Here is a 121,896-nt window from a genome sequence, read left to right on the forward strand (position 1 = left end):
AGTAAATATTATACTTTCATTTTAGCTTTGTCGTAGAGTTTTCCCACGGTGCAGTCTTTTGTAAAATCGGTTCAAGTGTGATTTTCAGATTTTTTTCTTTTCAATTTCATCACGGGAACGCTTATCATTAATTCCCGAAACTAAATGGTATCAGACGAAAGAGTGAAATGTCAGCTTTTAATTGACATCAAACTTTTATATTATATGAACATATTCCCGTTTGAATGGTTTTACACTAAAACATTTGGGGCCCTTTATAGCTTGTTTTTCGGTGTGAGCCAAGGCTCCGTGTTGAAGACCGTACATTGACCTATAGTGGAATTTACTTTTATTAATTGTTATTTTGATGGAGAGTTGTCTCATTGGCACTCACACTACATCTTCCTATATCTATATAAATTGAGTGAATTTGACGATATTCAAATGTATATGTAACATTTTTTTTCAATCTTACCGTCTGTCAAAGTACATTACATTTCTTATGTATATCACCAATAGTAAATTTTCACAAAAAATAGTGGAACTACTTTTTATAAAACGCATCACATAGCAGTATAACTACTCAATTTTCACCGAAATAAGTCATGTAACACTCTCTTTTCCTATTTCCCCGTCATATGAAATGCAATGAAGTTTTATAAATAAGCCGAATATATATTCATTGGCGGATCCAGGGGCGGGTTCCGGGGGTTGGAACCCCCCTTTTGTTTGGCCGATCAATGCATTTGAATGGGAGCATAATTATAGTTGGAACCCCCCCCCCCTTTTTTTTGCTCTGGGTTGGGACCCCCCTTTTTAAAATGGTTGGATCCGCGCCTGTTTATTTGTATCAATAGTTGTGTCTATGTGCTTGAATAAGTACCGATTCTAAGGTTTAATAACTTTTGAGGTGCTTTTATTCTTGTTTTTCGAAAAGATCAATTTTAACCCACATTGGAACATATCCGAAATTCCGGAAAATTATTGTGACGTCAGTGCTAATTCCATTAAATAAGAACGAGTAAAGTAGCTTAGGTCGTGTTATTAAGCCTTTACATGTCCAAGAACATTTTGATGCATTTAAATTAGGAAAAAAACCTTGCGTGTAATGATGAATCAACTTGCATTAAAACACCGGCGCTCCATGGCTTTACCATGACTGGTAAAAATATCTATTCTGAAGACAAAAGTCATACAACATCAACATGCTAAGCAATTAAGGCACATCGAGTCATTTGAGCGTGCCGATATTGTTTTCAGTTACATTTGTTTTCAGAGATTTCAAATTGTGAAAATCTGTTTACGATCGTTCGAAATTTCAAACTATTTCTATCTCTACAATGTATTCCAACCTCTCTGATAAATATTGCCTGGTTATTAGATGACAATTATTTTCATATGGATAATGATTACAATACACTCTCATGTGATACTGAACGGAAATGTATACTTTAGCTGAGTGTGTGATATTCCTTTATGAAAAACCAGTACACCCCTGATCAGATAGATGGTATTGGTATTGGAACTGTCCAAAGTCTTAAGGTACAACAGTCATAGAGATTTGGCCAATGACTCAGTCTGCTTTAAAACCATAGTCCAAAAAATATGTGGTAAGATTGCCAACTATTAGACAAATCTCCACAAGAGACCAAAAATTACACAAACATACATTTACAACTATAGGTTACCGTACAGCCTTCAACAAAGCCCATACCGCATAGTCAGTAATAAAGGGCCTGAATTGAAAAATGTAAAACGAGAAATAAAGCAGCCTTATTAATGTACAAAATAAACGAACAACAAAAATGTAACCCAGCAACAAATGACAATCACCGAATAACAGGCTCCTGACTTGGGACAGCCACATACAGAATATGGCGAGGTTAAACATGTCAGCGGGCGCCCAACCCTCCCCTTACATCGGATATTGGTGAATTTGGTGTACATAAAAAGAAGACGTGGTATGATTGCCAATGGGACAACTCTAAACAAGGGACCAAATGACACAGAAATTTACAACTTTAGGTTACCGTAAAACCTTCAACAATGATCAAATCCCATACTGCATATTCAGCTATAAAAGGCGTCAAAGGAACAATAAGGTTTATTTCAAATGGTGGTCGATCTAAATTGTTCTTCAAGTCATTGAATGCAGTTCAATACACCAGAAAATAAACATGGGTGGATAAGATTTGTAGGTACATTGTAACTATGCACTATCGCACTACAATGATTTTGATTTGCAAGACCATGACGAAATATTTCTAACGGGATTTTTTTTAAATCTATAGACTGTGAAGCAACTGTGTACATGATATATAAGTGAATGAAGAGGCAGATAGAAGAATTATTCTGCCGCCTCTGTTTGCCAATGAACAGATATTGAAAAGTTATTCCAGGGGTTGCATCATATTAAAATCAAGACAGTTATGTTTTATTTCTAATAAGGTCTTTTCCTCATATGTCAAACATGATGAATTGTGATTTCAGACTGGATACATTTCTTCAACCAAAGCCACAAGACAGATTTTACCTATTCACGACTAATGCAACTTTTTTTTAAAAGTTATTGGACCCCTGATGTCTGGCACACCAACAGCAGCTCGCGCTCTTACAGGATGCGACACGTCTTCTCTAATCGAAATTGGCAAAGGAAGACAATTACAAGGGGTCGGGAAAAAACATGCATGTATAAACATGTGTCATTCTAGCTGGTTCTTATATTGACACATATGTTCACCGTGGATCAAAATGACCCCAGAAGCAATGGTCAATCAGTACATGGTGATCTGAATAAACTCATGAGTATTGTCGGCGCCATACAATGACATCCACTTTGTTTTCTAATATTCCGTTACCTTTTCAAATTGATGTGCATATTGATGTCTAGTGTTGGTGTATTATAATTATACAGCAACTTTTGAAGCGTAATATCTCTGTGAACCTTTGTTCACATATATATCGGGCTTTCAAGTCTACTATATATTCCATTGTTTATAAGAAGATGTGGTATGAGTTCCAATGTGACAACTCTCCATCCAGGTCATAATTTGTAAAATTTAACCATTATTGGTCAAAGTACGGTCTTCAACACGGAGCCTTGGCTCACACCGAACAGTAAGGTTAGTTAAGTTACTGCCCTTGTACTACATTGGCATGTAGGGTAGTAACAAAGATTTTCCACTTTTGTCGGACGTTGGCAGTTTTCTGTAGTGTGCCCCATGTCTGTTGATATTAACTAGCCTCTGCCTCTACAGTTCTTTTCCATGTCATTTTGGGTCTTCCTCTCTTTCTTTTACCTTCTGGGGTCCAGTGGAGTGCTGTCTTTGTGATATCCCCCTGGCCTTTCCGTAGGACATGCCCAATCCACCTCCAGCGTCTTATCATTATAGTTGTGGCTATATCTTGTTGTTGGTATCTGATGAAAAGGTTCTCGTTTGAATTTTTTGTGGCCAAAAGATTCGCAGAATCCTTCTCAGACTTTTGGTATGGAATACAGACAGCTTACCGAACAGAAAAGGCCCCCCAAAAATGACTAATGTTAAACCATTTAAATGGAAAAAACCATTGCAACGGTCTAATCTATATATAAAAAAACTACAAACGAGAAACATTTATGAACCACATCAACAAACGAAAACCATGTCTGTCGTTATTTTATAAAAAAAAAAGGGGGGGGGGGGGTTTCACATCTTCTCAATGTGCTATTGCTCTAGTACTAATTTATTTATTAACATAAAAACAAACTTCATATCCTATAGTGTCCTGAATTCGAACATTAAGATTAATTTTTATAGTTCTAACATACTTTTAAGTTTAAATAATCAGCCAAGAATTTCATCATTTTTTTCATTACATCATGGACCGGGTGTTAACTTTACAGTTCGTATTTCTACTCTCACTGGGGTAAAGCTGATGACCGTAACTGCATTCACAGTCATCCCAAGATGTCGGATGAAAAATTAGGTCAGTATCTGTATTGTCTGTTAAAGTGTTTCTATATCATTTTCTTTACAAATCATATGTTGGTACGATAAAAGATTCACATGGAAATCACTAATGACTACCGAGAAATGTGCACGAAACAGAAATTTCGATTTGAAAAAATCGCCAAGATGACCGTAAATCACAATAGAGATGACCGTAACAGAATCAGCGATTCATAACAAGGGTGACCGTAATTGGTTTTAAGATGACCGTAATTTATAAATGATGATCGTAACTTTTAAAGGATGACCGTCAATTTTATGAAATATCCTTATTTTAAAATATAACTACCTTTTTTTTGTATCAAATGATTAATTGTGTTGGTATAAACTTATTTATATGAGAGTATTATCCTAGGTAGAAGAACATACTTGACGTGCTTCAAATAAATAGTTCTCGATATGTATCTTCTTGTCGAGCCTGCAACTTTTGTTGCAGAAAGCTCGACATAGGGATGGTAGTGATCAGGCGGCGGCGGCGTTAGCTCACTTCTTAAAAGCTTTATATTTTAGAAGGTTGAAGACCTGGATGCTTCATACTTTGTATATAAATGTGTTATGTTAAGAAGTTGCCGTCAGTCAGTACATGTCCTATGTCCTTGACCTCATTTTCATGGTTCTGTGACCACTTTGTAATTGTGAATTCTTTCTTATTATAAGTAATAGGATAACTATATTTGGTATGTGCGTACCTTGCAAGGTATCTTTGTTTAGTTATATTGGTTAATGTTAAGATTATGTGACAGTTGTAATAAAGCTTTATATTTAGGACTATCACCATAATATCAATGATTAGTAAAGAAGGCGAGACATTTCAGCGTGTGCACTCATGTTTACGGTAGAGGGTTTAATTGCATGAACCCCCCGAGAGGTTCATGCTTATATATTGGCGAGTTTTGGATGTGTCTATGGGCCACTCGATATCTCTCGGCCGGAAGTCAGAATAAAATTCTCGGAACGTCTCGAAAGTTTTCGGTCATCTTTACAGGTCTTCACAGGTTGTTATCTACGTCTTTGATATGGTCCCTTGATGGCCCTTGACGACGCAATTATATTTGTTTTAAAACGACCACTGCACACTGTGTGTATCTGTGTCAATTATAACGTGGTATTGTCTGTTGTCTCGATAACATGTAAACAAATTATGTTTGAAGATTTAACCACGGGATACTGTGTATTTCATCATAGACTTACGGGATAGAACATTCTGTTTAAAATGTTAATTTTAGATCGGAAAACAGAAAGATAATATTCTTATCAAAAGAATTTAATTCAATCGGAATCAAAGAAATATATAAAAAATATATAATACTTTATTTATGTTTCTGAAGAAACTAACAATGATTGAAATCAGAATATTTTCAGAGTTTCAATTAAGAAATAAGTATTTTATATGACAAGATACTCTGCTTTGGTATTTTAAATATTCATTTGTAAAGGAAACATAAAAATTAAATCCAAATGAATTCTTGCATCCTACAAAAAATGTTTATAAACAATAATCATTATATTTCTACGTTAATTATTTCATACCATTTTAGTATTTAGCCGGGTTTTATGAGTAATTATTATTTATTTTTTTTGTATTATAATATTTATATCCATAAAACGGAAAGTAAAATAAATGCATTAAATATTTAAATTTTTAACGGTCGTGAACAAAAATACTTGTGTGTTTTCAATTCATAAAACATGATTTTAAATCGTTGCAGCTCACAACAACCGCAAAAATAATTTACAATAATCACAATAAAATTTAATTACAACCATAATGTTGATTATTTTATACTGTTTTAGTATGGATTTAGAAGTCTTTGCTTATATTTTGTATAGTAATATATTCACATAGTGGAATGTTAGAATTTAAAAGAAGATTCATTCGATAAATAAAATGTCCATCCGTAAATACTTGACGTTCGTGTTTATTGATATTATATATATTCAAAAGAATTTGAAAAAAAAAATACTGACCGGAACGTTAGTTATTTATAAAATTTTAATTCAATTTTTGTTTGTTTGTTTTGATAGTTTAACCTTATAGCATCTACATATTTGTACCGTATGGTACGGTTTTGAAAATTGTATTCATTGTGTTGACCAACTATCCTACACGTCTTGATTCATTCACATTATAGATCACATTTCAAAAACACACTATCGGTTTGCGTTCTCACAAATTCCGGATAAAATGTCAATGAATCCTGAGTCAAAACATTTAGTGTAGGCCGTTTGACATTCGAATTCAACTATTAGATTAAGATATGTGATGACGCAAATGTGTATTCTTTTCCTGATCTTTCTATTTACTATTTCGTGCGCTAAAATACTACTTGCATGCAATACTATTAAATTCACTCGTGAAAGCTTATTTTCGTTTTTGTTATCTAAATTCAGGACACGGCAGAAAGAGCTTAACATATGACTTTCAAGCACGATCATTACTAACGGTATTCTAACCTCGAGTTGTTTCTCTTTTGTTTTCTTTTTTGAGTCATGTACTATTATAAACTTTGACCTTTTCGAAAAGCTAAGGATTGTCTACCCAAGGAATAGATTCCTTAACTTTGTAATGTATTTAGCCTTTTAACTTTTTTCATTCGAGCGTCACTGATGCTTTTTTTGTAGACTTAACTCGTGTCTGGCGTACATCATTTTAATTCTGGTATCTTTTTATATCTACATACCTTTTTATATATTTTTTTTTAAAGTGTGCACAGGTTTATAAACTTCTGAATTAAGAAATTCGTCGGGAAAACTAAGTTTCCCTGTAGAATGTTTGAATTGATTTAAGTAAAATCAGGAAATCCTGAAAGTTTGAGATGTTTTATGAGACCAAAATAAGTCTCTTCATAAGAGGTCCCAATCAATTGCATGCCACAGGTTTCACCGCATACAACATTTAACATGAGTAAAGACAGCTTCAAATACGAGTCGGATAAGATAGATAAAATAAATGCATCCTGAATTCCAGATTATAAAGCAAACTGAGTGCATAAAATATTGCGATAGGTTTGTGCAATTTGCATAAGTCATCTGGTTAGTAGGATTGCCAAAGGGTTATAATCGAGAGAAAAAATATGTGAATTCCCAAGTGATAAATATAATAGTCGAGCTTTAAAATAGCTATTCAAATAGAAGCTGTAAATATATACTTTCAACTGGCTTCTTCTTTTTACAGTCAATTATTTCAATTCAAAAGCAAACACAAATTCAGCAACAATCTTTTGGTGACCCAGCAGTCAGCGGTCTTAGGTTCATGTATTGCTTTTCTTTTTTTAAAGAAAGCAACTTGTTTTTAAAATGAATTTGCAACAAGACATGCACATGAACAAGTTGGGGAAAAATGCAACAAAAGCGCGATAAAATGACACCTTACAAGTATAATAAAAAAAAAGGCGGTGCACAGCCTACCTAAAAGTCAAGAGATTTTTTTTTTATTTCTGGGATTCCTTTAAATGACATATAATAAATACACCTTTTTAAAAATGCTAATGCATGTACACCCATTGATATTATATCGTCTTTGAAAATGTTTGTTTTGAATGATACGACCAAACTAGCAAAATAGATCCTTAAAATAGTCTTGTACGAATAGCGTATCACAAGGGGGAACCTTGTCAATTTATATATATACAGCAATGTTGTTAATATATCACGACAAATTAAGATTTTAATCTGTTTCCTCTGGAACCATACACATGGGCTCGATTACCGGATATTCAAACGTTTAATTTGTGTTTTTTTTATGGGCATTATGTTTTCTGGACTGTGCGTCCGTTCGTCTGTTCGTTTGTCTGTATGTCCAGCTTCAGGTTAAAATTCTTGATCGAGGAAGTTTTTGATAACGTTGAAGTCAACTTGAAACTTAGTACACATTTTCCGTACGATATGATCTTTCTAATTCTAATGCCAAATTACAGTTTTATCCCATTTTTACGGTCCACTGAACATAGAAAATGATAGTGTAGATGAGGCATCCGTGGACACATTCATGTTTGAAATTCTTCAACTTTTCGTCGTATCGCTGTCAATTTGTATTAAAATTTTAACGTCGTTATCAATGAATATTTCATTGTTTTCGAGAAATATGCAATTTACTATCATTGTCATGAACCCAAAATACGGCAAATAGTTCAAAACAATTTAATGAAACATATTTATATCCGCTAACCGAGACAAACTCAACAAAAAGCTATGAATACAAATACGGATATTTCTTAGAATTGACGGTCATCCTTTAAAAGTAACGGTCATCCTTTATAAATTACAGTCAGCCTTTACAAATTACGGTCATCCTTTACAAGTTACGGTCATCTTTTTACCAATCACGGTCATCCTTGTTATATGTTACGGTCATCTTGAAAATATTTTGATGATGATTTACGGTCATCTTAGCGATTTTTTCAAATAGAATTTCCCGTTTCATGCACATTTCTCGGTAGTAATTAGTGATTTCCGTGTGAATCTTTTATAAATTTACATCGTATCAATGTATGCTTTGTAAAGAAAATGATATAGAAACACTTTAACAGACAATACAGAGACTGACCTAATTTTTCATCCGACATCTTGGGATGACCGTGAATGCAGTTACGGTCATCAGCTTTACCCCAGTGACTCTGGCATTTAAACAAAACTTTCCAGTTTGTTTTCTTCAAATTTACTTTATTTGTTACCGTACTATTTGTAGTATCATCCATTTAAAATATCTATCTATAGGTCTTCTTGTTAGTCTTTGTTTTTTAGCTTGGTGTCAACCCCTTTTAAACGGATTTTAGCAATAAGTTCTTACATAATAGAAAAGAAAGGATAAAGAATATCCATCCATGACACGAAAGTCAGTTCCTGCACAGCAAAAACACAAAAGCAAAGGAATAGCGCCAAACTCCGGACAGTGATCGTTTCCGTTCCGGAACTGTTTTCCTTTACTCCATCAATACTCCGGACAGTGATCGTTTCCGTTCCGGAACTGTTTTCCTTTACTCCATCAATTAGTGTAGAGTAGTATTCGGGCCCGTATGCGGATCGGAACTGGAACTGCCGGGGATTAGTGTAGAGTAGTATTCGGGCCCATATGCGGATCGGAACTGGAACTGCCGGGGAGTTTGATTAGTGTAGAGTAGTATTCGGGCCCGTATGCGGATCGGAACTGGAACTGCCGGGGATTAGTGTAGAGTAGTATTCGGGCCCATATGCGGATCGGAACTGGAACTGCCGGGGAGTTTGATTAGTGTAGAGTAGTATTCGGGCCCGTATGCGGATCGGAACTGGAACTGCCGGGGAGTTTGTTAGTGTAGAGTAGTATTCGGGCCCGTATGCGGATCGGAACCGGAACTGCCGGGGAGTTTGTTAGTGTAGAGTAGTATTCGGGCCCGTATGCGGATCGGAACTGGAACTGCCGGGGAGTTTGGAATAGCGCTTTTATTGATGTATGTTCCGCTTTAACAACAAATTCCAGATTGGGCGCCCGCAAGCATGCTTATGTATGTGCCTTTCCCAAGTCAGGAGCCTGTAATTCAGTTGTCGTCGTGTGTTGTTGTGTAATCTATGGAAGATGCTGATACAGAGGCGAATTAAGAGGGGTCACGGGACCTGGGCCTTTTTCTGCATGACCGGAGCGGGTCCCTTCTTAGGTAGCACTCCACAGTTAGAAAATAAAATTAAAAATGAGCCACAAAATGTTTTATCATCTCCTATTCCTGGATTTCTAATACTTTAACCTAACTGTTTGTGTTGTACATGTGCATATGTATGTAATCAGTATATTCCATAGATTTGATTTTCAAAAGTTAAAAGAGTGAAAATAAATTCCTTTTATGTGTATCCATGGCAACATTCTGCATTTATTTACCATAAAATATTGCAAAAAGGGGGGTGGACATGTCACATATCCCCCCAAAATTTGGATCAAACTAGAATTTCAATGCCTTTGAGTAATACCTTTTTAGAAACTGTTTTCATAAATCTTCCTAATGATCAAATAAAAAATGGGTGTCTTTCGCCTCATTTTTTCGTAAAATCCAATCACAAAGTTCGTGCGATAAAAAGTTGGAAAAAAACATTACAATAATTGCCGGACCAATGTATGGTAGGGACATGCAAATACGGACTGTCATACAAAAAACAGCCTATATTACATACATTACATACTCTTGATGTTCATATAAACCCAATACAAAGGCTATTTTAATACTCAGCTATCCAAAAATGAATTTTATTGCACACTAGCTCTCATATTTGAAAAATCCACAGGGGACAAAATGCGAAACTACACACCTAACTGTGGAGTGCTACCCTAGGCAGTCAGTTGGCCCTCACTTATAAAAATTTCTGGATCCGCCACTGTGATATGAACATGTATGACACAAACTGTTAGGTTCATGTAGTAGAAAGCTAGGAATAGATGATTTTAATTTTATTTTCTTACTGTGGAGTACTGAGCTAATGTGTTTCCCTCGGTTTTATTTTGTAAACCGGATTTGTTTTGATTTGATTTATGACTTTTGGGCAGCAGTATACTACTTTTGCCCCTATCTATAACATACGATTTCATTTGTTTTATATTACCTTTGAAGCTTTTATTTTGCTTGTGATGATAATAAAGCAATATGATTGATTACTGGGTGTTTCAATAAATCACGGCTTCATAGAGCCATGCATACCAAGATGTTGTGTGTGGTGTTTTTTTTAAACGATTGTGTGATGATACGCATCTTTGAGAAGAGAAAATCTGAAATCAAAATTGTCCTAGCGACACCAGTGAATCAAAAAAGATTTTGTTTTATGTCATCATATACTGATTGGAAATGCCTAGCTAGCCCGGATGAAATTTTAAATTTGTGGATTTATTATGAACATATTAAACAATTAAATTAAATCAAAATTAATGTGAAGTCGTTCACATTTTGAATTGGTTGTATGGTCACATAACTGGTACTTATGCTATGATAAAGTGATATCAAATACTTATCGTGACAATTTATAACAAGCCGTCAAAGACTTTTTATGAAGTGTAGTCTGAGCAAATGAAAATGACCCTGATGCACCAAGGTGCAAACCAAGATGTTTACACTCAACCAAATTGTTTTCATAAGACAATTTTTCACAAATGTGTCTACCTGCTTTGTTGAATATCCGAACCTTTGGGTTTTTTATATTTATTTTTTAATGTGTATTTTCCAGGATGTTAAGTCTTGTTTGCAGTCTATTAATTAACAGATGTTGATCAAAGGACCAATTAATTAAGTCGTCTAGCTGCATACAATAGCAATTCACTGGTTTATCGTTTAAAAGTATAGCAGGGTCTTCATGCACTTTCTTGTAAATACTCCGGTAATTCATCTATGAATAAGTTAAACTTTAAACGACTGCAAACCGCGCGAACGATAACTAGTAAAGGCAAGTATGGACACTACATTCAAGCTTAAAACATCTCTAAATATGATCAAATATATGTTCCTCCTGAACATGCATGAAATATTTTCCACTGGACGTTACGCAATGAATACTGATCAAATATCAGGCAATCAATCTCTGAATTTAGATCGTGATTAAATATTTGACACAGCATATGTTTCTTGCACAGCAAATGATGTGGTAAAAAAAACCTGAAAAATTTGAAATTGGACCTTTATTTTTGTTATTATGGTCCCAGGGGGGCGGATCCAGCCATTTAAAAAGGGGGTTCCCAACACAGGACAAAAAGGGGGTCCAACTATATGTTCCCATTCAAATGCATTGATCGTCCAAAAAAGGGGGTTCCACTTGAACCCCCAGAACCCCCCCCCCCCCCCCCCGGGATCCGCCACTGGGTCCAATGTCCAAAATTGGTACTTGGTTATAGATCGATTCATTATATGGTTTAATTTAAGATTTAAATTATTTAATTAGCAAAACAGTGAAATTTATATTTTACACCTCAGTAATCACACTGGTTCAAACTAGATTTTCATTAGTATAAACTCTTGCATTAAATTTACTCACTATATTATTTCGCTCTTTTTATTGGATATAAACTTTTCCTTATTTGTTAATTGTTTATTTATACTATTGCAAAGTGTTTTCTTTACATTTTTGAATTTGATATTACGTTGAAATGACCCACCCTTCCTCCCTTGTTAAATTTTCAGCTTATTGTTTTATAAAACATAAATTATGTGTACCTGTCACGTATAGACAATTTCAGACAATATTGAGACAGTTAATTACTGAGATTGGTTTAGATGCTTGTTCATATTCTACACATAGTTTTAGGCGAGGGGGGGGGGGGGGGCTAGCTGGGCTTTTGCAGCCGAAGTACCTACTGAATTAATTCAATTGTACGGAGATAGGAAAAGCGATGCTTATAAAAGATATTTAAAATTTTCATTAGATGATAAGATTTCAGTAGCAGAAAAGATGACGGCACATATTTCAGATGTTTTATTATAAATTTTTACAGGGAATTTCTTTGAAAAAAGGGCGACCATTGTGTCAGCGTCCATACCTAAATATGTTAGTGGAATAGATGGGTGTACAACTCAGGCCTTTCCTGGTGCCACTATTGGTCGTCTTACTGAGTTAATTTCATCTGGGAAAGTAGATTTAATTTCATTAGATTTCGTTATAGTTCATGTTGGTACTAATAATATTTCTTCGTCTCAATCCGTAGATACTATTATATCATATTTCGAAGATTTAATTCACAAGTTAAAAAAGATGACATTTGCTAAGTTGATCTTTACTTCTATTCTTCCTAGACCAGTTGATCACATGAAAACTGGAGCTAAAGTTAATAAAGTTAATACTGAGTTAAAAAGATTGTGTAAAAGAAATAATTTATTATATTGTAATTTGTATAGGAGTTTCTTACTCGACAATATTCCAGATGCTTCCTTATTTGCTCCGAGAGATGGGCTTCATTTGAATTTTGCTGGTACAGAACTTTTCAGAAAAAAGATAATCAATAGTATTAAGCATCAGAGTATATAAATTGTAATGTGTTACAATTGTGTTTTTTATTTACTTCATACATGTATATTGTTTACTGTAATTATTCTTTTTTCTCTTTTCAGAGAACTTGCATCCTGAATATGATGCTGGTTTTCCTCTAACTACTCAAGATCTACATATATTTTGAGTTGGTTTGCTGTTTTGTCCTTTCATTATCTATACACATTTTGAAAGGATGGAGCTTATTTGAAGTGAGAAAAAGAGTGATGATAGTATGTCTGGTTTTTATCATCATTATAACTGTTTTGATAGTTATTATTTTATCTTTAATTTTTTTTGGCGGCCTTGCAGGCTTGGCGGATGTTTGCCAAAAAATTTGGTTATATATCTATGTTTATGTATTTTCATTTGTGTATTTAATTATTTATGATATATTGTATTTTGTAATATATTGAAAAAATATTTATATCAGGCAATACAAATTATACCTATTGACTTCCTTTTATTTCACCCACTTGATAATTACAAGTACATACAAAATTTTATTCATTTCATTTTTTTATTGAAGGACACAGTCAGAATCAGATAATATACAACAAAAAAACAACTTTCAAAAAATCATTGAAACATTGAATATGTTTAGAAACTCTATAAACATACCTTTATTTCAGTATTCCTGACGCTACTATTTCTACAATGATCTTTATTCACAAATACAACTGCGCTTTTTTATATATAGTCTATATATACGATTCGAGAATCAAAAGAACATTCTAAATCTAGAAAAATCTATAAATAACGAGAACATTTCTATTTTAGTAACAAGGTGAATTCCACTTTTCTGAAACATAAATATAAACAATGACTTTCACTAGTCTATCCATCTCATCTAGGATATTCTAGCACGATTCATTCACGTTACAGTTTAGGTTAAATAGACAATGTCAGATAAAAGTCAATTAATATCTTCATAAGTGTGTACTGCTCTTTATGTCTTTTATGGACCCTATATGGTATTTGGAGGGAAAACAATCTATAGTCTGTACTATTAGCAACACTGACGAGGCCAACGAAAGTCTTTCATGTATGTTTCCAATTGTTATTTTATCTTCTTCATTGTACTTTAGGCCACGCTTCTTTGTTGTCTCTTTTTTAAAGCATTGTCATATATTATCTCAGTATCCTTTTCCGTAATCTGTTTCTGTCAAGTCGATCCTCATTAAGGGAAAGACCGTTTAATTTAAAAAAAAAAAAAAGAAAAAAAAAGGGGGGGATGGGTTATGGTTGTTTTCAAAACAAAAATTGATCCCCAATTTGATGACAAAAATATATTGTGTGACAGATATAAAATATTCTTGAACAAAAAAATCGAACTTACCATGCAATAAACCTTCTTTAGCATATTCTGAACACGGTTTAATGTTTTTGTAGATAACTTACAATTTACCAGATCTTATTTGACCATCTCGGCTACTACTAACTGACATATACACCCAATTTTTCAACTTTGAAAGGTTGCTCTTTATCAGCACAATGTCCCCAACCTTACCTGTAGCAAGTGTTGCACTTAATTATTCCACTCCTAAGCTTAGTTTGTTGACAGTCCTTTTATGTAATTGTAGAACAAGAAGATACTCATCTCTCTATGCATATTAATTAAGATGTTTCTGTCCTTTATTCTTTGTCAATAACAATTGTTGAGCACTACTGATTTGATGTAAACATTCTGGATCTGGGAAACCATCTTCGTTATTACTTGGAAAGCCTGTTTTGGGGTTTAGAGTTGAAAATGTGCTGGTGTAAGAGTTATATATGAAATCATGTTATCCCCAACTTATATATACAGGTAACTGTTTCCGATTGAACATTCGGCTAAAAAGTAAAATCACAAAAATACTGAATTCCGAGGAAAATTGAAAATTGAAAAGTTCCAAAGTAAAAGTTCCTAATCAAATGGCATTATCAAAAGCTCAAACACATCAAAAGGAATGGATATTTGTCATATTTCCTGACTTGGTACACAAATTTTCTTACGTAGATAATGGTGGATTAAACCTGGCATTGATAATCCAAAATGTTGTGCCAAATACGGCTAAGGCAATCTATGCCTGGGATAAGAAAATCCTTAGTTTTTCGAAAATGTCAAAGTTTTGTAAACAGGAAATTTATAAAAATGACCACATTATTGATATTCATGTCAACACCGATGTGTTGACTACTTTGCTGGTGATACTCTCGGGGACGAAACGTCCACCAGCAGTGGCATCGACCCAGTGGTGTAAATAGTTATCAAATTAAGGTACCAGGGCTAAACCTCTCACGTGTATGACAGTCGCATCTAGTTCCATTATATTGACAGCGAGGTGTGAACAAAACAAAAACATATTAAAATAAAATTGATAAAAATGAAAAAAGTTCTAAGTTGGTTCTAAGAGTTCTACGTTGGTCATTTGTAAGACATAATTTTTCAATTGTTTTCTGTAAACATTGTTCATAAAAATCAAAGAAAAAGACATACAGATAGATAATTGTACACAAGACACAACATAGAAAACAAAAGACTAAGCAACACGAATCCCAAATAACTGGGGATGCCGAATCTCAGGTGCTCCGGAAGGGTAAGCAGATCCTGCTCCTAATGTGGAACCCGTCGTGTTGCTCATGTTATTACAAACCCGGTAAATAGTCTAATTCGCTAGGTCACATTCGTGAAAAGGGCAGGGGGTTGTAGTTACGACATAATGAACATATCCGATATCATCTGTGAAACCCTTATTCCATAATGGCCAACCAACTCGTGATGACGTCTGTAAAATTTATCAAATCAATTGGAAGATATATACCCGTATGCAGGCACTGCTGTAATGTTGCTACATATATATAGATATGGAATGTATACAATTGTGAATCTGGAATCATCTCTACTTAAGTTTTGTTTCAACTGATCCTCATTGTAAATTTCTAGATGTAAGTCAAGATATGAGGCAGACTTAACTATCTGTTGTATCCTTTATCTCTAGTTCGATGGGATAGATGCATTCATCTTAGCAAGGAGGTTATATTATAATATAACCTCCTTGATCATAGTCACCAGATTTAGAATTATTTAATGAGAGAACATCATCTATTTAGCGGAAAGTAAAGTTATAGGATATTGATTACTTCTTATCTTTCTTGATCTTTCTTCCTAAGAAGTTCCCGTATGAAGTCGGCCTCATAATAATAAATAAAGGAACAAGTCGGCACGAAGAGGGGTATTATTGGTTCCCATTGGAATTATAATGAAGGTAAAATGAGGTAAAATATTTAAAGAAATAAATTTTAATATTTCATATAAAACTAAGTGAATCTTCTTTGTAATTGTAGAAAATAACTAATTCTTGTATAAAGCTTTTCGTATAAAAAGATATAATTAGAAAGTCTATAATGTTATGTAACTTTTAATATATATAAAAATGTGAAATTAGGTTTGACAGCTTAAACTCTTAGAAGTATTTCCTTTAGCAAATATGTCTAATTCTTTTCTAATGTTCACTTAGAATTCTATCTAACAAAATAATCCGATTTCCGTAATGGTCGTAAAAACAAAGTATTAAGTAATTAAAAATAGTAACCCCAATTTATGCAAAAATGCAAATTAGATAGAAAGATATCTAACCAATAGATGTCCTTATAAAAATAAGTATTCTAAAAGTCATTTTGATTGGTGAATAAAACAAGTCCAACCAGCACGTGTTCTTGGGGTTTAAAATAGGAAACCCTAAGGAATCAAACATTAATTTACTCGTATGGTTGGACTCGAAATAAACATATATTGACATCTTTGTTTTATTCACCAGGTTCGTAAACTCACAAATTTTGTTTAATGAAAAACATAACGTAACCTTAATAATCGTTTAATGTAATAATTTTATGACAGAAATCCTAAGTATTATTAAAGTTACCATAAATATAATGATAAGCTATTTTAATTAATCAATAAAATATTTTGATAAATGTTAATTCAAGTACATTTTAAGAACCAAACTCTCTTATTTCATATTGATGTATTTGATTAATTTACTCCTATGGTTGGACTCGAAATAAACATATATTGACATCTTTGTTTTATTCACCAGGAAGCCTCGAAAGAACGTGAACGATAGTTCCCCAAGTCGTCGTACTTAAAATATTGAAAAGAAACATGTAAAACAGAAACCAACAACAACTTAAACCCTTCAACGGGAAAGGGGAAGCAACCGCCTTAGTCTGCGCTTTCCCCCTCTTTCCCGCACAACAGAATGCCAACGGTCTAATGAAAACACATCCTCCAAACGTAAGACAAATATGTTGTCAATCAAGAAATCAAGCATCCTGATAATGTCAGTTGCAGAGAATTTTTTGTTTGAATCAGAGTGATTCTTTATAAAATAGGTTGTATCCCCTCCCTAAGACAAGATACTTGTATCTACGTTAGACATTCTTTTTTATGAAACAAATCAATACCAATAAAATGGGGAATGTGTCAAAGAGACAACAACCCGACCATAGAAAAAAACAACAGCAGAAGGTCACCAACAGGTCTTCAATGTAGCGAGAAATTCCCGCACCCGGAGGGTGCAAAAATGCGGCGGGGTTAAACATGTTTATGAGATCTCAACCCTCCCCCTATACCTCTAGCTAATGTAGAAAAGTAAACGCATAACAATACGCACATTTAAAATTCAGTTCAAGAGAAGTCCGAGTCTGATGTCAGAAGATGTAACCAAAGAAAATAAACAAAATGTAATAATACATAAATAACAACAGACTACTACCAGTTAACTGAATGCCAGCTTCAGCCTTCAATTAAACTGATTGAAAGATTATGATTTCATCATATGAATATCAGGCACAATCCTTCCAGTTAGGGATTTAGTATCATACCATCATAACATATAGGAGAAGAACATAACCCGTGTCATGCCATCAACTGATTTTTGAATAAATGTGTTTAGTTCCGATGCAAAGACCCTATAAGTGAATCAAAATTAACGCCAAAATATGCAATCTTTAAAGACCTGACAACAGTATCGTAATTATATCCCTTCTTAATAAGTCTATTTGAAGGTTTTTGTTAGTTTCTGAGGTGAATACTGACATTTTTGTGCTTTATAAAGAATATTTCCATAAAAAAATGGGTGTGAAATACCTGAACTCTTTCAATATTTCTTTTAGTTTGGAATGGGGAATACTTGTGTAAAGTGTAGAAAAGTCAAATGTTTTAATACTATTGCAAGATGAAAGAGTCTTAGATTGTATGTACTCTAAAAGATTTTTTTGAGTATCCATGCACATCTAATTCACGCCACCTCTATGAAAGGCATTTTTGATTGCTGATAAAACAAATGTTAATAATTTAGAATGATACAAAATGATAATATAAACGTCTAGGAAAGTAAACTATAGAAAAGGTTTTTTTTTTGTTATTCAGGACCCATGTGTTCAGTTTGCTCCTACGATACTGTTCGAAATTTATGAGGACGAAGATTTAGGACACATTAATGAGACAGGCCTGTCTAAGTATAAGATAAAATAAGAATTTTATTAATCTAATAAGAACGCATAAAGGGCCTCATTTTACAACACTATTATGACAATATGATTGGAAAAAGCAAAACAGAAAAATAATACCATACTATAACGATATGGACAGGATCAGAGCCTGACACAACATGTGTCTTATATAACTATCATCTTAAATCTTATAACAATACAAAATTATTTCATATATTTTGTTTACATCTGGATCTTATTTATAAACCTTTAATAATGTAATTTCCTAGGCACATGAGAGTTGGTAAATGTTCATTTGTGAACAGCCAGAAATATTTCTTATCCTTAGGTAGTTCTTTAAAATTAGTACAAAAAGTGTTAACTTTATCAGATAATAAATTCCTCTGTTCGTTATATAAAGGACAATTTACTGTAAAATGGGTCTCATCTTCAAGAGTTTGATCCATGTGATAAGCAGTGATGCCATAGACGTTGAGTTCTCTATATGTATTTTTTTACTATATCTATCTTTCTCAATTCTAAGCGGATCATCAGCACTTATTCTCATTTTACATATAGCTCTTCTTATATTAAAATCGTTAATTGATAAATAAGTCTCCTTTACAAAGTCAGTATTGAGGTTGAAATAATTTTCTAATTTACTATTACCTTGTGATAAGGTTTCAGATCTTTTGACCAACCAAAATGTTTTAAAATTGTTACAAAGTTTACATTTTACAAATTTAATTAATTTATTGATCTTTGTATTTAAATTTTGTATATCAAGTGATTGAAGTACATATTTCATATATGAATACCAACAATTAATGTTTTCTGCACATTATGAGTGAAGTCTGCATACTCAACTTCAATACACTGATAGTTCCAACGTATTCGGTATTCAAAAGCTTGCAGCTGATATACTCCTACTCAGACTTCGTTAAACGTCACCTGATTCTGAGCAGAAAGTTGATGAACCAGGTATGTCAACGAACGTCTCGTCCTTTTTTCTAAAATAGTTCATTGGAAAGGAGTAAGGGAGCTACCATTTGATTTTTATGGGGGGGGGGGGGGGGGGGGGGGGGCTAGGATGAAAAATTGTGTCCTGCCTTTTTTTTTATTTGTAATCTCTGTCCTGCCTTTTTATTTTTCAGTCTATTCTGCCTTTTTTTTCCTTAGCTTATCCTGACTTTTTTTTGCCAAGTTACTCATCCTGCCTTTTTTTTTTTTTAACTCAAAATCCTGTCCTGCCTTTTTTTCAAATTTCATCCTAGCCCCCCCATAAAAATCAAATGGTAGCTCCTTGTTGATAATTTTTCTGTTTCAAATTCACAATTAATACACATTCAGTCCTGTCAATCTAGCATAAATTTGACCCTAACCTTGAAGAAATTGCAACAGAAGATTTTCAATCTGAAATTAAAACTGCTGATTTTGAGTTTTCCTCAAGTTAGATTTTATGGGACTTTTTTCTGTGTATATTTAATGCCATAGATAAGAACTAAAACATTTCTTCTTGCAATTAGGTTCAAACTTAGATTGAATGGACTAATAATTGTCTTTCACGTATAGATTCAGGGTACTGGCGTTTTTTATCATCTTAATACCGTGTAGTAATCTTTTATTTGTTTATTTATGAATTTAACTTACCTTAACTTTTACTGTTGTCAGTTTTCGGTGAAATCCATTTGACTTGACTCTTTACTTATACATCCTCTTATTGTGCAATCCTGTTATGGTATATTTTTATATTATTTTCTTTCATTTTTACTTATGTGCTTTGTCTGTATACATTTTTGTGTTACTTTGGTACATATGATGTGGTTCTGTACTTATACATCCCCTCATTATGTTATTGTGCTATGGAAAATTTGGTCTTTCATTGTTGATCATGTGCTTTTGTCTATATTATACGTTTCTTTGTTACACATTAGTTTGCCAATGTAAGTGACTAAGATTATAACACAATGTTGACTGGTATACTGCTATTTTTTTTAATTTTTTTTGTATCTATTATGTCTGTTATGTTTAAACATCATTGTCAATATAATGAATGTCATACAAAAGAGAGGTTTAGCTAGTTATAAAACCAGGTTCAATCCAGCATTTTATACATAAGAATTACCTGTACCAAGTCAGGAATATGACAATTGTTATCCATTTGTTTGATGTGTTTGAGCTATTGATATTGTCATTTGACTATGGACTTTTCCTTTGTTCGGTTTTTTTTCCCCCATAATTTAATTTTTAGGGAGTTGGCACTTCTCATTAAGATAAGAGAAGACTGTGTCTGATAACAGGAATGCCCCCACTCAAGCTTTGCAATTGCCCAAGTTAAAAGGGTCATAACTCTAGATCAGTAAATGAGTCATAACCCAAACCCTTTGCTAGTTGGTTTTTAGCATTGTGTATGAATTTCATTAGTTTTTGGTGCAAAAAACTGAAGTTAAAGGGAAATAAAACTGCAATATTACAAATTGAAGTTAAAAAGGGGCATAACTCTAAAACATTCAGTGTCTCACTGCCCAAATTCGAAATCAATCTACTAGTTCTGGTTTGAAGCATTGTATATGATTTCATAGAATTTGCATGATGCAGACTTAGGTTAAAAGAGTGCAGAAACAAAAATGGACAATCAAGGGTTACCCTTAATGCCCATATTGTCCAATCTTAGCTAGCCAAGAGAAAGCGGGAATGGATCGTAACCATTGCGAAGATGATATTGCCCACGGCTGGTTCATATAAGAGATCTTAAATATGAATAATAAGAAATGTGTGGTATATATGAATGACCACAACCTAACAAAACAAAAAGCATAACACAAGTAGGTTTTAAAAGTGTTTTATAATATAAACTATTACAAGCCTTTCAAAATACAAAGTTAAGTATTCAAGGCATGCATCTCATACATACATAGTCTTCAACAATCTCAACAAAAAATAAAAAAATCTTTCTTCATTAAAAACAGCTTATCTTTTGGTCTATGATCAATATGAAAATCATGAATTGATTAAAAGGAGTAATTCCTCCTATTGTTAAGTTACTTATTATTGGGGTGAAAAATAAGATGGGATGTGTATTTGTATATGGATCCAAGAGAGCATCTTACATTTTGAATTGTTTGAAACAAAATTTCTTTTGATCGCATTAATGATCTTAAACCACAATAGAAATATTTGCATACATTAATTTCAGAATATACAGTTATAGTTATAATTATCGTCCTTCCCTCCGCCTATATCACCCTGCTCTGTTGCTCCGTAATTTTTGTATCAAGACTTCAAAACGAGACCAGACATTATCAGCAACGTCACAATGTGAGAGGAGAAGTTATAAGCGACGTCACAATGCCAGAGGAGACGTTATTTACGCTTGCTTTTGTCAAGCGTAAAATTGTCTTAGGGAGAAAGAAACGACCAGTAATAGAACGATAAAAAGATAATCAGGTTTTCTTTGTATAGATATTGTAAAATATCAGCCGCTCGACACAATGTGAAACTTTTTAGCACGTTCCCTACACTCACTCGCCAAAAAGGTTCACATTGTGGCTCGCGGCTGATATTTTACGATATCAATGTGTGGAAAACCCGATAATCTATACATATTGGACAAATTAACATGCACTACCGTAAAGCCTTACTATTTGACATAATGCCCATAATTCACTGTACTGTTGAATAGCACAAGTAACTTTTGAAAATGTATAACCTTGTAGTATTTACTTTGACTGTGTTCATGTTTTTACAACAGTTTCAATGACTGGACTTTGTTATTGTGGAACTTAAAAATAACAACTTGCCATTAAATATTAATAATACCAAATGTAATTTCAAAATTCGAAAAAAAAACTCAATTCTTCGAAAAATCAATCCCTAGGTTATAATTGTTTTCAAATATCGCAGAAATTAGGTCCACTAGAAAATTTGCAGAACTTCATTCAGGGAATAACATTTTATGATGTCAAATAATTATGTCAACTCCAAAGATTGACTTTTAAGAAAGTCATGTGTGTGAATTTACTTGATTTTCAAGGAGGCTCTATAAAAATTGCAATCATAGGAGAAAATGTCCTTTAAATTATAAATGAATGTCAAAGCTGTTGATATTTGTGTCTTCCAAAATTTCAAAAGTCTTTCTGAGTTTTATAACACATCTTTGGCATAAGAAAGACATTTATAATACCCAATTTAAGTATCTGCTATTATTTCTCAAAATAACTAAATTTCCAGAATACAATAGGAAATACAAGAGAGTTATTTACCCTGATAAAAAGTTATTACAATGACAAAGTTAAAACTAAAAAGCTTTTTTTTTTCTAATCCAATGGCTTTAAAGGGAAACAATCTAAATTATCTCCCCTGTTATACTTTCATAACCATTTTTTTTACCTTCCACGGACTTTCTGTCCATAATTATTATCCAATATTTTTTGTTTGTAAATACACTGAATTAAATCTTATATAATTTTCTCAGAAAAAAAACCACTTGAATGTTATTCATCTATAACAAGTTTTTACTTGGTTTACAATTTGATAGACCATGTGTCAGTAAATCCTTTCTAACATATATACCCCTCTCAAATTCACTTTGATACATTCATGCACCATACACAAAAATGCAATCCTGTTTTTCAAAGGGAGATGAAATTAAAAGAAAACACTAAAACATGTTTTGGGTTGAGAATTATTCGTATTAAAGAAGTCGTTTTTCTAGTGGTTCTTAGTGTGTAAACCTTGTCCCAAACTAATATAAACAATACAAATAAGTACAGTTTATGAGCTATCGATCAAGTTTACACATTAAATTTAAGTCTTAGATAAAATAGGTTTTATACTGTCATAATGAATATCATGCTATGAAAATGGAAATATTATGTCTTTACTTATCCTCTACCTAGATGAGGAGAAAATGCTTCTGTTTATAAAACTAATGTGAACAATCTAAGATAAATACAAATGTATCAGATCTAATGTAGCTTTCTATATTATTATTGTCTTTCTTGATAGAACACCAACTCTAATTAGCCAATTCAAAACATTCTTATCAATATTTAATATTGTCAAATATAAAGCTAATAATAGAATTTAGTCCTCTAAAAAAGAGATTTACTACTTCTTTTAAAGGATCATATTTTAACTAAATTCTCATGGATCATGCACTTTTACTGTACAATGTATTATATTTTCCCTTCTTGGATTTTAATTTTAAATTCTGGACATTCTGAATATAACATTTATGTATATTTGGGAAACTGATCTGTGACTACCAAGTAAAATCAAGCAGGCATCATATTTAAGTGTGGTCCCATTTTTATTCACGTTAATAAACTGGTTCATGCCTGGTCTCTTATATAATAACAGTATGAAATTGCAACAGACAGGAGAGAAAATTAGTAGTAAATTCTGAAATCTGATTTATCCAGATTCCACAATTGAATGAAAATTTTGTTTCAAAATCTTATTTTTTTTACTTAAAAGGTAAGCCTTCTTCTTTATACTTGGGTATTTTTTAGACAATTGCAGAAAACATTCTGCAGTGGTGAATGCAAGTGGATTCCAAAAAATACAATATTACAATAACTTAAATAATATTTTGTCTCTCTGTGGTCCAAAAACTTTACATCAATGGTTTGTCTATAGTGAATGGAATTTGAACATGTGACTACTGCACACATATTTATAAAACTCAAAGTGGTTAAACTGGGCATCGCCAATATCACCAACTAAAATTTATATTCTATCTTGCAATAGATGTCTGACAACATTTCTGGTTCAGAAAAAAAATCATACAGAATTTAAAAGTTTGATACATGAATCAACTACATGAATCAAGAGCTTTATAAGTACAGAAAGTCAAAATAAAAAAATAAATATATATTGTTCATCAATTTATGGCTCTGTTTTCTAAATCAAATAAACTATCATACATGGATGGACCCTAGGCTAACTGCTCAATAAACAAATAAAATAAATCTAAGTTAGGAAGGCTTATCAAATGACTTATGCTTATGATGAACAATGAAATCTAACATAACTTTATCGATAATTAAACTTACATGAAAGAACTTACTCAAAATTAAGAAAAAAAAGTATGATGCATATCCAGTAAGAGAATAGGGGGCTATATCCAAGTGTTTTGAAACAGGCAACAAAATTTAAGATGCTTTTGATTTTTCATACAAAAAAAGTTTCTATGCTGGCTACAATTCTTTTAGACCAGTGCAGCCCCTGCATGAAATGACATGCCCAGTAAAAAACACACCTTCACAAAATTTTATCAAACTGCTGAGAAAAATGACATGTAAGCACTTTTGGATGGCCACAGATGAAATATAAAGATAGTATATTATATATATCTAAACCATTAATTGCTAGTTATATATATTTGAAGTGCATGGGAACATGACCAAATCGGACTACAACAAAGGGAATATACTTAACAATTATATTTAGATTTAGAAATATAACTTTTCCGTAAATAAATATTTTCAACTGAAAGCTCTTTTAGGGCTTTGAACATAATTCTGTAACCCATAATAGGCAATTCTTAATATAAACATAAAACATTGTTAATTATACTCATAGCAAATATGCCCTTTGACGCATAAGCATCCATTCTCACACAAAGCTCATTTACAATACACACTCATACACTTATACACACAAACAATAGGTGACAAATAATCAGCTGTAACAAGGTAGCACAAGATCACAGTTAAATCACATCAAGAAGGGACATAACCCATGTATCACAGTCAGATAGATTGTCTCCCCTCTTAGCACTTATTCCATTGGTTTGTGGAGAAACATTGCACATTTTGTAGGGTTCGACTCAGGGTCCACAGGAGGCATCTTCTCTGTGTTAAAACTGCATTTGGTAAACTTCTGAAAATAAATATTGAAATCATTAGAAAATTTTGTTTTAATCCATAAACAATGTACAATAGCTTGCTTTTCATAATAATAAAATATGCACTACTTTTCCAGAAAAACTATACATGGTTAGGCTTAAATTAAAATATTGTTTGTTTGCCCTTTACCGACCGACCCTATCAATTCGTTCCGCCTGAAAATCTTTTATTTGTATTTACCAGCAAGATTTTATTTTATTTTATTTTTTCGTTCCTACCAAAAATCTTATATTTGTATTTCCAGCTCAAAACTTTTTTACCGGAATCCTCGGGTTTTATCTTTACCTATAAGGTCCAGTCCGTTTGGTATCACCTGAGCGTTTGACATGAACACTTGCATTTGAAGTTTCAAAGCATTTGTTTGAAATCGATGTTGAACGCTTTCTGAAATCATGATATGAAGTACGTTACTCTGTACCTTTAAACTTAAAGAGCAGGGTTCATTTACAAAAAAATTCGTTTGATACAAAAGTATTTACGTGTGTACAAACTAATTTGTAAACGGACGTTGTATTCTATGTAGGGATGGCCTTTTGTGATCCGCATATCAGAATGATTATGTTAACGATGCCGCTAAATTATTTATATCTGACATGAACCAAGTGACAAAACCCTGTAAAGTGGAGAATATCTGGCAGTAAAATCGCCAAGTTTTCCATACAGATCATTCATGTCATTTATAAATGTGATGCAAAATACGTGACAATTGAGTTTTAAGTCTTATAGCATTTTTATTGGAAAAAAAGGCACACACGAAATTTGTAACACTCTAGGGACTTTTTCTACTAGTAATTTATGTCTGCCCGGACATTATCTTACCAGTACAAAGTTATCTCTTATATATTTTTTTTTCAAAACTAATAGTCCCAGCGGAAAACTTATTTGCAAAACCAAACGGACAAAAAAATGACATTATGCAGATTTTGTTATCTATAAAATAAAATATTTTACCTACCTGCCTACCCATGACAAATAATATACCGAGCCAAGTTATTTTTTTTGGGAAAAAAATAAAATATTTTAACTACCTACCTACCCTGTTTCAAAACATAGGGTCGGAAAAGGGCAAACAAACAATATTTTAATTTAGGCCTTATAAAAACTTCTTAAATTTAATAACGAAATACTTTTTAATAATTACTGTAGATTCCTCATTTCTTGGTTTCGTACTCATTTTCATCTATTTCATGGGTAAAGCTGAGCCATGAATTAAGAATTTCATACCGTTTGTTAAGTTTCATTCAAATTCCAAGGTGGACTGTTAATTTTTATTTTTAAAAACTAATGTGATGGAATTAAAATATATATACAAACTTTAAGATTATGATTTCCTCCTCAAGGGTAAGACATACTATATTTATCCTGATCAGCTTTGAAGGGGGATGATGACGATGGATAGCTATTCAACATCCAGCGTTCAATAAATGCATATTCAGGATGCAAACATGTTAATGAGAAATGAATACTTATCCTGCTTTAAACTAGAATGACACACTGAGCAAGATTTTTAACATACTAGTTCATAATTTGAAAGTTGAAGAACAAGTCCATCAGGACTTAGGGCTATTCCAGCAAAAGAAGTAGGGGGGGGGGGGGGGTTTGGAAGGCACATTATATTAATACATGGGTGATGGGTATCACAGCAACTTTTCACACTATAATGCACTATCATTCTTAATTACAATTGTCTGGGTGGTGGGTGCTGACAAAAAATTCCTTCCACCCCCACCCCCCCATACATTTTTTTCTGGAATAGCCCTTAAATAAAATCTGATTTACAATTAAACAACAGTACCTCCAACTTGTGGACTAACAACTGTGTGCTGCATTGTATTCTGAAGAAAAAAAAATATATATACATGTAGCTATCTAGTCTTTAATGAACATAAATATGTATTGATTAATGTAATATATATATTTAACATGTTTAAAAGGGTAGAGAAGCTTTTTTAACCAAATTAAAAATAATTTGCAACTTTATTTCATGGCAATTGTTGGCAATTCAATGTTAAAATTCATTAAACAATAGTTATAATGGTTATAATAAATATTTGAATGTGATGCATGCATCTTTTAAAGCATGTACAACACATGTTTTAAATGTTTTTAATCCTTACATTAATATTTTTATTTATATAATTATATAATTTATATTAATGAAAGGTCAGTTTTCAGGCTCTGTCACATGTAATGTTGCATGATCAGTAATTAACATCTAACAATTTGTAAAGATGTAATTTGATAACTTTTTGTCGTTTTAATTCAAAGGGCCACTAAAAAGGCCTTAAACATGTTATAAATGTACCTTCTCCTTTATTTATTCCAGAACCTATTGTGCACATCTAACTCAGTATTTATATTCATGTACGACAGTGCAAATGTATAAATGTTCTTTACATGTATACATGTAGGGCCACGGTTTTTTAATTTGTTGGTTTACGGATTTTCCCCATGAAAAAGTCGGGTCGGTCGGTCGGGAAAAAAAAAAGAAAAAAAATCATCTTTGAAGACAAAAAAATATGCAAAATCAATATATATTTCACCTTTCTAGCAATATGTTTGTTATGCTATTTTATCATCATTTCTAAAATTTTAGTTCGATGAAATATTATTGCTCAGCTGTTATAAACTACGCATGACATTGTCTAGTAATTTACAGTAAAAAAAAGGGGATGTACGGACAAAGACGAAATTAAATCATCATTTCAGAAACAAGAAAAATAGATTCGCGTAGCTCTTAATCAATTCCAGAAAACTTGGTAAATAATGATCTTCAAGCACGAAAACTGATAAAGAAAAAATGCATAAACGTCGTACGAAAATAAGTTTCAACACACGTGTCAAAAACCTAATAGAATCGTCCACTGGAAAAACGATATCGGGTTAATCTGTTGTCTTGCATTCCCGTTTTTTTATCCAAATGAACGACATTTTTTTTATTACCTATAAAAACAAGAAAATTCCTAATGATTTGTTAATATTCAGTTCTTTAATTTGATGCCTTCACCCTGTCCACATTTGGACAAGTCTATTTCTATGAGATGATGCATCTTACGGACTGATGACAAATACGGTAAACGAACTTATTGTGTAATTGGTTTTAAACACAAGTTTCGTTCCGCAAAATTATTTGCGCAATCAACATTTCAAGGTCAGTTATAATTGATTTGTCTATATTTAGAAACGTAAACTGGACGGGTTTTTTTTCACACCAGAAAGTGTTGTCAATTTTGTTAATGATTAATGCATTTCATTTCAGGAAAAAAAATATTTTAATTATTTTTCAGGGATAATGCATTTGTTAAGGTCGGCGGGAATAAAAAAGCGTGAAAAGTGAATTTTATTCTTATTCTGGAAATCAGCAAAATCGGCTCGGCGGATCCGTAAACCAATAAATTAAAAAATCCTGGCCTAGTAAACAATGTTTCTGCAATGATATTGAATGGAAATTAGTGTGTGGTACCTACCGCATACCCTTGTGGACACGTCCAACCAGGTCGAGCCCATGTATAAACTAATCCTTCTTGACAAGCAGTCACTATACATTCTTCCCGAAATATAAGTTCAGTTAATCTTTCTGATGCTATTCGTTTACACACTAAAGGTTCTAAGATGGGTGATTCCTCTAATCGAGGACAAGCTGATGTGCCTAACAGTTTAATTGAATCGTCTACAGGTTTTACATGGTTAGATCTTAATATACTGTTTTTGTCTACACTTCGACTTGCTAAACTAAAATTTCTTTTATGTTCCTTCCTTTCTTGGCTTTCTTTTCTATCTGCTAAAGTTAATGTTGCAAATTTTGTACTTAAACTAGATGTATGATTAGTCACAGGATGGGCATTCCCATCTAAACTAAGGTCACTTGCTACTGAATTGGATTTTTGGGACTGCGGTAAACTATTACATCTAGGTAATGTATGTGAAGCGTTTGGTGTGACCAGAATACTTGTCCGTGAGCGTCCATATGGTTGTTTGATAATGTCTTCTGTAATATCCCATAAACATAGCATTGTATCTTGTCCCACTGACCCAAATCGATATGTAGTGATATTCGATGATGATGATGTTGACGGACATTCTAATGAATTTCTATTGGATTGTAGGCTACCATTTACAACATTTTCATGATTACCAGACCCAGTCTTTTTGTCTGAAGAGTCACTCTCTTCTTCACTAAACACTGATGTATAAGGGTCAAATGCAACGACCCCTATCCATGATCGATGTCCTTGACCTCTACAAACAACTCGTTTTTCAATAAAAGACCAAACTGTTACTAAATCGTCTTCACCTCCTACTACAATGTATTTACTATCGGGTGACCAGCACACACATAATAAACCACCAAAGTAACTTTTCATTGATCCTACTAATTCCATGGAATTGTAATTAAAAACACGCAGGTAGCCATCTTGTCCCACGACAGCCAGATACTGAGCACAGGGGGAGAATGCAAATTCATTAATTGGTCCATGCCCGACCATCCATCTGTACAATGGATTTCTGGTACTTTTTGTTTTACACGTGAACACTGAGAAACTGTCTCCTTGTTTAAACGGTTGATAATGAGGAGGGGTGGGGCCACACGGCAGTTCTTCATTATAAATATACATCTGGCCACTAGAATGTGATACTATGAATTGATTGGTTGATCCAGGGATCCATTTTATACATGTGACTTTGGTTTTGTCTATTAATCTCTGAAGAAAAAAAAAATTTATATCTTAGACACTAAATGCAATTTAAAAGCATATTCTTGATGAAACATATTAATGCTATATGATAATGAACCCAATTGTACCAACATGATTAGTCTGATTTTTAATGTCTTAGTTCACTTTTAGTAACAAGAATACAGGCCTAGGTATGTTATAATTATGTCAATGAATTTGATAACATGGACATGATGCCATTGATGGAAGTAAAACTCCTTTTACATTATGTCCCCTTTTACATTACACCTGTCCCCTTTTCCCTAATGTGACCTACAAAACTAGCTTTATTACCGGGTTTGTTTTAACATGAGCAACATGACAGGTGTCACTTGTTTAGTTTAAACATATTTTATTGTTCAAAATGACAAATGGATTAGACACAGGTTTTACAACTTAGTAATGTCTTCTCCAAGGTGTCACTTGTGGAGTAGGATCTCTTTACCCGTCAGGAGCACCCTAGATCGCCTCCAGTTTTTGTTGGTGTTCCTTTTGATCAGTCTTTAGTTTTCTATGTTATGTTATATTTTGTGTACTATTGTTAGCTGTTGGTCTTTTTCTTTTTTGGCATTGTCAGTTAAATGTATGAGTTTGAATGTCCCTGTGGTATAGTTTGCCTCTCTTATACAGGAAGGTTTAGTTTTACCTAATAAAAGCTACATAAACCTGGAGTAAATTAAGGTGGTACCCAACACTTTCACTAAAATTAATTTGGCTCGTTTAATTTTCATAAAATTTTTTAAAATTATTTACTTTGACCCTTTAACAAAAATTCAAAAAATTCAAAAATTTTGAACCAATCGTCTTGTCAGAAAAATTACACTGGTTATATAGTAGTTTGACAAACACCAATTTTGATCATTGAGAAGCTTAATATTCCTTTTCCAACACAACGTAATTAAACCACGTTTAGCTAACTTTACAGAGTTATCTCCCTGTAGTGTTAGGTACCACCTTAAGTAAGGAATCTAATGATCCTGATGATATAAGAGACAAAAATTCCTTGTTTTGAACATGAACTGCACTCTTCACTTTGACTGTCTCAGCAAGTGGCAGTAATTCCTAAACTAGGTCTCAGCTTGATACATTATAAATATATTCAACAATGGCCAATCTTCAACATTTATATTGAAAGACTAGAATATAGTTCATGATTTAGATATATTGTTTTTTTATATTGTATTGCTGATCTTTTTTCTTCTTTTTCAGTTTCTCTCCGTCTTTAAGAGTTTTTGCCTAAATTACATAACTAGGTCAGGGGTCGAATTTAAGCTTTTTTGTGTACTGGCCAGCTGGACCAGTGGACTGAAAACTCTACTGGTCCGGCTCCAAATCTACTGGTCCTGCAAAAATGACATTAATTTGACAAACACTAATATAAATAACAGATGTTTAATTTTATTTTTAGTGCTTTCCTTTACACAAGTTAAACAAAGGAATAGTCTTTATTCTGATTTTGATAAAGGCTTTGGTAATCTCAATAATTTTCTTTATCAAAATCAGGATCAAGGACAGAAAAAATATCCAACATTGTCTTCCACGTCATCGCAATCCTCACGACGACCATAGGGTGCCTGACTATAGGTCGTCTGGAGCGCTGTCCAGAAATATTCGATCTACTATATAATGCAACCATTCACGATCTTTTTCCCATGATTTTTGGTAATTGCGTTTCCTTTTGTCACTTTCGTATACTTTATTTCGATCTTCCTTTTGATTTTCAGTTATCTTAACTTTTTGTCCGGCGGTTTAACTCCTTCCAAAAATTTCCACATTTTATATTGTTGTGAAGGACGCTGTAATACCCCCATCCCCCATCCCCATCAAAGGGTACATGTACATTTGTACATCAGGGCAAATAACTAAGAAGTGGACTGACAATGCAATTATCAGCACTTTTGACCTACATGTATTATATGTACAATGTATATATGCAGATCTTGTCTAGCTAAGTACTATATATAACATGGTTCTTACAATTAACATATATTTAAACAAACGAATCCGAAGGATGAGTTTATTTAAATATGTTAATGAGTAAGACACAGGGTATATAAAATTTGTAATATAAATAAAATGATTGACAGCTTCAAGACCTTGAACTAATATTGTAAATTGATCACGTTACAGTTTTATCCAATGAAATGGAAGCTCGTGCAAGTCACTTTTGCGCCTCGGTATGATCTTCTGTGTGTTTCATGTAATAGAATCCCCAAATTTGAAGAAAGTCAAGAAAATGTCGGATTTTCCCGATTTTTTAGTTTTGCGCCCCGTGTATGATCGTAGAGGCAGGTAATTTCATAAGGTCATCAGAAAGTAAATAAAAATGTCGGATTCCAGGGACAAGGATTAAATTATTATTCTAATGGCGGTAAGATTATTGTTTTTTGTTGAGTTTCAAGGTATCATAAAATTAATCATAACTTACAGGTTGTTCATCTAATTGAAAAATGCATATTTATACATGTATAGTTTTCGTACAAACTGCTTTTCTTCCGTTATTTCATTATTTTGATTTTTAGATTATTTATTAAAACACAATTTTAATGATAAAACACTGTATTTAAACAGTGTCGGATCAAGGGACCGCAGATAGTGTACACCCCCCTAATTGATCGCAAATAAAAAATTATGTTTTTCACAGATTTTTGTTCCCGATATTTATTTCTTTTCTACATGTACATGTATAGTTACCCCCTATTTGAATCGTAATTTCATTGAATTTTAGCAAAGGAAACGATAGTATTACATTTTTTTTTTTTCACAAGTGAAAGAAGAAACATTTAATATTTTTTCCAAAATTAAGGGAACTCGTAACAATTCTATATAGTTTGAAAAAAGTTTCTTGAGATGGGGTACACATGATTTATTGCTTTTTGTTATAAAATGAAAACAAATGAAGATCTTGACCTTTTAGTACATTTTTCAGTTTCCTGAAAATTTCAAAGGCGGACACCTTTCAAAAAAAGGTGGAGCTTCAGCCATGGAAATCATGAAAATGAATATGTTGTACCATAGCTAAGCTCCGCCTTCTTTCCTTTGGATTCTAGTTGAGTTGCATATTTAATTAGCAAAGTATGGTACATCAATTTGCATATAATATACCATGGTTTTCCCTCACCACACTTTTTAAGCAAATTATTTCATTAAAACATCAAAGTCTTATTATTTTATTTATAAAAACAAAAAATTAGGTAAAAATCATAATCAACAGATTATTGTACAGTAACTCCTACCCATTTTAGATTTAAAGATTAAAGGCAGAAATGAAATCGTATTAAATTGTCTAAAAGAATTGTATGATATATAAATATATACATATATATATATATATGCTTTATAAGTTTTTTAATACAAATTGCATTGTGTAGGAATTTTGAATGAACTGCAAAAGGTGGATAGAAACACTTATAATCAAGTCGTAGTAAAAGCAAGGAGGTACAAAACATGGGGCATAATATGTATCCCTCCCTTCCCCCCTCTTTCAGAGTAGACATTTAAATACTTAATAATACAAACTTCTTCATTGTAAAGTTTTCCCAGCTCTTTCTTTATAGGATCAATAAGCTGTAGCTGTCCTGCAGTAAAGCCTACTAACAATCTAACACTCTCACTGGATATAATCATTCTATTAAAATCATGACATGTAGGAAATGTCCCTTTGTATAATCTCTTGTCTATAGGTTTTGTCAAATCTGCAGCCTGAAGAATAAATACAAAATCTTATATGTTTGTTCATATTTTTCACGATTCGACTGCATAGCAATACACAATATTTTTTTCCAATTACAACTGGATGAGTTTGACCTAAATTTGTCCTTAAAAGATTTTTTAGGTGTATGTTGATCATGTTGATGTTTTATGAGTTTTAGGTGTATATATACATTGTATGTTGAACTCTTGATCATGCTGATACAATACAATACAGAGTTTTTTATTGTCAATTATGACAATTATGTTAATGAGTATTTTTGGGGTAACTGTTTTATTGATGACTGACATTTTCCTACCCCTCATTTTTTACTTAATAATATATGATATTCCTTAACAAACATGGCTACACTTTGATCTTTAATTGTTTACTTTTTACAAATTGTGACTTGGATGGAGAATTGTCTGATTGGCACTCTTACCACATCTTCTTACTTCTACATAGTAGAATTTTGGGAATGTCTTTCAGGTGTAAAAAATACAATGTAGAAGCATAAGACTGTTTTCTTTGTTTATCATGTTCTTCGCCTCATGTACCCAATACCAAGGTTGTTATTTTCCTTGTTTACAATGAACATGATGCATGTTAAATGTTCAGTGTAAAAAAGTTTCATGCAATAAAAGTAATATTTTTTATCAAAAATAATTGTATGTTCTACGACTTTTTATAGAAAATAATAATAATAATTTGACTCCTAAAACATTGAATATCGGCAGCTATTAATTAAAACCATATTCACATCCATTAACAAATTAAATGCAAATTCTGCAAAAAAATAAATATGAACATTTATATGAACCCTGCATTCTTCTATACCAATACAGGTTTACTGTGTGTTGTCAAATGTTTCCTGCTGGCATTCAAAGCACTACAGGAAAACATTTATTTCCTTCTATGGCAGACAAACCTGAAATTGGTCTATTCATCATAGACATAATAAAACATGACAATGCATCCTCTGCAATGATATTTGTTTGAATGCAAATTTGGGTTAATAAATTAATCATTAGTATTTCAAAAGAAAAAAATGTCAGTAAAAGCCATAATATTCAAACCTCAACGGACTTCAATTTTAAATACCGGTTTCATCATAAATTTTATGTGTATTTATTCCAAGTCTGGTGCAAAATTTACAATACCTGGAGTGGTGTTTTGTGATTGTGAAGTACATATATATTTTATGCAAGTTGTTTTTATATTCTGTAACATAACTTTGCAAAATATACCTTTTTTACGCCCTTATAAACATAAAAATACAATTCCCTGCCAACGTTGAAACATATCCTATCTGGCGACGGAGAACCATCGTTTACATTAATGAATGACACTCTGGATGGAGTGTTAGTTTGACCATTATAGGGAACTCGGGTAGGTTTTGAATATTCTGACAATGGCATCAATTTGTACGTCCCTTCCCGGGTTACAAAGTGAGTTTTAATGTCATCTTTTCCTCCGCCCTCACTTTGGGACGCCATATTGAAATTGAGTTTTCGACAGGTGCCCGGATAAGATAAGTACGCATGCGTCATGTAAACTTCCGTGAAATAGGTAAACAATAACACGTGTGTTTGTTTACATGTTCACTTGATAACTAAACAAGCTTATTTTCAGATGACCGGTCAAATTCATTCACAAATTATCAACTTTTCTTACCATATCTTTAGCAGATAATATGAGGCAGGCATTACCTGTAAATGGGGAAGAAGTCTGTATGAATTATTTTTTTGTAACTTTTAAAAATATTTAGTCTTTAGTCTTTAGTAAGTGTCCCAAATGACACTGTAAACACTTGTGTACGTTTCCTCTTTTGTAGTTTCTTCACATATGTAATGTTCACTCATGTACTTAATTGAAATTGTGGCTGCTGCTTAAAAAATTTTGACTTAATTTTGATATAGATTTATAGTGTTTTTTGCTGTATAGTGTTTTTGAATCTACCAGACTCCGTTAAATAATTTTCCAGATGGCACAATATCTCATTTCGATTGTCTCTATTAATGTCTTCTTCATCGATTCCTAATAAGGTGTCTAAATCCATGTGTATATTTCCTGTAATAAAGTAAATAGATGTTCTCATTCTCTCTCTAGCCTCCTCATAGTTAGAACAATGTAAAAGATAGTGTTCTACAGTTTCTGGCTCTCCACAGGAACAGTTTTTGTCTGATGATGGTATAATTTTGGATTTATAATCATTTAGATCACAATAACCTGTTCTCAAACTAGTAGTAATTGAAAACGACCATTTGGATGGTAAATCTTTTGGTATTTTCTGACAGACATTTTGATGATAATTGTAATAATTTCTGCCACGTTGACTTGATTCCCATTGGTTCTGCCATTTTCTTAAAACACTTTCTCTTGCTGCACGTTTTATATCCTGCCTGGTTACTTCTGATGGTTCTTCTATTTTTTCAGCTTCTTTAGCTCCTTTTTTGGCCAGTGAATCAGCAATGTCATTTCCTTGGATATCAGCATGACCAGGTGTCCATTCAAAATTTAATGGAATTCCATTCATCATTAATACTTTCATGTTTTTCTTAATTTCTCTTATGACTTTGATGTAATTCTCTGATTTCCAGTTTAAAGTTAAAATTCCGATTGAGGTCTGACTATCTGAAAAAAGTGTAATTGAGTCTGTGTTTTGTCTGTTTTCTGATATTAAAAAGTGGTCAACAACAAGTTTAATGGCGATCAGTTCTCCGAGTAGTATTGATCCTTTCTTGGATACAGCTTTACTAATTTCAATTTGTGGTTGATTATTTGATGGAAAGATGACAGCACCTGCTCCTACAGGGCCAGGACTACCAAGACAGGACCCATCAGTAAATGCTATACATGAATTTGCAGGAAGATGACTTAATTTTTCCATTATAATGAGTTTTCCAACATTTTTTTGGTCTGTTGATCTTGATTTGGAATTTCCAAGGTTTTTCCAATAATCTGGAGGAGATTTATATCTTCGTATCCCATTAAACTCAAATTCTGCTTCTATACCATTTACATCAACACCTGTACATACCTTCATGTCTTCTGCCTGAAGAATCATTTTTCCCACTGGAGATACATATTTTTCAGGGATGTCAATTGTTTTCCAGTCATCCAGGATTTGTTTTATTGGAATGGAGATATCATACGAATTAATTTTTGCAAGTGTACGAGTTGCAATTTCTTCTCTACGCAGATGTATTGGTAGGATTCCAGAAACTACTTCCAAAGTCTCTACACTTGATGTTGGAGTAACATTAAGGCATATAGCTAATCCCTTTCGTTGAATTTTGTTCAGTTTGTCTGTTATATTGGTTTCACAGGTCTGCCAAACACTACTTGCATATTCTAAGGTGGAAAGGACAATACTTTGGTAAATTTGAAGTAGAATTTTTGTAGAAATTTTTGCAACTCCTTTGATCATTCTAAGTAGGCTAATTGCTTTATGTGCCTTTTGTTCCACATTTTCGATGTGTTTGAGAAATGATAGTTTTTCATCTAACGTGACTCCTAATATTTTTGGATTACAGTTATATTTTAACAATTTACCTTCTAGTTGTAAATTCATTTTCTTTATTGGACCATTCCTTGAAAAAATACAATATTCTGTTTTCTCAATACTCAAATTAATTCTCCATTTTTTGGTCCAATCCTGGATTATGTTAAGATCCTTTTGTACCTGTTTCTCCATGTCATTCAAGTTCTTTCCATTTATCCATACAGTACCATCATCAGCAAATTTACACTTTTTACATGATAGGTTAGCAAAAATGTCTTTGATAAAGATATTAAAAAGAAGTGGAGCTATAACTGATCCTTGTGGGAGACCTATTTTGGTTTCAAACCAGCTTCCTTTATGGTTGTTAATCACACACCTTGCTTGTCTTTCCTTTAAAAAATTGTTAATCCAATTCCAGATGTTACCTTTAACACCGTTATCATAAAGTTTTGTGAGAAGTCCTTCCCTCCAAACACTGTTAAAAATAAGAAACGGAAATATCGTAACGTTTCCGATTTTGGTTCTGTTGTTAGGGATTTTAGTTGTGACGTTATTCAAATTATGACGTCATATGCAATATAGACAAAGAAACGCTATCATCAGGTAACGTTTTTTCATATCAAATAATTATTAAAAATGAAATTGGTATTGCACGTTCCTTCCTATTTTATACTAGACTGATAAATATATATTTTACTCAAAGTTTCATACAAACGAGACCGGGAAAAGGAAGTACATTGTACATTTCTGCGCAGGTCCGGGATTTCAAAACATGACATAAAAAAATATTGAACGATTTTGAGTTCATTAGTACAATGAAAAATTCGGGAAATTTTCCCGATTTTTTTTTTTATTATTGAATTTTCTACTGTTATTGGGGACTTCGTCCCCATATAAATCCTTCGTATGAAATCTTGACTGAATGTTATATTATGAGCTCAGCTAAATATTTTAAAATCTCTTTAAGAACTTTTTAGTATATATAATTTATGTATCAATGCTTATTAAGGGGGCTCCTGGGTATAAATAATTTTTTTTTTCTAATATAGGATTTCGCTATATTTTTTCATGAATGAACTTTATCATATACTTAAAAGAAAAATGAAATAAAAAAATGGGGTCACCGTTCATTTAAGCTAAAATCTGCCTCTGGAAGAAGCATACATTTTTGTTAATGTCCTTTTTTTCTGTTGAACTAATAGGAGAAAAAGAGGAAATATCGAAATAAAAAAATAACCTAATATAAGAAATCGCTTAAATTTTACAATTATTTAGTTTATGTACAGCTTATTTGAAAACAATAATAAAAAATATAGGTCACCGATGAGTTAAAAAAGATATTTCAAATTTAAGGCCAAAAAATGGCATTTTTGCAGCAAAGGGAGATAATTTGGAGCTTTTTCAATTTTTAAAGTCATCTGGGGCCAAACCAAATCATTTTTTTGGGTTGTTTTTTGTACCATATCATAAAGTAACAACTAATAGTGTAATAAATAAAATTTGTAATGAAAAAATAGAGGTTTAATTTTTTGCTAAAATTTTTGTACCCACGAGCCACCTTAAAGGGACATTAGCTGTCAAATCCATAACCACCGATTTGACTCACAAATTTTAATATTTGATTTATAGCATACTAAGACGTATGTATGCAAATAAAGGACAAAATAAAAAAATTATCAAAGCATGGATAGAGAGATACCTATATTTTACTAGACTGATAAATATATTTCTGCGCAGGTCCGGGATTTCAAAACATGACATAAAAAAAATTGAACGATTTTGAGTTCATTAGTACAATGAAAAATTCGGGAAATTTTCCCGAATTTTTTTTTATTGAATTTTCTAACGTATATTAATGATTGTTTTTTTATTGAGAACATCTGTATAACTTGTATTTCTTTTAATATGCAACCTAATTTTTTGTTTGTGTTCTTTTTTTTTAATTGTTTATGAACATTAATAATGTGTTAATGAATACCACTGTCACGCTAATATAATTATAATCAAATTAACTATTGTCAGTTTATTGTCCTAATTTTGTATGCCATAACCATTTTAACTCGAATAATTCCGCCCCTCTATCCACTACTTTTCTCGAGGATGGAGTGATCGAAGTGATCATAATATAACGACTGGATTATTCGGGTTATAACCATTTAATGTAAATAACATATATTTAAACTAATTATGAAACCATACTAGTCAATAAATTTAACCAATTACTAGTACCATGGAAGTATTATATTGTCAATATAATACTTCCATGCTAGTACAGATTAGTAGTTCCTTTCACTTTCCTTTGCTAAGAGAAATTTAAACAACTGATCAGATATTACTTTTATCCATTTTATAATTTTACTGAATGCTTAGTGTACATACAAGTTCCTGTTTTTAACTAATTTTTAGTTTTATCCTATTCTAACTCTGTTACTATTATTTTAAATTTTAACCAGTAGATAGAATTTTAAATAACGCTATTTTAGAAATAAACAAAATTTTTAAATGCGGTGACCCTGCAGATAGGGTGGACTTCCTGAAGAAGAAGAAGTTTGTGCTAATAAATATTGTCTATATCTATAATACTAAAATTTGTCAGCCGTCATCACGTAAAAACGACGAATCAAAGAATTCAACTTTATATATAACTAATACAGTACAAAGATGTAGATTAAAAATTACACCACTCCAGGCCCTTTTGTTTTCCACGTAATTAATATTGCCAATAATTAAGAAGTTCCGGTTCGAGTCCGATACCGATACCAATAGTATATTCACCTGTTACCGATTACCTTATCTGTACGTTCCGCATCTGACAGGCGCACCACCAAACGGTGTATTCAGGATTAATATGCTATCAGGGCCGTAACTAGGGTTCTAATTCAGAGGAGGCAGGGGTTCGGGGGCCGCCGACTGAAAAAAACAAATTTTTTTCTCTCAGTAAAATGCCTTAAAATCACCCTTTTTCCTTTGATTTCCTTACTTTAAGGATTGCTTGAACCTGGAAGCAAATTTTATGCAAAAACAAGCTGAGATTGCTGAGAGTGTTGTTCTGGGTGAGCCAAAGCTCCGTCTTTAAGGCCGTACTTTGACCTATAATTATTAACATTAAATACATTGTGACCGCGGATTTTTTTCTAAATAGAATCAGTGGCTAAAAATGACCCGTTTTCCTTCGATTTCCTTACTTTAAGAAACATCAGTATTGCTGGATCCTGGAAGCAATTTTTATGCAAACAATTATTATCTGTATTTAAAGATATTTTAGTTAGAAATCAAACTGGTAAGTTAAAAAAAAACCATATAAAGCAAGATCATAGAACGCAAGAATTTTTTTTTTATCGAGGACCTTGAATTTCAATATTGTTGACAGCTGAACAGACATGTATATAACTACAACCAGAGACTTTCTATACTAGTATATACTTAGTATAGAAAGTCACTGCTACAACGAATGGGAGTGTTTAACTACTAAGGCATTGACCACAATGTTCTCGTACGATCGGCCGGGAGACGTTTTTAAAAATAAATGATCCAACAGCTGATTCAGTCGGTAACGAATTTCTGATATCATAAAAGATTCATAATACAAAGGGAACTTCCTTTGCTTAATTGAGCCCCTAAATAAAAGGTGAACAGTTAAGTTTTATTCAAAATTGTCGAAAGCAAAGTTTCATATGTGTTCTCGTACAAATACTGAATAACAGACGGACGGCCACACGAAAAAAACAAAAACAAATACTGAAACGTTTCACTACCGATCAAAAATCCGGAAAATGACATATATCACGTATCATGATAACACTGTTAAGAGCCAGTCTGTGATAAAATCATGCAAAATGGTCCAAATCCAAAATATTCCAATCAGACTGATATTTTGTATTTTAGATACCTTATATGTAATAACTATTTGTGCAAAATATTTTGAAAAAATATTCAGCCATTATTTGTGTATGCCGAACATTCGATAATTGTCTATTTCTGTACTGACAAATGGCCATTTCAAGCCTATTTTAGGGTATTTTGACCTGATTTTTTTTTTGTTTTATAGAAAAAATACAGCTTAATGATAACAAATATCTTAACTAACAACTTCAAATGAAAGGAAATTATGATAATTCAAAAAGTTGTGAGATTTCACAATACCCCTACTAACAGGTTGAAATTGCATGGTTTTGAAAAAGTGCCGATTCAGCAAAATTTGTATATTTTTAAATGCTTGAATCTTGTAAGATCATGTTTTATTTTCAATAAAATGTAATATTTCATGAAGCTTATATATTTATCTACAAAATGCAAGAAAATGGTGCTCGGCAAATGATACCTTCTTACGAGAAAATAATAATTAAAGATAGGCGTAATGGCCATTTTGCCGATTTTTTTGATTTTTTTTATCTGTTTCATTAGAAACTTTTTAAAAGTATGTAATAATCAAAATATAAGAAACATAATGACTGAACTAATGTTTACTGGTTATATTAATTGAATAAACCAAGTTTAACTTAGTTTAAATTATAAAATATACTATAGGAGTAAACCCGGGAAAACCGCTTTTTTGCATTTTGTACCCCTAAACTGAGCATTTTTACCATATGTTTGAAATCTTAACTTATTCAAAAGTAAATTACTTTAGTAACTTAAAATGGGCTGTTTTATTTACAATACTATGCACACTTATCAGGTAATATCATCATGAGTTCTTCACAATTTTAGCATTTTATAATAGTCTATTTTTTAGACGCTTTTTTGTCTAAATTCAAAGTGGCCACAATTGAGTTCAGTCTTAAATTTTTAAAACATGTTATATTTGATAATAATTCATAAAACTGTTTAACATATAAGAGATAGAGACTCAACATGAATGCAACCCCTTGCAATTTAGACAAAAATACTATCATAAAAGTACTAAAAATTCTAAGCACGTCTCCTTCAGATGAAATCGGGGTATTTTCTTTTCTAAAATAGTATGAAAATGTAGACAAAATTGTACAAACTGCGCAGCCTTGTACATCCATGTTATCTATTTCAAGAAAAGAGGAAGATTTAATAGTTTTGTGAATTATAGAATTGTGCCTCTTACCTAGAAAAGTTCTATATTTTGTATATTGTGATAAAGCTTTATTTCAAATATAAAGAGACTACTCCTAGTAGTTGCTGATGAAACTGGAACTGAAATTTTGTGACACTGACATGAACCAGTTAATTATCCCTATGTCAATTCTGGGAGAACAGTGGATGCATAACAGTAATGTTAAGTTTCCTCCTAGAATGTAATCTCTAGCAATTTGAGGCTTGGGAATAAGACATGTAAAATACAGATGGCCTATTACTACCAGCTGAGACAAACACAAATATTTCAAAATGCAATAAAATTTATTTCATAACCACATGTTATAACCAGATACTCCGCAGGGTGCAGCTTTATACGACCGCAGAGGTCGAACCCTGAACAGTTGGGGCAAGTATGGACACAACATTTAAGCTTGATATAGCTCTAAATTTGGATTGTGATTAAATAGTTGACACAACAGAATGAGTGTGGTCTAAGAACTTAAACTTAAAAACTTAAAAATATTTAATTTGACATTTACCTATTATGGTCCAATATCCAAAATCTAAATACATGGTTAGATTCAGCATATCATAGAACCCCAAGAATTCAATTTTTGATGCAATCAAATAATGTTCAATTTTAGACCCGATTAGACTTCAATGTGGACCAATTTGATAACCGGGCCCAAATATTAAAAATCTAAATACATGGTTAGATTCAGCATATTGAAGAACCCCATTTATTCAATTTTATTGAAATCAAACAAAGTTTAATTTTGGACCCTGATTTGGACCAACTTGAAAACTGGGCCCATAATCAAAAATCTTAGTACATTTTTAGATTCAGCATATCAAATAACCCCAAGAATTAAATTTTTGTTAAAATCAAAATAAGTTTAATTTTGGACCCTTTGGACCTTAATGTAAACCAATTTGAAAACAGGACCAAAAATTATGAATCTAAATTCACTGTTAGATTTGGCATATCAAAGAACCCCAATAATTCATTTTTTGATGAAATCAAACAGTTTAATTTTGGACCCTTTTTGGACCCTAATTCCTAAACTGTTAGAACCAAAACTCCCAAAATCAATCCCAACCTTTCTTTTATGGTCATAAACCTTGTGTATAAATTTCATAGATTTCTATTCACTTATACTAAAGTTATAGTGCGAAAACCAAATATCTTTGGATGACGACGACGATGACAACGGCAACGTCATACTAATATACGACCAAAATTTTTCATTTTTTGCGGTTGTATAAAAACAAATATACACAGATAAATGGTTAAACTGTTGAGCAGACATACAATTACTCGACCACGTCCACTTGTATTTTTGTCCATCTGATGAGTTAAGCCTTTTTCAACTGATTTTTATAATTCGTTCTTATGTTTTACTGTTATACCACTGTCCCATAGGTTAGGTGGAGGGTTGGGATCCCCCGCTAACATGTTTAACCCCGCTACATTATTTATGTATGTGCCTGTCCCAAGTCAGGAACCTGTAATTCAGTGGTAGTCGTTTGTTTATGTGAAACATATTTGTTTTTTTATTAATTTTTGATATACATAAGGCCTTAAGTTTTCTCATTTGAATTGTTTTACAATGTCTTATCGGGGCCTTTTATAGCTGACTATGCGGTATGGGCTTTGTTCATTGTTTAAGGCCGTACGGTGACCTTTAGTTGTTAATGTCTGTGTCATTTTGGTCTCTTGTGGACAGTTGTCTCATTGGCAATCATACCACATCTTCTTTTTTATATTGTCATTAAAATGGTAAGATTATACAGTTTATATACATGTAATATTATGGTGGTCTACTGTAAAGAAAAACGTGCAAAATGGTCTAAATACAAGTTTTTAGTCATGAATGAACATGATGAAGGTATTAGCAAAAAAAAGTAAAAGTTTGATAGATCTGAAAAAAATTATTATAATAAAGTCATCAATATCTATTTTAACTAATTTTGCAGCATCATATTTTTTTTGGATAAAAACAAGCACTCTGTGAGTAATTATAGTATAACTAATCGCCGTATTTGAATATCAAAAATAAGACAACGCGTGACCGAACGACGCATGGATTAAACGAGTGCGCAGCACGAGTTTAATCCATAGCGGCGTTCGGTCACAAGTTGTCTTATTTTTGATATTCAAATACGGCGATTAGTTATTCTTTTTATTACATTGGCAAATGGCTTTTTTATGAAATTAATGTAGAAAATGTAAGGAACTATATCTTTTTCCTACGCATTGACAATTTGTTTTGATCCGACGTTATCGACGTCTTGACAACGCCTATTGTTGTATGACGTCAGAGAGTGAAATAACCACGTTTATTTCACATGTGAAATTATCGGTTTTTATCTAACTGGGAAATCAATGTAATTCATTGCAACCAATGTAATAATACATGGCAATACATAGTCCCCAACCCGTTACAAATTCATTGTAATGGAACAAAATTTTAACTTGATCTATAATTTGTCATGGTGTAAAAACTACATAAAAATATCGAGACAAAATCTTCAAGCAAATCAAAAAAGACTTGTTGAATTCTGACTATCTAAGTGAATTTCCTATGTCCAAAGACCACAACTCTGCACACAAATATCAGACTGGAACAAAACTGAATCACTAAATACCAAAGAAAAGGAAAAACATTCAAAATGTAATTTTGTCTTTAAAAAAATGAGTTATTTCCGTTTGAACAGAAATTTTCTAATGAATAAGTATTTCATCAAAAATTTAATTCTAGAGAAAGGGCTTCAACTGAACAAAGAGAAAAGCTTAAAGCGTGAATAATGAATTTGACCTGTAACTTGTCATGATAAATCAATAAACCAAATATCAAATCAAAATCTACAAGCACAAAAAGTCTTGATTTGCCAAAATGACAGATAGACAGACTGACAAGATTGAAAGTATGTGAAAATCAGGTGCTCCGCAGGGCGCAGCTTTATTCAACCGCAGTGGTTGGACCCTGAACAGTTGGGGCAAATTAAAGTTGGTCACAATGTTCAAGCTTGATGCTGTCTGAATTTGGATTGTGATTGCATTTTTGACAAAATAAAGGTTTTTGTTACAAAATAAATGTGGTCAAAGATCAACAAATCTATTGCACAATACTGTGCAATTGAAGATTTCTTCTTGAAAATTTTCAAAATTTGAAATTTTCAAAATTTTGAAAAAAAAAATAGAAATCCCTTAAAAAATTGTTTACAAATTCCCCCCCCCCCCCATTTATTGAAACCCTCTTTAAGGAATAACCCTTAAACACAATCCCATCCTTTCCTTTTAAGTATAGAACCTTGTAGTACAATTACAGAGAGATCCATATACTTAAACCCAAGTTATTGTCTGGAAACTAGAACGTGGTTCTTTTTGGCCCTTTTTTGGCCCCTTATTCCTACATATTTTGGACAATTAATCCAAAACTAAATCCCAGCCTCCCCTTTGTTATATGGAGCATTGTGGTACAATTTGAGAGAGATCCATACAATTACACACAAGTTATTGTCTTGAAACTAGAAAAATGCTTGTTTTTGGCCCCTTTTTGGCCCTTAATTCCTAACTTTGAACCCATGACCCATTTTAAATGAATCCAAACCTTCTACGCGTGGTTTTAAACATTGTGATACAATATCAGAGCAATTGAAATACTTATACACAAGTTATTATCCTTAAACTATAAAATGCTTGTTTTGGGCCCCTTTTGGGCCCTTAATTCCTAAACGGTTGGGACCATCATCCCCATAATCGATCCAAAGCTTTCTTTTATGGTATTGAACCTTCTGAAAAAACATCATAAAGATCTATACACTTAAACTAAAGTTATTGTCCGGAATATAAGTCTACTTTGATCAGTTTTAGTTAAAATATTAAGGGGCAAAAACTATTACAATTAGTGCATTTTATAGATATTTGGGAGCATTTTTTTTACCAATTTCCCAATATTTGCCAGGCTAAATTTTTTACTCGTCTTAGAACTGATATGCACCTTTAAAAAAATCCTAAAAGTTGAAAAAAATAAATATGATCTTGAGAGAAAACACCTACTGAGTACATGTATTACATGCAAGTTATCTAATACATCTGTTGCACGAACCTCTCTGGCAACCTGCCAAAAGGTAAAAAAAATGTCAAAATGCATTTTTTCTTTTTTTTTATAATGTTCTTTGCAAAATATAACAAGATAATGCTATATTTAAGAGATATATCAATTATCCAGACCTTTAAAAAGTACCTAAATATGGTGATTTTTTTGGCATCTTTTTTAAAATAATTCACAAATATGCAAATAAGGCTGTTAAATGAAAAATAGTGTGAATTTACAATTTTTTTTTTTTTATCTTAACTTCTTAATACTCAAAGATTTTGGAAATATATATAATGTTGCCCAGTTATAACTACCAATTTGGACGAAATTTGAGATTTTGCATGGTTTTATGGCAGACTGGCTCTTAAAACTGTAAACTTGTATTGTTTATAATACAAATTCAAGTTCTTCGTATACATATTGTCAATCTTTCATTTTATTACTTAAAAAAAAAAGTTGGTGTAGAAAATTCAGGGCAGTTGCCTCCCCTGCCTCATAGGTAGTTACGGCCCTGGCTATATAGTATTACACGGGTCATAATCACAGGGTTGACACTACTTAATTGTCAAATTGTTACCTATTGTAGTATTTTAATCAGTTAAACTTTCTAAGATATCAATACGAATCTATAATACTTAAATTACGAGGTCCAATTTGTCAGCCGTCATCACGTAAAAACGACGAATCAAAAAAGGTGTAGATTAAAAATTACACCACCCCAGGCCCTTTTGTTTTCCACGTAATTAATATTGCCAATAATTAAGAAGTTCCGGTCGAGTCCGATACCGATACCAATTGTATATTAACCTGTTACCGATTACCTTATCTGTACGTTCCGCATCTGACAGGCGCACCACCAAACGGTGTATTCAGGATTAATATGCTATATAGTATTACACGCACAGGCACTTGTTTCTATCCATACGAAGGTCGACTATCCATATAGGTAAATTTGATGTAATGCACATGAATACGGATTGAATAAGGTCAAATTAGTGAATAATTCATCAGCGATGTTTCTTAGCTTATTTTGACAAAAATTTAACTGTCAAAAGCGAATTATTATTTAACTTATCACTTTTGTTTGTACAAAAATAAATCATACTTTGTTTTTGACATCTAGTAGCTAAAACTATTTGCCTTTTTAATAAAAAAAAAGTTTTTCAGCTACTGAAGGTTATTGTCTTTAGCTGAGACTACCCAGATAGCAAACATGTGTTGGGCCAATATTGGCATTCTGTTGGCAACATTGTTGGGCCAATGTTGGAAAACTATGTTGGGCCAACGTCATTTTGCTCATCGGCCCTCAGTTGGCCCAACATGTTGGGTCTTTGTTGGCCCAGCATCAGTATGCCAACAAGGTTAACTATTTGCCAACAATCTGCCAACAATGTCAACTATTTGCCAACAGTCTACCAACGTTGTCTAGTTTTAAAATTATGTTGGACCAATGATGGTCGAACAGCAGGGCCCGGTTGTTCAAAAGGCTGGATAAAGTTATCCACAGGATAAAGTCTGTATCCACTGGATAACTTTTGTCCGCTGGACAAATCCGGTTGTTCAAAAATTGTCCAGTGGATAAAATAGCTTAACCACGGACAAAATTTGTCCAGTGTCTGGGGGTTCGGATAAGTTCTTATCCAGTGGCTAAATATGGCTGCCCATGTGTTGTATGATGTGTAGTAGACATATAAACCACGCATAAATAGTGAATTTCACGGTGAACCATATAGAATTTCAGGGTGAACCATATAGAATTTCAGGCTAGGTAAACAGGTAAAGATTTTCTGAATAGAAGTTTAAACAATTTTTCTTTATGATGATTTGAAAAGACCTACCCAGAGAAATTATGCCATTCTGGACAGTTGCCACACAGATTGAAATTACTCTTAGATGTTTTTTTACAGTTGCATTGCTTGTTATTGTGTATTTAATATTGAAGTGAAAAAAAATCAGTTCGGACAAATTTTAAGAACGCCTTTTACTTATTATTACATGACGTCACAAAAGTTCTGACGTAAGAGATGCTCGGCCAACGCACCTGTTGATGAACAATACGATACAAGGTGTTTTTCATATCGCATACATTTTCTAACTGCGATTCGGAAAGCACATTAGAATAATCAGAAATACTGGTCAGTTCTCTTAAATTAAAGGACAATGTAGGATAAGCATCAGAGAACGACCCCCTTATTTCGTTCAAATTAAAAGTGAATTGCAATTATTATAAAACTAATATTTAAAAAAAAGATTAAAAATCCTGTATTTTTGTAAACATCAATAGATTTTCCAACTCCTGCTGATATTATTCATGCTCTGTTGCTGTAAACACCTCAATATTCGCGAAAGGCAGAAAAATTGCAGTTTCAAAACCTTTTTCTGCATTTTAAACTATGAGCGTACCTACGGCCCACGATCATATTTATACCAGACATTTCTTGAACATAAATGTTGATGCAGTTCAAATATTTTAGTGGGCCGGGATCTCCTGTAGTTGGTGATCGCAATACTGGTATACCAGTATTGTCCACAATACTGGTATACAAATTTTGTACCAGTGTTGTAACTTTTTTTTTTAAAACAGCAATACACGAGAAAACTATCGCGTCATTGCGAGATCAGTAGTTTATTATCTCTTTAGTACGAGATAAAAATTAAACCGTTGGTTTTCCCGTTTGAATGGTTTTAAACTATTAATTTTGGGCCCTTTATAGCTTATAGTTCGGTGTGAGCCAATGATCCGTGTTGAAAGCCGTACATTGACCTATAATTGTTTACTTTTATAAATTGTTATTTGGATGGAGAGTTGTCTCATTGGCACTCACACCACATCTTCCTATATCTATAAGAGGAGAAAGAAATGCATAAATAAAAGAGTAAAAAAACCAACCCAGTAATATTTACAAATGGTTAAAAACAAGTTTAATTTGGATAGTCCATGTATTTCTCTGATTAGCAAATGGAGACCCAATGTAAACAATGATATGATAATATTTTGAAAATAATCACCACATTTTTCCTATGGTAAGTTCTGGACAAGCATATTTTACAACCGTAAACCAAAACTTTTAAATACGCATTTTTTTCGTGTTTTAGAATAGTCAGTCGCAATCCATTGACGCACAGCATATGTCTTTCACACAGAAAAATCCAAAGATAACCTTTAAGATTGATAGAGATTTTTAATTGTATAAATTGTTATTTTCTGCTAGCTGAAACCATGCTGGCCCTAACATTTTCGTATCAACGCAAATTTATTTTTACTGTTTGAAAAATTATTGATTTGCTTTTTACATGCAATATTCGTTTGTTTTTTTTGACAAAATAATATCTGATCAATGAATAAATTTTATTTTTATTTATTTGAATATTTTAACAAGTCATTTTAATACTGCAATTAAAGAGAAGGTATTATTGATTGAATGTTGATTTAACCATCCAGTGGCACATACTTCATGAATATTTTTGACAAAAGGTGATATAAAATAAATATAAGTTTCTCCCTGCTCCCGCCCGCTCTTCTCCTTTCTCCCGCCTCTATTCTCCCTCTCTTTTCTCTATCCATTACCCTTTCAGACATACATTTCATTAAAATCCATTAAACATTCAGGAAGAGTTTCGCTTAGAAGATTAGTAATGCCATATATTAAAGTAAAGAGTATCTCCCCTGTAACATTTAGAACTTTCTCGTGTAAATATTTCTTCAATATCCATCCAGTTGTTCAGGAGGAGATGCGCTTAACAGAAATACATTGATAGACAGATAGGGTGCAATATATATGCCTGCAACGTGATCAAACGCATACACATTCCCATCTAGGAGGGACATTTCAAAGTAACCTCCCATATTTTCGAATTTTGACAAATTTTAATCGGGAATAGTCCTGTCAAGGACTCGTGAATGTGTGACCCCAGCTTAACTCTGATGCACGCCGTTTCCCGATGATTTTTTTACTATAAACGCAGCATAATGTGTAAAAATACGGGGAATTTTTGTGACACTTTCAGTGCAATTTCGCAAGAAACAAATTCGTTTTAAAATGTATGCCGAAAAACGCTGCTTGCAAAAAATAAAAATAAAATTCTTTTGGAAAATAATACAGGATAGAATTTATCGAATACAAGCAGTCGTCGAAAATCAGGCAGTAAATGATTTTTGGAATGGAAATAACAACGAAGAAGTATAAAAATTGTCCTTGAACTTGGTTATTTTGGCGCACAACTTTCCCTATATGTCCCAAGTGTAACAAGTTTTGGAAATATATTATTGGCATGATTGGACTGTACAGAAAATATGGTCGCGGAAGCTTGTAAGAATAGATTGCCAATACTGTTAACATATAAGCGCAGTTTAGACAGGACAGCAACATCAGAATGAGGAAAAAGTTTACAAAGGCCTGTCATTTTGGGATGTCAACACTTAATGCGCACCCGTTGGGACAAACTAAAATTAGATCATTCAGACCCTGTTACATAATTTTTCTTTCAATTCCGTATTTTAAAAATTATTTCTTGAAATTTACAATCACACGATTCATTAAATAAAACCCAGTGTTCAAGAATAAAGGAATAATCGGAATTTTGATTAAGGTAAACCCAGAAAAGCGCTCAAAACGCCAAAAAAATATGAAGAGATATGTTTGTTTGCTTATATTTCTTCAAACGCAGAATCAAACAGAAAACACTTACATTTAAATATCATTTTGGTACACGTTAATTTACACTTGGGTGTACAGGAATGGGTGTGTTTTGTTGTTGAGTTGGACATGATGTACAGTTGATATTTCCCAACTATATTCCACTATGAACTGCTTATTCAAAAATAAATGTTGTCACCAAATGCTTTGTAAAATAGAACACAATCATAAACGCTTATTATATATTTTGGTCCCTCGACAAAATGCCGCGAACGTACTGTTTTACCCGTGTCCATTTGACCACCTGTCCCTCACGTAATCGGTATATAGGATGTAGCTTTGGGTTTATACAACTTATTTCGAAGTGCTACATTTTCTTTATGTCAACTTAAAAAAAATATATATATACCAAAAGTGCGCATTTTCAATCAATATAAAAAAGAAGATGTGGTATGATTGCCAATGAGACAACTATCAACAAAAGACCAAAATGACACAGACATTAACAACTATAGGTCTTCAACAATGAGCAAAGCCCATACCGCATAGTCAGCTATAAAAGGCCCCGATGAGACAATGTAAAACAATTCAAACGAGAAAACTAACGGCCTTATTTATGTAAAAAAAATGAACGAAAAACAAATATGTAACACATAAACAAACGACAACCACTGAATTACAGCCTGACTTGGGATAGGCACATACATAAATAATGTAGCGGGGTTAAACATGTTAGCGGGATCCCAACCCTCCCCCTAACCTGGGACAGTGGTATAACAGTACCTTTTATAAACAAGACTTTTTTTAAATGACAGTTTGCTAAATTTGGCATTTTGAAAATATATAAAGACACGCAGAGCACATAGTCCGACTTCCTCCTACAGTGTACAATTTCAAGGTGGACATTTTATAATGTACCGAGTGTTTAACTTAGAGGATGCATGTATGTTCTCAGATTTTTTTCACGAATGACAAAATGTTGAACTTACATTTAATACAGTTTGCAAGGTTTGTCTGCAACTATGCACACTACCCAAACGTTTACATCATGCAGAGAATATACTATATTAAAAACATGTATTATTTATCTTTCACTTTCACAACTGATGGAATGTTTTTATTAGTAACCTTTTTTGATGGCTGCATTAGAAATGCGTCTTTTAGACACAACAGTTTCAAATTGTATTGTATCGTCCTGAAAATGCCTGAAATATTTGCCACTGGACATTTGCAACCTCAAATCAAATCAATCAATTCAAATTGTACTTGAAAATCACTGATCACTCAATAACATTTTGAAGTAGAATGTGCACCCTGTTAGTTGGAAATAAAACTAAATCAGTAAAATTAATAGGAAATTTACGAAACCAGACAGGGAAAAAAATAACAAACACCATTCAGATCCCGTTACATGTTTTTTCAATACCTCTCAGATAAAAGCTTGTTACTCTATATTAAGTAATGTCATCCTTTTTCTGCCAAATTGTATGCATATCGGTTAACTTTGAAGCAATTTATCTATAAAAAAAACAAGGATGGTGACATGTGTCTCTATACATTCACGGGCTTACAAAAAAAACCTTGAAATTGTTAGTTTTTAGTCTTTCTCCATATATAAGAGATCGTAATGAATTAGTGACGAGGTTCGTAATATTTTTTTCGTTAGTATGCCATTTCGGGGAATTTTCTGCAACTGTCATAGAAGTGAAAGGTTTGACTAGCCATAAAACCAGGTCCAATCCAACATTTTCTACATAAGAAAATGCCTGTACCAATTCGTAATATAACAGTTGTTATTCATTTGTTTGATTTTGCAGTTAAATTAAGGACTTTCCGTTTCACTATTTCCTCGGGGTCGTTTTTTTGTTTGTTTTTTTTTTACTTTTTATTAGCACTTTCTTGAATCTTTTGATTAACTCATTTATTAGATAATTGTTTTCTTGCTAAATTTTAATAATTTTAATATACATTTTTGTCTCCTTTTTACCCCCTTTTCTCCTTTCTCCCGCCCCCTTCTCTCCCATGCTCCCAATACCCTGTCCAGGCCCTCATTAATATACAGTTTTGTAAATCATTTTCGCCATCAATGATAATCGTTGCCATAAATGTTAATTTGGCATGCCATACTTGATAGAAATGCGGACGTGAAAGAAAGCACCTTTCTTAAAAGCGTCAATGAAGATGAATCCGGGGATGAATCGCCTAGTTTACATTCAAGGGCGAAGACCTTGTCATTTATAAAACAAAATACATGTTTCTGAAGGTAAAGATGTACTAAAATTAACATCACTCAATATCCATCTTTTGAGTAAAGAATATTTATGCAAAATGTGGTCCTGTTAAGAAACCACCATTCCTCGGAGATCACATTCTAAACAAAGTTTTGCAGTTTTTACGCTACAAAAGACATGTTCATGCTTTGACATTATTAACGTCTGTGTCACAGGGTTCTTAATATTGAAATTTAGTAAAAAAAGAAAAGGAACTGTATAGTATGAACAACTTCATTCACATTCCTAAATTTCTTTGAAGTTTGTCACAGCTCCTTCTGATTTTGGTCCAAATTCGACGGTCTGCTAAAATGTCACTTTTAATCCATGAATATTAGAAACGAGAATATCCTGAAATATGTTTAATTTTAGTGCTAGCATGAAGATAAGTCTGTCGAAGGATCCCAGTGAATACCGGAAATCCTCTCCGGTCTGCAGTTCGTTTAAAATTTCGATCACTCAATGAAAACTACAAGTAGATCCTAGTAGGACGAATTTTTTTAACTGTTATTTAAATGTTTGACTCTGAGCGTACCTATGTCACACTTAAATATTTGAACTGCATCAACATATATAATATCATTCAATGAATTTCTGGTATCATCGTGGGCCGTAGGTACGCTCATAGTTTAATATACAGAAAAAGGTACATTAATGGAAAATGCCATTTTCTGACTTTTCGCGAATCTTGATGTACTTTCTGAAACAGAGCTTGAATAATATCATTAAGAGTTCTCTGGTTATGGGAGTTGTCCTCCGGATAGCATTTTGTCCAGTGGATAGCTGGACAATCCTTAACCAGTTTTTGAACAACACAATTTAACCTCTGGATAGCAATCCACTGGATAAACATTTATCCAATGGACAAGCTTATCCAGTGGATAACTTTATCCAGCCTTTTGAACAACCGGGCCCAGTATGCCAATGATGGCTTCAGTCTGTCAAACATGTTTGTCATGCATTTCATGTTATGTACTAAAACATATTTATCTCTAGTATATAATGTATATTATATTAGCAGGTCAATCTCGGCTGTCATGTGGAGAGTGTGATATTACACTCGTGTCAAATGAGCAGCTGAGTTCAATTGATTAGTTTCACGACTTGCAGAAACTATATTCAAATTTTATTTGTTTTTTTGGGCTGGTTTTAAGTATTTTAGTTTGTGCATAAAATTATTCAATCATTAAGATAAATACATTTAAATGAATACACAGATTTGAAAATATTAGATAAAGAGAATGAAAAGCACATTTTTTGGTTTGCACTTTGAAATAATATCTAAAAAAAATAAAAAAATCTGTGGTATAATACGGGGAGATAAGAACTTAATACGTTGGCATATTGTTGGCACAATGTTGGCTCATATTTCAATATTGTCATATGAAATATCAATGATATGGGTTTTTTTTATAAATATATACTGTTTTAAAAACTTTTGAATTATTCAAAATACTAAGAATTTTCTAGCTCTTGGCACAGACGGTTTAAAATAGTCCTATTTGGGAAGACTTTATTATTTGATTTTTTACTAAGTCCTCAATGCCCTTCAAACACAATCTATAGTCTCTATGATAACATAGAATCATTCAAATAAAGTGCGAATAAAATTGGTTCAGTAGTTTCAGTCAGAAGATCTTACACTGAACCAATGGATAACGTAAGTCAAATATCGTTGGGCAAGCTACTTTAAAAATAACAGTTGGTAACTTGAGAAAATGTTGGGCCAACATTGGGCCAATAACACCAACATGACAGTTGGTGGAAAGTCGTTGGGCCAACAAGGGGCCAATAGTGTCAAAATAACTGTTGGCTGAGTTTTGTTGGGCCAACAAGGGGCCAATAGTGTCAAAATAACTGTTGGCTGAGTTTTGTTGGGCCAACGTCGGTTTCTTGTTGTGCTGCCAACGCCAACTATTTACCAACTGTGCCAACCAATCACCAATGTTGGCCCAACAAAGTATTGCTATCTGGGTATTCAGTATACCACAGTGTTTTAGTCGTCGTTTTTAACAATTAAGTGTTTTTTTTCTTTTTAAGTATCATTGCCAGATGTGTAGAGTATGAGACTAGGAGGCATGGTAACAACAATTATTCAGTGTCCATGGAATTGCAAAATGAACAGGTTAATTTACTCTGCAATACTAAAGGACAGAAAGATCGATTATGATGTCACAATGACGTCATTTACAAGAAATTTACAAATATGACAAAAACAAATCATTTTTTTATTTGTATTTTCAAATCATAGATGGGGGACAATTTGCAACGCAAAGCTATAATAAAATACAAATTTTGTGTTCTATGAATTTCCGAGACAAGTGCCTTTGGTTGTGTTGATTTCAGCTGACTCATCTGTTGCAGATCTATCAACATTTCAATTAGTTACATGATCTTACAAACTAAACAAACACAACACCAATAATTTCGTAGGTTCAAATTTGTTTATTTATCGATCTTACCTGTATGAGAAGTTGATCGTTTTAGTCAAACACATTGTTCATTTTTGTTTCAATTATTTAAATGTTGACATCCTTTTCTTTTAAAAGCTGGATACATGCGTAACACATCTCCAGCCAAGAGGGTAAATTTGATGTAATGCACATGAATACGGATTGAATAAGGTCAAATTAGTGAATAATTCATCAGCGATGTTTCTTAGCTTATTTTGACAAAAATTTAACTGTCAAAAGCGAATTATTATTTAACTTATCACTTTTGTTTGTACAAAAATAAATCATACTTTGTTTTTGACATCTAGTAGCTAAAACTATTTGCCTTTTTAATAAAAAAAAAAAAGTTTTTCAGCTACTGAAGGTTATTGTCTTTAGCTGAGACTATTCAGTATACCACAGTGTTTTTTTTAGTCGTCGTTTTTAACAATTAAGTGTTTTTTTCTTCTTTTTAAGTATCATTGCCAGATGTGTAGAGTATGAGACTAGGAGGCATGGTAACAGCCATTATTCAGTGTCCATGGAATTGCAAAATGAACAGGTTAATTTACTCTGCAATACTAAAGGACAGAAAGATCGATTATGATGTCACAATGACGTCATTTACAAGAAATTTACAAATATGACAAAAACAAATCATTTTTTATGCCCCACCTACGATAGTAGAGGGGCATTATGTTTTCTGGTCTGTGCGTCCGTTCGTTCGTTCGTCCGTCCGTCCGTCTGTTCGTTCGTTCGTCCGTCTGTCCCGCTTCAGGTTAAAGTTTTTGGTCAAGGTATTTTTTGATGAAGTTGAAGTCCAATCAACTTGAAACTTAGTACACATGTTCCTTATGATATGATCTTTCTAATATTAAAGCCAAATTAAACTTTTGACCCCAATTTCACGGTCCACTGAACATAGAAAATGAAAGTGCATGTTTCAGGTTAAAGTTTTTGGTCAAGGTAGTTTTTGATGAAGTTGAAGTCCAATCAACTTGAAACTTAGTACAAATGTTTTCTATGATATTATCTTTCTAATTTTAATGTCTAATTATATTTTTTATCCAATTTCACGGTCCATTGAACATGGAAAATGATAGTGGGAGTGGGGCATCCGTGTACTTTGGACACATTCTTGTTTATTTGTATTTTCAAATCATAGATGGGGGACAATTTGCAACGCAAACTATAATAAAATACAAATTTTGTGTTCTATGAATTTCCGAGACAAGTGCCTTTGGTTGTGTTGATTTCAGCTGACTCATCTGTTGCAGATCTATCAACATTTCAATTAGTTACATGATCTTACAAACTAAACAAACACAACACCAATAAACTCATCATAGATACCAGAATTAAATGGTTAGGAATACCCCTTCCCTTTCATGAATGTGACCTACCGAATTAGACTATTTACCGGGTTTGTAATAACATGAGCAAAACGACGGGTGCCACATATGGAGCAGCATCGGCTTACCCTTCCGGAGCACCTGAGATCACCCCTAGTTTTTGGTGGGGTTCGTGTTGTTTATTCTTTAGTTTTCTATGTTGTGTCATGTGTACTATTGTTTTTCTGTTTGTCTTTTTCATTTTTAGCCATGGCGTTGTCAGTTTGTTTTAGATTTATGAGTTTGACTGTCCCTTTGGTATCTTTCGTCCCTCTCTTATAAAGAGTATCAACGGTTGTGATGTTTTATTACCGGCATAACATTATAAATCGCTTTCAGAGGCAGAATTATGGGTTGGGGTCAAATTTGGTTGATCATATAGGGCACCTCTACTCATGAAAAATGAGTAAGTAAATAGGTAAGTAAGTAAGTAAATTATAAATGAGTAAACGAGTAACTAAAGGAGTAGCGAGTTAGTAAAGGAGTAAGTCAATTAGTAAAATTCATTTGGAATTTCAACCAAAGAAGAAATCCTGGATAATCATAGGTTTGTTCTATGTTCATTTGAAATTTGAACCAAAAATGAAGAACTTGATTTTTCATCACTGTATTGGATACCTAAACTACATATTATAAACAACGGTATATTGCTGGGTCTTCTTAGTACTCCACAGAACCTCTTTTTAAATTATTAAGATCTATTTTATAGCAATCGAAACCGGGCTTCAAAGTTATTATTTTACGGGTGGCGTGAATCAGATGTGGATACTTAAAATTCCAAAGATCTTTTAGATTACATACAGTATAAACCTTTTTCATCTTGCAATAGTATATAGCATTTGACTTTTCTACACTTTACACCAGTATTCCCTAGCTATTTCAAACTAAAAGAAAAGACAAATTGAAAGAGTTAACTTGGTATTGCTTTGTTTCATAACAAGAATGACGAACTTAGATACAGATATTTTGTCTTAATTAGGGAGGGACAAATCCTACATTGTTAAGAATCACTCTGATTCAAACAAAAATTTCTCTGAAACTGACATCATCAAGATGCTTGATTTCTTGATTGACAACATTATGTTAAGTTTGGAGGACTTGTTTTTCAACAAACTATCGGCATTCCCATGGGAACGAACTGTGTCCCTCTTCTTGCGGATTTGTTCCTTTATTTATATGAGGTGTACTTTATACAAAAACTTCTCAGTTAGTAAGAAAGAAACGAAGCTCGAAATATCCTTTAACTTTACTCTCCGCTATAAAGATAATGTTTTCTCACTAAATAATTCAAGATTTGGTGACTATGTTGAACTCATCTATCCCATCGAATTGGAGATAAAGGATAAAACAGATTCAGTAAAGTCAGCCTCATATCTTGACTTACATCTAGAAATTGATAATAAGAGTTGGTGAAAAACAAAACTTTAGAACAAAAGAAATGATTTCAGCTTTCCAATTGTGAACTTTCCATTTCTATGTAGCAACATTCCAGCAGCGCCTGCATACGGAGTATATACCTCACAATTGATACGATATTCTATTACTTGTATTTCCTATCATGATTTCCTTGATGGAAGATTGCTGCTCAAAAAGAAGAGTTCCAAATCGTGAAGTTGAAATCATCCCTTCGTAAATTTTACAGACGCCATCACGAGTTGGATGACCGTTACGGAATATCTGTTTCACATATGATATCAGATATGTCCCTAATGTCGTAACTACAATCCTGTCCCCTTTCCACGAATGTGAAATACCGAAATAGACTATTTACCGGGTTTGTAATAACATGAGCAAAACGACGGGTGCCACATATGGAGCAGAATCTGCTTACCCTTCCGGAGCTCCTGAGATCACTCCCAGTTTTTGATGGGGTTCGTGTTGCTTAGTCTTCAGTTTTTTTATGTTGTGTCAATTGTACTATTATTTGTCTGCTTGTCTTTTCTTTTTAAGCCATGGCGTTGTCAATTTATTTTGGATCTATGAGTTTGAATGTCCCTCTGGTATGTTTCGCCCCTCTTTTAAAATTCTTTAGGACATACAAAGTGCACAGGAGTTTTTTTTTACTGTAAAACAAGGGTCTCACTAATTAGCGACAAGAAGCGTCATAAAGCGACAAGAAGAATAAATTTAGCGACAAGAAGAATAAATTTAGCGACAGGAAGCGACAAGAAGACTATTTAGCGACAAGAAAACATTTTTTTTAATTAGATATAAAGAAATTTGTATTTAATGGGTTTTTTTAATATACGAGCAGATATTTTTTATATTATATAGATAGACGAAGAAATTAAACATTTGTGAGGAAGATAGAGATTGTGAAATTTATATTATTATATTGGTAGATGAAGAAATTAAACATTTGTGAGGAAGAAAGAGATTGAGCTTTTTTTTTTTTAAATTATTGAATATGAAGAATATGTATAAGATAATGTATGTATCTGTTTTCAGCAAAGTCAAAGTATGAATAAACGAATGGAGATATATATGGAGTGGGCATAATAGAACATAATCTTTTGATTCATTTGCTTAATGCTATGCTATAACTGTAATCTTGTTATGTCAATCCGAACTTTATTTGTAGAACTCTCAGCCACGCTTTGCCATCTTTATTATTTAAGCGTGTTTCCAGACCCCACGACGGGGACGTGGTTCTACCTTGGGCTCCATATGGGATTGTCAGTCCACCATCTGTTGAAGTGGTGGACTCTGGGTTTGCGTTTAACTTTCTCCCATGAGTCAAGAATTTTTGCAATGCAAAAGCCTTTTCTTTCTCCGATTTAATTTGCCATAGAGCTTTTGTGCATTGAAAATGGCTTACTGAGGAGCTTAGCTCAAAGTCCTAAATTTACGCCATCCGTCAAACAAATTTTTACTTGCATAAGCTTCGTAACAGGGTAAACGTAATACTGGCTGTTATACATAATAAAGGATAAAATATTATGTAAATAAATGTTTCATTTTTTTCCCATCAATATTAACCAACTTGTCGCTAAAATTGTTTTCTATTGCATATTCTTTTAATATTTATTTGAAATAAGTAATTTTAATAAAAAAAAATGTTTTCTTGTCGCTTCTTGTCTCTTCTTGTCGCTTCTTGACGCTTATTTTTGCTAATTATTGAGACCGTAAAACAACAACAACACATGGAAGTTTTTAACGGCCTTGTCTGGCTATACATATATCTTTTATCAATAATTTATTTTAACAATAGTAATTAAATGTTAATTTTACAACATTCCATTTTAAAGGGAAGTAATAATGTTCCAAAACATTGGTTCGCCGTTACAACAGCAATACTAAGCTACTCTGCTCATTTAAACATGCCAAAACTAAAGCATAACTAAAATTAAAGCACAACTTCTGATACACAAACACTGAAAATATGTTATGTGTACGGTTATTTTTGTCCGTTGTTATCGACTATTTGTAAAACATTTGTTTGGTTAATAGTTAGATATTTTGGGGGAAATCGCGGGAATCCATTCGGATTTCTTGGAAAGTTATACCCGGAACTCTGCAAATGAAAACAATTAATATTCATCAATGTTTTTATGTTTGTAAATAATTTGTCCCAGTGACATTCACAGACAAACAACTATGTAACGTACGTGGCTACATTGTAGAACCGGATTTCACATTTAAAAGATCTTAATACTGAGGAAAAGAATGGCCGATGACATCGAAGATGTATCATTTTTGCCAGGTAAATGAAAAAAGCTGACAAGCTGGACTAGCACACTGTCGACTAGTCTTATCTTTATTACATGACATAACCCTTTGCGGTATTTACACCTTAAATTATACACTCACTACAGACAAGCACCTGGATGATTTTTAAGGCAATTGTCTTTATATTACACATTATTAGATTATACATGCACAATTTAAATCAATAATTTTAATTTCAGAATTATAAAAAAGGCAGTGACATGCCGAATCTTGGTTCCGTTCACCTAATTTGTGTTCAACCTGATTCATGTTAGCCCTAGTTCCTGTGGCCCTGATACCTGTTCTCCCAGGGTCCATTTGCGCTAATTTTTATTTTTTTCTAATTGTTGTCTAAGTACTAAGTTGTATCAATGTTAAGTATTTGAACAAAATATGTTAAAGTTTGTTGAAAAATTGACAGAATATTAATGTTGTCGCAACCAATTTTTATTTTCCCTTTTATTTTCAGAGTAATATACTGGAATACAATGTATTTATCTTTATTGATAAAATAATTGTAATCAGTCAATTATGGTGGATATAACAGTATAATGAAATAAGAAAGTGTCCAAATATCTACAAAATTGGCTGTAAAAATGCTGTTCAAAAACCACATGACTAAAATTTAGAGGGGTATAACATTAGAACACACTTACACAGATATATTTGAACACAATAATCACACTTATATGGATTATGATTGACTATCATTTGAAAGTAAAATTCATTGGCGGATCCAGGGGGGTTCTGGGGTTGGAAACCCCCTTTTTTTGGCCAATCAATGCATTTGAATGGGGACATATAGTTGGAACCCCCCTTTGTCCTGGGTTGGGAACCCCCCTTTTTAAAATGGCTGGATCAGCCCCTGAAATTACATTTACTGGGGGAGAATTTGAATCAGATCTACTCTAACATTTTTAGGTTCATTTTCTAGGCACTTTATACATACATATACTTATACATTTACATATGCATATACGTTTACATATATACTTGTATATGTATACATATTTATTGTAGGTGAGAATTTAAACAGGAAGTCAGTTTACGAACCTTCAGTCAAACAGCGATGTAAACAACTTGTTTGTTCCAAAGGAAGAGCAACAGCTATAGTTGTATTCTGTGCAGTCTTTATTCTTATTATAGCTATCATTGCTGCATTTGCTCGTTCTGGATCTTCCTCCTGTGGAAAACTAAACACTGTTCTGGCTACCCCCACACCTAATATAACCAAAGAAGACATCTACGCCACTAATGGTGACATTTTCCCTTGGCAAGATATCCGGTTACCAGACACTGTTGAACCAATTAGTTATGATGTATTTTTAGAACCAGACATGAAAGCATTGAAATTTTCTGGAACAGTGAAAATTGAAGCAAAAATTAAGGCAACCACATCTTTAATTGTTTTGCATACAAAAAATTTGACATTGACAACGGTACTTGTGAAGCCAATTACGTTGACGGGACCAAGTACCAAAACATCACCAATAGTTGTTGAAAAACACTTAGAGTTTTTTAAGAACGAACAACTGGCTATTCTAACTGATAGAAAAATGTACCCATCAGCTAGGACAGGGATCGAGATTATCATTAAGTTCAACGCTAACATTGTCAGTAAACTTGCTGGATTCTATTTAAGTAGTTATAAGACAAAGAGTGGAGAAATTAGGTAAGTGTGGGTAAAAAAGTAATAAGTTGCAATTAACGAAAATTGTAATGCAAATTTTAATTTCAACAACAATTTTAAGTGGACAATGTTGTGGATGTTATATATATATACACATATTTTTTTTAGAGGATGAAATCTAATGCATGACAAATTTAGGAAATTTCTTAATATAGACTTTTATTCTTTTGATATATCAATTTTAAAACATGTAGAAGGTATACATACTCTGATATTTAATGAAACACCAAGTTTTAAATTGTTCTTGTAAAGGTATACTTAAAATATACATGTATATAAAAGAAGATACTTAGAATATAAAAAAGAAGTTATGGTATGATTGCCAGAGACATTGACTCTCCACAAGAGACCAAATGACACAGAAATTTACAACTATAGGTCACCATACTGCCTTCAACAATGAGCAAATCGTATACCACATAGCTTTAAAAGGAGTTCACTTGTACTTAAGTTGAAAAAGGAACTGTTTTATGGAGACATTGAAGTTTTCCATGTTCGTATATAATGTTGTTCGGCTTTCCCTTGGAAATTGATAGAAAATTTAATAATTTTGTTTATTTTGATTAAGTAAACAGTTTTGTTGGTTCAGATGATTATCATGTTGTACAATGTAATTATTTTGAAAGATTGGAACTTGTTCTAAATCTTTCATTAGCCACTGGCCTCCCTAACAACATGACAGGTTAGCTACTATTACTGCATGTATTCACACTGAAATATAGTTCCCTACAGTTCTCATGAATATGCACATAATACACATAAAAAACAGTGAAAAATGGGTATATTTTGGAGCAGTTCATTCAAGAATGTATGTAATTAAGGTGTGTTGATGTGCAGGCTTTTTTAAAGACAAATTTATAAGGTAATTGAGTATTGATACAATACTAGTATGATTGACAACTGTCATTATCACCAAACGATCAGGGACAAGGTAGACCTTAAATTACAATGCCCCTACTCCTAAACTGTCAATCAAATTGACCACATTACTTGTCAACCTCAGTGTTACATAATTATACAAACCCAATATACATCTCAATACACAAATATTTGACCTCATAATTGAAAACACAAAAGTTTATATTAGATGTCTGATATATAAGGATGATAGATTTATTTATTGCCTAATACTTTTGATCTATATTACATAAAGTGATTCTGTAAATTATGTCTGAAAGATAAATGATAAATTAAGGATTAACATGATCTTTAAAAAAATGAAATATAATATCCACAAGTGCTATCCAGTACTTTGATTATAAATTTTCATTGATTTATTTCCAAATCAAAACTATCACCTTTTCTGACAAATAATTATTTTCCCACATATATACATCACCAGTCAGGGGACTTACTGAAATAAGTGATTTTTAAATCACTTATTTGAGTAGCAAATTCGAGGTTTTGTCACAAATTGGGATTTCGTAGTTTTTTCAAAATTTTAAACACATAGATTAAAATAATATCTTTTAATTAGTAAAATTAAAAAAAAATGAACTTTTTGCTACTTTTAAGTAGCAAGGTTTATGCCTTTTATGCTATCATTTAGCTGAAAATTCTATTTTAGTTGAAAAAATGCTATAATTATAATGGCTTTACATAATGAACTGATACTTTCTTTCTTAATAGATTTTTCACAGCAGTGGGAGTATTTTTCCTGTGAAGTTCAAGGTTTCATCTTTCAGATTATGTAATAAGATTCTATTGTTCGCCATAAAAATTTCACTGTTCGGGGGTTTTGAAATTAGTGGGGGTTATTAAAAGAATGATACTTAAACAAGTGATTTTTGGGAAGGAAATTGAGGTCTGATACTTAAACAAGTGATTCTTATGTCATTATCCTAGATTCAGTACAAGGTCATCACCTGAAATGACCTGGTCATCCTAGACATCACAGATGTTGGTTCTGATAAGTTTAGAAACATAATTAGTCCCTGGATCATTAGTATTCTATATTTAAAGCTACAATAAAATTAAATCACTTCTTCTAGTGATTAATTTGTACTACTTAAATAGGTCGAGAACTCTAGATTTTCTGACGTCAGAATATATTTGCATAGTAATTTCCAAAACACAAGGCCAATTCGGCCTTCAAAAACTGACCAATCGAACCAATGAACTACAATGCATTGTGGGCTACTACGAGTAAACTACTACTTAAAACACGTGGAATTAGTTGGAAAACAATCAACTAATATACATGTATTGTCTGGGACTCTCATTACCAATGTTTTTATTCTGCAAATATGCTTAATGTAAAATATATAACGTAATCTTCAATTTGCATGCTCAGATTAAAAAAATATTGTTTACTGGCTTCACGATTCGACTTTCTTTTTCGCCTTGCAAAAGTAGTTGAACCGGTTTTGTGCCTTGTTATGAATTGAACCTGCATTAATTTCATAACATGAAACAGTGAAATATTCAATGAAGTGACCACTGTCCAGTAAGAAAATCATTTGAGCTCTTTTAAACCGGTATAATGTCATTCCAAAACATTGCTGCCTACAAAAACACGAAAACTTTCATTGAAACACTTCTTTCTGTACTGAATGTGTAATTTTTTTTATCAGGGCCTGAACTAAAAGAAAGAACATCATAATATTCAGTATGCTAAAAATAAGTGTAATGAAAGTGGCAGGGACGGATCAAGCCATTTTAAAAAGGAGGGTCCTAACCATGGACAAAAGGGGAGGGGGTTCCAACTACATGTCCCCATCCAAATGCACTGATCGTCCAAAAAAGGGGGGTCCATACCCCGGAACCCCCGCCCCCTTGATCCGCCACTGAGTGGGTACGGTATATAGCTCAACACATTTTTTTATAGTTTCATCCATCGATAATATCCGTTTGTTGCTAATTTTATCACAAAATATACCTCAGAGGTTTTTTATCGTTCGGCTTCTGTCCTGTAGACATATGTAAAATATCTCCAATATTAAAAGTCTCTGGATCACAGTGGGTGCCATATTACCTTTTATTTTTTTTCTTAAACGTGCTTTGTATATAGAAATAAGAAGATGAGGTATGAGTGCCAAATGAGACATCTTTCCGACAAAGACATAATTTAGTAAAGTAAGCAGTCATAGGTTCAATGCTGAAAAGTAAGCTATTTATAAATGACCCAAAAATTACTTGCGTAAAACAATCCAAAAAAAAAAAAAAAAAAGGAGAAGAAATCCATCCCATCAAAAAAAAATATTGTATAGGAAGGAGCCTGTATTTCAGTGGGTGTCATTTGTTTATGTGTTACATATTTGTTTTCTGTTCATTTTTTTTTAAATATAATTAAGGCCGTTAGTTTTCTCGTTTGAATTGTTTTACATTGTAATATAGGGGCCTTTTATAGCTGACTATGCGGTATGGGCTTTGCTCATTGTTGAAGGCCATACGGTGATCTATAACTGTTAATTTCTGTGTCATTTTGGTCTCTTGTTGACAGCTGTTTCATTGGCAATCATACCAAATCTTATTTTTTATTATAGATCCAACGCTGCAATTTTCACAAAACATATCAAATTTTCCACCTTGTCGCACATACACATGGATAACATCATTACAGCTTATTTCCTAATGTTCGTAGAGCAAAACTTTGGTTAGCTTGCTTGCTTTGTTTGTATATTGTACTAAATATAAAATATACAAGTTAAACTATGCCTATATATATATTGTTTAAAGATGTCAATCTTATTTTCAAAGCTTGAATAAACAACTATACAAACAAAGCAAGCAAGCCAACCAAAGTTTTACTTTGCAGGTATCAGAAATCAGCTGTAATGATTTTATTCAGTTTGGCAAATGTCCGAGAACATTAAAAAACGAACAAACTGAAACTACAGTAGCTGAATTCACTACCTTTAAAATAAAGGGAACAGTTTGGAAGTCCCATATACTGAAATGTGACAAAAATAAATACTTATATATTTTGTTAACACTGTCATGTATGTAAATATTTCTTCGCCTTTTTGAAGTACACAAAATTCAAGGATCACACATTGCCTTTAATTATCTATACGAAAATTGCTGTACTCGAGAATATCAGCTGGCTGTTATCGACGGCTTACTTTACACTAGTAAGTTTGTCTCATGGGTAATTGTGTTTTTCGCTGTTGTTTCGTTGCTGTGTGGTGGACGAATACATGAAATCTCTGTGCAATCATCAAACATATTAATGGCTATTTATCGGGTAATTGAAGCCCTTTTTTCTTCGCATAGAAACAACTCTTCGTTAATCTGAGCATGGAAGTAAAACTTTATATCACGAACTTTAAATGGGGATACACAAAATGAAAAACTAAGCGAAATTGTGAATCCCGCATTGCACGAAAAAATGTGTTGTATTTCAGTAACTAACACGTGTTCTTGGTTGATTGTAAACACATAGTAGTCCATCATGCATTGTGACTCATTTAGTGGATTGGTCAAAAACCTAGGTAAATATAAATTGCGTCACATGTAAATAAACAATTACATGTGCGAGAACATAAGTATGCTAATTTATGCATTTCCATATAAGGTAGTGGTCCTGACCTGTTAAAGAGGTGATTATTAAAGAAAGACAACTCTAACTTCCAACCTTTATGGAAATAATGTTACTTGAATCAGTGATTTATAAAATCACTTATTTAAGTAAGTCCCCTGACTGATCACATAGGCATGATAGGTGTACATGTATATATATTCATTTTGAACATCCAAGAGGCTAGCAATCTTGCAATTAGTTATCTTTGTTTTTCTAAACTTTCAGATTTTCTTTAACCTGATTAATTACTTTTACAAAATGTGACTTGGATTATTTGTGGATGGAGAGTTGTCACATTGGCACTCATACTACATCTTCTTATATCTATTAACTTGATAAGGAGGATATGTGTAATTTTTTTCAGACATATTGGTACAACACAGTTTCAGCCAACCGGTGCCAGACAAGCGTTCCCTTGTTTTGATGAACCAGGACTAAAGGCCACATTTAAAATGTCAATTGTACGAGACAAGAAGCATATTGCTTTATTTAATATGCCCCTAAACAAAACAGAAGATTATAAGAATGGGCGAGTGGTAGATAGATTCCAGGAAAGTGTCAAGATGTCAACTTATCTTGTAGCTTTTGTTGTTTGTGATTATAAATCAAAGAAAGGAAAGACAAAATCAGGAGTTGATGTGAGTACATCATACACAATGTACACTGCCAATTCATTTATTTACATAGATACCATTTTTCATTGTTTTATTGAAGTCTGTGTACAAGCCTATATAAAATGTGTAATTTATACTTATGCTACAGCAGTAAACTTTCTTTCCCAATAGTGGAATCATGAATATATTGAAAGCTGGACTTAATATTAACACACACTTTGAATAAACAGATTTTTAACTTTTACCTCAAGTGTTATTTAACTATCAGACCAAATGTTTTACATTTGATTAGAAAAAAAAATTGAAAAAAATTGTTCTCACAAAAATGTTCATCACATGTACAAGAATTTATGAATTACCCCTGGTACATCTAAATTGAGTATTAAATATGACCATGATTACATAGGTAGCAGTTTATGCAGTATTATATATTACCATTATTACATAGGTAGCAGTTTATGCAGTATTATATATTACAAATGTACCATGATTACATAGGTAGCAGTTTATGCAGTATTATATATTACCATGATTACATAGGTAGCAGTTTATGCAGTATTATATGTTACCATGATTACATAGGTAGCAGTTGATGCAGTATTATATATTACCATGATTACATAGGTAGCAGTTTATGCAGTATTATATATTACCATGATTACATAGGTAGCAGTTTATGCAGTATTAAATATTACCATGATTACATAGGTAGCAGTTTATGCAGTATTCTATATTACCATGATTACATAGGTAGCAGTTTATGCAGTATTCTATATTACCATGATTACATAGGTAGCAGTTTATGCAGTATTATATATTACCATGATTACATAGGTAGCAGTTTATGCAGTATTCTATATTACCATGATTACATAGGTAGCAGTTTATGCAGTATTAAATATTACCATGATTACATAGGTAGCAGTTTATGCAGTATTCTATATTACCATGATTACATAGGTAGCAGTTTATGCAGTATTCTATATTACCATGATTACATAGGTAGCAGTTTATGCAGTATTCTATATTACCATGATTACATAGGTAGCAGTTTATGCAGTATTCTATATTACCATGATTACATAGGTAGCAGTTTATGCAGTATTCTATATTACCATGATTACATAGGTAGCAGTTTATGCAGTATTCTATATTACCATGATTACATAGGTAGCAGTTTATGCAGTATTCTATATTACCATTATTACATAGGTAGTAGTTTATTGAGTATTATATATTACCATAATTACATAGGTAGCAGTTTATGCAGCAGAAGACCAAATAGACCAGGTAGATTTTGCTTTGAAGGTGGCAATCATAGTTTTAGAGTATTACGATGATTTATATAAGATAAAATACCCTCTACCAAAGCTAGGTAAGTATTATACACTATTTATTAACCAACTAAGTGCATTATTGCCAAAAGTGACTGTTTATTAAAAATTACATATTTTCTGTAATGGCCCTGTTTTTCTGTAATGGCCCTGTTATTTTCTGTAATGGCCCTGTTTTTCTGTAATGGCCCTGTTTTTTCTGTAATGGCCCTGTTTTTCTGTAATGGCTCTGTTTTTTCTGTAATGGCCCTGTATTAATGCCCAGTTTGTCTGTATTAAGCCCTGTTAGGATTTTTAATAAAGTTAGTAAAACTAAGTTGTAAAGAGTATAATACTTTTTTGTATTTTGTTTAATTTAGTAACCAGCAACCAACATTAAAGAACCATATAAAGGGATCACTGTTCATCCTGTTTTTAAGACATATCTCTTTCAACTTAATATCTTGGATATTTGGTATATTTAAAGCTTTATAATGGTGAAGTACAACTTATTTTGTTCAAACTAAACTGTCATTAAAAGAGTAAGACAGTACACCAAGTTAGCAGCAACACATACACTTTTGTTTAGTTGGTTAATAAATGTATTAAGAAATGGGTGTTTTTATAATGGCCCTGTTATATGTCCAAGGTCTGTAATAATGGTCGAGGAAGTCTGTAATGGCCCGAGGCAACGACGAGGGCTATTACAGACATCTGAGGCCATTATTACTGACCGATAAAAACACCCATTCATTAATACTATTATCGATATAAGTTGCATCTTACGACACATGTTTTCTTAAATTCAATATCTCATTATCAAGACAAATGTGTCATTGAAATGACATGAGCCTGGCCTTGATTACATTTGGGTGGACTTATTACCATTGTTATGTTGTATTCAACTTTGATGATTTGAAGGAGGACAATGTCAAAAGTACTTGTAATTAATGAAAAAAAGTGAAAAAAACATGCAAATCTAAACATTAAGCTGATTCTTCTGATTGTTTTAAACATTAATATTGTATAATCAAATTTGTAATTCATTATTGTAAAAAATACACATTTAATACTGATGTCTATATAGAATATGAAAATATCATATTTCTTGATGTTGTAATTATATTATTCCAGATTTGATAGCTATACCAGATTTTAGTGCAGGAGCTATGGAGAACTGGGGTTTAGTTACATACAGGGAATCAGCAGTGTTATATCATCCAGGAGAGTCTTCAGACTCAGACAAACAGTGGGTAGCAGTTGTTATTGCTCATGAGTTAGCTCATCAGGTAAAGTTTATAGTTCATTTTACTTAGGTATTATACAAGCCACACTAGTTGTCACTTTGTAATATTTATAAGAAAGAAGATGTGGTATCATTGCCAATGAGACAACTCTCCACAAGAGACCAAATGACACAGAAATTAACAACTATAGGTCACCATATGACCTTCAACAATGAGCAAAGTATTATTTGTCTGTTTGAAGCCTATTTCAATTTACAAACTGTTTTAATGTCTATGACTGCATTCAAACAATGGAATACAAAAATAAGAAGATTTGGTTTTGATTGTCAATAAGACAACTGTCCACCAGAGATGTAGAATTTTGCAACTCAAAGTTTAAAGAAAATAGAAACCAAGAGATAATGTTTCTGTCATCAAAGATAAGATTAGCACCAAGGCTGTGGGACAAGATTAATATAAGATTAAGAGGATTTTTATTGTAAAGATATGCCATAAAATTTAATATTTTTTGAGGAGTGCAGTTAATAGAAAATATTATATAAGGATAAAATGTGGTATGATTTTCAATGAGATAACTCTTCACAAGAGACTAAATGACACAGAAACTAACAACTATAGGTCATCATAAGGCCTTCAATGATGAGCCAAACCCATACTGCATGGTCATCTATAAGGCCCGAAATGACAAATGTAAATAATTTTGTTTACTTAAATGTGACGTTATGTTGTAGTGGTTTGGTAACTTAGTAACACCAAAATGGTGGGATGATACATGGCTGAATGAAGGGTTTGCCTCCTACGTAGAATACCTTGGTACAGATAAAGTGGATCCCACATTAAAAATGGTAAATATATCAGTTCAGTTTCAAAAGTCTTGTTTCGTTTCATTATTTAGTTTTCTTTAAAGTCCTTTGTAAATAGTATTATATGTACCTAGTTTTATTAGTATTCAAAATGTAATGCATATACACATGGCAATTGTTCAAGAATTATTGCAAAATTCTCTATGACAAATTTTACAAAACAAAAATTGATCAGAACAGAAAAATATAAGGGAAATCTAAGATAAGTCCAGTAAATAAACAAATTCATGTATTTTTCAATTGTCTTTATTCAAAACTATCCTTAAAGATGTACTTCGGTGAGGATTAGGAATTTTTGTCATATGTTTAGACTCCTTTTTCCCCCCTATGGTACAGGGTTAAATACTTTGCTCCACAACACACATTTCATATAAGACTTCAATAGTTCATAAAAGGTCAATATACAAAAATGTAAGCAGATTCTAGATTCCTCTTCTTTTAACTTGAGACCCATATAATATCAATGCAAATATAAAGTAAAAGTCGTGAGTCTGCATTCTCCAGCCATTGTTTAAAAATTAACTAAGGCCACACCAATTTAATTCCTTGTTCGACGGATCCGCCCGCACCTATTTTTTTCAAAACAGAATTTTTTTATTTTTTTTATATTCCCGCTTCCCGCATCCGGAAATGTAATCGTGTCCATTTCCCGCTCCGTTTTTTTTGTAAATATTGTAAACAGATATTTGCACTTGTTTTTATAATCACGATCTAACCTGTATTTATAACGATTTTAAAGATAGAAACACACAAGTTCGCTGTATCAATGTCTGTGATAATATTTGATTCAGCATGAAACCCTTTTATTCCAAATGGGAGTGCTCCGATATAAATATATAACAGAGGAAAATACCAGTACAGAACAAAACATTGGTTTCTTTCCCCCGTACTTATATTCCCTATCAAAATATGTTCGTTGTTAGTAATAAACTTCAAAGAACTTCGGGAAGAAATGCCTTCAACTGCAATTATATTGTATGCTGGCGATACAAAACTATCCATACCCTCTGCATGTTTATGCACCTGTCCTGATTGATTCAGGGGCCTGTCGTTCAGCAGTTAGATACCTTTCGTTGATGTTCATACATATTTTTTGGTATATTACCGTTTGTATATATATAAATTAGAGCGTTGGTTTTTCGAATTGTGTACACTTATAATTTTGGGCCGGTCCCTTATAGCTTGCTGTTTGGTCTGGGTCAAAGTCCTGCCGTACGTACTATCATGACCTGTATTTGTTATTATCAGGTTGGGAACAATCCTCCCTCAGACAGGGCACATATGGGGCCATTTTACTGTTGTAAAAAAGAAAAAAAGAAATACCAAGGATTTGCATAGTGTTACTATACAAATCCTTTGAAAAACTTTTAAAAATTTAATTAAAAAGAGGAGAAATACATCATATTTTAAACAACATTACTATTCTTAAAGAGGGGTCCACTTATTTTGAATAATATTAAAGTAAATGTGTTAACATGGCCTAAGTCCAGGAATATTACAAAATTCTTGGGCATGTTTTGACCATTTAATACCAGATAGATATATAGTTCTTTGGGAAACTATGAGCTCTTTTGTACTAAAAAGTTTTATTTACAAAGAAATATATTGTAACTGATATTGACCCCTCATAAAAAGGATATTTTTAAAATTGAGGGGGTTGTTCCCAATCTGATTATGACTTGGATGGAGAATTGTCTCATTAATTGGCACACATACATATACCAAATCTAATTATTCAATTATTTATTGGTGAACAGGGAAAAACACTTCATAAATTAAAGAAATGTCAAAGTACAAGTGATTAATCAAGTTTTAATATTGTCAAAACCTACTATTTTATGTTTACAAAAAAAAATTATAATAGCTCGCCTTTACTTTTCAAGCTTCGCCTCAAAAATTTGCAAATTAAATATATTTTTATTAAAATTTTCAAATCGCTCGCTCGCCCCAATTTTTGGAGTCCAAAAATCCGTAGAACAAGAAATTAAATTGGTGTGGCCTAACTTGAAAAGGATCTCCATAAACTTTCAATATTTCACCTAATTACATCCTCAAAGGCTTTAAAGTCATATGAAACTTCAAATTAAAAAATAAATATGCATATGTTTTTATGCCCCACCTAAGATAGTAGAAGGTCATTATGTTTTCTGGTCTGTGCGTCTGTCCGTCTGTTCGTCCGTCTGTTCGTCCGTCTGTTTGTTCGTCCGTCCATCCGTTCCTCCCGCTTCAGGTTAAAGTTTTTGGCCAAGGTAGTTTTTGATGAAGCTGAAGTCCATTTAACTTGAAACTTAGTACGCATGTTCCTTATGTTATGATCTTTCTAATTTTAAAGAAAATTAGACGTTTGACCCCATTCCACGGTTCATTGAACATAGAAAATGAAAGTGCGAGTTTCAGGTTAAAGTTTTTGGTCAAGGTAGTTTTTGATGAAGTTAAAGTCCAATCAACTTGAAACTTAGTACACATGTTCCCTATTGTATGATCTTTCTTTTTTTAATGCCAAATTAGATTTTTTACCCAATTTCACGGTCCATTGAACATGGAAAATAATAATGGGAGTGGGGCATCTGTGTACTTTGGACACATTCTTGTTTATAACTAAATGGTTAGTTTTTACTATAAAACTTATGGACATATGCTCTTTCTCAAGAAAATTATATATTTTGTCCAAATTAAGTTTACTTTTTTTTAATTGCTTGCTTCCAGCAAACAATTCGCCGATATGTTTTCTGTATTCAGCGTGACCTTTCTCGTAAAAACCCCGGGTTGCAATACACAAGTGCGAATGGAAAACCAAACGCCACTCTGTCATCAAGATATCGTATTGTACCTGTTATACATGTACTTACCTGAATATCCATGCTTATTTGTTGATTGTTTACAAACGGGTGACATTCATTAAACTGCGGCTTCAAAACACTACCATTAATTAGCTGCTATATTTTCTAAACAACACTGACCGATTGAAATATTTTTTGACGATTTTATGAAATTTATGCGAAAAAATGATAAAATCGTGCATAGAAGACTAAGTTTATGATATATGTATGCATTGGTTCAAGAATTGGATAAACATTATTTTTCACCAGTCACTCGATTCATATGACTTTAAGTATATAAGTGAAAATCATTTCATGTAGAATTGGGTCTCAACTCTAATTATTGGTATATTCAATTTCATTTATGATTGTGACCTGTTTTAATTTATTCCCTAAAGAGATATGAATGGAGTGTGATGATAATAAGTGCTTCCTAATACCATTTTAATTGTTTGATACTGGAAGCTAACTTATGAGGTCAAACTGTTTAGATGCAAAAGACAAACAAAATATTTTGTTCAATTTTAATTATATGACACAAGATAATTTTTATACCCTTCCGTAGCACCTGAGATTGGTGGGGATCGTGTTGCTCAGTCTTTAGTTTTATACGTTGTGTATTGTGTTTTAATTTTTCTGTTCGTCTTTTTGTCGAGCCTTCGACTTTAGTCGAAAAAGCGAGACATAGCGATCCTACATTCCGTCGGCGTCGGCGGCATCCACAAATATTCACTCTGTGGTTTTTGAAATTTTAATAACTTTCTTAAACTATCCTTGAATTGTACGAAACTTGGACAGAAGCTTGTTTATGTTCATAAGATAGTATCCAGAAGTAAATTTTGTAAAAATAAAATTTCATTTTTTCCATATTTTACTTATAAATGGACTTAGTTTTTTCTGCCAGGAAACATTACATTCACTCTGTGGTTAAAGTTTTTAAAATTTTAATAACTTTCTTAAACTATCCTGGAAATGTTCAAAACATGGCCAGAAGCTTGTTTATGATCAGGAGATAGTATCCAGAAGTAAATTTTGTAAAAATAAAATTCCATTTTTTCCGTATTTTACTTATAAATGGACTTAGTTTTTTCTGCCAGGAAACATTACATTCACTCTGTGGTTAAAGTTTTTAAAATTTTAATAACTTTCTTAAGCTATCCTGGAATTGTAAGAAACTTGGCCAGAAGCTTGTTTATGATCAGAACTGACAGAAGATAGTATCCAGAAGTAAATTATGTAAAAATAAAATTCCATTTTTCACGTATTTTACTTATAAATGGACTTAGTTTTTCTTCCAGTTAACATTACATACAGTCTGCAGTTAAAGTATTTAAAACATTTTAAAGATTCTTAAACTAGCCTGGATTTTTACCAAACTTGAACAGAAGCTTCTGACAATCAAAAGATAGTATCGAGAGGAATGATTTTATTGATTTTTTTCATCATTTTTGATGAGTGTGTGATTAACAGCAAAAGTAGGCGAGACACTGGGTTCCGCGGAACCCTAACAAATTTTTCTTTTTATACGACCGCAAAAATTGAAAATTTTTTGGTCGTATATTGGTATCACGTTGTCATCTTCGTCGTTGTCGTCATCCGTCGTCGGTGGCCCAAGACTTTTGGTTTTCGCACTATAACTTAAGACTAAGTGAATAGAAATCTATGAAATTTAAACACAAGGTTTATGACCATAAAAGGAAGGTTGGGATTGATTTTGGAAGTTTTGGTGCTAACAGTTTGGGAATTAGGGGCCAAAAAGGGCCCAAATAAGCATTTTCTTTGTTTTCGCTCTATAACTTTAGTTTAAGTAAATAGAAATCTATGAAATGTTGACACAAGGTTTATGACCATAAAAGGAAGGTTGGGATTGGTCTTGGGAGTTTTGGTCCCAACAGTTTAGGAATAAGGGGCCGAAATTAAACTTTGTTTGAATTCATCAAAAATTGAATAATTGGGGTTCTTTGATATGCCGAATCTAACTCTGTATGTAAATTCTAAATTTTGGTCCCATTTTCAAATTGGTCTACATTATGGTCCAAAGGGTCCAAAATTAAACTAAGTTTAACTGGTTACATATGCCCTCCTAAAATTTGACCTAATCGAGCAAAATGAAGTTTATCTCCAATCCCCTTTCTGCAGAGTGAACATGATATACCTGTGAATCCCTTTATTAGGTATTTTTTTTTACCTATATAATTATTATTGATTTGTGTAACATCTATCTTATAGTAACAACTTCCTTGAGAACCCCCACCCCCCCTTTTTTTTTTGGAAGATTCACATTATTTTTTCCATAATACTTATTTTTGTAACATCTCTCTGACAGAGCTATGATCTATTCTATATTCTCTAGTCTTGTGGGGGATCAGCAATTGTTAAATTTTAAAATTTGTTTGAGATATTTTTGCCATATATACAATGTAAGTATAGTGACTGTACAGCCTCTTTCTGTTAGATTTCCATCTTTTTATATGTATTTAATTGACCTTTATAACATTTACCTGATCTACAAGGTGAGAACTATAAATCAGCTGTGTTAATCAGATATAGGAAGATGTGGTGTGAGTGCCTGAATGAGACAACTCTCCATCCAAATAACAAATTTACAAAAGTAAACCATTATAGGTCAATGTACGGCCTTCAACACGGAGCCTTGGCTCACACTGATCAAAAAGCTATAAAGTTCCCCAAAATTACTAGTGTAAAACCCATTCAAACGGGAAAACCAAAGGTCTAATCTATGCACCTCATTAGAGAAACAACATTCTATCATCCTGTAAACAGATGGTACTGGTCAAATGTTACTTTCTTTGATGTAGTTTGGCCAGGTGATGTAAAATGTTTGTAAAAGATTAATAAATTACTTGTAGAAGTGGAGGTGGTATTATGAGGAGAGGCAGACCCAGAACTTTAAATAAAGGGGCCCACTGATTGTAACAGTCATGCTTCAGTGATTCCCTAAAGCAACAAAAATATATTAACACATTATAGGGGGGGCTGGATCCATCTATGATATGGGGGAGGTAGGATAAGGAGGAGATGATAGACTGTTCACTATGCTTGCTGAAGTTATAATAGAATTGTCTGCATGTGCAGCTGTCTGAGTCCACTTGGTGAAAATATTTAAGTGTAGCTACAAGTGGAGTATGGTAACAGTTCCCCTAACAAGTGTAAATTAACAACTAAATCAGTCATTTTGGTACTGGTTTGAAACAGACTATATTGAAAACACTAATTATATATTAAGTGCATAAAAATCTTGCTTATTCTAACCCTTTGTGGCATTTAAATTGAAGATATATAGGCTTAACTATAAAGTTTTAAATGTCTAATATCATGTCTTTACAAATCTTCTATTATCAAAACCTATGAAGTAATATTTACCTGTAAACAATAGAAACATTGAAATATAAAGAACAAATTTATATTTATAAGTTAACATGTCAAATATCAGATTCTTTTCATTTTTAAAGGCAGTGCTTTAAGGCCTGACTTTCAAGTCATGAGGTTAATCTTTTCATACGCAATCTATGCAGGGGGTCTTTTGGCCAGAAAAAGATCCGGAAATGTTCGAATTTCTCCTCTTCTTTTTATGGTATGATATGGTTTTTGTTTCTTTCATTTACATTGGGGACTAAAGAAACGATCAGTGTGTATTGTTCGTTTTATAGAACTTGTTATTAATGTGTATTTTGCATTATAAGCAGTCAACCTGACTACAAACTATCATTATTTGTATTCCGTGTGGAAAGAGGTCGGGTCAATTTCGAGTGTTATCTGAGATCTAAAGATTTTTTAATTAGTTCAGACGTTGATATAACAATGAAAAGTCGACTAAACATGATTAATATTGCATCTTCTATAATTCAAAGCGGAATTCAGTTTATAAACGAGAAACCGTAAAGCGTTTTCAATTTCGGTATTAGTTATGTATGTTGTCTACGTATTATCCTGGTTCCCGGTACTACGTTCCGGGTATTAGCTATTTGATATATCTGATGTGTAACATTACGATCAGGTACCAGCCAATCTACGTGTGTATGTGTACATGATTTCCCGCCAAAATGACCGACTTACAGCTATGGAAAAATAGTCCATAAACATTCCGTATAATGATATGCAAATTCATAATTAATTGTAACTTTTTTTATCTTTATATAATAAATATAACAAAATGGATTCCACAAAATTGAAAATAGCATTATTTTACGAGGATTTCTAATATTTTTTTCACTTCCGGGCGCAGTAATACGTATGTTTTGACGGAGCTCGAAGAAATTGACAAAGTGAATTGAGAAGGAAACGGATAGATATACGTCCTTGCTATCAGGTAAAATAATTTAAATGTACAGAAAAAACACATTTACTTCACACAAATAGTACAGGCTTAAGCATTGTATTGTCTTATACACGACTGTAGTCTAGTGTTTAAACGACGGCAGTGACCTACAAGGTACGGGTCATACTGGGTCAAGTCTAAATATGTAAACATATCCACGTGCTATTAGGTAGAAAGCATCGTAATGCAATATCTGCAATTTTTTCCTCCTTTATACATCGTTTAACCAGATATATTTCTCTTTCAAATACACTTAAACACGGGTTGTATGTACTTATCTTTTCTAGTGTTTTCTTGTCCTTTAATATTAAAGTTCATTTGTTGATGTTTAAATATTTTTGAACGACTGAACACAGGAGTGAATGAATGCAACAATGATATATACTGAAGACTTGGGCTGTACAATGATAGTGTACGTATATCATACTGATAATTATTCTAGCAGTAATTATGTTAATTTAGGATGTAATGACAGGAATTCATGAGCTATGCCTCAGGCTTTCTGAAAAAATATCAATACCTAGTTATTTAGGTATGTGTGTTGCACAAGTTTCAAAAAAACTTAAGTTATTAAACTTTTTTTCAGGGCACAAACCCACTTTAAAGAGACTTGTCTACTGCCATACCAATCCTATTTTCATGCACCATTTGCAAGCAAGAGACTGAATGGTTTGCAAAATTAAAAATCAGGACGGTGTCCAATTAAACCAAAAGAACTAAACTGGATGAATATTGTAGAAGAAATCTAGAGGAAAGTTTTGATTTGTGAAATTGGTTTTCCTGAAAAGTCATTCATCCTAGCCTGCAGAAAGGAACTATAACTGTCCACCACCAACTGACGAGCTAATGTTGAGCTTCACATATGACATTACTCAAATACCATCAATGTCTATGTTTTCAGCACTGATTTCACAAGTTATGACACAGCTGTGCTTTTGTTTTTATACCTGTTAAAGAGTTGTATACTAAATTTTATTTTTTTTATCAATAAATATATCTTGTGTCATTTAAGAACTTGTATTTTGCCAAAAGATGCATACTAGTGAATGAAAGTGGTGCAGTTCATTTTGCTTTTGGTATATAGAATTGAATTATACAATTGTTCATGTTATTGGAATGCATATAAAAATAAGGAGATGTGGTACAATGTATATACATGAAATTTAGTGAGTTTATCAAGCAAAAGTGAATAAGAAATAGGTATAAGCAGTTACAGGTACTACTGTACAATCTCAAACAATGAGAAAAACTCATACCGTAAAGAGAATTTCATATTTACAAGTAAGTTTTGTTTTTGCGTTGAATAATTTTCTTCTATTGTTTTAATTGCAAATATGGGAAGTGGTTAAAATGCTAATGAGACAGCTATTATGGCCACAGAGCCTTAATTGAAAACTTCTTTTTCATTCATACCGGTAGATTTTGCCTGGAGTTAGAAACATATCTGCCAACTTTTCAAAATGCACATGGGGGTTTTACGTGAAAGATTGTTCATATAGTCATACAAAATCTTCAAGGGGGCCTTCAAATGGAAGCAGGACAAGTCGCCCCACTGGCTAATCGCCCACTTTTAAAAAAACCACCACAAACTGATTTATCAAATCGCCCCACATGTGAAATTGGTTAAATCATGTTAAATATTACTCCTGCCAACCCGCCCTACTTATAAAAAAACGGTAATATTTAGATTAATATAAATTGTATCATAATGCAATATAAGGAATTTAACTTATATTCAACGGGATAACATCTTTTTCCATAAGTGGGGAGAGTGGCAAGACCTTTTCAGCTTTTGGTCTTCGGTGCTGTGTGGCTTTGTGCCTTTTTCACTTTCGATCTTTTATATCTGGGCGTTATGTATTCGGGTTTAGTTTTCTGTAATTAGTTAATACTTCAGTTTCTTTATGTATATCTCTTTCATATTCATTTAATAAAATTTACTGTTTGCAATAGCATGAATTGTTCTATATAATAAGAATGTTCTTATCCCGGGCATAAAAACAATGCCGTATTTGGCGAAACCTTTTCAACTTTTTATCTCCAGTGCTGTACAACTTTGTACTTTTTTCTCTTTCGATCTTTTATATCTGGGCGTCACTTGTAAGTCCTGTGTGGACAAGGCGCGTTTTTGGCGTATTGAATTTTAAACCTGATGCTTTTTGTTATCTATTAATCATGTTTTTCTTTGTCTAATATGTTCTCCTATTTATTTGTATTGTAGTCCTGTAATATGTTGTCATTTCAATGTTATATTTAACTTTGCCATTAAAGTGCGAGGTTTGGCATGCCACAAAACCAGGTTCAACCCACCACTTTTATTCCCTTTAAAAGTGTCCTGTACCAAGTCAGGAAGATGGCCATTGTTATATTATTGTTCGTTTCTGTGTGTGTTGCATTTTAACGTTGAGTCGTTTGTGTTTTCTCTTATTTTTGAGATATTGAGATCAGACGTGGCACGGTACTTGTCTATCCCTAATTCATGTATTTGGTTTTCATGTTATATTTGTTATTCTCGTGGTGTTTTGTCTGGTGCTTGGTCCGTTTCTGTGTGTGTTACGTTTCGGTGTTATGTCGTTGTTCTCCTCTTATATTTAATGCGTTTCCCTCGGTTTTAGTTTGTTACCCCGATTTTGTTTTTTGTCCCTGGATTTATGAGTTTTGAACAGCGGTATACTACTGTTGCCTTTATTTGGCATTACTAAATTCATCCTGGTTAATAATATATTTATCTAGATTTCACTGATTTCCATTAGGTGGGACCAGTTGGCAGGAGTAATATTAACGTAATTTAACTTATATACAACGGGATAACATCTTTTTACATGAGTGGGGCGAGTTGGCATTAGTAAATTCTTCCTGGTTAATAATATATTTATCTAGATATTATCGTTTTCTATAAGTTGGGGCAAGTTGGCAGGAGTAATATTAAGGGATATATCACATTTCACAAGTGGGGCGATTTGGTTATCCAGGTTGGGGCATTTTTTTTTTAAAGTGGGGCGAGTTAGTGAAAAAGTGGGGCTATTTGCTAATGGGGCGATTTGTCATGGATTCCCTTCAAATATATTCTAATGTGGTTTTTGGCTTCTTCGTGCATAAACAAGCTCATTGCTATTGTTGAATTAATTGTTTTCTTTAAAATAGTCGACAAAATTGCTCTTACAAAATTTCCATTTGGGAGCCTCGAGCTCGATGGGGGAAATACTCTGCAAATACTGACAGTTGGCAGGTATGGTCATCAAAAAAGTTGATGTGTTACTATGTACATTTACCATTATGTTACTTGGTGTTCTTGCTATACACACAGTACAGAGACTAGTCAATCTTTGTGAACTTCTTTTTATGGGAGTCATAGAATATGCGTATACAATCAATAATTAAAAATAGTCTATTTATATTGAAAAGGAAAAGTTCTTATATGTCTAAAGAAGAGGGACGAAAGACACATAAGGGACAGTCAAACTCATAAATTTAAAGCAAACTGACAAGGCCATGGCTAAAAATGCATTTCATGGCGAGGCACAGAAAATATACTGTAAACAGTAGACTATAGATATAGGTGAACTAGGTACAAAAGAACTCTAAATCTTAAATTCTACAAACCACCTCTGTTCTATGGAAGATGATGATATAACTGGACTAGAAATACACACAACCTGTAATTAACTGCCTTTACAGCGCTTTCGCGCTTTGATTAAATTTTTTTATTTTGAACTACCAGGTATGCTGGGTATAAATAGATTATTGACTGTCAATGCTATACTTAGATAAATAAGTCAAGGTACATTTAATCTGTATATAAACATAAACAAGGTAGTTGAATACAGCAGACATATTGAGAATTTTACACAAATTAGAAATGGCCCATGGAGGTGGACAGGTTCCAGTTTTCTGTAGTCTTTGTGAGGAGAACACTGAAATAAAATGGAAGTGTCTCAACTGTGACATGCTCATGTGTGACAAATGCAAAGAGAAAATTCATGTGAAATTCAAGTTTGCAAAGGATCACAAAGTTGTTTCAATTGAGGAGGTGGGGCTTCATAAGGATGAAATAGATTTTTCCAATATCAGCTGCAATAAACACCCACTTCAATCATGTGTGATGTTTTGCAAGTCTTGTATTCACTTAGTATGTCCACTATGTATCTCCGAAACCCATAATGGTCATGGATTGGTGACCATCAGAGAGGGATATGAAATCCTGATAGGCAAATTGAACACCAGAGGAAAGATTATGGGAACTAACATTAATGAGTTGGAAAAAAGAAAAGAAGAAGTGAAGGATGTGGATCGAACAGAACTTTCCAATTTTGAAAAAACTATGAAGAAAATCAAAGATCAGAATGTCCGTCTTAAGAAAGAAGTTGATCAATATACTAAAAAATTGGAGACAGAGCTAATTAAAAAGTGGAAAGATGTACATCAATGTACTGAAACAGAAGAAAAAGAGGTGTCCCTGCTCATTGAATGTCTGGCTTCCAAAAAGTCAGAGGTTGATGATGTCATCCAATCCACAGATGGTAAGAGAGTCTTTGAAGATGGTTTGGGGTTAGTTCAAACAATAGAGGAAAAGATCACACCACCTGGCACCAAGTTTGATTCTATTCCAATATTTCTTCCTGGGCAAATAACACCTTATAACATTGGTTCACTAGAAAATATTTCCACTAAGGGTGATATTAAAATTATAAAACAATTTGACACTGAAATCTCTCATGTTCATTTTATGGCAGCCTGTTCTGAAGATACATTGTGGATTACTGACCAGAAAGAACTACAGAAAGTGAAAATAGAAGGGAGGAGTTTGCAGATAATTGATAAAAAAAACATTAAAATCTATGGTATGGCATTGACTCCATCTAAAGATTTACTTTTGATGGCTGGTGGATCAGTACTGAAGCAGATCAGTGGTCAGACTGGTGAAATGACTGATTCTAAGTATGAGGTCAAGGGTCTAGAGAGGTGTTCAGCTGTTCATGTAAACTCAGATGGAAAAGTCATTGTTGGTGCTTGGAGTGGGGATTGTGTTTACCCAGCAGTAGGAAGACGTGTTGTGGTTGTGATGGATAAAAGAGGGAAACATGAAACTACCTACGAATATGACATACAAGGAAATTCTTTATTTACATATGTGAGGAATATAACCAGAACAAAGAATGGTAATATCTGTGTAGTGGACAAGTTATCTGAAGATGGCCGAGGTAGAGTGGTAATACTGAGTGAGAATGGAGATGTTCTAAATACCTTCAGTGGACATCCAAAAATAAACTCAGACAAAAAACCATTCAAACCAATGTGTGCATTCACTACTCCATCTGACAATATTATTGTGTCAAACTTAACCCATAACATATACTTTCTAAACAATTCTGGGAATTATATTGGATATTGTGACACAAGTATAAAGGGAATAATAATTCCATCCTCTTTCTGTAGTACAGAAGCTGGACATACTTATTTAGGATGTGTCACACCTGTAGACAGCAGTGATAAGGTCAAAATATATGACGTGGAGTTTTTGTGAGTTTGAACCATTTCAGTTCATGTAAGGGACAGTTGATTCTTTTGATACTTTAGTTCAAAAACAGTGCTTGCTATTGATGTAAATGACAGAATTTAGATTCTTTTGATACTAGTTCAGAGACGGTATTGACTTTTGATACTGATTCAGTTCAGATCACAGTGTTTGACATTGATGTAAATTTGCCCTGTAAATAAATATGATTCAGATATTTGTTATAGTATCAACATGATCCATATTGTGAAAGATGTGGCGTAAATATTAAAGGGATATAAAGTGAAATTAAACAAAAATGGACTTTTGAAGTTCATCTTATAGATGTCATGCAGACAAAACAAAGGGCCAAGTGAGCTTTTCTCATCACTTTGCGTCCGTCGTCGTCGTCTGTCGTCATCGTCGTCTGTCGTCGTCCGTCTTTAGCTTATACAAAAATCTTCTCCTCTGAAACTACTGGGCCAAATTAAACCAAACTTGGCCACAATCATCATTGGGGTATCTAGTTTAAAAAATGTGTGGTGTGACCTGGCCAACCAACCAAGATGGTCGCCATGGCTAAAAATAGAACATAGGGGTAAAATGTAGATATAGATAGAGATAAACTATAAACAGCAATAATGTTTATCAAAGTAAGATCTACAAATAAGTTTATATGACTAAAATGGTCAATTGATCCCTTAAGGAGTTATTGCCCTTTATAGTCATTTTATTACCAATTTTTCCTATTTTTTTCTAAATTTTTACAAAAATCTTCTCCTCTAAAACTACTGGTCATAATCATCATTGAAGTATCTAGTTTAAAAAATGTGTGAGGTGACCCTGCCAACCAACCAAGATGGCTGCCATGGCTAAAATTAGAACATAGGGGTAAAATGTAGATTTTGGCTTATAACTCTGAAACCATTTAAGCATTAAGAGCAATTCAGACATGGAGGTTAAATTGTTTTGCAAGTCAAGATCTATCTGCCCTGAAATTTTCAGATGAATCCGACAACTGGTTGTTGGGTTGCTGCCCCTGAATTGGAAATTTTTAATGACATTTTGCTGTTTTTGGTTATTATCTTGAATATTATTATAGATAGAGATAAACTGTAAACAGCAATAATGTTCAGCAAAATAAGATCCACAAATAAGTCAACATGACCAAAAAGGTCAGTTGACCCCTTAAGGAGTTATTGCCCTTTATAGTCAATTTTTTAATAATTTTGTAAATTTTGTAAATTTTTGTAAATTTTAACAAAAGATTTTCCTCTGTAACTAATGGGCCAAGTTCATTATAAATTGAGATAATTGTAAGAAGCAAGAATGTTCAGTAAAGTAAGATCTACAAACACATCACCATCATCAAAACACAATTTTGTCATGAATCCATCTGTGTCCTTTGTTTAATATTCACATAGACCAAGGTGAGTGACACAGGCTCGTTAGAGCCTCTAGCTTATTTTTGCAAAAAAAAAAAATAATGAAGAAAAAAGTGGGTGGTAGATAACAAAAACTGATATTCCTTAACCAAAGTAAGGGTAACAAATACCTTGGTGTTAAGGTATCCTCATGGATGAGATGCATATAAAATCAAACCTATAAGCCAAGCAGAAAACTTGGGGCAAGAGGATACTGGTCAAAACACAGTAAAACCACATCAAAAACTTGAGATTCTGAGCTAGTCCTATGCCTTAACAATTATTATCTATCCCAGGCGGACTACTTCTAAACAAAATTGAACAAAAAAAGCTTAAATGGTAGAATCCAGACATATTTTTTTGTGTGTAAAAATATCATGCTGCCATCAAGGGCCCTTATTCAGAACAATAAATATTCTTATTATATTCATTATGCCTTAAATTCGTATATACAATGTAAGTACAACAAGAGGCTGTCACAACGACAGCAAACCGGATTTATTAACATTTATTTGTGTCCTGCCAATATCACAAGAACCATAACTGATGAACGGGGAAAGTGAAAATCGTCAATATCAAATTTGACCTCCATTTTGTCATCAGTATCAACATATTAAAATTTGAAAGCTTAGTTTGAATGGTTCATGAGTAAATGCAACAACATGAATGGAAATGCCATTTTTCTATCTTTCAAGAACCATAACTCCTGAACGGTAAAAGTCAAAATCGACATTATTGAACTTGACCTCCATTTTGTCATAAGTAACAACATATTAAAATTTGAAAAGCTTTGGTTGAACAGTTCATGAGTAAATGTACGGACACGACTGGACAAGCCATTTTTCACTTTTTCAAGAAACATAACTCCTGAACGATAAAAGTCAAAATCGTCATTATTGAACTTGACCTCCATTTTGTCATCAGTAACAACATATTAAAATTTGGGAAGCTTTGGTTGAACAGTTCATGTGTAAATGCACGGACACGACTGGAAATGCCATTTTTCAATCTTTCAAGAACCATAACTCCTGAACGGTAGAAGTCAAAATCGTCATTATTGAAGTTGACCTTCATTGTGTTGTCTGTAACAACATATTAAAATTTGAAAAGCTTGGGTTGAACGGTTCATGAGTAAATGCACGGACAACATTTGGTTGCAGCCCGCCCAACCGCCCGCCGTACATCCCCAAATCAATAACCGACATTTTTGTCACAAAAATCCGGTTAAAAATGTATAAGAATGATGATCTGTGCCAAATACAGAAAAGAATAAATTGGAAACAAAAAATGATTGAAAGGATCTTGGTTGTTTAAAACTGTACAGGATAGATATGTGTATAGCATATGATATCGAGAATTTGGTATTTAGTCAAATCTTAACCGGAAATTGTGATTCTAAAATTTATTAAATGTAAATAACATGTCGAAATATTTAGGCTTGAAATAAATATATTTTTGGATAAGTTAATGCAAGCACACGAGGTGTATAAATGTCTTATACGATTACAGGTTTGTAATGTTTAACAACCATATTTTATCAGTGTGTAAACACGTTAATTATGAGCTTTGAAAGTCAAGTAGTTCGAGCATTTTTCTGAGTAAGTGTTAAAAAATTTCAAACAAATATTCTTTACTGTGGTTAGAATTCATTAGTCGTCAGTATCTATAGATTAACAACTTGTGGTTATATTGATAATTTAGAATCTTCCTTGAAGGTGGCGCACGATTTCGCAGCTGAATAACTTGATTGATGTGTCATTTGTATACAAGAGTTATATTCCTTTGAACTATGAGTCTATGTTTAATTTCATTAAGTCAGTATGTTGATTGTCTACCTTGAACAAGGTTATAATTATATCTTATGAATATAGTTTTTTTTATTCAATTTAAAATTGTTACAAAATCTGAAATGTACTAGATACTCGTATTTTTCATTAGTTTATCAAAGACATTTATGTATATCTATAATTTCTTTTATTTGTTTTGAAATGTTTAAAATTAATATATTCCAATATAAAGAATTATCTTGTTATCTTATAAATATTTTTTTGTCATCTGTATATGTATTCAAACCGTGTTTATACGTAAAAAATAAGCAAGGTCAAATCTGCCTTCATCATCACTAACTTTCTTAGAGCAATGAGACAAACTGCTCTAAATCACAGATCACAGGCACTCGTTACAGAATAAAACTTTCCTTTGTTACACCTTAATATACCATTAAGGTATATAGGGGGAAATATTCTGAAACAAGTGACTATATGTCACAGAAAAAGCATCTTCCCAGTATTCATGAAATTGCTCTCTATTAAAGCCATATCCTGGAAATAATTAAAAAAAACCACTTGTTTCCTACTTTTAATTTGAGGTACAATATGCCGGTGAAAAACATTAATTGTGCTGTCAAGAATACAATGTTTCAAGTTGTGGTATGCATCAAAAACTGTCCAACAGCATTTGTCATTCATCTCATAAAGGCATTTGTTTCTAAGATCGGTATGGTGTATACCATTATGCCAGAACTCAAATGAAGCAGAAAGCTGATGTAACTTATCTGCTTTTACTCGATCCCTTAAGACAAATACATGAAAGAAGTGTAATAACGCCTTACACAAACACAAAACAGTACACCATAACCACCACTTTATTCCAGAAGCTTCTAACTGATGCCGAATGTTAGAGTGTAAAATTGTAATTGGGACCTACCCAAAACAATTAGAACTTTTCTGAAAAAGACTATAAATGAAAACAGAACTATATCATCTTCCTATAATGATTGAATGATAGGAAAATTGACCAGAGTTATCTTACTTTAATCACAGAGAGGGGAAAGCAAACAATTTTTAAATTAAGCCTAATTAACATTAAAACAATTTTCCATTAACAAATAAAGTTATCTTATTTAAATATAAGGACTTTGTTAGTTAAATCTATTAATTTTATTAGATATTATGAATTTTTATGACAATAGAGAAACATGCTAATGTGTATAAAGTTTAAATTCCAAATTTTGAAGAAGTAGATGGCATGTTAAAAAATGGCTGGGTTCGCCTCTGGCACCAAGAAGAAAAGTTAATCATACTACACAGATAACTTAGGATTGAACAAATGAACCTAATCAAGGGGAGTGAACTGAGGTGAAGGGTATACAGATCCTACTCCACTTTAACCACCCACTGTTTAACTCCTGGTAATCGTTCTTCTATAAATAGAAAATATGATTTTTTTTTTTATAATACTTGGAACGTCATAGTTTTGACTGGTTATAAATTTTGAGGATGCTTAGATTGCACTTATTTTAAACATTACGGACAAAGATCACGGTTTTGTCAATAATTGATTTCTTCATTTTTCTGATGGAATAAACCATGAGGAAAGCCCAGGGTATAGAAATTTGACCCATGTATCCCAACTCCTATTTCCCCAACTCATCTCCAGGTAATATGTGCACCCTTCCTATCTGTGATGAGATGGAAATTTTTACAAGTTGATTGATGAAGAAAAAACAGGAAACAAAAATGACGATTATGAATTAAAGTATAAATTTACTGTATAGATGTTTCCAGTGTTTCAGCCTCCTGATAAGTGTTTACTTAATTATAGAACATGTAACATGCATGTACACATTGTTTTCCTATTAACAGTGCTGAGAATTGTTTTATCAGGATGTGGTCATATATATATATGTAAGACTCAGATCGACGTCCGGTCTCTAATCGACGTCCGTTCTCAAATCGATGTCCAAATGTGACGTCACAATGAAATAACATTCCAAATCGACGGCCAATTTTATGTCTATCTAATCGACGTCCTTTTTTTTTGGCATTCTCTGATCAACGGCCGATTTTGAGCTTCTCTAATCAACGTCCGTTTTGGACACAAACTTAATAACAGAAGTGAAACGATCGCAGCTGAAACATTTAAACCTTTAAACATATTAATTATGTGAGACAAATAAAATCTATTTAAAAAGAAATGTGTGTTGTTTTTTTTCTTCCAAATTAATACATACTAGACTCAGGATGTAAAAAGGTTGTGATATCAATTTTTATTTAAATTTTAGAGATTGGTATGATTTGCAGAGAGAATTTCGAAACTATACACAAGATTTCAAATAAAATGAAAGTGAGCAATTATTAACCATATGGCTTTCAACAATGATAAAAACCCATACAACAAAGGCTATTAAAGGCCACGACATAAATAATGTAAACAATTCAAAAATAGAAAATTAACGGTCTTCTATATATAAAAAAAATCCGAAAAACAAATATGACAGACATAAACCATCGAAAAACCAATGCACTGCAGACCCATACAGAATATGTCGGGGTTAAACATGTGAGTGAGCACCGCATTTAATCTAACACTGGTGTAACAACAAAACATAATGCCAATTTCTTGCGTTTACGTTTCATTCCCCGTGTAAATTTCAAGAATTCTGTTTGAAAAAAAAAAACCTTACAAAGTCCGAATTATAATATTCTCAAAACAATTGGCTGTGCATCTTAACAATTTCTTGTCTATTGTTGAAGACTGAATAAAGATTCTAGATTCGTTTGGTTTTCTTTGTCGTTGGGTTGCTTACTAATTGCCATACATTCACATGCATGTAATTTATTATTATGAATAGGAATCACACACTATAATGTGGATCAATTGTATTAACTTTTTATCAAGATAAACATTAAGGTAGATATAGGAAGATGAGGTATCAGTGACAATGAGACAACTCTCCATCCAAATAACAATTTATAAAAGTAAACCATTATGGTTCAAGGTTACGCCTTCATCAAGGGAGCATATATGTCCTCAGGTAACAGTTTGAAGAAATGTATATGGAAAGTATGTATAAATGTTTGAAAACTTAGTTGTCATAAGAACCCTACAAAACATGTATACGTATAAGTGTAAATCAAGTCCAGTAATTTATTATTTATTGATATTGAACATGAATTAAAGACGACTACAATCAATCGGACGACGTTTTGGAAATACATTACGTCTGATTAGAGTATAAAAATATTGGACGTCGATTTGAGAATGTGACGTCAGATTTGGACGTCAATTTAAGGAACAGACGTCGATTTGAGGAATGGACGTCGATTAGAGGCCGGACGTCGATCTGAGTCTTACATATATAACATGGACTTCATTGGGAAGCTTATGTATTTTTGTGAGCAGTATCCCCTGGAGATGAATATCATTTAGATGTTGGTGAAGGATAAATCTTTGGGTGTTTCTGGTGTTTGATCTGCTAAAACTGTGACTAATAACCTATAAAAGATCTGCATTCTAATTCAGCTTGAGTGTCAAGCCTCCGGCCTCACCCCTATGGATTTTACTAACCCTCTATGGATCCGTATGGGGTCAGTAGCGAACCATATAACTTATAATATCTGTCTTTTGTTATCCTTTTATTCATTCAGTGCAAAATAGATAGGTATGAACTGATCATCAATACAATGATGTCTACAAAAGTGCCACTATAAAATGAATGTCAAAATGTAATATATTGATCAGGTGACCAATTCAGATTCCTGTTTTGTGTTTTGTGTTTTTGTCTGCCTGTTTGTCTTTTTCCTTTTTTAGCCAATGTCCTTGTCAGTTTACTTTGAACTTCCAATTGCCCTTTGGTATCTTTCGCCTCTCTTTTTAATACTTTAAATAGTTATATATTTTGAGTGTTTTTTAGGATTATCCGGAGTGCTTTAATGCTATTAATAATAAACAAGGAAAATATACAGATACATTCATATTATTTTAATGACATGAATGATATTTATGATTAATATATATCTGTTTTACTATATATATATAATTAGATAGAAGTCACTATATGGTTAGAAAGGCTGATGTAAAATGTGGGATTCACTATTGTGGAATGGTTTTGTCATCTATTGTTTCCATGCTGATTGTAGGTCATTGAATTATGTCTTTTGAGTACCTCCTGATATTATTTTGGCAGAAGGATACATTTTTTGTTCATAAACTCTGAAACTCTTTCATGTCTGCCTTCTCATGAATGATTGTCATGACATGAGGAACTCACACAGAGTGTCTGAATCAAGTGGGCATATGTAATACATAATGAATAATTACACCAGTTTTTTTTTATCTCCTTTACTTTACAGTGTGTTTGACATGTGTATTCAGGTCAATATTTGTTTGTTACTAACTTAAAGACATCAAAGGTTTTTTTTATAGATTTTATGAGCATTTTTGTGATTTTTTTAGGATGAAAAAAGAAAAAAAATATTTACTACTGAGAATTATTTCAAAACACACAATTTTTGTTCAACTTTGTATAATTTTTTTACTAATAATATCACAACTGATTCCATTCCATGGAAACAAATTCCAGACGACCATCCACTGTTTTACTGTTACCAATTTACAAAAGATTTTCTAATATAATTGAACATTAAGTTATAGTTGTTTCCCTGAAGCAGAGTCTACACTCAGTAGAAAACAGTGTTGTTATATTGGCATGGCATCAAACTAGAAACTAGTCTGTTGTCAGAAACAAGATATTGTCATGGTTTTATTTCATTTATAACTAAGGCAAAGTTTTTATACAACCACAAAAAATTATTTGGTTTGGTATTATAAATGCTATCGTCGTCCAAAGTCACATTTGTTTTATGAACAATAACTTTAGTTTTAGTGAATGGATCTCATTGAAATTTTACAGCAAGGTTCAATACCACAAAAGAGAGGGGTTGGGGTTGATTTTTGGGGTAATGGTACCAACAGTTTAGGAAAAAGGAGAAAAATACAAGATTTTTTTTAGTTTCCGGACAATCATAATAAACTGTGTGCAAGTGTTACATAATGGATCTCTCTGAAATTATACTTTAAGATTCCATATCACAAAGGAAAAGTTTAGATTGATTTTGGGGGTAATAATACCAACAGTTTCGGAATAAGGAGAAAAAAACAAGCATTTTTGTAGTTTCTGCACCATTACTTGTGTGCAAGTGTATGGATCTCTCTGAAATTCTACTATATGGTTCCATATCACAAAGGAAATGCTGAGTATGGGGGTAATTCAGTCCCAAAAAATGCAGGAATAAGGGGCAAAAAAGGGACAAAAAGCGAGCATTTTTAAAGTTTCCAGAAAATAACTGTGTTCAAGTGTAAAATAAAATTGTACTACAAGGTTCCATACCACAAAGTGAATGCTGGGATTGAGTTTGGTGGTAATTACTCCAAGGCAAGGGTATTTTTTTTAGGGGGGGGGGGGAGGGAATTGTCTGTTTCATGTGAAATGGACCCATCAAAATGGGGAAACTTTTTAAAAATAATATCAGAAATAGAAGAGACATTTATTGTTTCATAAGTTTTATGGAAAAAAACTCATCAAATAAAAGTGAGAATGGAAATGGGGAATGTGTCAAAGAGACAACAAGATACCAGGAATAAGATTCCATACACCAGAAACAGTGCTTCCTCTACCCATCACAGGACACTTGAATCTTCCCAAAAGTTTGCATACACCAGAAATGTGCTTTGTCGACATAAGACCCACAAGTATCACTCAAATCTTTGAAGTTTTTGGAAACTTTTCGTCCATTTTAATTATAATCTTAAGACCTGGATTATATACCAGGCATATACTATTTAAGAAAGAACCAATAAACTACAGGTCACATAATTCATGGTCTCTAACAAACAGTATTCTAAATAAATTATAAGTGTGAGAAGTATATATAACAGGCTATTATTTGAACTTGGAATTATTTTTAATTATGGAATTTGCATAATTTCTTGTGTTTAGGTACCAGTCTTGTATTACAACTCCAGTTTCCGGTGCATGTCAAAACATGGAGGGAAACAAAATAGTCCATTTTTTTCTGAATTTTTTACTGGACTCAATTTTTTCTGTTTGGTTATAGGTTTATGCTGAATTGAAACATATATATAGATTAAAAAAATATCTTGCATCTTTTTGGGGATATCAATCCATGAAAGTGGAAGGATATCATGTTTACTGGAAGTGGTGCGGCCTAGTAAAAACAGAAAGTAGAAAAAAATTATTTTGACTTCATGATTATGTAACTTTTTATTCTTCGTGGCATGACCCACTTTTTTTCTCGATTAAATCACAATTTCACATTAGTACATACATGATATGAACATGACATTTTTTTTCTATGTAGCATTTTTTATTTTTTTATTTTCAAAGATCAGCTGTTTAGCATGTAAGCCTATGGAGCAGTCAATTACAAGACTGCAACCTGCATACAATTTTTAATAAATTCCATGTTTATTTGGTATTATAATCTTTTGAGCGGTTAATAACACTTTTAATACAATGTATTTTGGTTAGATAGTGTTGTGCGCGGCACAGTACATTCTATTGAAGATATACTATTTTCTTTGTAATAGAAAGTGTTGTGCGCAGCACAGAACATTTCAGTACAGAATAAACATGGAATTTATTAAAAATTTCAATAACAAGAAATCAAACAAATTCCATAATTAAAAATAATTCCAAGTTCAAATAATAGCCTGTTATATGTAAATCAATTTTAAACAAAAACCAAACTGTACAGATTTTTCAAAACTCTTTTAAAAAGCTTGGAAGTAATTAAGTAACAAGATAATTTTAACATCCATTCTGCTACAATTTGATGTTATGTTTTTAATGTTTTCTTTGTCTGTTATGGTGTCTTAGAAGCAGAGAGAATCCGGGAATCCCCGGATGTGTAATTATTATGATATAACAGTAGAATTTGTTCACTTTACTATAATTATTGCCATAATTAAATGCATATTACTATCTATTTACTTGTTTAAACATCTGGTAGCTCAAAAATACCACATGCAATTTAGCTTTTTATGCCCCACCTACGATAGTTGAGGGGTATTATGGTTTCTGGTCTGTGGGTCCATTCGTCTGTTCATCCGTCCCTCTCTCCCACTTCAGATTTTTGGTCAAGGTACCGTTTTTGATGAAGTTAAAGTCATGCAATCAACTTGTAAGTGCACATGTTTCCTATGATATGATCATTCTAATTTTATTGCCAAATTAGAGTTTTTACCCAAATTTCACGGTCCTTTAAACATAGAAAATGATAGTGGGAGTGGGACATCCATGTACTATGGACACATTCTTGTTTATGTATAAATGACATGTATTTTATGTATTCATAATTTAGAAAAAAAATCTAGTTAATAAAAAAACTTTCGAGTGATTATTATGGTCAGTCAAAATTCTGAAAGATCGTGCCATTCATGCAAATAAGATAAAAGATGTCCGGGGATAGAATTTAATCCTTAGTATTTCAAACATTTCAAAGTTTTGTAAACACTTCAGTGAACAAGGAAGTAATCCTCATTCAATGTTGAATGTGGAGCAGGATCTGCTTACCCTTCCGTAGCACCTGAGATTGGTGGGGATCGTGTTGCTTAGTCTTAAGTTTTATACGTTGTGTATTGTGTTTTATAATTTTTCTGTTCGTCTTTTTCTTTTCATACAATTTTTATACGACCGCAAATTTTGAAAAAATTTTCGTCGTATATTGCTATCACGTTGGCGTCGTCGTCGTCGTCGTCGTCGTCGTCGTCGTCGTCGTCCGGCGTCCGAATACTTTTAGTTTTCGCACTCTAACTTTAGTAAAAGTGAATGGAAATCTATGAAATTTTAACACAAGGTTTATGACCACAAAAGGAAGGTTGGTATTGATTTTGGGAGTTTTGGTCCCAACATTTTAGGAATTAGGGGCCAAAAAGGGCCCAAATAAGCATTTTCTTGGTTTTCGCACTATAACTTTAGTTTAAGTTAATAGAAATCTATGAAATTTTGACACAAGGTTTATGACCACAAAAGGAAGGTTGGGATTGATTTTGGGAGTTTTGGTCTCTACAGTTTAGGAATTAGGGGCCAAAAAAGGGCCCAAATAAGCATTATTCTTGGTTTTTGCACAATAACATTAGTTTAAGTAAATAGAAATCAATGAAATTTAATCACAATGTTAATGACTACAAAAGGAAGGTTGGTATTGATTTTGGGAGTTGAGGTCCCAACAGTTTAGGAATTAGGGGCCAAAAAGGGACCCAAATAAGCATTTTTCTTGGTTTTTGCACCATAACGTTAGTATAAGTAAATAGAAATCTATGAAATTTAAACACAAGGTTTATGACCATAAAAGAAAGGTTGGGTTTGATTTTGGGAGTTTTGGTCCCAACATAATAAGGGGCCCAAAGGGTCCAAAATTAAACTTTTGTTTGATTTCATCAAAATTGAATAATTGGGGTTCTTTGATATGCTGAATCTAACTGTCATGACTGTGTATGTAGATTCTTAACTTTTGGTCCCGTTTTCAAATTGGTCTACATTAAGGTCCAAAGGGTCCAAAATTAAACTTAGTTTGATTTTGACAAAAAATGAATCAGTTAGGTTCTTTGATATGCTGAATCTAAAAATGTACTTAGATTCTTGATTATTGGCCCAGTTTTCAAGTTGGTCCAAATCGGGGTCCAAAATTAAACTTTGTTTGATTTCATCAAAAATTGAATAAATGGGGTTCTTTGATATACCAAATCTAACTGTGTATGTAGATTCTTCATTTTTGGTCCTGTTTTCAAATTGGTCTACACTAAAGTCCAAAGGGTCCAAAATTAAACTTAGTCTGATTTTAACAAAAATTGAAATCTTGAAGTTCTTTGATATGCTGAATCCAAAAATGTACTTAGATTTTTTATTATGGGCCCAGTTTTCAAGTTGGTCCAAATCAGGATCTAAAATTATTATATTAAGTATTGTGCAATAGCAAGTCTTTTCAATTGCACAATATTGCGCAATGGCAAGAAATATCTAATTGCACAATATTGTGAAATAGCTAATTTTTTTTAAATTAGAGTTATCTTTCTTTGTCCAGAATAGTAAGCAAGAAATATCTAATTGCAAAATATTGTGCAATAGCAAGATTTTTTTTTAATTGGAGTTATCTTTCTTTGTCCAGAATCAACTTAAATCTTTGTTATATACAATATACAATGTATATTCACTTTTTACTACCAACTGATAAATTAAAATAATCTTTACCATTCAGTGATAACAAGCAGTTTTTTTTACATCTTAATATTTTATGATGTATTTAAATGAGTAGTTATTGTTGCAAACTCCATTAGAAATTTTAATTGAGATTAGTTTTGGAATAAGGGAAAGGGGGATGTGATTAAAAAAAATGGGTTCAATTTTTCTCATTTGAAATTTCATAAATAAAAATGAAAATTTCTTCAAACATTTTTTTGAGAGGATTAATATTCAACAGCATAGTGAATTGCTCTAAGAGAAACAAAAATTTTAAGTTCATTAGAACACATTCATTCTGTGTCAGAAACCTATGCTGTGTCAACTATTTAATCACAATCCAAATTTAGAGCTGAATCCAGCTTGAATGTTGTGTCCATACTTGCCCTAACCGTTCAGGGTTCAACCTCTGCGGTCGTATAAAGCTACGCCCTGCGGAGCATCTGGTTTGGTCGTATATTGGTATCACGTATATATATATTGGCGTCGTCGTCTGAAGACATTTGGTTTTCGCACTCTTACTTTAGTAAAAGTAAATAGAAATCTATGAAATGTAAACACAAGGTTTATAACTATAAAAGGAAGGCTGGGATTGATTTTGGGTGATTTGGTCCCAACAGTTTAGGAATTAGGGGCCAAAAAGGGCCCAAATAAGCATTTTTCTTGGTTTTCACACAATAACTTTAGTATAAGAAAACAGAAATCTATGAAATTTTAACATAAGGTCTATGACCACAAAAGGAAGGTTGGGATTGATTTTAGGAGTTTTAGTCCCAACAGTTAGGAATAAGGGGCCAAAAACAGGTCCCAAATAAGCATTTTTCTTGGTTTTTGCACAATAACTTTAGTATAAGTTAATAGAAATCTATGAAATTTAAAACAAGGTTTATGACCACAAAAGGAAGGTTTTGATTGATTTTGGGAGTTTTTGGTCCCAATGAATTAGGGGCCAAAAGGGTCCAAAATTAAACTTTGTTTGATTTCATCAAAAAATGAATTATTGGGGTTCTTTGATATGCCAAATCTAACTGTGTTTTCAGATTCTTAATTTTTGGTCCTGTTTTCAAATTGGTCTACATTAAAGTCCAAAGGGTCCAAAAATAAACTAAGTGGATTTTAACAAAAATTGAATTCTTGGGGTTCTTTAATTGATATGTTGAATCTAAACATGTACTTAGATTTTTGATTATGGGCCCAGTTTTCAAGTTGGTCCAAATCGGGGTCCAAAATTATTATATTAAGTATTGTGCAATAGCAAGAAATTTTCAATTGCACAGTATTGTGCAATAGCAAGAAATTTTCAATTGCACAGTATTGTGCAATAGCAAGAAATTTTCAATTGCACAGTATTGTGCAATAGCAAGAAATTTTCAATTGCACAGTATTGCGCAATAGCAAGAAATCTTCAATTGCACAGTATTGTGCAATAGCAAGAAATCTTCAATTGCACAGTATTGCGCAATAGCAAGAAATATCTAATTGCTCAATATTGTGCAATAGCAAGAAATTTTCAATTGCACAGTTTTGCGCAATAGCAAGAAATATTCATTTGCATAGTATTGTCCCGTTTTCAAATTGGTCTATATTAAGGTCCAAAGGGTCAAAAATTAAACTTTGTTTGATTTCAACAAAAATGAAATATATGGGGTTCTTCAATATGCTGAATCTAACCATGTATTTAGATTTTTAATATTTGGGCCTGGTTATCAAATTGGTCCACATTGAGGTCTAAAGGGTCTAAAATTGAACATTATTTGATTTCATCAAAAATAGAATTTTTGGGGTTCTATATGATATGCTAAATCTAACCATGTATTTAGATTTAGGATATTGGACCATAATAGGTAAATGTCCAATTTAAAATTTTTAAGTTTTTAAGTTTAAGTTCTTAGACCACATTCATTCTGTGTCAGAAACCTATGTTGTGTCAACTATTTAATCACAATCCAAATTCAGAGCTGTATCAAGCTTAAATGTTGTGTCCATACTTGCCCCAACTGTTCAGGGTTCAACCTGTGCGGTTGTAAAAAGCTGCACCCTGCAGAGCATCTGGTTACCATATTAAAAGAAATCGGTTTAACAACTTGTGAAAATAGGACATCACTTGACATCAACTCAAGTTATTTCATTTTTATATACTAAAACTTATTTTCTCGCACATTATGAAACCTATAATTATCTACTGGTATATTGTCGAGCCTGCAACTTTTGTTGCAGAAAGCTCGACATAGGGATAGTGATCCGGCGGCGGCGGCGGCGGTGTTAGCTTACTTCTTAAAAGCTTTATATTTCAGAAGGTGGAAGACCTAGATGCTTCATACTTTGTATATAGATGCTTCATGTTATGAAGTTTCCGTCAGTCCCATGTCCAATGTCCTTGACCTCATTTTCATGGTTCAGTGACCACTTGAAAAAAAAGTTCAAATTTTTTGTAATGTTGAATTCTCTCTTATTATAAGTAATAGGATAACTATATTTGGTATGTGCGTACCTTGCAAGGTCCTCATGTCTGTCAGACAGTTTTCACTTGACCTCGACCTCATTTCATGGATCAGTGATCAAGGTTAAGTTTTGGTGGTCAAGTCCATATCTCAGATACTATAAGCAATAGGGCTAGTATATTCGGTGTATGGAAGGACTGTAAGGTGTACATGTCCAACTGGCAGGTGTCATCTGACCTTGACCTCATTTTCATGGTTCAGTGGTTATAGTTAAATTTTTGTGTTTTGGTCTGTTTTTCTCATACTATATGCAATAGGTATTTGTTGTATGGAATGATGGTAAGGTGTTCATGTCTAGCGGGCAGATGTCATCTGACCTTGACCTCATTTTCATGGTTCAGTGGTCAAAGTTAAGTTTTTGAGTTTCGGTCTTTTTATCTAATACTGTATGCCATAGGTCAACTATATTTGGTGTATGGAAATATTTTATGATCTTTATGTCAGTCGCGCAGGTTTTATTTGACGGTGACCTCATTTTCACGGTTCATTGCACAGTGTTAAGTTTTTGTGTTTTGGTCTATTTTTCTTAAACTATAAGTAATGGGTCAACTATATATGTTGTATAGAAGCATTGTTAGCTGTACATGTCTGCCTGGCATGGTTCATCTGACCTGGACCTCATTTTCAAGGTTCATTGGTCTTTGTTTAGTTATCTTGGTTAATGTTAAGTTTATGAGACACTGACAGTTGTAATAAAACTAAGCTTTATACTTAGGACTATCAACATAATATCAATGATTAGTATAGAAGGCGAGACATTTCAGCGTGTGCACTCTTGTATTTATTATCAATTTGATTTTTTCCTGTTTCAGGGTGAACAGTTTATATGCAAGGCTCTACAGCGAGCTTTAAGTCGTGACAGTCAGAAAACATCACATCCAATACAAGTACCTGTTCACAATCCAGATGATATCAATGAGATATTTGATACGATATCATATGATAAGGTATATTATAATAAATTATTATATTTTAAGAATAAAACTTAAAAGACTACATCCCTATTTATTGCTAGCCTCATCCATGTGATGTTTTTAAAAGAAAAAATAAAGATAAATTTTTACCTAGATTTACTGAAGTTTTCTGCTCATTGGTTTTTGGTGTAAAAATTGCAAAAAGAGAGTCAGGATTTTAATGAAAATTTCCCCTTTAGACTTCTGTATCAATTGGGGTTGGGCACCTCCTATTTAAATGTTTATATCAAATTTTTTTTTTTAGGTTTCCTGTACCAAAAATATAGGGCTGGCCATGAACATCAAAGGGAGAGAAATCTTATTTATCTGCAACTCCTCTTTAATCAATTGAAATTTTAGAGAATTTTTCTTATCCAATGCTGTTGTGCTTCTTTATTTTTCAATACATATAATTTTAGAAACACAAATTTTTATTTCATATTTAAATGACAGGTGTGTGCTTTCAGGAGCTCTGTTTATTTTAATATTCTATTTTATCTGCATTATAAAGGGAGCCTCAGTGATAAGAATGTTGAGAGAATTCCTGGGAAAAGAAAAATTTATGGACGGCATTACATCCTACCTCCAGCTGTACAAGTATGGCAATGCTGTCACTGTAGATTTATGGAGTGCTTTATCAAAGGTATGTTTATCATCTCTATATTACAGAGCAACCAAATCTTCATGAAATTTCTATAATATAAGTTATCTATGTGCATATCGGTAGATATGGATATTTTAACACCCTGAAGTACCCCAGTACACCATGAGGCGTAGCCGAAGGGGTTACAGGATACTGAAGGGTGTTAAAATATCCATATCTACGAATATGAACGTATATAACGAATTTATCCCCGGTCTTAGTCCGAATCGGGCGAGTTTTATGAAAATTCGGGTACAAAGTATAACGTGAAAACAACGTTTTTTTCATTATCTAAAAAAGTTTTATTGAAATTTGGAAATTTTACATATTTTTTACGGGGTGTAGGGTTTTGGTAGAACCCTACAGGTAGTCAAATATAAGACGTTTTTAATACGGAGACAGAGAAACTGGATTGAGTCAAATTTGGCGCTCAATGTTGTGAGAGTTATGCCATAGATGGTGTGACGTCAACGTGGGTCATTTGCATAGCTAGGTCAGTAGTCCCATTCCTTGAAAATGTGGCATTCAAGTGATGCATTTAATGGAATGAGTGTAAATGATCGGTATAATAGGACAAAATCGTTAATGAATTAAATATTTAATTACAAACATCATGGATAATCTACAAAATTCAATATTTCACAAGGAGCAATCATGGAACTAAGGAAAACTTGCGTGAAGTTCCCCAGAATAATGGTTAGCAACGTCCGGGGATATGGGTTAGCAACACCCAGGGGCTATGGGTTTTGTAACGACGTGCGTTAACCAATCAAAATCCTAGATATATACTAAGCCGAGGATAATAATTGGCAGAAAACAAAAAAAATATCAACATAATATACTTCTACATAGTTTAATGTGATTTTTGAAGTTCGCTTTAAATATTTCAATATATTCCATACAAATTATTGTTGAAAGAAATCATTATAAATATTTAAAAAAAAAACTTTGATCGCTGGAATTTTATTTTAATACCACACAGTATAGTAGATTCCGGTTATTTGCATAGCCTATTTGTCAGACAAAATTATGCAATAAAGCGGAGTATGCTTATATCTGAAATGCCAAATGACAGAGTCAAATAACATCGATGGAACAGATCAGGTAAAAGAAATCCCTGAAGAAAGATGAACGTCTGTAATCCACATACAATATACTGAATGTTGATTTATTCTAATAAAAATGTTATGTCTACTCTAGTGTCATATGTGTTATTTTATTTTGTTTCTTTATAAAATAAAGATTATAAACACATTTAGTTTTAGTTTATTTGCATTCAGACTTTCCTTTACCTGGGATACGAAAATAAACTGTTCTAAAAATAGATTTCGTAAATATAACTCAACATGCAGACATCTTATACGTTCAGGTATTTCACATCCAAAATTTTATGGAAATATTCTTTATAAAGCACAAAAATGTCAGTATTCTCCTCAGAAACTAACAAAACCTTTAAATAGACTTATTAAAAGGGGATATAGTTACGATACTGTTGTCAGGTCATTAAAGATTGCATATTTTGGCTTTAACATTGATTCACTGATAGGGTCTTTGCATCGGAACTAAACACATTTATTTCTAAAAAAACAGTTGTTGGCATGACACGGGTTATGTTCTTCTCATATATTTTATGATAGTATGATACTAAACCCCTAACGGGAGGGATTGTACCTGATATTCATATGATGAAGACATAATCTTTCAATCAGTTTAATTGAGGTCTGGAGCTGGCATGTCAGTTAACTGCTAGTAGTCTGTTGTTATTTATGTATTATTGTCATTTTATTTATTTTCTTTTGTTACATCTTTTGACATCAGACTCGGACTTCTCTTGAACTGAATTTTAATGTGCGTATTGTTATTCTTTTACTTTTCTACATTGGCTAGAGGTATAGGGGGAGGGTTGAGATCTCATAAACATGTTTAACCCCGCCGCAATTTTGCGCCTGTCCCAAGTCAGGAGCCTCTGGCCTTTGTTAGTCTTGTATGATTTTAAATTTTAGTTTCTTGTGTATAATTCGGAGTTTAGTATGACGTCCATTATCACTGTACTATTATGCATATTTTAGGGGCCAGCTGAAGGACACCTACGGGTGCGGGAATTCTCGCTACATTGAAGACCCATTGGTTGCCTTCGTCTGTTGTTTGCTCTATGGTCGGGTGGTTGTCGCTTTGACATATTCACCATTTCCTTTCTCAATTTTATTGTTTCTATGACCCATATGTACAATGTACATTGTTAGGCTTTGATTAAAATAAACTTTTAAACAATACTTCACAGTTTATAATTATTTTAACAATAGATGTGTAATGAATTGCTTTTAATATGCAGTTGGTCACTGAAGTAACACCTTGTTAGTTTCGTATATGCAAAGCAGTAATGGTGGGGCCCTGTAGGGGTTAATTGCTGGACACAAGTGTTGAAAGTGAGAAAATATAATAATTAAAAGTAAATGCTCTTTTCATAAAATATTAAAAACAAATGATTAATGTATAAAATTCTTTAACCATCTGTAAATGCCCTATAATATTAACATTAATACAGATCACCCCAAGCCCAATAGAGTTCACATTGGTTATGATCGATAATTAGCAGGAGTTTTTGTTTTAAAAATTAACCCCAAATGTAATCTATGGACAATTATTTAAATCCAATCAATTATTAACACCCTTTGAAGTAGAATGGTCAGTGTTTTTACAACAATTATCTGTTTGACATTTTTATGACCTCGAGGCTTAAAATAGAACATGGGGAACTTTACCTGTGTTGAAACGAGGTTTATTTTTAAATCAAATTCCATAATATAAACACGAAAGAAACTGTTTTAAAACTTTATTTCAATAACACAAGAGTAAATATGAAATAATAACGAAAATAAGGATGCATTCAAGAAAAATATACTTACCAAATGACCGTTTCCGGTCAAAAATCTCGTCAGTTTTAGCTAAGCATATCTAGACGGCAATAATTTTCTATGCAATAAACCGAAAGGCCACTTGTAGAGCTATGCATATAACCGGACAATTTAACATTAGATGAATGGGAAATGTTTTTTTGCAGGAGAAAACTATGCAATTAACCGAATTATGCTATTAAGCGGTATGCAATTAAGTGGAATCGACTGTATAAGTAAGAAACAAGGAAAAAAAGAATAATCTTCAATTTGTTGAAGGCGGTCACTATATGGTAGAATAGAATAGAATAGAATAAGAAATACATAATGCAATCATTATTTGAACGATAGACTATAATTCTCGGAATGTCAATGTTATTCCAATGATATGATATAGATTCATTTATTTGATAAACAGAAAAGTGGAAATACAGTTGATGTGAAGGCTGTAATGGACACATGGACGTTACAGATGGGCTACCCAGTGGTCAGTGTTAAACAGAGTGGAAACAAGTTTATACTGACACAGGAAAGATTTCTATCCGATGGGTCAGCGACTACAAATTTGGATGAATCTCCTTTTGGGTAAGTACACTGGGATTGGACAAAAGGTACACAGGGATGGGATCCAAGGACCTATTTAAAAAAAAGTGGTAATTAGATCTCAGAGGTCCATATCTCATGGAGAGGGTATACGTAGGGGTACACAGGAATTGGACAAAAGGATCTAGCAGATGCGAGATATTTAGATATCTTTGGGAGGATAGAGGTACACAGGGATGAGACACAATGAAGTATATCTCAGGGGTACAGTTCTCATGAGGAGGTTACACCAGGATGGTACATAAGATCTCAGGGGGTACATATCTCATTGGGAAGAAGGGGTTCAATGAATAAAGTCAAATATTAAGAATTTAATATTAAGAATTTATTGTTATTCAGATTTAGCTCATATGCAGTTGTAGCTTTTAGGTAGCAACAAATAATTGTCAACAAGTGACAAGTACATTAAGTTAGTTGTAGAAACTATATATCTATATCTTAAAACAATTTTCTTATGAAGTATTAAGTTAAAGAAATCATCCATGATCCGCTGTAAGCTAGTCCAATGTCCATATTACTGACTTTTTACTTTGGAATCAATGTTTTTCGACAGGTTACCTTTTCTGTTGTAGAACATCCTGGTACTCTGTCTTACTAGAGCAACATAAATAATTGAATTCAAGATTTTAATGGGTACAATTTTGAAGGAAAGTTAATTGTGTAAATGCTTCTCAACATGACTAAATTAGTGGAAAATAGTAAATTTACCCCAAAATTGCATCGTTTATATATTTGATTCTACTTTTTTTGGCTGCTGGTAATTAACTGAGTAACAGGATGTCCTGTCCTACCACAGAGTAGGTAACCTGTCGAATAATTGTTGAACCTAGAATCAAAAGTCAGTATTATATAAAATGGTCTATATGAGATAGTAAAACTATTAGAAGAGGTAGATCAAACTGATATTTCCCACTCCCACATTTGTAAAGATATTTTATGTTCTTATAGTGAAAAGACTATGGGTAAATTAAAGCTGATTTCTTTATATTTTTCAGATACAAGTGGCACATTCCATTTAGATACACAGTCCTTTATAAAGATGGTTCAACTAGAACTGGTATGGTCTGGCTTCACAAAGGTTCTGGTAAGTTGTTAAATAGTTCAGTTACTGTTGATGACAAACTTATAACTGATACATCATATAGAAGTGTAACTCTACACTAATACACTTATGTTTATCCTGCTCACTGTTACCTTGCCATCTAACACAAAAAAATCCTACTCACCATATCATCTAGTAACTAACATAGTTTCTTTCATATTGCTAAAACTTTAATAGGTATTTTTATATGAATGGGATTTTGAATAAATAAGCATACCCACCTGTGGAAAAAGTATATTCAACACGCAAAACATCGAGAGCTTTTATGTGTATAATTTTGGTAAAAAAAACTTTGAGGTACACATGGTTTTGGTAAATAATTTCCATTAGATACATATCTCTCAGAATATGGAATAAAACAATAACTGTCTTTTGTTTCGGTAAATATGTGGTTTAACCCTTGGCCTCAGTGAATATCAGTTTTTCAAAAGTCTATAAAACCACATATTTACCTCATCAGAAGACAGTAACTCTAATTGATCATTATATTGACCAATCAAAATCACTTATCATTTCACTGCAGATAAATTTGATTATTTCCTGTTTATTTTCAGCTGAAATCAGTGTGACAAAAGATGTAAAACTGATTAAAGGGAATTATGGGATGTATGGGTTTTACAGAGTAAACTATGAAGAGGTCATGTGGAATACCATTATACAGCAGTTACAGACTAATCATACTGTAAGATGAAAATAATATTCCTTCTGCTTTAATGCCATTTTTGTCGAGCCTGCAACTTTTGTTGCAGAAAGCTCGACATAGGGATAGTGATCCGGTGGCGGCTACGGCGGCTACGGTAGTGTTAGCTCACTTCTTAAAAGCTTTATATTTCAGAAGGTGGAAGACCTGGATGCTTCATACTTTGTATATAGATGCTTCATGTTATTGTCCTTGACCTCATTTTCATGGTTCAGTGACCACTTGAAAAAAAAGTTCAAATTTTTTGTAATGTTGAATTCTCTCTTATTATAAGTAATAGGATAACTATATTTGGTATGTGCGTACCTTGCAAGGTCCTCATGTCTGTCAGACAGTTTTCACTTGACCTCGACCTCATTTCATGGATCAGTGATCAAGGTTAAGTTTTGGTGGTCAAGTCCATATCTCAGATACTATAAGCAATAGGGCTAGTATATTCGGTGTATGGAAGGACTGTAAGGTGTACATGTCCAACTGGCAGGTGTCATCTGACCTTGACCTCATTTTCATGGTTCAGTGGTTATAGTTAAATTTTTGTGTTTTGGTCTGTTTTTCTCATACTATATGCAATAGGTCTACTATATTTGTTGTATGGAATGATGGTAAGGTGTTCATGTCTAGCGGGCAGATGTCATCTGACCTTGACCTCATTTTCATGGTTCAGTGGTCAAAGTTAAGTTTTTGAGTTTTGGTCTTTTTATCTAATACTGTATGCCATAGGTCAACTATATTTGGTGTATGGAAATATTTTATGATCTTTATGTCAGTCGCGCAGGTTTTATTTGACGGTGACCTCATTTTCACGGTTCATTGCACAGTGTTAAGTTTTTGCGTTTTGGTCTATTTTTCTTAAACTATAAGTAATGGGTCAACTATATATGTTGTATAGAAGCATTGTTAGCTGTACATGTCTGCCTGGCATGGTTCATCTGACCTTGACCTCATTTTCAAGGTTCATTGGTCTTTGTTTAGTTATCTTGGTTAATGTTATTGCGAACCCTATGATAGTTTTCCATAGATTCACCTGCAAGTTACCTGTCGATTTAAACTTTTGGCAGTTCTATTGTCCCATCTAACAAATACAACAGGTATTGTTCTCTGTATAGTTCATTCACCAGGACCTTTAAATTTCTTCTAGGAGAAATATATCACTCATTGATTAATTTACCTGACCAAAAAATTATCTTTTTTTTTATTGAAATACTTCTATGATCTTCTATAAACTCACATAAACTGTATGCAATATTGTATTTATTCAATAGATCATTAATATATTTTCAATCTGTTCAATATAAAATCTGATTTAATAATAAAAAGTTTATTTTAGACACATTTTTTAGTATTTTCCAATGAATTTGCATGTTTTTTTGTTGTTAATTTATAGACTATGTTTATGAAGACCTTAATTTAAAAATAATAATATTCAAATTTTTATTTATCAAACACACAAAAATATTGAATATTTGATCAGAAATCAACTTTTAATTTTTAAATCAGTATTAATATTGAACACATTAAAAACAAGTTTTTGGTATTGAATAAATACAATACCACATGCAGTTTTGTGAGTCCTTTCTTAGTATTGGTATAAGTATTTTTTCATCATTGACAGTTCAATTTTTTGTTCAGGTAAATTAATCAATGAGTGATAGATTTCTCTTGGAAGAAATTTAAAGGTCCTGGTGAATAAACTATACAGAGAACAATACCTGTTGTATTTGTTAGATAGGACAATAGAACTGCCAAAAGTTTAAATCGACAGGTAACTTGCAGGTGAATCTATGGAAAACTATCATAGGGTTCGCTATAAGTTTATGAGACAGTTGTAATAAAACTAAGCTTTATACTTAGGACTATCACCATAATATCAATGATTAGTATAGAAGGCGAGACATTTCAGCGTGTGCACTCTTGTATAATATAAGTTTAAGTACATACAAGTTTTCATTCAATTTAAATATTAAGGGGAATACATCTACCTTCACCACAGAAGTTAAAAGGCTATGGTTTTCAAGGGGAATACATCTACCTTCACCACAGAAGTTAAAAGGCTATGGTTTTCAAGGGGAATACATCTACCTTCACCACAGAAGTTAAAAGGCTATGGTTTTCAAGGGGAATACATCTACCTTCACCACAGAAGTTAAAAGGCTATGGTTTTCAAGGGGAATACATCTACCTTCACCACAGAAGTTAAAAGGCTATGGTTTTCAAGGGGAATATATCTACCTTCACCACAGAAGTTAAAAGGCTTTTGTTTTCAGCCTTATCCAGTTTTCTTTCTGACCTTTTTAAGCAGATTTTTCTCGTCAAAACATTAATTTTATATAGATTCTAATAGTTAAAATTGAGAAAGGAAATGGTGAATATGTCAGAGCGACAACTACCCGACCATAGAGCAAACAACAGCCGAAGGCAACCAATTGGTCTTCAATGTAGCGAGAATTCCCGCACCCGTAGGTGTCCTTCAGCTGGCCCCTAAAATATGCATAATAGTACAGTGATAATGGACGTCATACTAAACTCCGAATTATACACAAGAAACTAAAATTTAAAATCATACAAGACTAACAAAGGCCAGAGGCTCCTGACTTGGGAGTTGTTTGTTTTAGCTTGCACCAAAATCAGTTTATGTTAGCATTTAACTGTTATGCATGAAATTAAGCAATTATTTCAAATACTTTGCATCTTGTATTAACACCAAGATGTTGTTAAATGAAATTGAATACCCTACATTTATCATAGTTTTTCAATGACAAATATGATAAAATGGCCGAAAACCCCCCTCCTATTTAAAATTATCATTCTGCATTGACAATAATATCTTGGAGTACATTAGATACAACAATTTGGGCCTACAAGCTGTATCTATACAAGCATAGCTGATACTTCAACATATTAAAAAAGACTGTTTGTTTTATCTGTAGGTTTTCTCACCAGGTGATAGATCAGGGCTGATAGATGATGTTTTCAACTTAGCAAGGTTTGTAGTATATTAGAATAAAGATTGCAAATTGACAAATAATAATAGAGAAATTTGTTAGTGTAAAATGTTATATTTTGGTATAAAGTTCATTATGTATCAATCTGTCCCTCTTTCTTTATTTCAAAATTTAGTTATTACTCTAACTTAAGTTTGCCTCATTTAAGGAGGTAGACCTTGGTTAAGGGAAATAAGTCTTAAAATCATCAGTACATTTGTGTCAACCATTTTCATAGATATATTCTAAGCTTCAAGGTTACATAGATTATTTCCAATCTGTTTCATGTAAATGCTTAAAATACATTGATGAAACTTGACTTTTACAAACGTATTACTGACTTAAAGAGTTAACTCCCTGAACCAAGGTCTACCCCCTTAAGTTTCATGAAACTCAATCAAAATGCTATGAACTGCATCACACTGACAAAGTTGGAGTTTGGGTTTTAAGTCAATAACTGATCTAGAGTTATGCCCCTTTTTAACATGAAAAATTGCAAAGCTTGAGCAAGGGCATTTGTGTCATCAGAAATATTCTTCTTTTATTTTCAAGACTGTTTTAAATCAGGTTGAATTTTATGAACAATTTAAAATCATCTTTATAACCTAACCCTTAAATGAAATAAAAAATGCATGTACTAATAATATGTTTTGTAAGTGCTTATAATTTAATTTTGGTTGTAATGCGTCTTCTGATTGGATGACGTTATTTTGTTATCAGCCCATAGACATAATTGAATGAAATAAAGAACAAACGATAAAGTAAATATATTTATTCATAAAAAAATATGCCACATTAACAATTTATCAAGTCACTGCAAGCACTTGACAATCTGACTGTCTCCAGAAAAAAAATCCAGATATTTTTTTTTTCACACTCGTCCTGAAAACAGAAAATATACACACATAAAGCTCACCTGAGTATAACACACAGGGACAAAGACAGAGAAAAAAAACCTGCGGCTTATTTAACGATTTTAACGGTAGCTATCAGCTGTCTTTCTTATTTACCTGTTCAAAAAGATTTAGAACATTTTGTAACCATTTTTACAGAGCTGGTTTAGTAAAACACACAACAGCATTGGATATGACGAAGTATCTGAAGAAAGAAGAGGATTATGCCCCTTGGTACAGTGCATTAGGAGGTCTCGGTTTTATCAGGAAAATGCTTCAAAAGAGTCCAGCTTATGAACAGTTTAAGGTATGCATTATAAACGATAAGAAAACACAATTATTATAAAAACTGAAGATGTGGCGTTATTGCCAATGAGACAATGCTCCACAAAAGACTGGATGACAAAGAAGTAAGCAACTATATATAGATCACTGTACAGCCTTCAACAATGAGTAAAACCCATACCACATTGTAAGCTATACAATGGCCAGAAATGACAAATGTAAAACAATTCGAATGAGAAATTCGGGTGGAGTTAATGTTTGCTGATGCCAAACCCCCTCCAAGTTATTATATATTTGAGTAGTTAAAGTACCAAATAACAACACCCTTCCATTTTAAACAAGATTATTGGATTGATACTAATGAGACAACAAAATATAGTAATGTAAATAAAAAATATTATTGTATAGCAATATAATATTTCCCACAGAACGTAACCAAAAGTTAGCGTGCAATAAATTCTAATATTGCACTGGTGCAATAAATTGTCAAAATTCATGACGTCATCAACGTTTAAATCTTAGTTTAAACCAATTTGTACTTTCAAATATTATATTGCTATACAATAAAAGGGTTATTGCATGAATATTAGGGAATATTGTCCCTCGTAGAACATATATTGCACTCGCAAGCTCGTGCAATATAAAATTCTACTCGGGACAATATTCCCCAATATTCATGCAATAACCCTATATTATTGCAATTTTTCTTCTAAGTGCGATTTTACTTACTGTAAATACATAAATTATTGCGTGCAATTATTATTGTGATTTTGTCATTTTAGACTAATATGCGCTTTTAATTTTTGCGATATTGAGAAAAATCCTATTAAAGTTATATACTATATTTTAAAATGCGATTTTAAATTATTTTGATTTTAACCCTGTCGCAATTTTCGCAATGATAAAAACATTGCAATATTTTCTGAATCTACAGTAATTGTGCATACAAATTGCTATCAAATTTTAAAATGCATTTTTTGTTTGTAATACCTCTTAGAATGCATTTCTCACAACAATTAAAATATCAAAAACCAATTTAAAAAATTACAGAATACTGGATATCTTTTGGAAAAGATTGATTTAGGTTCAGAGATAATTATTAAAATTGTTTACAGAATATTCAATCTTTCAAAAAAAGAGTTGCATTTAGAAATGATTCCAGTTTTTTGAGGATGTTGATAAGACAAGTATTACTGATTAAAGTATAACAAAAGATAAAAACTGTTGTCATGAAGGTATCTTGTAGCCTTTAACCAACATATCTTTACATTACAGACATATACATTAAACTTGGTTAAACCAATACAGACCAGTTTAACATGGAACGACAGTGGGGAACCTTTACAAAAGTAAGTGATTACCGGTACCTTTAAAAGAATTGTGAACATTTAAAATGATTTATGAATATTTTATACAAACAATTAAGGAATGACTGATATATTTTTTCTGTCTATGAAGAAATAACATAAAAAATGTAGTCACACTGAATAATGTGCTTAGCAGGAGGTTATTTAACAGTGTGCACCACATTTTCTATGTTATTTTGAGTAGACAGAAAAAATATTACAGTCATTTCTTATAATTTAATTCTAAATTCCATTTTAAACCGAAGAAAACCATGAAAAAACGTTGATCACGTCATGGTCACATGACTAAATTATGTCTATGGGCTGATAACAAAATAACGTCAGCCAATCAGAAGACGCATTACAACCAAAATTAAATTATAAGCACTTACAAAACATTTTATGTTTGGAAAATTCATTGTTGTATTAAGAATCAGTGATAACTTCACAATTAATTGATTATTCATTGAATTACTTGTAATTATTGTTTATTTAATGAAAAAATAGGAAAAAATTCTTCAACATACTGAATCTAGCATTAAAAAAAGACTTATTTACAGTACATTGTGAAAGAAGTCATTATTTTAGTAGGAAAATTGGAGAAATGCATCCCTTTGAAATAATAAATAAAAATTGTTAAAACATGTTGTCTTTTGTAGATATCTCCGTTCTAACCTTCTGTCAGAGGTCATAATGCTAGGAGACAGTGATGCAACAAAGAAGGGTAGACAACTCTATGATGATTGGATGATAAAAAACACCAGGTAAGGTGATTAGGGCTATTCCATTACAATGTATGCGGGAGAGTAGGAATGGACTTAGAAAATATCCCTACACCCATGAACCATTTTTTTAGATGATTTTGCATAATGGTAAAAGACGCATACTGAAAAAAAGTCTCATGACCCATATTCAATAATAAAACTGCCCTTCCTACCATCACACATACATTTGAATGGAATAGCCCTAAAAGAGGGACGAAAGATACCAGAGGGACAGTCAAACTCATATATCAAAAAATTACTGACAACGCCATGGCTAAAAATGAAAAAGACAAATAGACAAACAATAGTACACACGACAAATCATAGAAACTCAAGAATAAGCAACACGAACCCCTCCAAAAACTAGGGGTGATATCAGGTGCTCTGGAAGAGTAAGCAGATCCTGCTCCACATGTGGCACCCGTCGTGTTACTCATGTTGTAACAAGTCCAGTAAATAGTCAGACACAGACTTCTCTTGAACTGAATTTTAACGTACGTATTGTTATGTGTTTACTTTTCTGCATTGGCTAGAGGTATAGGGGGAGGGTTGAGATCTCATAAACATGTTTAACCCCGCCGCATTATTGCGCCTGTCCCAAGTCAGGAGCATCTGGCCTTTGTTAGTCTTGTTTTATTTTTAGTTTCTTGTGTACAATTTGGAGTTTAGTATGGCGTTCATTATCACTGAACTAGTATATATATTTGTTTAGGGGCCAGCTGAAGGACGCCTCCAGGTGCGGGAATTTCTCCCTGCATTGAAGACCTGTTGGTGACCTTCTGCTGTTGTCTTCTCTATGGTTGGGTTGTTGTCTCTTTGACACATTCCCAATTTCCATTTTTAATTTTAATTCGGTAGGTCACATTCATGAAAGGGAACGGGATTGTAGATATGACGTAAGGAACATATCCAATATCATCCTAACCTACACTGGCAAGTGAGTGCTGCTTTCTTGTCTTTATGCAATATTTCTTTCTATGATTTATTAACACACTGGGAATAGATTTAAGTCATAGGGTGGTATTTCAATACTATGGTCTGTTACTTTTATTTGTTGTTTAAATGCTTAATTGATACTATTTTAACACTAGTTTTAAAAGGAACTATCTTCTTATTTCTACACAAACTACGGAAAATTTCAGTCTCAATTAATGTTAAGTTTAGAATATTGAGTTATTTCCCTTTATTAAATTTTCTCAAGCGTACCACATCATCTTATTTTTATCGTAACAAAAAAGGTATCATATAAAATAATCATTATTATAATGACACAAATTTGTTTCTATTACAGTATTCCTCCCAATCTGAAGACAGCAGTGTACACAGCTGGGATTAAGTATGGAGAATGGTCAGAATGGAAATATATGTTGAAGAAATATACTACGTCCATCACTCCCTCCAACAAAGATAGATATCTATCCACACTGGGAGAGACAAGAGATTCTATAGTCATCAACAGGTATGGGGGTGCTAAAGGGTGATTTTCATGCAGTTCCCAAGAGAAAATAAATCTGGGATTCCACTGTGATTCCAGCTGGAATTGTGACAGGATTCCAATTGGGATCCCACCTAATTCCACCGGGATAAATTTTCGGGATTCCCGCAAAAGAAGCGGGATCCTGATGTAAATCCCAGTGGAAGTATACTGGGATAAAATTTTTAGGATTCCCGCAAAAGAAGCGGGATCTCTATATGTAAATCCCAGTGAAAATATACTGGGATTTTGTTTTGAATATACTGGGATTCCCAGAAAAAAGCGGGATCCCAAAAATAAATCCCCAGCAGGATAGACATGCACCAATTCAAATTTCACGTACTAGACTCCACTGCCACATGGATTCCTGGGTTGTTTATGCAATATGATACATGTAAAGTTCTCCTCCTTTCTGTAAATTAATTTGCTGTCTCTGTACTTCCAACTATAGTAAATGCTGAGTAAGCGTAACAGGAATATCTGCATGCAATCTGTTGGCAGTTTTATTTTAATAATATCATTAAATCCCCTAAAAGTATAAAAAAAATCCACAAAGAATCATTTGTTCAATACGTTTTGAAGCAACAAATTCAATAGAAATATTATTGCATGTTTATACAGTAGATTGGAAGCCATTTCGATTTGTAATCAAATTAATTACCCTCCCCCTTTTTTTATCCCCTGGACTGAAAATAAAAAACCAGGACTTATTATTTTCACCAAATAACCATTCACACAACTCAATTAAATTTTTATATGCCTGTTATGCGACAACAAGATTATTCATTGTATTTTAAAAGTAAATATATTTTCACTGTTATTCTTTCAGACTTTCTGGTGTTGATTTGCTCAAATGAAAACCATAAAAATCATAGTTCCTCAATAAATTATATTTTTAATCATTATATACATATATACACATGTCAAATTAAATTATTAATGCACTTATCTGAAAACATCTGCATATTTATTACTGGCCAGTTTTTAAATATAAGAAAAGAAAACTTTATTTAATCGGGACAGGGTGTATGTGGATGATATATTGGCCGCATTATCTAGGATGGTATTTTCTAGGGTCGAACTGTTCAGTACAATTACAAAAAAAAAACAGGTCATGACTTTTTTTACATTTTACATAAGTTGAGAAACCAACGTTTTACGATGTCGATCATTATCTTATCATTGATGCCAGACGACAACTCATAGAAACACACTTATGTGAACGTGGGGAAAATTAGAAACACCACAGCTTGTCTGGCAAAACAGCCGTTGACATTTCTCGGATGCCCTGCCATTTTTATCGCGAAAATCTCTGCATTTTTCTGACTAAGAAATATCTGTCAAACTGAAAATTAAGTGACCCATTAAGCGATTGACTTCACCTGACAGCTTTGGTGTCCTACACATTGTTAATTAACACCAATAACCTGTACGTAATGTCATCAGAGACATATATACACAAATCAAACACTTGCATATTTTCAACAACATAATTATGGTTCATACGTTTTCCTGTTTCAACTTTTTTTAGTATATAGTATGTTTTATGAGTCATTGCCTATATCAAAACGCATATTATTTGGATGAAATTATTGCCATGTTTTTAAAATGGCGAAAAATGCGACAGGGTTATCAGGATTTTTCTGAATATCGCAAAAATTAAAATAGTCTAAAATGACAGAATTGCAATAATAAATGCACGCAAAAATTTCTAAATTTACAGTATAACATAATTAAATTGTTTTCTTTTTAGGTTGCTACACATGGCTTTAAATGAAGATATGATCAAACACCAAGATTTGTATAAAGTTATGAGAGCAGTCACCAAGAACCCTTCAGGACAATTGTTGGCTTGGAGATTTGTACAACAGAACTGGGAAAAATTACTACAATGGTATTTATATATATTTTATCTTTTAATAGAAATAGGTCTTGCTCTGCTTTCTTATATAATTTGTTAAATATCTCAAAAATGGTTCAAATCCCCACCCCTTAACGATATACAATTTATCTCCTTAATTGCTGTGTTAAGACCATTCACCTCTGACATCTTAAATAGTAAAATATATTGATAACAGTCCAGATTCCCACCCATTAACAATATATATATATATTGTTTGCGTCATCAATCCAGTTTTAGTTTGAGAATATGTTTGTTGGGCACTTTATTTTACTGGACTTAGTTTTAGTCCAATTATGTACAGTTCCACCTAATTTTTGTCTGACATTCTTTAACTTATGATTTTTATTGTACTCTGGTTATCTACATTTTAAGGGAAGGTAGCTTCTTTTTAAAAAGTGATTATAAAAGTATACTATTAATAGAATTTGTTCTGTACTTGCAGGTATGGAGATGTATCCTTTACATTACCAGAATTCGTCAAATCAACAACATCGTCATTTTCTACAGAATTTGATTACAAAGAGGTGAATCTTTTTAATAAGAATTTACAAATTTTCATTAAGAATGCTGCATTTGAATGCTTGTAAAAAGCATTTGAATGCATGGATATAAAGGGTTAACATCTGGTGTAGTAAAAAATGGTAATGTTAATGTTATTGAAAGTTATACAAGAAAAAAACCCAACATTTAACAGGTAAATGCTATTTAGGGACCAGTTGAAGGACTCCTCCGGGTGCGGGAATTTCTCGCTACATTGAAGACCTGTTGGTGACCTTCTGCTGTTGTTTTCTCTGGTCGGGTTGTTGTCTCTTTGGCACATTCCCCATTTCCATTCTCAATTTTATGTATGAATAAAAGAGATTTAAACAAATGAGAATGGAAATGGGGAATGTGTTAAAGAGACAATCCAACCAAAGAGCAGAAAATAGCCCAAGGATACCAATGAGTCTTGAACACCGGGAGAAAATCTAGACTATACATCTAACAACATAAAAAACAACCAAAAAACCAAGAAGCCAAAAGTCGATAAAAGATCATGCATAAGAAAAGTGTCTCAACAATAGTCTTAATCTTTTTCCTGTATATAATGGTTTCTCAACTAAAATTTTGAATTCTCATATGCTATAACAGAATTATTTGACAAATTTTGAATTTCTAAGGTCAAATTATGTTGTTATCTACTAAGGAAGCTACCATTTGATTTTTATGGGGGGGCTAGGATGAAAAATTTTGTCCTGCATTTTTTTTTTAGTTGTAATCTCTGTCCTGCCTTTTTATTTTTCACTCTATTCTGTCCTGCCCTTTTTTTTTTAGTTTATCCTGACTTTTTTTTTGCAAATATCTCATCCTGACTTTTTTTTTAATCAAAATTCCTGTCCTGCCTATATTTTTCAAATTTCATCCTAGCTCCCCCCCCCCCCCCCCCCCCATAAAAATCAAATGGTAGCTCCCTAAATTTTTCAATGTCTAGAGAAAATGTTACAACCATGTTCCATTTTCGAAATATTTCTATAATTTCATATGTACTAATTAATTTTAAGTTCCCAATCTTTAGTTGATGATAAATGTTTGTTTACCAGTAGAGGAGAGAAGTAACAGTTTATTTTTACTTTTCATACAGGTGGAAGAATTTTTCAAGAAAGTAGATAGTGGCCCAGCCAAGAGAGCTGTGTCAACAGCGTTAGAGAATATCAGAACAAATATTAACTGGTTAAAATCTCATGAAGATGAGGTCAAAACTTGGTTGCAGAAAAACGTGTAGTAAGCAATATAAACAATTTATATAAAGATGCAACTACACAAAGCTGAAAATTAAATCCAACAATTTTAATTGAATGACAGAAGACCTTCAGTTTTTAGGTGTCTTTTTTAGCACATACAGTTTTCCGAGCATCTAACTTTCATTAAATGAAGATTGAAATTTTTCTTGTGTAGAAATGTATTGATATCATAAGAATGAAAAAATGATGTGTTTAAGTTGTCAGTTTGAGAAACCTGCTTTTTTGGTGTATTTTATTTGAAAATTACCCATGTAGACTTTATAAGAACAATTTCATTTTATGAGGGCATCTTGGGAATTTTATTATAATCAGTGACTTAACTCTAATTATAAGTCTTAAATATTTATGTGGTTTGTGTTTGTGTAATTTTCAACATGGCTTATATTGGTTTATGTTGTATCACAAACTAAGGGGAAATAACCTAATCATCTTTAATCTTTTAAATTTTTTTTAATAATAATTTGTCACAAGCATAATAATTTTTTTTAACCTTTACATTGAGTCACAAATAAATAGGGAAAATACTGAAAATGAAATCAAATTAATAAATAAATATCCATGTACTTTTTTTGATGAAATGCACCAAGAACATTGTCATTAATGAATAAAAGTATTTCCATACTAATATATATGGTTGTGTCATGCATGTTATCAGTTTAATTTGTAAGTTGAAATTTTCTTTTTTATATTTTTATGTAATTTAATAACACTTGTTAGTAATTTATTTTCTTAAAGCAAAATACCTTTAAGGAGAAATAATCAATATTTTCTCCATATTGGTTATTATACATTGAGCTGAGCAGTGGCGGATCCAGAGGGGGGGTTCCGGGGGTCCGCACCCCCCCTTTATTTTGGCCGATCAATGCATTTGAATCGGGACATATGTTTGCACCCCCCCTGCACCCCCCCTTTGCCCTGGGCTAGCACCCCCCCTTTCGAAAATTCCTGCATCCGCCACTGCTGAGAATGATTTAGTCCTTATATGTGAACGGTGTACTTTTTAGCAAATCCACCATTTTTATGCCCCACCTACGATAGTAGAGGGGCATTATGTTTTCTGGTCTGCGTCCGTTCATCCGTCTGTCCGTCCTTCCGTTCGTTAAGGTTAAAGTTTTTGGTCAAGGTAGTTTTTGATGAAGTTAAAGTTTTTGGTTAAGGTAATTTTTGATTTAGTTGAAGTCCAATCAACTTGAAACTTTGTACACATGTTCCTTAGGTTATGATCTTTCTAATTTAAATGCCAAATTATATTTTTTATCCCAATTTCACGGTCCACTGAACATAGAAAATGATAATGGGAGTGGGGCATCCGTGTACTATGGACACATTCTTGTTTTTTTTTTTTTAATTATCTCCTTTTAGTTGATTGGTTATGTCTCTTGTATTAATCTGGTACCTTTGCTACATATAAAAAGGTCTGTAGCCAAGTTGTCTCTGAGGGGGTAATTTGTAGGTCATTGCTTTAATTGTGCAATTTCAATTTGAAACTCCTGTTCATTAATCTTTTTATGTCTATTTGCTTTAACTATTACCTTGACTGTAAATGTTATGACCTCAAAATGAATAAAGAACTTCTTCTAATTATAAGTGACCATATATTAAAGTAAGAAAAAATAACTAGCGTTTGTTGTTACAGTAAAGTGATTGTGCATAATGGAAATATTATAATGCACCTTTTAAATTATTGTAAATGTATTTTATCAATGTTATTTGCTATCTGTATAAAAATGAAATTGTATTGTTTTAACATATTTATTTTTTATTAGCTTTGCACATATTTATTTAGCTTTGCATATATATATATATTAGCTTTTGCATATTAAATTTTTACAGGGACTTTTCCTTTGTCAGGCTTTGATATTGCAAATTTATTAAAGATGGTATATTTTTGTGTAGATAGGTTGTATTTATATATTTTTTGTACCTACACCTTAGGTACTTTTGAGTATTTTTTGGAATACATAAAATATGGGTGTTTCTACATATCATTAAATAACTCAGTTGTAATATATATATTTAGACATATATTTGTTCTTGTAAATATGTGATGTATTTTGTGGCTGTCATTACAGCTCTAGTCATTGGGAATTACTAAAGCTTTGCATAGATATATATGTCGTTAATTTATTTAATTTTTTGTGTGGAATTTGTATGATTTGAATTTCAACAATTTCACCTCAAAATTGTTAGGATGTCAGAAAAAAATTCAGCATTTTATATTCTTGATAGAGAAAAATCTTAATAAGCAATTTTTATTAAGAAAAAAAAATATAACTTCATGAGACATCTTTTACAATTAATTTAGTTCGCTACGCATTTTACACAGATTTATAGTCATACCTGTCAACCTGTGACGATGAAAATGCAGGATTGAAGAATCAAATCTCAGGTCATAACGCGTACGAACTTTTTCGAGCTGAATTTCAGTATTTTCAGTATTTATAGTACATTTTCTTATAATGTATATCAAAGATACCAAAACATCAATGCATGTTCACTTGGTTAAGTCATTTTGAATCTTATTTATTATTATTTCATTACACTTTTAAAGATTTTTATTAACTTGTGTATCACAGTCTTATGTCCTTTACTTTTGTCATCATCTAAAATTTATTTTTCAAATGTATTTTTAAAATAAGTCTACTAGCCTTTAAACATACCATGTGGAGGTATTACATGAATGAACATTCATCTCCCAATGATAAGGAAATTAGACTATGATAAAATATAGTAATACAGTTAAAGGAAGTATAAATGTAAAAAATAATTTCAACTTTTTTTAAAAAATTGTGTAAAGGTATAAAAATAATGAAAAGTTATTTTTCAATATGTATTTGAATTTTATATTATTATGATTTAATCTTTTTCACCCATAAAACGTAAATATAAGGAATAATTTTGAATGGTGACAAATAAGGGGAAGTAACTCTTAGTTGAAATATCTTTGTAAAACAACAGGGCAATTTATTTACGACCTAAAGCTAAGGTAATTGGTGTTAATCAACAGTGTGTTTGACACCAAAGCTGTCAAGTGAAGCCATGCACTTAATGGGTCACTTAATTTGACAGTTTACATAGCTAGATGAACTGCATGTTCATGGAAGAATTACGAGTTTGCCGGTATTTCAAAGGAATATTACTTATGTCATGAAAATCAATCTCAAGGCTAAGAAATACGGGTGAAATCGGGTCATTTTCGGAATTTCCGGGTTATTTCAATGACCCGGCGGGTGATCCGGGTGATCCCTCAGAATTGTGAAAATCTCGGGTCACACCCGCAGAATCCGGGTCAGTTGACAGGTATGTATAGTACATAAATGAAAGATTTAGTCTTAATTTTAGAAATACAATCTGCCATTTAGTCTTTACTTTCATATATGAAATATTTATTTTTCAAAAGCTCACATTTTCTGTGATGATTGGAAAGTCGGGTTAATATCATTAATAAATCCTGGTGTACAATACATTGCTCATTATTCTTTGGTAATTTTTTTCTTTAAAAAATTTATAAATAGTGTTTAGTGTTTTCTTGTAGTTTTAGTACTGATTACTAATTGATATTACATGAACTCGCATTCTATCTTCTCCAAGATAAACAAGTATTCACCAGTTCAACTTTTTTAAGACTTTGGGCAATTTAAGTTTTTACATATTGTATAAACACTAAGTCAATGTAATTCTTGTCTATCATTTAACACTGTATGTTGCCCTCTATATCTGCTGGTTTAGTTTTTATTGGGTTGCTGTCTCATTTACATGTACCCACATCTACTTTTATTCCTGATTAAGCCATTTCAGGTCAGGTGGATTTAGTGAAGTAATATTTATATACAAAGTAATACAATTGAGAATGGAAAGTGTCTACCAAATATAGTAATGTTGTTTTAATAGCCAATAAGAACAATGTATTAGTTAATGATTTATATTTTTTCTGTGCAATTTCATAAATTTTCATTTTGTATTAATGTAATTTAAGAAAATGTTTAGATGTTTTGTTTCATCAGAATCTCGTTATAATTTAGAAATTCCAATAACACAATATGATGTTAATTGATGGTAACTTTTGTATAGACTTCTTCAATTGAATTCATGACAAAAAAGGCTTGCTTACATCTCTTGATATGTACACAGTATAAATTTAGAATTGCAATAGTTTTATTATTGTGAAAAATGCAACAATAGGTTTCACAAAAAATACTTGCAGTTTAAATGGTAAAAGCATTGTTCATATTTTGCATTTCCTGAAATCCAAATAGTTAATCTAACATTTTACCAAACATTTAACAGACACAATAAAATATGCACATAAAACTTAAAACAGGAAAAGATTCAAGGATTATAGATTCTTAAACTTTTAATATAGCAACTCATTTCACAAAAAATCTAGCAAGAAAAAATACTCAGTGTCATGAACATTTCATCTTTAGATCAAGACCAATATACATGTTATAAGATTTTTTGTGAAGAGTATCTAGACTATTTGTATCAATGTGTTTATGGCCTCTGGCCTTTGTTAGTCTTGTATTATTTTAATTTTAGTTTCTTGTGTACAATTTGGAAATTAGTATGGCGTTCATTATCACTATACTAGTATATATTTGTTTAGGGGCCAGCTGAAGGACGCCTCCGGGTGCGGGAATTTCTCGCTACATTGAAGACCTGTTGGTGACCCTCTGCTGTTGTTTTTGATTTGGTCGGGTTGTTGTCTCTTTGACACATTCCCCATTTCCATTCTCAATTTTATATAACTATAAAGATAATTTGCTGTAGGTGTAGTACTGATTTTTTTTCCATTTTGCAAAATTGTTTTACAGAACTACAGCAAACTTACAAAATTATATGAATGTGTTTTATAGCAACTTTATGTAAGGAAAGTATACACAAC

At 32.5% G+C, this 121,896-nt stretch overlaps 5 protein-coding genes across 6 annotated transcripts in view; 2 read left to right on the forward strand and 3 right to left on the reverse strand.

Annotated features, from left to right (window-relative positions):
* LOC139515618 (heat shock protein HSP 90-alpha-like) overlaps positions 1-13,693 on the reverse strand; it is a 25,475-nt gene extending 11,782 nt beyond the window's left edge. Inside the window, exon 1 of one of the 2 annotated variants that reach the window (XM_071305242.1) lies at positions 13,557-13,693. The gene's annotated coding sequence lies outside the window, so the exon portion shown is untranslated. Of the gene's footprint in view, positions 359-13,556 lie in introns of those variants that run through there. The other variant, XM_071305241.1, reaches the window with a different exon arrangement.
* A 7,543-nt stretch (positions 13,694-21,236) lies between these two features.
* On the reverse strand, positions 21,237-35,260 carry LOC139515619 (WD repeat-containing protein 20-like). The gene is made up of 5 exons (XM_071305243.1): positions 34,975-35,260; positions 33,556-33,738; positions 28,789-30,024; positions 27,117-27,156; positions 21,237-25,295 (listed from the first exon to the last, which is right to left on the reverse strand). Exons 1-5 carry the CDS (start codon positions 35,221-35,223, stop codon positions 25,273-25,275), a joined length of 1,731 nt encoding a protein of 576 aa, XP_071161344.1. The 5' UTR covers positions 35,224-35,260; the 3' UTR covers positions 21,237-25,272.
* A 388-nt stretch (positions 35,261-35,648) lies between these two features.
* On the reverse strand, positions 35,649-37,424 carry LOC139514169 (uncharacterized). The gene has a single exon (XM_071302957.1). The coding sequence runs from the start codon at positions 37,422-37,424 to the stop codon at positions 35,649-35,651; it is 1,776 nt and encodes a 591-aa protein (XP_071159058.1).
* A 23,148-nt stretch (positions 37,425-60,572) lies between these two features.
* LOC139515620 (endoplasmic reticulum aminopeptidase 1-like) lies at positions 60,573-117,542 on the forward strand. The gene is made up of 19 exons (XM_071305244.1): positions 60,573-60,817; positions 61,843-62,494; positions 67,399-67,672; positions 68,903-69,023; positions 70,096-70,250; positions 70,940-71,053; positions 99,502-99,636; positions 100,154-100,285; positions 103,598-103,764; positions 104,778-104,866; positions 105,439-105,566; positions 108,512-108,567; positions 109,618-109,765; positions 111,019-111,092; positions 111,749-111,853; positions 113,145-113,312; positions 115,081-115,221; positions 115,673-115,754; positions 116,852-117,542. The coding sequence occupies exons 1-19, from the start codon at positions 60,781-60,783 to the stop codon at positions 116,990-116,992; spliced, it is 2,919 nt and encodes a 972-aa protein (XP_071161345.1). The 5' UTR covers positions 60,573-60,780; the 3' UTR covers positions 116,993-117,542.
* On the forward strand, positions 82,020-83,961 carry LOC139515621 (uncharacterized). Its single transcript, XM_071305245.1, has one exon. It carries the CDS (start codon positions 82,089-82,091, stop codon positions 83,751-83,753), a length of 1,665 nt encoding a protein of 554 aa, XP_071161346.1. The 5' UTR covers positions 82,020-82,088; the 3' UTR covers positions 83,754-83,961.
* Positions 117,543-121,896: the final 4,354 nt, after the last annotated feature.

The sequence above is a fragment of the Mytilus edulis genome, chromosome 3, assembly GCF_963676685.1.
Source record: "Mytilus edulis chromosome 3, xbMytEdul2.2, whole genome shotgun sequence".
In the NCBI taxonomy this organism is placed as follows: Eukaryota; Metazoa; Mollusca; class Bivalvia; order Mytilida; family Mytilidae; genus Mytilus; species Mytilus edulis.

What these genes read in the sequence shown, in the direction of transcription:
- LOC139515619 (XM_071305243.1), bottom strand. Translation starts at nt 35,223, where the DNA reads ATGGCGTCCCAAAGTGAGGGCGGAGGAAAAGATGACATTAAAACTCAC. An exon ending in TTTATAAGGGCGTAAAAAAG is followed by an intron (nt 33,739 to 34,974) that starts GTATATTTTGCA and finishes TTTATTCTTCAG; the next exon opens with GCTGCAGATTTGACAAAACC. An exon ending in TGTTAGTCCACAAGTTGGAG is followed by an intron (nt 25,296 to 27,116) that starts GTACTGTTGTTT and finishes ATTTATTTTCAG; the next exon opens with AAGTTTACCAAATGCAGTTT.
- LOC139514169 (XM_071302957.1), bottom strand. Translation starts at nt 37,424, where the DNA reads ATGGAGAAACAGGTACAAAAGGATCTTAACATAATCCAGGATTGGACC.
- LOC139515620 (XM_071305244.1), top strand. Translation starts at nt 60,781, where the DNA reads ATGGCCGATGACATCGAAGATGTATCATTTTTGCCAG. An exon ending in AGATGTATCATTTTTGCCAG is followed by an intron (nt 60,818 to 61,842) that starts GTAAATGAAAAA and finishes TATTTATTGTAG; the next exon opens with GTGAGAATTTAAACAGGAAG. An exon ending in AGTTACAGACTAATCATACT is followed by an intron (nt 105,567 to 108,511) that starts GTAAGATGAAAA and finishes TTTTATCTGTAG; the next exon opens with GTTTTCTCACCAGGTGATAG.
- LOC139515621 (XM_071305245.1), top strand. Translation starts at nt 82,089, where the DNA reads ATGGCCCATGGAGGTGGACAGGTTCCAGTTTTCTGTAGTCTTTGTGAG.